Genomic DNA, 144,179 nt, shown 5'->3' with positions numbered 1-144,179 from the left:
CCTTACAGTTAAGCAGTAGTCATGGTATTACTACTTGACAAGTGAAGAATGAGAAGAATCTGGGCAGAGCCAAGGGGGTCAGGTGACCAGGAAAAGCTATTTGGGTCAGTGGACCTGAGAGAAAGATCCCAAAGGACTGGTTGACTGAACCCCGTAAAGCAGGAAAAGGGCTTGCAGGAAGTCTAGCCCGGGCCCAAGCCTCTGGGTCCGCAGGGTGAGAGAAGAGGGCATATCTGGAGGGAATTCTTGTCCATCTAGGGGTCTCACCAACTCAGCCAGGCTGGGATTAGAGAAATGGTCTTTTCAGTCCCATGGTGCCCTGCGGGAGGGTGGGCTGGAGCCAGGACCTTGAGGCAGGGAGGGACTCTGCCTGGACTCTGAGGTGTCCTGTGGGGTTGAGGAGGCTGAGCCCTTGTGCTCAGCCTTCCTGTGCCCCAGGGCCCCTGGCCATTATTTGTCTCAGTTGACTCCTCCTGTTTCGGGGAGTGTAGGTGTCTGCCTTGGACTTTACCACAAATGACTGTGACGCTGGGTGGCGGCAGTTGACTAGAGGACAGTTTACAAGGACAGAGCAGGGATTGCTGGGCCAGGCTGGCAGGGGGTGTGAGGAGGGCTCCTGTCACCTTGGGTGGATACGATTGGTCTCCGTACCTGTCTGTGTTCACATGCTGCTCAGACATTCCTGCCTGGGTGTCTCCCTGGACATGCCCAGAGAAACCAGGCTGCCAGGTGCCTGCACAGGTGGGACTTAAAACAAGGAAAGACCCATGTGTGCTGTGGGTGCTGGGGCAAGTGTGTTTCTAACCCAGCCCACTTGAGACACTGCAGGTTACAGGTTCAGAGAAGTCAGGATGAGTAGGGAGACTCTTCCACCCTGGAAGCTCTGTAGCCACACCCTCCCCGCCTGGGCAAGCATGGGCAGCGGAGCCATGGTCAGTCATCGGAATATGAGCGCCACGACTCTTCCTTAAGTCTGCCTGCTTCTATTCTGAGCTGGTCCCTGCACAGTCCACTGGCCTCCCCTCTCTCATATTGGGGAGAGTGGGTATTGATCTTTCTGCCTCTTGGAGACAACAGAGGAGCTGGCAGATCTGGGTCCCTCGCTCCCTGTGGCTGGCCCTGGGCAGCAGAGCTCAGCTGGAGCAGCCTTCTGCCTGACCCGGGTGAGGGTGCTCCAGCCTTCCCGGCAAGGACACAGAGGCAGAGCCAGCTGTCTGGGTCAGGATGCGGTGGGTCAGGCCGTGTGCTGTTCCCGGGAAGGGCGTGCTTACCCGTGGGCCTCCTCTGTCTGCTCCAGGGCTGCGGCAGCACAACTTGCACTCACAGGCCCTTGCAGAGAGAGGCCTTGTAGCCTAAGGGAAGTGCCTGGACCTCCTCACTGCAGTGCTGCGGGACCCTCTGGGGGAGCAGGCATCCTTGTCTTGTCGAGCTCTCAGGAGAGGCCTTCCTATTAACCCTGAAGCTGATGTCAGCTGTGAGTGTTTCCTTGGAGGGATGTTGGTCAACTTATGCCCTTATTAAGACACTGGACTTTGAACTTTTTCTTCATACACTGAAATCATCATTTCCTCTTCTTCATTTGGCTGATGGGAGGAATACACTGATGTTTCAAATCTGTATCAGCCCTGTGCTTCTGGGGTGATCCCAAATTGGCTCAGAAGTATTTTACTTGTTAGATGATCTTGGGTTTCATTGCTACTATATATTTTTTTCCTCATTTTAAAATTAAACTTTTGATTCTGTTATTAAAAATCAATTATACACTCTTATTGTGGTAATCACTTCATGTTTTATATGTCAAACTTTTTTGTGATATACCTTCAACTTACATAAATGTATGTAAGTATGCTCATGAAATGTATGCTCATGAAAACTGGGAATAAATAGCATTTCCACATATGTATTTATATCACACATTTTAACTGCACAGTACACTACATCCATCACACACATCAAAGCACAATGTACAACACACACAAGCACACATGCCTCTGTTTAGAATAGAGACCCAGCTCTTACCTCCCACACAGTAATTGGTCGGTTCCACACTTGTAAGCTCAACTCAGGACTAGCTGCGAGCTGGAACAGAGAGTGGATCGGGTCAGGTAAAGTGAAGAGTGGGCATGGTAAGAGCCTCCTCATCCACCCCCCACACCACCCCTCTCTCACTGAGTTAACGATGTTCTTGAGATCATAGAATCCACTGTCCACACCAACCACGTGCTCCTCGCTGTCTGCAATTGCCAGGAGCTACAAGTGGAGAAGAAGGTTTGGACTGTCAACAGGGGTGAGGGCCAGCAGGACCCCATCCCAGAACTAGGGTTCAGGCCTCATGCCATGTGATACTCAGTGCCCCACCATGCCAGCAGCCCAACTTTCTGGAATGGAAAGTTCTAACTGTTCCCCAGGTGTCGGGCTCATACAACACAGTTACTCATTTCTGCAGTGGTCACATGTTGTCCAGATATTTGGGGTGGGTTAGAGAACCATCCTCTAGGTGGCCCTGCCAAAGCTTTCCACAATGAGACTTCTCAGTTGGCTCCTGTTCTGAATTACCTGATTTTTCACGTAGTTGTTGACACCCACAACGTAAACAGTCCCTCCCAGTTGTCGAGTCCTCTGAGCCTAAGACAAAGACCGTGTTAAGTGCAAATCACTAAACATGTGGAGCAAAGGCTGGTCAAGGTGGGCTGGACTCACTTCATTCTTGGTAGCCTGAAAGGACTCTGGCCAAAGTGCTCCATCAATTAGGGAGACAACCATGGAGTGCACTTTCTTTTCTGTGGGAGAAGCAGGAGGTCCTGGTCAGTAAAGGCGCCCAGAGTGACCTGCCACAGGTGTGAAGGCCATGCACTGCCCCCGCTTTCTCTCCCGGGAGAAGCTGCCAGACCCCAACACCCCTGTTTCTGAGCGCCTAGAGGGCTTGGAGCAGTCGCTGGAGGGAGAAGACTCCTTAGCCAACCCACTTTACAGAGGAGGAGACTGAGCCTGGCTGAGGACTTTCCTTCCTGGATTCTCACTGCTACAGATGGCAGATCCTGTTTCCTGAGGGCGAGTGCAGCTAATTCAATGGACAAGTTCATGCCTTTCCCGAAAGCAATGAGGAAGCAGCCTCACCAACAAAAACTTGTCCTTCAGGCTCAGAGCAGGCAGAGACACTACTGCTGGCCCCTGGGGCCCAGTCAGTCAGAAACCAGGGCAGAGATGCTTGGGGAGTGGACCTTGAGTCCAGCTGTCAGCCTTTCCCCACAATCTCCCACTTTCACCTGTTGTGCCTGAAGCATCCACCCTACAGACTCAATCCCAATGGAGAGGGTGCTGGGCTGACACAGCTTCTAGCCCTGGGGACACACGGGCCAGGAGGAGCGTCAGCAGAGGGAAGACGATGAAGGGGAAGGAGGTAGCTCCAGCCATGGGAACCCGGCAGAGTGTGGTCAGCAAGGGGAAAATCAAGCTCTTTTCTTCCAAAAGTGGAGCCTTGTCTGCCCGAGGTGCCCTGGCTTTTGACCCTTTTCCACAAAACACCTGTGGGTCAGATCCTTTACAGTTAATAAACACCAGGAATGTACACCCAGGAGCCCTTAAGTCTCAGATACACCAGGGAACTGTCCTTCCCCCTCTGTGCACATACGAGGAGCCTGGAGTACAGATTGGGCAGGAAACTTGCTCAAGAGTCAGCTCCATGTGGGGGCCACCAGATTGCTGAGCCCCTGGCCTGACTGTCCAGGATCCCACAGTCTCGAAGTCAGCAGAGCTTACCTCCAGAGTTTGCTGTGGAGATCTGCTCATTGACCTGCAAAAACAGGAAGGCATGTTGAGAGGACTCAATGATATTCTGAGCACTTGCTAAAGCAGGATAAATTCTTAGAGCTCTGGCTGTGCCGCTTTAAATCCTTCCTGCATGTTTGTGTCTCCAGTAGGCACTGTGTTGCGTAGTTTGTTGAGACCATCTTTGATTTCTTTTCTAAAAAAAATAAAATGGGAGTGTTGAGGTAGGAAGAAGGCTGGAGTGTTCTCAAACAGCCAGATCTCTGCTGGCACATTCTGCACTGGACAGACTGACCTGGACGAGGGAGGTGACTGTCAAGAAACCGAGCCATGGGCCTTTAGCCAGGGGTCTTTAAAATTGATCTTGTCTGTACTCATCGCTATATCAGGTTCATAGACCCAGTGGGCCTCATGAAGGGCCTGTCTGACCATCCACAGGCAGAGCAGAGAGAAGTTTTGACTGTGCTAGTGTGAACCTGGACTAAATCGGCCTGCCAGGACTGCCAGCACCTCAGGGGTCCCCAGTGGGACTCATCACCCTCTACCAGGCAAGGCTGAGTTTGCTAAGGGTCACACCCCTGGCAACACCCCTGCCCTGTACCTTCCTCTCTGCATTGGACAGCTGAGGGTGACTTGGAACCCTCAGCATCCTTCCCTTCAGGATTTGTTCTGAAGAAATTTGCAAAGCTGCTTTGAGTGCTGAGTCCCTACTTCAGAGCTCCTGACAGGGAAGACCTAAGGCCAGGGAGGGGCCATAAGTGCCGCCCATGCAGGCAGGGGAGCAGTGAGCTGCAGATGGCCACACTTTAGTCCTTTACTAGCTCTGCTAAGCTACATAAGAGGTGGGAGTGGGACACAGGTGTTGGGGGAGCTGGATCAGGCTGAGCCAAGTGAAGATCCTAGCCCGCACAGCAAGGCTGGAGCGGCAGAGATTGTTTAGAAACACAGGGGCTGCCAGTGTCAGTGCCAGAGTTATCAGAGGGGCTGGGAGTAGATGCTGGGGGCACAGGGTGGTCTCTGAGCAGAGGCCAGCCTCGTCCAGGCAGCAAGCCTGTGGGCTCCTGACTGAAACTCAGGACTCCTCTGCAGAGTTTTCCCTGTGGCCTCCGTCTCCCCCCACCCACCACCAGTAGGTCTACCTTGAGGGAGAGAAGCTGAACTTACTTGTCCGAGGTGAGCTTTAGGACGGTGTGGCCCCTTGTGGAGAAGGTGACGATAGAGACCCTCATGTTCGGGCTGGGGAGGAAGCATGTGTACGTGAGAGTCATAAACAGAGGTTCAAATGACCCCATGAGCATCCAGGGAGGGGACACCTGTCTGTCTTCACTTCCCTCTAGCCTGTGACCCCTTCCTGAGTTCCAACAGTTACCACAAATTTAGTAAAGGATTCTGAGGGCAGTAAATATGTTACTCTCCAGGGAGACCATGAGAGTGGTGTCCTGTTCCATCCCCAGATCCCAATCTCTACCTCTCTCTCTCTCTTTCTCTTTGTCTTTCACACACACACATGCCCGTGCATGGTTCATGCCTCACACAGTAGGTGAAGGTCCCTATGCCTGCTCCATGAGTAGCCTCTATTCTCTGTAATGTTTTTGGAAAACTCAATGCCCTTCCCTCCAGGTCTATGTTTCCTTTCTTCCTCCATCTAAGAGAAATTATTGTCCCTTCTGCCACTCATTCACATGCCTCCATCCCTTTTCTCTCCCTGCCCACTGTCTTCTGCGTCACAGGTCCCCTTTGTCTGTTAGAGGATTGCTGTCCTAGTCCCCGATGAACTCCATGCAGCTGTGGTCTTGTTTCCACTCATTTTACCCACAATTACCGGTTTTCCTGGAGCACAGTCCTCATCACCCACACTCAGCCTAAGAGTCATTTATAACTTCCTGTTGCTCACGGCAATTGAGGCCCCTGGCTTGGCTGTATGAGCCCTTTGGCTCTTGATCCCAAGCTGCCCTGTCCCAGACTCAGTTGCTCCCCTTCTAGGGTTAAGCCCTCTGTCCCCCTAAACAGATCACTCTCTCCACAGGAAGTTTCCTTGATGCTCTTGTTACCCTTTCCTTCTTCCTAACAGTCCTAGTTCTAGTGTCCATATCCTGGGGATAACTGTCATACATTTTCTCTAGGAATTCTTGCTTTTTCTTTAAAGTTGCCACTTTCTTTGGAACTGTTTAAATAGTGTTTTTTACTGTGTTACGGATTAGCCTGATGTTAATCTGTGACAACCTCCAGTCAGTCAGTATTTCCTACTCTGTGACTTGACACCAACACTGAAGACACCTAAAGACTCTAAGACCTTTGGAGGCGATAGAACCAGAGTGTACTGCACTTCTGACTGGTTCAGAACTTCACCCGGGGCTTCATGCTGCTGATCAAAGTGACACCCATGCCCACTGGGTCTAAACAGACAAGCACTCTGCCTGGCACTGCAAAAGCCCCACCACACGGAGAAGTCATACTTTTCACATATTTTGAGGAAATCCTCTACGAAGCTGTACGTAAATATCCAGTTGGTGTCCACACTGCCTGACCTGAAATTAAAAATCAGTGGAATAGGGTGAATTCTTTGAGTTGGCAGAGTTTATCTGAAACCATCCAACCAACTACTCCCACCCCAGTATGCTGCCACACACTGTCAGCAACCCCAGTGGGCCTTCCTGATGTGACTTTGGTCAGTGTAATGGGAGTGACGGCACCAATGGGTTTGTGTGCTTGCAACTGAGGGATTCAAGAATGAGACCCTGTGGAGGCAAACAGGGATGATTGGTTGTGCCACACTAGCTCTAGATAAGACATGAAGTAGAATGCATTTCTGAAAAAAAAAAAAACTCCTACATCCTGTAACTCTGACTCACTCTCCTGGTCCTTCATGTCCTTGGAGAATAACCATGGCCAGCTCTCTGCTTCTTTCTTACCAAGCAGCAAGAAAGGTGTCAACACAGCCTGTTAAGAGACACAAAGTCATAACCCGACAAGATCTCCAAGATGTGCAAGAGCTCTCTCTGGGCTGTGGGATCAGAAGTGGAGACGGTGGGAAAGAAGCCTGGAGTTTTTTGCAGGAACTTTGTAACAGTATTTGATTTTCAATTTGTGTTCATGCATTTACTTGATAATTATTTTAAAAAATTACAAGCAAATACTAGTAGCATGGCGGGATGTTAATAAAAAGGCAGATTTCCAAGCTCCAAGTCCTGGTTTTGACAGAGAAACATTCAACAAACAAGCAGAGGCTAGAAAGGGAAGCAGAATGTACATGAAGAAAGCCCAATCTGCAAAGGTAGGCAGAAAGAAGGAAAACAAAAGCTGTAATGTAAATATACCACATTTAGGAAATAATTAGTTGTCAGTAGGAAATTCCTACATATCAATAATCACTCCAAATTTAAATATATTGAATTCATCTAGCAAAGAAGCAGTGTGATTAGGTACACAGAAAAGGCCAGTTATGTATGTATTACCTATAGATATATATTTTACTTTAAAGACAAGCAGATTGAATGTGAACGGATTATAGAAGATATTTTATGTAGGGGAAATAAAATGATATTGGATAATCATAGTGATAAAGAGGTCATCACATACCAAAGATACAAAATGTGCCCCCAACATCTGCGCACACACACACACACACACACACACATATAATAGGTGAAGGGAGGAAAAAAAACATATTTGTAGATAACTTCAATACCTGACTTTTCAACAGTGGATAAGTCATCCTAGAACTTCTGGGCTACTGCCTTCAGCTCTGGGATGCTCATCCTTCCCAGAAGGTGTCATATACCCCTCCGCCCTGCCCCAGGCCTGTCTGAGGATGGCACAGTAGGGAAAGGGCTTTGGAAACAATCCAGTGCTTCCATGAGGTACCGACATCATACCACGACTACTACTGAAGAGGGGAAGCTAATTCTCAGCCCAACAGGGGAGCTGGAAACGACTAAGGCCTTGTCTCCAAGCCAATGCCCCGGACCCCTTTCCTTCTTCAAGGTCCTAAAGGCTTATATAGAACCCAGCTTTCTCGGGACCACACCCAGAGAGCAAAGTGTTCAGAAAACACATAGAAGAATGTAGCAAAAACACTTAGCCAGTAAAGCAAAGGACTTTCTTGGCAGTGACACTATGAGAAGGCCCTGAACAACTCATCAGTGTTTCTGGAGGCCTGTAAAAATGGAGTGATTTGGGTGAGAAACAAAACCAAGCATAAAATGATAACCAAAACCCCAGCACATTATTAACAAGTTTTGATAAAGGAGCTCCCTGTGTTGCCCCCCAAGTCTCTGGCCTGGTAGGAGGTCCACTCACTTGTCCAAGATTAAATAGAGGTCAAGATTGCTCTGGCAGGATTTCTTGTGATCTGCCAGCCTCTCCCTGGACCTGGTGTCCTGGCTTTGGCCCTGGCGGGTGCTCTCCCTATCCTGGTTGGTGTTGCTGGGGAGGCTTCCCCTGGCCTGACTGAGGTGGTGGAAATCTAGCCAGGTTGGGGCTCTGTGCTGGTATGCCCCACTGCTTGGCAGCAGAGGGGGCAAAGCTTTCCTTAACTCTCACTTTCCTGAGAGACAAAGAGCCCAAAATCACGGTTCGACCAGGTGGAACTGGAAACAGTCTTGGGCTCTGAGTTCATGCCAGGGGCACTGGTAACTTTCCCAGAGGGTATATTCACCTTCTATTGACAGAGAGGGCAAAGCACCAGGTCCAGGTCCTGGGATCCAGCACAGGCACACATTACATGTGTGACCATGACAGTATGAAGTTTCCCTTCTTGCTCTATTTTCTCTACTGTAAAACGGGAGCAATATAACAGCTGCACTAACTAAGCTCTATGACATATGGAAGACTGTTATCCTGCGACACTTGCACATGGGGTGTACCTCCATGATGGATGAACGACCTGAGGGAGTACACTGCTAGGACAGACTGGTGTCCTGCCCTCATGGTGAGGTAGGTGCGATCATCCCTACTGAGTGTCGGGTCAGTTGCATTTCTGAAACCTTCACTCTCTCAGCCTCTTGAAATAGTCATTTCCTCTGATGTGATATTAATGAATGCCTATTGCAGGACCATGTGATAAACCCAGAACAACTCCTCTCACCCAGTGCACTCCTAGCCCATCTCTCCTTGCTGACACGGGTGCAAAGAATAAAGCAGGGAGTGCCACTGCCACACACAACCTCACCATGTGTAGCTGGCCTTGGGGAATTAGATTTCCTTTGTTCTATACTTCTCAAGAGTGATGCAGGGACTGAGAACTCTGTCATAGAGAAGAAATGCATTCTGAGTGGGCGTATGTTCTCAGGGCCTTACATGCAATATCCTGATTCTCAAAAGAGGCCTATTAGCACTTCTTTGATTGGATTTGCACTTGTAGCAGAGTCATCCAAACATTTTGCCCAACATCATGATCCTACAGGGGTGTGCATACCAGCCTGCATCTGTCTACAAGTTCAAGATATGGTTTCAGCTAGGGTCATGAGATGTCCAATTAAACAGAAGGCCAGGGAAAGGATTGTCCTATGGATCACTGTGGTGAAAAGCATGTGGCCCTTGATTCCAAATCCCAGAGGGGAAGTATGGGACCCTGCAGAGATGACCTGGGTACACGGAGGGGTAAATCAGACTCTAAAGGGAGCTGATACTTCAAAACTTGGCCACAATTCAGAGGTGGAAAGACTTGGAACTCAGAGGTAAGCAGGATCCACAACTACAAGTCAGGGAGCTCTTTTGAGTCTTCTGATTGTCATGCTCACTTAAAATATCAGTAAACAAAACCAAAGAAGAAAATCACTAACCCCTCCTCAGAAATCCCCTATATCAATAAATAGCACCACCATCACCTGGTCAAGCTGGTCAAAACCTGCATGTCATCCTTGATCCCTCTTTGCTTTTATCCCCATAATCAGTCCAGGGTAGGTCCTATTTCTTCGATGTCTAAAGCATGTGCTGAGATGGCTCACGCCTCAACAGACTCAATGTCCCTCGAAAAAAACCCAAACTCTTCCAGGACCAAGAGTCCTGCCCTGGGATCTTGCCCTGACTCTCCCCTCATCACATTCACCTCCAGGATAGCCCCCTCAGAGAGAACTTCTCTCTAATATATGTTCAATAATACAGAAAAATAGAAATATTGAGAATGAACTTGAAACAGCATCTCTTAATTTCAGTAATTATGAAATAAGACAATGACTATTTTGAAGTAAATACCAGTGTGATGAAATTTATGTATAAATACTTCAGTTTCCCTAAATCTCACCTTGTCCCAGTGCCTGCTTCATCCATTCTGTGTCCAAACCTGTTCATTAATGTCACAATTTTAATTCTCTAGCATTTATTTAGTTTGTGTTTTATTACCTGCTTTCTCGCCAACCCCACAAACATAAGCCCTGGAGAGACTGGTCCCATTCAACGCAGGTCATAGCCCTTGCTGGTGTGGAGAGCTGCTGAGAGGGCAGAGGGGAAATGCTGCATCTGCCCCGCAGAGCTGCACCAGCCAAGGACAGGCAGACAGGAGCAGGGATGGATGGCTGCAGCCATCCAGGTGCTGCAGCCAGGTGCTCCAGGCCCTGCTGAGGGCAGGATATGGAAGATGAAGGACCCAGTGGGGCTCCTCTATTCCCAGCAGCCTTCAGAGCGGAGCCAGCACAATGCAAATACACAAGAGTCAGGATGGTGACACCACTCAGCCTCCCTAGTCACTGAGCTCCTGACCACAAAGCATCTGACCCCATGCAGAGTCCCTCACTGGTCATCATCTTCACCGAGGTGTTCCTCATGGGACTTGGGATGAGCTCTCCTCCCCAGGACTCCAGTAGCCCCAAAATTCTGATGTTCAAAGCCATCACAGTAGGGAGAGCTGTGGGCTATGCTTTGAGCAGAAACCAAGAACTGTGCTTATTTGCACACCTGGTCACCATCTGTCCTTTCTATGCTGTAGCGAGATCTCTGTTGAAGTGAGCCTGAACAACAGTGCCAGCTTCATAAGCATCGGGCTCAATATCAGCAGCAAGGACTATGGGGGTCACAGGGTAGGTGCATGGTCACCCTCTGGGCTGCCCAGAAGCCTGCTCTGTGGAGGAGGTCATGCTAGGGAGGCAAGAGAGAGGACCAGTGCCCAGGACAGGCCCAACAAGTAGCAGGTGTCGACAGGACTGGGCCACTCCTCCCTGCCAGGACTCAGCTCAGCACGGGCACCTGGGAAGGAAGGTGACAGGCCCCTTCCCAGGTTCCATATCATCCGGGCGGCAGGACATGGGCAACGGAGAACATCAGGCTGGAGAAGTGGTGTTGGGGAGTAGGAACACCGGGCTCCACTGCCAGAGCCCTGAGTCTTGTACAGGCATGTGAGGGCCCACACCGCAGTTCAGCAGTCCTGACCTTGCCATACTCTCTGCCACCCTGGTGCCCAGGGCTGCTGAACTGCGGTGCCGTGCCCAGCCTGGAGGCTCTCCTGAGAGCTTTTCTAATGTGCCCCATGACAGATGAGCTGTGCCTTGGTGGGACTCTGAAGGGCCGATGTGAGTTCCGGCTGATCTTAGCAGTTGTGCAGACACAATGCAGATGGACACTGGACAGGTGAGCACCGTGTGGGTCCTCACATGCCTGTACAAGACTCAGGGCCCTGGCAGTGGAGCACGGTGTTCCTACTCCCCAACACCACTTCTCCAGCCTAATGTTCTCCATTGCCCATGTCCTGTCTCCCTTCCTCTCGCCAGCTGCTCTGAGCAGAGACTGTGTGGGGACCCACCTGAGAACCACCCCTTGGTTCGGAATGACAGCCAGAGACAGCCCCTACCTTCACCCCCACACGGACCTGGCCTGTGCCAGGACTTTGATGACCCTCCACACCTCACGACCCTCTCACCTCCTGCTCACATGTGGACACAGGCACAGATATTGAGGAGCTCTGCCTCCAGCTCAGGGCCTACAAGAACGGAAGGCCATATTGTGCAATGGACCTGGGTTTGCTCCTCTGCTCTTGCACCCTCACCTCAAAGGTGCTCCTGTACCCCCACCCTCCCTCGGAAACCCATCTGTGTATCTGTTCAATTCTGTGTCCCTGCACTGTCAGCCAGGGCTTGGGGTGGGGCTGGGTGGGGTGAAAGTCTTCGAGTTTCCTTGACATGGCCCTGGGATGAGCCTCTGAGCAGGGCCAGTGGGTGGGTATGCCCCACTTCCAAGGTGTCTCTGAGCATAGTTGGACCCAGGACTTGTGTTTCGTCCAGGTGGCAACCTGCACAGAATGGGAGTGGGCTGACGGGAGTCTAGGGTGCTTGCTCAGTAGTGAGGGTCTAGGAGGCTCCAGGCCCTCACTCCTGGTCTGTGTGCTCTCTGCAGAATGTGCATCAGTGGACTATCCAGATGTGGCAGATGTGGTAGCAGTTCCCAAGAAAAGAAACATAAAATTTCCTGATATCAACCCTTTTCAATTGGCAATAGTCCTAGGCGTAATTTTAACACCAGCGGTGATCTGGTTACTGTGGAGAATTTTTTTTCCCAGAAAGGTGAGTGCCCCAACCTGTACACCTCCCTCAGCCCAGACAACTCCCCTAGGGATTAATCACATTTGCCCTGGGTTTCTGCTGCTCCCCTCAGCGCAGAGTCTTCACAGGAGCAGAAGAATACCCTCCATTCCCAGGCAGAGAGACAACAAGGTAGGGGCCTCCTGGCTTGTGCTTGCAAGGCCTGTGGACTATGGGCTGCCAGGTCCCTGGGCAGAAGGACCCAGAATCCTAGGCAGGGCTGCCTCATGGCCTCCAGTCCTGATGCTCAGGTGGACAACATGCTGGGGGGAGGACTCTGCTGTTGAGGGAAGAAGCAGGGGCCCCGTAGGGACACAGAATGAGCAGGACTCCCAAACTCCTGGCAGTTGAGCTTTAGAAACCAGTGCGGTGTCTTACACACCCCCAGTGCTGCTTCCACCTCCCTCCATCTTCTTCCTGAGTAATGGGGTGCTGCCCAGGGCACACAGGGACAGAAAGGAAGCAGTTGCCAGCCTGTCTACAGCAATGAAGTCTGGGGTCTGGGCTGATGTTGGTAGCTGGGCGGGCATGAGGTGGACCACACAATGCCACCTTCTGGGGACCACGTGCCCTGATAAAGCAGAGCAATAGCAGAGGACAGCCCAGCCGGCCAGGAGGGAGGCAGCAAAGCATGGTGGTGGGCAGCAGGGTGGCGGCAAGGACACTGCTGGATGGAGAGGGAGGGAGGAGCATAGGGGAAGGCACAGCAGCAGCCAGGAGAGAGCAGGGCCTGGAAGGTAGCGCGCCCCCCGGATAACTGAGGAGTAGGATGCTCACGGACATGCAGCCTGCTGGCCATTGACGCACCAGGCTGGACACCAGCAGTGACACCCAAAGCCAAGTTCTCACTCATTCCCGCTGAGCAGAGTCCCCTCCTGCCTGCGTGGACCAGCCAGAGCCCTGCTAAACCCTTTCATCCTGTGCTTGTCTCTTTCACTTTCTAGAACAAGTAGCCAGTGGTGAGTTGCGTCTTTATTCCTGATGCCCACACAGACCTTCACAAAACGGCTTCCTGAGCTGTAGGATATTTCTACTCTTCACGCTACCATCTCCACCTACCTGCACAGAGAGAGCTAGAAGAACAAGGGTGACAGAGGGGCAGGGAGGGGCCCTGGGAGACCTAAGACTCAAATGATCATCAGACAACAGCCTCTCCATGCTGCCCACAGTCATACCAGAACCCTGTCACATTATCTAATGCGGTGGACTCTTTCAGCAAGTGCCGTGACCCACTGTGACATGACCAGGGCTTTAATTTCGTTATTGTCAGTTCCCAAAGATTGGTCATTGGCTGGTCCTTCCCTGGGTTAAGTGGGCAGTTGGGAAAGGAACCTCGGGGTCACAGTACTGGTCACCCTCCTGCAGCCTGATCCTGTTGGGTTGCATTTCTTTGGTTTCCTCCATGTCTCCTGGCAGGTTGGGGACTGACTGGGTTTGTCCTTTGAGCACTTCAGGGCTGAGGAGGGTGGAGGGAGTCAGTCATCCCATGATCTATGAGGGAGGCCTAGGCCAGGTACACCAGGGACCAAGGGTCAGCAGAGCTGCCTTGGCTCTCCTGGGTAAAGGGGCCCAAACAGGACCCACAGAATGTGCACAGCAGGGTCACTGTGACGTATAATGGGGAGACCTAGGAAGCAGGCCCCACTCAGAGGCTGGCTTCGGTGCTGCTACAGTGTGGTCAGGGAGGCTGCATCTGCCAACACCAGGCCCATCAGCCTCTGCTGATGCTCCTCCCCGATGTCCACCTTTACATTGCACAGCCCCAAGACCAGGCTTCTGCAAGGGCAGCCCAGTGGAACTCAGGAGGCAGGAGAGAATTTTCTGCTCTTTTGGGGAAGGATCATCTTTGCAACCTACGTAGAGGCTGCTTGTGCTTCGCATGCAGGGCCTCCCAGGCAGTATACGGTGCTGCTAACTCAGTTGTCCATGAATCCTCCCAAAAATCGTTAGCTGAGGGGTAGAAGTGGACAGGTGCTGGGGCAACACCTCATGTGTATGCAGCCCAGAGCAGCCAGACAAGAGCTCTCTCTTCCTAGGAATCCTGTACACCAAACTGCCCAGCAGTGGTGGTCCCTTGTAGTGGGTGTGGAGAGCGCAACATGAACCAACTAGAGGTGAGAAGGGTCCTTGGGGAGAGAGCTGTGGCCCAAGTTGGGGCTGCTGAAGGGGAGGGACAGACAGGGTGGGCCCAGAAGGCATGGCATGGATGGACATGAGTGTTCAGGGCACTGAATTTGCTCCTTGGCTCCAGTACCAGGCTCTCCCTCAGTGGAATCAGTGACTACACAGAGGATCTTATCAGCCCCAACAATGACTTGGATTCCCTAGGAAGTAGGTTTGAGTTAAAACAAAATCACAAGGTTCATGAATTCAGAAAATATAAGAAGAAGGAAAATCTGAGTCAAGTTCTTTCCCCCATGAAGTGGACATGCTGGTGCACCTGCCTCCCACAGAAGCCGGCTCAGCAGAGTGAGAAAGGAGCCGCTGCCTTGTCCTCCTGCCCTCAGCCCTGGTGACAAGGCTCCCATGGAGGAGGGGCCTGAGGGAATGTCCTTCCCCAGGAAGAGCTGGGCCTGCCGTGCTCAGACACATCCCACACTGGGGCCCCAGCACAGAATAGAGTCCAGATGGCTGGGGTGGAGGAAGAAAGAGCCCACAATTTCTGCCTGGCTTTGCCCCTCCTCCTGTTCTTGCTCTGTCCTGGTTGGAGCCATGGCTTCCTCCAGGAGCTTCCATGGCACCAAGAGAGCCAGCCCTGCCTTTCTCTCAGTGTGCAAAACAGCGGTGCCCAACGCACCTTCCAGAGAGGTGGAAGCCCTGACAAAGGGCTCGTTCCTGTTCAGAGGACATGGCTCCCCCTCTGAAAACACCGGATGGAGCTGGAGCGCAGGGTCCAGAGCTCTCCTAGGATACCCCACCTGGGATCCAGGTCACTCTCAGTCTGTCTTGGGCTGCCTCTTCTCTCCACCCTCCGTCAGCAGGACCCTGCACACTGACAAGGCTTGGAGCCTCTTCCCTGCCTTCCCTGGTGGGCTCACAAGTGCAGGCTTCCTCCTCCCTCCCTTCTAACTCCTACTCAGGTACCCCACGGGCACCTCTTGTTCCCCTCCCAGACACCACATATCACCTCCAGCCTTGTACTTTAACTCTGCTAGCACCTCCTGGCTTGTCCTCAGAAAATACTAATTTGTTCCAAATGCCTGAACAATCCCTGACCCTCAACCTCACCCCCCAAAACACAAGAAGCTTCCAGACCCCTTGCTGCAAATTAAAGCCACAATCCTGTCCCAAGGAGTGTGTGGGGAGTCCCAAGGGCTCAGGTGACTTTGGGAACTGGAGGGGACACTGTCCCGCTGGAGGCAGCAGCCAGTTCAGAGCTTCCTTACAGATGCCTCTGCTTTTCAGAAAACAATGGATAATATGTGCAACTTTTTTTAAAACTGCAACCAGCATCCCATGATGTCGTGTCAACCCACATGCAAAGTAAGGAGGGCAAGTGCATGCTCCGCAAGGACAAGGCCCTTTGCTTTTTGCCCTTGACAGCTGCCCTCTGGGACTGTGGGGTGCGGGCCTCTGTCATGAAGAATGTCTAAGACGTGGTGTTCAGGAGCCTCCCAGCTGATTCTTGATAGCAGACCGTATTTTCCTTGATTTTCATCTTAAGGATGGCAGGAGACAAATACGGAACATTACCCAGCACTTCTAATTTTAAATAAAAAGGCTGGAGAAATAGTCACTTGGGGTGGTAGGTGCCCCTACCCCCTCCAGCACCAGGACTGTGGGTCAGCTGCTGCCTTCCATGCTGAGGCCTTCCTGGCTGGGATGGATTCACACCCCTCAGCACACACCTGGTAGCCTGGGGAACTCTGAGGCTTTCGTTTAGTCAGAACATGTCCTTATTCACCAGGCTCCCCAGCAGGGCATGCAAATACAGTCAACATATGAGCAAAAGGAGTTCAGTGTCAGAGCCGTGGGTGGCTGGGAAGGCTGGGCACACCCCAATACCTGAACAGTCTCTCCAGGGCGAGCCCAGGCAGGAGGACATCCAGGGAGAGGAACGGGGTCCTCAAAGGTCCAGCCTGTGGCTCTAGCCCCCTGGAGCCAAGGAAACCACAAGTTCCTCTTCCCAATTCCAGTGGCTTCTCACTGACCTCTCTCTTCTCTTCCCACAGTGGTAGTGCCCGAACTCCAGCCCACTCGGTCCTGATGTGAGAAGATGCCCGGCTACCCACTTTCCTGCCCACAACCCGACCTCCTCAACACCGGGCATCCTTGTGACTCCGGGATTAAAGACAGTGCTATCAAGCTATCACCAGGCACTGCAGAATGAGTTTGATCCCAGCTGGCCAGGGACAACCCACATGAAGTTTCCTCGACTGCTGCTCCCCTCAGCAGTTTCATTTATACCTGGAGCTGCTTCTCCTTGTGGGCACTTCCCTCACCCCTCTGACAGGTGACAGGTGTCCTCACCCTTGGCCAGCAGAGGAGAGGAAGGGAGAGGATCTGCCCCTCGTGGCCTGTCCCCTTCCTGCCAGCACATCTGTCTCCCCAGCTATTTAAAGCGCCAGGCACCGGGCCCCAGTCACAGGCCTGCTCAGGACTCAGTGCCACCATAGTCCTGCCCAACCCCACAAAAGCCTCCTCCTGTGGGAGGCTGAGCCATTCCCACTTTCCTTCATAGTCTGCAGTGCCCCTACTTCTCCCAAGCTCCCACTGCCCCAATTTCAGGAACCTCCATAAAAAAGACCTAAGTAAGTTGCAGGAGGGAAACTATAGCACAGACAGGATCTTCCAAAGACAAGCAGTGATGGGAGCACAGACATGAAGGTGTGGTGTCCTGAACCCCAAGAAACCATTGCTGCACTCTCATGGGTGATTGTCCTCAGCACCCACATGCTCCTGGCTGCCCTTCTTGTGCAGACCCCTTCCCAGGATTTCTCCCTGGCTCTCCCCTCTTCCTTTCTTCCAGCACCTCCATCCAGGATAGAAACGCCCTCCTTGCAGCCCACAGTGAGCCTGGTGGCTAGGGAAGGAGCACAGTGTCAGCTGTCTCTGAGGTCTTTGCCCAAAATCCTCAACTTTGGCTCTGTTGTTCTGTCTTTCAGGGAGGTGCTGACCTGTTCTTCCCTGTCTCATCCTCCTCTGGGGGTGCCTCTCCAGCCTGAGGGCTGACTGGCAGGACAGGTCTCCTCCTGCCCAAGGCAGCTCATGGGCACATGGGGCCTCAGCTTCTTCACTGACATGACGGGCACATACAACTGGGGCAGAGAGGACGAAGGCTCCCCTTCTTAGCACATATCTACCTTATGGACAACCTAGTTTCCTCCTATTTCATGAAATCTCTTTTTCCCAAATGTCAGAACATAGAGGCCCTCAGAGTCCAGGGGGACACAGAAGATGCCAAGGGCAATGTTGGGGAACTCGGACAGGTCATGGGCCTGAAATGCCTCCAGCTTCATCCTGGCTGGTAAGAAGATGCCTCTAAGCAGGCAGTTCAAGGCAAGAGATCCCAGTGCTGGCCACTTCCAAGTCAGGTGCTGGCCGAGGCAGCCAGAGCTGGGCTTCGCTCCCAGTGGGGCAGGGGTGAAGAACCAGATGTTATGGGAAGCCAGCCACCTCATCACAGGAGCGGGCAGTGGTGTCTCTCACCCTGCTGCTCCACCACAAGTCAGTTATGGCAGTTGCTCCTCAGAGCCAGGCGACTGCCCTTTAGGCAGCAGCCTCTCCCTTTTATGCAACCCTGCACTTCCTGGGTCATGGAATGGGCCAATCAGGTGTGAGCTATGAGCTGATTGGTGCTAAATGGTGCCTCGCCACAGGATCCCAAAGAAGGGGGTTGAGACAGAGCTAGCAAACTATACAGCAGGGGCGGGGGAGGGAGAGAGCGCAAAACAGGGGAGGGAAGAGCACAAGAGATTACAGTGACCCTTCAAGAGTGACTTGGTGTGGGAATTTTATGAGGATTACACCTGAGGGGAGAAATCAAATATTGCACACTGCCTCGTATCCTGACCCTAGAGCGGGGTGACCAGGGCCCCAGGGTGAGGGGCCTCAGAGAAATGTGCTTCCCAGGAGTGCTAGGGTCTGTGCTGCTCAGACATACCCAGCCCAGGGGGAGCCCTGAAGACAGGGCTGTATCAGCCGCGAGGAAGGAAGAAACACACAATTATAGAATATGTGTTTTTATTTTATCAACATTCTCCTTTGCTTTTTTTTTTTTTCTTTATTGCGTGACATTGGTTTACCACACTGTATATGATGGAGTGTAGGTTCAGCCTCTTCAGATGTGTGTGATCATACCACGGCCACCACCAAAGCACCCACGACCCCACCACTGTTCATTCTGTCCACCTCCTCCTTTGCTCCCCAATTCTCACCATCCCCTTTCGTAGCCTCAATTCTACAGTCTGGATTCATGTGTTTATTTTGCTTTACTTTGGTCCGTTGTTTAGTTTCTTAATATTCCGCCTATACGAACAATCATCTAGTATTTGTTACTTTCCTTCTGACTTACTGTGCTTAGCATAACCCTCGCTAGTTCCGTTCATGTAACCACAAATGGAAAGACTTCATTTTTTTCTTGAAGCAAAGGATTACCCAGTGTGTGTGTGTATGTGTGTGTGTATGCATCACATCTTTCTAATCCACTTGTCTGCACACAGGCACTTGGGTTGCTTACCTGACTGGGGTAGTGCTGCAGTGAATACAAGACAGCAGGTGTCTCAGTTAGAGATTTTGCATTCTTCATATGGATACCCAGGAGTAAAAATTTGCTGCAGCATGTGGTAGAGTATTTTTTAAATTTTGAGAAACCTCAATATTGTTGTCCACAAGACTCGTCCCAGTTCCATTCCCACCAATGGTGCTGAGGGTTCCTTTTGCTCCTGGCCAACACTTGTGCCTGCACTTTTTAACATGCACCATTCTCACAGGGGTGAGGCCAGGCGATAACTCCCTGTGGCTTTGACTTGCGTTTCCCTGATGATACGTGATGTTGAGCTTTTCTTCATGTGCCTTTGGTCATCTGCATGTCTCCTTTGAAGAGGTGTCTATTTAATCCTTCTACCTATTTTTTTTGGGGGGGGTTGTTTTTTTCTCATCAATGTACATGAATTCTTTGTAGATATTGGACATAGTCTCTTGTTGGATGAATGATTAATATATATGATCTCCTTTCAGAACAGTCTTCTTCACATTAATAAAAGTTTTGTTCAATGTGAAAAAACTCATAAAATGGAGTATAATATAAATATACAAATATAATGGAGTATGATATAAATGGAATATAATGGAGTCCATTTGTTTAGTTGTGTGTTCTATGCTCTTATTGTGTATTTGAGTACAAAAGCTGAGCAAACTACAAGGTCACGTATTGACAAAACAAAATTATTGGAAAAAATGAATGATCACCAAAGAAAGAAATCTTCTGAGAACACTTAAATAATCAGAAAGAAAAAAATTGGTTCTGAATGAAACAACGTAGAGAGTAAAAGAATACAAGTAATAAGATGAGATGATATTTGCATAGGTAAAGCAAAAATATAAATATCAAATACAAATTCATAACAGTATTGATGAACAAATGTCCAAATTCCTGTCTAAAATGATTTATAAAAGAAACAGAAGCACTAAACAGTCATGTGTGTTCATCTACTTGGGTTCTAGTAATACAGAACCACGGGCTGGGTGGTTGAAACAACATACATTTATTTTCTCACAGAGTTGGAGGCTGGAAGTCCAAGGTCAAAGATCCAGCTGGCTGGTCTCAGAGGTGGCTACTCATCCTGGAAGACGCCTTCCCATATGTCCTCACGGGGCTTCCCTCTGGGCCTGGATTTCTTGTCCTCCCTTTATGGGGACCCCAGGTCTATAGGATTAGGGCCCCATCCTAATGATCTCATTTAACCTGACTGTCAGCCTCTTAAAGGCCCCATCTCCGAATACAGGCACATTAGGGATTAGGCCTTCAGAATATGAATGTGGATGGAGGTACAAATCAGTCCATGATTCAGTGAGTATTTAACGATTTATCACCAAGAAAACTCCAGTCACAATGAATGGGTTCTCCTCTCAGGTGTAGTCCCCATAAAATTCCCACAACCAGGGCCTCCCTGGGGGCGCAAAGGGTTTAGCACCACACTGTGAAACAATCCACAGCCTCTGCAGCATGAGTCTGATCCCAGGCCAGCCAGGGAGCAACCCACATGGTGCAGCAGAACTCTCCTGTCTCGCCCGCTGCTCCCCTCAGCAGTGTATTTCAGTCAGTCTGCCTGTTCTATTCCCCTCTCTGTCTCTGGTGAATCATCTCACCCCCCATGTCTCTGGCCTGTACCTCAGCTCTTGTATGCATAAATGAATAAATCTTTAAAAAAAATGGGACCTGCTGGCAGCCTCCCCACAACACCCCCATAGTGTGTCTCTGGTTTATAGTTGCTTGTTGATTTTGATTTTTTCTTTATTATAATTAGTCTTTTTCCTGGACCCTTATTTAGATTTTCTAAATTCCTGCTATGAGTGAGACCATCCAGTATTTTTCTTTTTCTCTCTGGCTTATTTCGCTGAGCATGATCCCTTCTAGCTCCATCCATGTTGCTGCAAACTGCATGTGTTTATCTTTTTTGATTGCTGAGTAATATTTCATTGTGTATATGTACCACATCTTCTTGATCCATTTATTTTTGGGCATTTGGGTTGTTCCATAGCTTTGCTATTGTAAATAGTGCTGCTATAAACATAGGAGTGCAGGTGCCCTTTGGAATTAATTTTTCTGTGTCCTTTGGGTAAATTTTTACCTAGGAGTAAAATTGCTGGATCATATGGACGCTCTGTCTTTAGTAGGTTGAGGAATCTCCACACAGCTCTCCATAGTGGTTGGACCAGTTTGCACTCCCACCAGCAGTGCAGGAGAGTTCCTTTATCTCCACACTCTTGCCAGCATTTGTTGTTACTAGCTTTTTTAATATGTGCCATTCTCACTGGTGTAAGATGGTATCTCATGGTAGTTTTGATTTGCATTTCCCTGATTACAAGTGATACTGAACACTTTTTCATATGCCTGGTGACATTTGCATTTCCTCTTTGGAGAGATTTTTTTTAGTTCTGCCCATATTTTGACTGGATTATATATACTTTGTTTTTGTTGAGTCTCATCAGCTCTTTGTAGATTTTTGTGATCAGTCCTTTATCATTAGTGTTGTGTGCAAAAATGTTCTCCCAGTCAGTGGGGTTTCTATTTGTTTTGGTTGCTGTCTCTTTTGCTGTGCAGAAGCTCTTTAATTTGATGTAGTCCCAGCTGTTTATCTTTGCTTTCACTATCACTGCTTTGGGTGATGTGTCTGTAAAGATGTTCGTGAGGTGCATGTCATGTAGTGTTTCACCTCTATTTCCTTCTGTATATTTTATCGTTTCAGGTCTTATGTCTTGTTCTTTAATCCATTTTGAGTGGGTTAAAAACTGTATTTTTATACATCATTAGCAATGGCAGCAAAATAATAAGGCATTCAGAGAAAGCACTTGACAAAAGAGGTCAAGATCTCTTAGGGAAATGTCATGAACACCTAATTAGAGGAGACACTGACTTGGTCATTTATAGGGGGAGTCTGGATTGTGTTCCCATTCCCTCCATGGGAACACATATCCATATGATTGTAATCAAATGTTACGAAGATTTGGGGATAATGGAGACGGGGTGCTGATTATAAAATTGAAAGTTCAGGGGGTTCCAATGGTTTCCATGGAGCAACCGAGGCAGTAGAGTTCTCTCTCAATTTCTAGTCCATGCAAACTATGAGCATGATAAAGTGGTTCTTCTTTGACTTAGTAAGTTTGAAGTGGGTGATTCACATCAGTGGATAAGTGGAATCCCTTCTAAACAAACAAAATTGCATCACTCCTTTCAATTTTAGATCCTCCAACTCCCTAGAAGACATCAGTTTTCACTCAAATGATGATAACAACACTCTGGTCTCCTAGCCATGACCCCCTCAGCCACAGTAATGTCCTTGTCTGAGTCAGCCCAAATGCTCTGGCAGTTTGCAAAGACTCAGCTTCTGGAGAACTTTAATGGCCATCAGTGAGGTTTCAGGATAAGGGACAAATGGAGGTTCCTCTCACAGCCCCTTCAGAGATGCCCTGACTCCCCCCTGGGAATGTCAGTAGGCAAGGCAGTGAGCAGAGCTGCAGTGGGCCACCACAGGGTCACCATGCCAACCTCCCTACCATCACAACAGGGCATTATGTCTCTATGGGTCAGGGAGATATCCTGGCAGGCAGTGGGGCATCCACCCAGTATAGTCCTACTCTGCCCTTAGTGCAGGTCTACTAGTAGAGGCTATTGTGACTTGATTAAAGGAAAGACTTGATTAAAGGGGTATAGGCCCCTGTACATAGCTAGAAAGAGTGTAGGTCCCAGCTTGCCTGACTTCAAGAGGTTAGCGTCCCTTGCAGGCTCCCGGGCTGCCAAGGAAATGGGAAGCAGCTGCCTCAGGGTGCCTGGACTTGCATTCCTCCTCTTGCTGGTTTTGCCCCCTCTGCTGCCAAGCAGTGGGGCATACCAGCAGAGAGCCCCGACCTGGCTAGATTTCCACCACCTCACTCGGGCCAGGAGAAGCCTCCCCAGCAACACCAACCTGGATGGGAAGAGCACCCGCCAGAGCCACAGCCAGGACACCAGGTCCAGGGAGAGGCTGGCAGATCACAAGAAATCCTGCCAGAGCAATCTTGACCTCTATTTAATCTTGGACAAGTGAGTGGACTTCCTACCGGGCCAGAGACTTGGGGGGCATTACTGGGAGCTCCATTCTCAGCACTTGTTAATAATGTCCTGAGTTTTTGGTTATCATTTTATGCTTTGTTTTGTTTCTAACCCAAATGACTTCATTTTTACTGGACTCCAGAAAGACTGCTGAGTTGTCTCTGGGCCTTCTATAGCCTCAGTGCAGAGAAAGATCTTTGCTTTGCTATCTATGTGTTTTTGCTACTTTCTTCTACGATCTATGTGTTTTCTGAACACTTTGCTCTCTGGGTGTGGTCCCGAGAAAGCTGGGCTCTATATAAGCCTTTATGACCTTGAAGAAGGAAAGGGGTCCGGGGCACTGGCTTGGAGACATGGCCTTGGTCGTTTCCAGCTCCTCTGTTGGGCTGAGAATTAATTTCACCTCTTCAGTAGTAGCCGTGGTATGAAGTCGGTGACCTCATGGAAGCACGTGACTGTTTCCAAAGCCCTTTCCCTGCTGCGCCATCCTCAGACAGGCCTGGGGGAGCGCAGGGAAGGTATATCCCATTTCCCAGGAAGGAAGAGCATCACAGAATTGAAGGCAGCAACCTAGAGGCTCTCAGGATGACTTATCCTTGTTGAAAAGTCAGGTATTGAAGTTGTCTACAAATATGTTATTTTTTTCCCCTTCAGACCTGTTATACTTATGTGCACAGGTGTTGGGGGCACATTTAGTATCTTTGGGATGTGATGACCTCATTATCACTATGACTTTCACTCATGTGAACATTGTGGCTTGATGTCTATCTTGTCTATTATGACTATCCGATATTGTTTTATTTCCCCTATATGAACTATCTTCTTTCATCCCTTCACATCCATCTCTGTTTGTCTTTAAAGTGAAATACATATCTATAGGCAATCCATCCACAACTGGCCTTACCTGTCCACCTAATAACACTGCTATCTGTGCTTGATGAATTCAATATATTTAAAATTGGAGTGATTACTGATACGTAAGAACTTGCTACTGACAACTTGTTATTTCCTAAATGTGACAAATTTACATTACAGCTTTTGTTTTCCTTCTGTTTCTGCCTACCTTTGCAGACTGGGCTTTCATCGTGTACATTCTGCTTCCCTTTCTAGCTTCTGCTTGTTGGTTGAATGTTCTCTGGGGAATGTTTCTCTGTTTTGAGAAACTAGGACTTGGAGTTTGAAATCTGCCTTTTTGTTAACATCCCGCCACAAAACTAGTATTTGTTTGTAATTTTAACAATTATCAAGTAAATACATGAACACAAATTTAAAATCAAACACTGTTGTAAAGGTACTGCAAAAATCTCCAGGCTTCTTCCCATCCTCTCCACTTCTGATCCCACAGCTCAGAGAGAGCTCTTGCACATCTTGGAGATCTTGTCAGGTTATGGCTTTGTGTCTCATAACGGGCTTGTAGTGACACCTTTCTTGCTGCTTGGTAAGAAAGAGGCAGAGAGTTGGCCATGGTTATTCTCCAAGGACATGAAGGACCAGGAGAGTCAGAGATACAGAACGCAGGAGTTTTTTTCAGAAATGCATCCCTACTTCATGTCTTATCTAGAACTAGTGTGTGCACAACCAACCATCCTTGTTTGCTTCCAGAGGGTCTCACTCTTGAATACCCCTGTTGCAAGCACACAAATTCCATTGGTGCTGTCCATCCTGACAGTGTGCTGGCGTGGTGGGGTGGGAGTAGCTTCTTGGATGGTTTCAGGTAAACTCTGCTAACACAAAGAATTCACCCTATTCCATTGACTTTTCATTTTCAGATCAGGAAGTGTGGACAACAACTGGATAGTTATATATGGCTTCGTAGAGGATTTCCTCAAAATGTTTCAAAAGTATGACTTCTCCGTGTGGCGGGGCTTTCGCAATGCCAGGCAGAGTGCCTGTTTGCTTAGACCCAGTGGGCATGGGTATCTTGGATTAGCAGCATGAAGCCCTGGGTGGAGTTCTGAACCAGTCAAAAATGCAGTTTACTCAGTTTCCATGGGCTCCAAAGGTCCTGTAGACTTCAGGTGTTTCTAGTCTGGGTGTCAAGCCACGGTGTAGGAAATACTAACTGACTGGAGGATGTCACAGATTAGAAACCAGCTACCCAGTAACACTGTAAAAAAAACTTCTTTAAATAGTTCCAAAGAAAATGGCAAAGGACCCTCAGGGCAACTGTAAAGAAAAAGCAAGAGAAAATTCAAGGATGGTTTTCCCCAGGATATGGACATTTGAACTAGGACTGTTAAGAATGAGGAAAAACAGGGTAACAAGAAGCATCAAGGAGACTTCCTGTGGAGGGAGTGATCTGTTTAGGGGAGAGAGGTGTTAACTCACAAAAGGGGTTCAATTGAGACTGGGACAGGACAGCTTGGGGTCAAGGCCAAAGGGCTCATACAGCCAAGCCAAGGGGTCGGGATTGCAGAGAGCAATAGGAATTAACAAATGACACTTGGACTGAGTGTGGGTGATGAGGATTGTGCTCCATGACATCTGATAATTCTGGGTTAAATGAGTGGGAAACAGAGCTACCGTTACATGGAGCTCATCATGGACGAGGACAGCAATCCTCTAGCAGACAAAGGGGGCCTGTGATCAGGAAGACAGTGGGCAGGGAGAGGACAGGGATACAGGTATGTGAATGAGTGGAAGAAGGAACAATAATGTCTCTTAGATGGGGGAGGAAGGAAACATAGACCAGGAGAGAAGGGCCATGAGGTTCCAAAAAAGTTTCAGTAGAAGGAAGCTACTCATGGGCAAGCATAGGGACCTTCACCCAGTGTGTGTGTGGCATGAATCATGCACTTATGTGTCTGTGTGTGAGTGTGTGTGAGTCCTGTGAGTGTGTGTGTGAGAGAGAGAGAGAGAAAGAGAGAAATGTAGAGGATGGTATCTAGGGATAGAGGAGGACACCACCCTGACAGTCTCCCTGGAGTCCACACATTTGCTGGCCTCAGAATCCTTTACTAAATTTATGGTAACTTCTGGAACTCAGGAAGGGGTCACAGGCTAGAGGGAAGTGAAGACAGGCAGGTGTCCCCTCCCTGGCTGCTCGTGGGGTCATTTGAACCTCTGTTTATGACTCTCACGTACACGTGCTTCCTCCCCAGCCCGAACATGCGGGTCTCGATCGTCACCTTCTCCACAAGGGGCCACACCGTCCTAAAGCTCACCTCGGACAAGTAAGTTCAGCTTCTCTCCCTCAAGGCAGACCTACTGGTGGTGGGTGGGGGGAGACAGAGGCCATAGGGAAAACTCTGCAGAGGAGTCCTGAGTTTCAGTCAGGAGCCCACAGGCTTGCTGCCTGGGCGGGGCTGGCTTCTGCTCAGAGACCACCCTGCACCCCCTGCATGTACTTCCAGCCCCTCTGATAACTCCGGCACTGACACTGGCAGCCCCTGTGTTTCTAGACAATCTCTGCCGCTCCAGGTTTGCTGTGCCGGCTCAGATCTTCACTTAGCTTAGCCTGATGCAGCTCTCCCAACACCTGTGTCCCACTCCCACCTGCTATCTACCTTAGCAGAGCTAGTAAAGGACAAAAGTGTGGCCATCTGCAGCTCACTGCTCCCCTGCCTGCATGGGCGGCATTTATGGCCCCTTCCCTGGCCTTAGGTCTTCCCTGTCAGGAGCTCTGAAGTAGGGAGTCAGCACTCAAAGCAGCTTTTCTGCTTCCTTCAGATCCAATCCTGAAGGGAGGGAGGCTGTGGGTTCCAAGGCATACTCAGTGATCCAGGGCAGGGAGGAAGGGATAGGGCACGGGTATTGCCAGAGGGACCCTTACCAAACTCAGCCTTTCCTGGTAGAGGGTGATGAGTCCCACTGGGGACCCCTGAGGTGCTGGCAGTCCTGGCAGTCCTAATGTGAGTTCTGGGTTCACACTAGCGCAGTCACAACTGCTCCCCACTTTGCCTGTTGTTGGTCAGACAGGCCCTTCATGAAGCCTGCTGGTCAATGAACCTGATATAACAATGAGTACAGACAAAATCAATTCCAAAGAGCCTGGGCGAAAGGCCCATGGCTCGGTTTCTTGACAGTCGCCTCCCTCGTCCTGGTCAGTCTGCCCAGTGCAGCATGTGCCAGCACAGATGGGGCTGTTTGAGAACACGCCACCCTTCTTCCTACCTCAATATTCCATTTTATTTTTTTTAGAAAAGATATCGAAGACGGTCTCAACAAACTACGCAACACAGTGCCTACCGGAAACACAAACATGCAGGAAGGATTTAAAGCGGTACAGCCAGAGCTCTAAGAATTTACCCTGTTTTAGCAGGTGCTCAGAATATCATTGAGTCCTCTCAACATGCCTTCCTGTTTTTGCAGGTCAATGAGCAGATCGCCACAGCAAACTCTGGAGGTAAGCTCTGCTGACTTCGAGACTGTGGGATCCTGGACAGTCAGGCCGAAGCACAGCAGTCTGGTGGCCCCCACTTGGAGCTGACTCTTGTGCAAGTTTCCTGACAATATGTCCTCCAGAGTCCTCATCCATGCACAGAGGGGAAACTGAGCTTCCCGGATGATTCTGAGATGTGTGGGCTCCTGGGTGTACATTCCTGGTGTTTATTAAGTATAAAGCACCTGACCTACATTGAGCTTGTGGAAAAGGGAGACAGGCCAGGGGGCACCTCGGGCAGACAAGACTCTGCTTATGGAAGAAAAGAGCTTGATTTTCCCCTTGCTGACCACACTCTGCCGTGTTCCCATGGCTGGAGCTGCCTCCTTCCCCTTCATCCTCTTACCGCTGCTGATGCTCCTGCTGGCCTGTGTGTCCCCAGGGCGAGAAGCTGTGTCAGCTTCTCCGGGAGAGAAAGCGGGGGCAGTGCATGGCCTTCACACCTGTGGCAGGTCACTCTGGGCGCCTTTACTGACCAGGACCTCCTGCTTCTCCCACAGAAAAGAAAGTGCACTCCATGGTTGTCTCCCTAATTGATGGAGCACTTTGGCCAGAGTCCTTTCAGGCTACCAAGAATGAAGTGAGTCCAGCCCACCTTGACCAGCCTTTGCTCCACATGTTTAGTGATTTGCACTTAACACGGTCTTTGTCTTAGGCTCAGAGGACTCGACAACTGGGAGGGACTGTTTACGTTGTGGGTGTCAACAGCTATGTGAAAAATCAGGTAATTCAGAACAGGAGCCAACTGAGAAGTTTCATTGTGGAAAGCTTTGGCAGGGCCCCCCAGAGGATGGTTCTCTAACCCACTCACCCCAAATATCTGGACAACATGTGACCACTGCTGAAATGAGTAACTGTGTTGTATGAGCCCACCTGGAGAACAGGTGGTAGAACTTTCCATTCCAGAAAGTTGGGCTGCTGGCGAGGTCAGGGTGAGCCACTGAGTCTCACATAGCATGAAGCCTGAACCCAAACACTGGGATGGTGTCCTGCTGGTCCTCACCCCTGCTGTGGGTCCAAGTTTTCTGCTTCTCCTTGTAGCTCCTGGCAATTGCAGACAGCGAGGAGCACGTGGTTGGTGTGGACAGTGGATTCTATGATCTCAGGAACATCGTTGACTCGGTGAGAGAGGGGTGGTTTGGGGGTGGGATGAGGAGGTTCTTACCATGCCCACTCTTCACCTTTCTGACCCGAACAACTCTCTGTTTCAGCTCACAGCTAAGTCCTGCATTGAGCTGACAAGTGTGGGACCGACCGATTACTGTGTGGGAGGTAAGAGCTGGGTCTCTATTCTAAACAGAGGCATGTGTGCTTGTGTGAGTTGTACATTGTGCTCGGATGTGTGTGATGGATGCAGTGTACTGTGAAGTTTAAATGTGTGATATAAATACACACGTGGAAATGCTCTTATTCCCAGTATGCATGAGCGAGAGTTGACATACAGTTCTATGTAAGTTGAAGGCATATCATATAACGGTTTGACATATAAAAGTTGAAGTGATTAGCACAATAAGATTGTATAATTCTTTTTTTAATCACAAAATCAAAAGTTTAATTTAAAAATGAGGAAAAAATAATACAGTAGCAATGAAACCGAAGAACACCTGACAGTAAAATATTTCAGAGCCATTTTGGGATCACCCCAGAAGCACAGGGCTGATATAGACTTGAAACATCAGTATATTCTTCCCATCAGCAAAATGAAGAAGAAGAAATGATGATTTCAGTGTATGAAGAAAATTTCAATGTCCAGTGTCCTAATAAGGGCAATGTCCCTCCACGCAATCACTCCCAGCTACATGAGCTTCATGGTTAATAGGAAGGCCTCTCCTGAGAATTGGACCAAGACAAGGATGCCTGCTCCCCCAGAGGGTCCCGCAGCACTATAGTGAGGACGTCCAGGTACCGCCTGAGGCGACAAGGCCTCTCTCTGGAAGGGTTTTGAGTGCAGGTTGTACTGCCACAGCCCTGGAGTACAAGCTGAGCCCCCACGGATAAGCACTCCCTTCCCGGGAACAGCACACGGCCTGACCCACCGCGTCCTGACCCAGACAGCTGGCTCTGCCTCTGTGTCCTTGCCGGGAAGGCTGGAGCACCCTCACCCAGGTCAGACAGAAGGCTGCTCAGGTGAGCTCTGCTCCCCGTGGCCAGCACAGGAAGCAGGGACCCAGATCTGCCAGCTCCTCAGCTGTCCACAAGAGACAGAAAGAAAGAAAGATCAATATCCACTCTTCCCAATGTGAGAGAGGGGAGGCGAGTGGACTGAGCAGGGACCAGCTCAGAATAGAAGCAGGCAGACTTAAGGAAGAGTCGTGGCGCTCATATTCTCATGACTGACCATGGCTCCGCTGCCCATGCTTGCCCAGGCGGGGAGGGCGTGGCTACAGAGCTTCCAGGATGGAAGAGTTTCTAGGACTCATCCTGACTTCTCTGAAGCTATAAACTGCAGTGCCTCAAGTGGGCTGGGTTAGAAACATATTTGCCCCACCCCCTACAGCACACATGGGTCTTTCCTTGTTTTAAGTCCCCACCCGTGCAGGCAACTGGCAGCCTGGTTTCTCTGGGCATGTCCAGGGAGACACCCAGGCAGGAGTGTCTGAGCAGCACGTGAACACAGACAGGTGGGGAGACCAATCGTACCCACCCAAGGTGACAGGAGCCCTCCCCACACTCCCTGCCAGTCTGGCCCAGCAATCCCTGCTCTGTCCTTGTAAACTGTCCTCTAGTCAACCGCTGCCACCCGCTCTGCCCAGATGCCTGTCATTCCTCACTGTCAAGTAGCAATACCATGACTACTGCTTAACTGTAAGGCTTGCTTTACTCATTTAAACTGATTGTCTTTGAATCTTTTAGTCTGCACATTTTTCAAACCTACAACAAATGGAAGCAATTCTACAGGAGATCCTCTAACTGGATTTCTCAATTAACAGCTAACCGATTATCACTTATCTATCTAGCTCCCTCTCTCTCTTTCTGACTCCAACAGTCCGTCTTATTATTGAAGGTTTCCAAAGTAAATTAGAGTCATCAGGCTCTTCTACCCCCAACTTTGTCATTTTGATTATGATAAACAAGGGACCCATTTTCCCGCGTTGTCTTTTTGAAATGCACGCATCCTTGCATCGCAGGTATATTATGTGTGAGTCTCACAGATGCACACACACACCTGCATAACACAGACCCTGTGAAGACACACACCATCACAGCTGCCCCTCAGTCCCCTGCATCCTGGCGGCAGCTGCTCTCCACTCTCTCCCATTGGAACTCTACCAAATATAACGACCATGAATAGGTGATCCTATATGCTTACCTCCCATCTACATACACTTCCAAAGGGCATCTTTAATAAACGAGGGCACATGGAACATTAGATTGTCCACCCTTTCAAAGTAGGCAAAGCCAAACCTCTTTCCTTGGTGTCCTTGATTGATATTCAGATACTTCCTGATAAGTTGGGACACAGTCCCTGCCCCGGGCACATCCTGGTTAGGACCTCTTTGTGGGCATTTGAGAACTTCCCTGGGGTGAAGCAGAATGAGAATAGCCACAATAGGAGAGAACAGATTCAAAGGGGGCCAAGAGGTGGATTTTCTCCCAAAGAGGCTGTGCCAGGCTGCATGTGGGGATGAGGACGCGGGCAGAGATATCCCAACTGCTCCTTCCAGGCTCACTGGGCAGCCTTGTCACGGTGGGCAGGCCCTGCTGAAGAGTGAGCAGTGAGGGTGAGCCTGGCAGAAGTGGGTAGAGAAGCTGCACTGAGCCACTCTGTGTGGGAAAGGGCCTGAGGCGTCGGGACATCAGCTGACCTGAGTGTACCACGTGCTTGATTTCTTAGCACAGGACACTCAGCCGACGTTCCTGCTCTCTCTGTTTCAAAGACTCTGCATCCCCCTGCTCCTTGTGGTTCAGGCCCTTGTTAGGACAGGGACACTGCCAGCAGGTATGCTCAGGGGCCACACAGGGACATCAGCAAGACGAGTGAGCCATGTCAGTCCAAGGATGACTGGCTGTGGTGTGAGGAGGGCAGGCAGGGCATGGGTCCCTGAGAGAGTCTACCTCTGAAGACAGTCACTCCATCCCCAGACGTACTGACATGCAAAACCACAAATGCAACAATGACGGGTGTTCTATTTTCCAGAAAAGAATTTTATCTGATATTTCAGGGAAAATGTACTGATAGTCAAACATGGAATCCCACTGTTTTTGAAGACACTTGAAGGCCTACAAAACTAATCCGCAGGCGCACTGCTACCCACAGCCCTAGAGTCTACTTTCTTCAAAGCATAGAATTTACATCCATCACACTCATGATGGCTGGAGTAGGGCTTGATCCAAGGGAAATCCAAACTGCCAAGTTCAAGGTGGTGCTGGCAATTCTAGGACTAGTTCCTCCATTAATTGACTGTATCAACTGGGCAAATCAAGCTCAGGGCACTGGAATTAGCTAGACATGACTCTGAGGCACCAGTGGAGAATAATGACCTTGACATACAGCAAGAAGGCCTTCCCTGCATCTTGTGCAAATCCCTGCAGCCAAACCCACAGCTGCCGTCACTGTGTCCCCTGGTATTTGTTCCAGGGGAGGGGATCCCAGTGTCCAATCAAGGGGTAGGACAGATGTCCCTTAGGAAGTCACTCCCCACACAGCAGAAGGAAGAGCTTACCATGAATCCCTGGGCAGGGAAGTGAGGAGGCCCCAGAGGATCAATAAGTGGAGGAAGAACAATCACGTTCAACAATCCCGTTCCCTCGCAGCTAAGGGAAGGGGTATTCTTTGGTACAGGATCAACTGCTCCTTGCTTTTCTCCCCGGGGTCCGACCTTATTCCTCAGCTCCTCAGTCTGCCATAGGCACACAAAAAGATAGGGAAGAGAAACAGCCCCCCAAACGTAAAATCATTTCACAAGCATCCAGCGCAGTCTGCTCACTTCAGGCAAGAGGCAGAGTGGTGCAGCCTGCACTGTCTTGCTCCACTCTCCTTTATGGTGACAGTCTGGTAGAGGCTGGAAAGCATTGCCTGCACCCCTTAGGGAGCCTCAGGACTTAGAGATTGGAAAGCCATGATGGGTTTGTTCATGGTTGGGACCAGGTGGAGCCTTGAATGGGCTGTGCTGGTTAGCAGCTGTGGGGACAGTACCCGAGAGCTCCACCAGCCTCCTCACAGTGGCCCCTCAGAAACACCAGGTGAGCCTCAGGAGACACCCAGATGTTGGTTCAGAACAGCTGTCTCCTGCAGGAGTCCCTTGGGGGCTCCATTTGGGGGTACACTGCCATAGTGATGAGATCAGCAGACAACAGAACTCAGTCCCTCCTTACACACATCTTTGGATGTTGCCCTTGCAGAAAACTATGATGTAGGCATCTTTGGAAGAGGTTTTCATAACACCAACAACAAAAAAGAAGTTCTTTGCAGAATTCAAATAAGTGACACCGTATTTTTCGGTAAGTACCTCTCTGATTTGTACAAGTAACTGATTTCCCACAGACGTTGTCTCCCTCAGGCACCATGCCACCAATCACTTGATGCCCATTCCCTGTGGGTGCTGTGAGGATAGAGGCAGCACCGAGTGGAAGGAGGGACGTGGGTGAGAACATCCATCCCCAGAGCCACAACAGGTTCTGGGGTCAGGGCTGCTCCCTGTGAGGAGGGTCTTCCCTCAGAGTTGCGTCCCCTGCGGTTTCCTCATCTCTCACTTTCCCTGAGAGACAACGACCCCAAACTCAGGAGTCAGCCAGGTAGAACTTATAGCAGTCCTGGGCTCTGAGTACATGCCATGTGCACTGGTAGCTTTCCCAGGAGGGTGTATTCACCTTCAATTGAGAGAGGCGGCCAAGTACCAGGTGCAGGTCCTGAGATGTGGCACAGAACACATTCCTGTGTGCCCTTGACCATGTGAAAGTTCCCTTCTTGCTCTGTTTTCTCTACTGTGAAACGGGAGCCATATAACAGCTGCGCTAAGTAAGCTCTGCGACATATGGAAGCCTGTTATCTGGCGACACTCGCACATCGGGTGTTCCTCCATGATGGAGGAGTGGCTCCCTGTGGAGCTGACCAGGGTGTGTGGAGGGGTAAGTCAGACTGCAATGGCAGCTGGGCCTTCACCACTTCCGCACAGTTCAGGGGTGGAAAGTATTGGAACGCAGATAAGCAGGATCCACAACTATAACTCAGGGTGCTCTTTTGAGTCTTGTGACTGCCATGCTCAAATAAAATAACAATAAACAAATGCAAAGGAGGAAAATCACAGTCCCACCCTCAGAAATTCCCTTTGTCAGTAAATAGTATCCCCATCACCCAGTCAATCTGGTGAAAACCTGCATGTCATCCTTGAACTCTCTTTGCTTTTATACCCATATGCAGTCCAGGGTAGGTCTTATTTCTTCGATGTCTAAAGCATGTGCTGAGATGGCTCACCCCTCAACAGACTCATTGTCCTTAGATTAAAACCCAAACTCTTCTAGGACCAAGAGTTCTGTTCCACGTTCAATCTTACGTATGCAACAAGGTCAGGTAGTACAACCTCAGGGCCTTGACACTTGCTGTCCCCACAGGGCAAACCACTCTGCCCTGGAACCCTTACCCTGGCTTTCACTCATCACACTCATCTCCATTTAATGTAAATGTTCAAAAAATGTAAAAAAAATAGAATTATTGAAAAAAGAACTTGAAACAGCATCTCTTAATATCAGTAATTACCAAAATATAATACTCAGTTTTTTGAAACAAATACCAGCATGAATTCATTGAATGCATAAATATTTCAATTTTCATCGAGACTGCACAGATCACCTTGTTCCTCGCACCTGCCTGATCCCTCCATTCCGTGTCCCAAACTTGTACGTTTATGTCGCAATTTCAATTCTAGGCAGTTTATTTAATTTGTTCATGTTTTATTGCCTGCTTTCCCGCCAGCCCCACAAACATAAGCCCTGGAGAGCCGGATCCCACTGAACGCAGGTCATTGCCCTTGCTGGCGCGGGCAGCTGCTGAGAGGGCAGAGAGGAGACGCTGCATCTGCCCAGCAGAGCCGCACCAGCCAAGGGCAGGCAGATGGGAGCGGGGTTGGATGGGCACGTCCACTGGCTTTCTTCCTATCTCATTTGCTTTAGATAAAAAAGCCACCCAGGTGGAAGACACCAGCATAAAGTGTCCGGGAGTGATGATAGAGGTACCAGCCAAGTAAGTGCCATTCTGGGACAGGCAGGCATTTTGGCCCCAAGAGATGCAGAATGTGGGGCCACCTCTGCTGGGCAGCATGCGACGTGCTCTGGGAGGCTTCAGGGCAATCATCCTGACTAACCTGTCTTGGTGCTCCCCCGATGAGCTCAGGGATCTGCTGTGCTGCAGCCCATGCTGAGGACAGGACGTGGAAGATGAGGGACCCAGGTGGGCTCGACTACTCCCAGCAGCCTTCAGAGTGGAGCAGCACAATACAAATACACAAGAGTCAGGATGGTGACCCCACACAGCCTCCCTGGTCACTGAGCTCGTGACCACAAAGCATCTCACCCCATGCAGAGTCCCTCACTGGTCATCCTCATCACTGAGGTGGACCTCGTGGGACTTGGGGTGGGGTCTCCTCCCCAGGCCGTTTGCCCTCCAGTAGCCCCGAATGCCTGATGTTCAAAGCCATCACATTAGGGAGAACTGTGGGCTATGGTTTGAGCAGAAACCAAGAGCTGTGCCGACCTGCACCTGTGGTCCCCATCTGTCCTTTCTGTGTTTAGCGAGATCTCCGTTGAAGTGAGCCTGAACAACGGTGCCAGCTTCATCAGCAACGGGCTCAAGATCAGCAGCAAGAACTGCGGAGGTCACACGGTAAGTACATGGTCTCCCGCTGGGCGGCCCAGAAGTCTGCCCTGGGGAGGGCGTCATTTTGGGAGGCAAGACAGAGGATGAGTCTCAGGACAGGCCGAGCAAGTAGCAGGTGCCAGTAGTACTGGGCGGCATCTCCTGCCAATGATGCCCTTAGCCCTTCATCAGAGTTGGGACATGTCTGAGTGACTTCTAGGAGCCCTGGGGTGCAGCCAGCTTAGCCTGACAGACGCCCTCTGCTCTCTGAACACTGTCATTGAAGGTAGGTGCAAGGGAGAAATGAGAGACCCAAGCAGCTTCCAGAAATGGTGTTGAGGCTCTTCCCATGCTAAATACCGCCTGGCCAGCAACCCTAACCTGGTCTGTGGTGGGGAAGTTGAGGCACCATCTTAATTCCAGCGTGGGGGATGCTAGGAGGTGCTGTGCAAGGAACCAGACTGCAGTATCTGGGCACTGGGCCTTCCCAGCAGGCTCCAGGCACAGGGGATGTGGAGGGGACAGCTGGGCCCTGCACAGTCAGGGTGCGTTTCCTCTGTATTGGTGCCCAGTGTGTGACCACCTCAGCCCCTGTGACCCTGAGGACACTGGCTGTCATTTTTCAGATGCATTTGGCCCCCTCCCCTCCTTTCTCCTTTCCCACACTCCTCAGCTGTCCCTGGCTGCAGCTCTCCCTACATCTCTCTGCTCAGCTGGTGGAGAAGCTATCAGGGCCCTGGGAGGGATCAGGAGTCATCTCAGCAAGGGACGCTGGGGAAGGAAGGACAAGCTCTTTCCATGTCCCCCATCACCCGGGCACCGTAGCCCAGGGCAGTGAGGCATGGCAGTGGCAGCATTAGGCTGGAGAAGAGTGTGCTGGGGAGCAGGGCTTTGGTGCCTGATTGCAGAGCCCCGTGTCTTGTACCTGCTTGAGAGGGTCCCACCAGCTGACATCTCTGTGTTGTCTGCATTGTGTCTGCACATCTGCTCAGACCGGCCAGAGGATGACCATCAGCCCCTCAGGACTCCCACCGACACACAGCTCGTCTGTCATCAGGCCCATGAGGAAAGTCCTCAGGAGAAACGCAGGGCCGGCCCAGGTACCACAGGTGAGCAGTTCTGACCTTGCCGTTCTCTCTGCCACCCTGTCCCTGGGCACCACACCTCTCTCCCGCCCCCTCGCCTGCTGCTCTGAGCAGAGACTGCGTGGGGTCCCACCTGAGTCCCACTCACCCCAGATTGAGAACGACAGCTAGAGACAGCCCCTTCTCTCAGTCCCACATGGACCTGGCCTGTGCCAGGACTCTGATGACCCTCCACACCTCACGATTCTCTCACCTCCAGCTCACATGTGGACACGGAGGTGCAGAGAGATTGAGGCTGTCAGCCCACAGCTCAGAATATATAAGACAAGGGGGCCCTCATGTGCAATGATCCTGGGTCTCCTGCTCTGCCCTTGAACCCGCAAATCTCAGGGGGCCCCACACTCCCTCAGAAACCCATCTGTGTATGTGTACAATTGTGTGTCCCTGCATTGTCAGCCAGGGCTTGGGGTTGGGGCTGGGCTGGTCACTCCTCAAGGATTCTGGTTTCCTGACTGGGCTCTGGCTTAGCCTCTGAGCACGGCCAGTGGGGCAGGTGTGTCCCACCTCCACGGTGGGTGCTGAGCATAGTTGGCTCTAGTACTGTGTTCCGCCCAGGTGGCAACCTGCTGAGAATGGGAGTGGGCTGACGGGAGTCTAGAATGTGTGCTCAGCAGTGGGAGTCGAGAGGCCCCAGGCCCACACTCCTGGTGTTTTCTCTCTGCAATGTGCAGCCACCTGACTTTTCCAATGCGGCAGCAGCAGGTCCCGGAAATCAAGGCATACAGTTCCCCAACATCAACCCTTACCACTTGGCTGAGTGCATGCTGGTACTACTACTGATGATAGGGTGCTTGTGGCTACACTGCAGAAAGGTGAGTGCCCCAAGCTGCACAATTCCCTGAGCCCAGACAACTCTCCTAGAGACCTGACACATGCACTCCTGGGTCTGTGCTGCTCCCTCAGTGCAGTCTTCAAGGAGCAAAGGGAGACACAGACTCTGCCCTCCAGTCCCAGGCAGAGAGACAACCTGGCAGGCCTCCTGCCTCGTGCTAGCACAGCCTGTGGCCATGGGCGGCCTAGTCCATGGGGATAAGGGCCCGCAATCTCTGGCAAGCTGCCTCATGGCCCCCGGGTTCTGAGCGCTCAGGTGGACAGGAGGCCGGGAGGAGGACTGTGCTGTTGAGGGAAGAAGCAGGGGCCCTGTAGGGACACAGAATGAACAGGACTCCCAAGCTCTGGGCAGCTGAGCTTTAGAAACCAACACGGTGTCTGCACATTCCCTGTGTGGCTACCACCTCCCTCATCTTCCTCTTGAGTGCCAGGGGATGCTGCCCATACTGGGCACACAGGGACAGAAAGGAAGCAGCTGCCAGCCTGTCCACAGCAGCTTCAGTCTGGGGTCTGGGCTGGTGTTGGTACCTGGGCGGGTATGAGGTGGACCACGCAATGCCACCTTCTGGAGACCACGTGCCCTGATAAAGCAGAGCAATAGCAGAGGACACCCTGACCGAGAAGAGAGGGACAGCAGGGCACGGTGGCAGTGGCAAGGTCACTGCTGGATGGAGAGAGAAGGAGGAGCATAGGGGAAGGTACAGCAGCAGCCAGGAGCTAGCAGGACCTAGAAGGTACCGAGTCCCTCAGACAACTGAGGAGTCAGGTGCTCAGGGACATGCAGCCTGCTGGCCACCAACCGCTGGGGTGGGCATCCACAGTGACACCCAAAGCCACGTTCTCACTCACTCCCGCTGAGCAGAGTCCCCTCCTGCCTGTGTAATCACCCAAAGCCCTGCAAAAACCTTTCATCCTTGTTTCTCTTTTCACGCTCTAGAACAAGATGCTGGTGAGTTGTGTTTTGTTTCTGATGCCCACACAGATCTGCACAAGGAAACCGCCTGAGCTGTAGGATATCTGTATTTCCCACCCACCATCTCCACCTACCTGGACAGAGAGAGCTGGCAGAAAGCAGGGTGACAGAGGGGCGGGGAGGGACAGGTGGGAGGACCTAGACTCACAAAATGGCATCCGAGAACACCCTCTCCATGCGCCCAACGGTCTGATCCAGAGCCTCGGTCACACTATAAATTGCAGTAGCTGTTGCAGCAAGTGCCATGATCCACAGTGACATGACCAGGGCTTTCCTTTTGGTTTTGTGTGTCAGTTCCCAAAGATTGTTCATTGGCTGGTCCTTCCCTGGGTTAAGTGAGCAGTTGGAAATCAGGGTTCCAGTACTGGTCACCCCCCTGCAGTCTCTCATCCTGTTGGGTTGCATTTCTTTGGTTTCCTCCCTGTCTCCTGGCTGGCTGGGGGATTGACTGGGTTTGTCCTTTGGGCACTTAAGAGCTGAGGAAGGTGGAGGGAGTCAGTCCTCCCATAAGCTGTGAGGGAGGCCCAGGCCAAGTACACCAGGGACCAAGGGTCAGCTAAGCTGCCTATGGCTCTCCCTGTTAAGGAAGCCCAAATGGACCCATAGAAATTGCACAGCAGGGCCACTGTGACCTATAACTGGGAGACCTAGGAAGCAGGCCCCAATCAGAGGCTGCCTTCGGTGCTGCTGCACTGTGGTCAAGGAGGCTGCATCTGCCAGTACCAGGCCAATCAGCCTCTGCTGATGCTCCTCCCCAATGTCCACCTTTCAATTGTACAACCCCAAGACCAGGCCTCTCCAAAGGGCAGCTCAGAAACCCAGGTGGCCTGGGAAAATTTGCTGTCCATTTGGGGAAGGATGTTCCCTGCCAAATATGTAGGGGTTGCTTGTGCTTCCCACGGAAGGCCTCCCCTGCAGCACAGAGTGCTGCTAATCAGTTGTCCTTGAATCCTCCCAACAAACTTTAGCTGAGGGGCCAGAAGTTGACAGGTGCCAGGGGAACAATTCATGTCTCTGAACCCCAGAACTGCCAGACAAAAGCATTCTCTTCCTAGGAACCTTGTTTACAAACGTGCCCCACGGTGGTGGTCCCTTGTGGAGATGACAACCTAAGACAACTAAAGGTGAGACGGACCAGTAGGAGGGAGCTGTGGCAGGTCGGGCTCTGAAGGAGAGTTGGGCCCAGAAGGTGTGGCTTGGATGAGAGGAGTGTTCAGGGCACTGAGCTTTACTCACTTGGCTCTAATACCAGGCTCTCCCCTCAAGGGGCTCCCGTTTATGGAATCACTGCTTTCACAGCGGTTCTCATCAGCACCATTAATGACTTGGGTCTCCTGGGGAGTAGCAGTGGGTTAAAACAAAATCACAAGGTTCATGAAGGTCAGAAAATAAAAGCAGGAAATCTGAGTCAAGATCTTTCCGCCATTGGGTGGACATGCTGGTGCACCTGGCACCCACAGAAGCCAGCTCAGCAGAGTGAGGGAGGGAGCTGCTGCCTTGTCCTCCTGCCCTCAGCAGGTATGACAAGGGTCACATGGAGGAGGGGCCTGAAGGGAATGTCCTTCCCCAGGAAGAGCGGGGCCCCGCCCTGCTGAGACCCATCCCACACTGGGGCCCCAGCACAAAATAGAGTCCACATGGCTGGGGTGGAGGATGAAAGAGCCCACAACTTCTGCCTGGTTTTGCCAGTCCTCCTTGTCCTGCCTCGGTCCTTTTTGGGGGCCATGGCTTCCTCCAGGAGCTTTCTATGGCACCAGGAGAGCCAGCAATGCCTTCCTCTCAGTGTGCAATACAGCGGTGCCCAACACATCTTCCAGAGAGGTGGAAGCCCTGACCAAGGGCTCGTTCCTGTTCCAGGACATGCTCCCCCGCTGACAACATCAGGGCAGAGCTAGAGTGCAGGGTCCAGAGCTCCCCTAGGATCCCCCGCCAGGGATCCAGGTCACTCTCGGTCTGTCCTGAGCCACCTCTTCTCTCCACCCTCCGTCAGCCGGACCCTGCACACTCTCAGGGCATGGAGCCTTCCCTGCCTTCCCTGGTGGGCCTCATGTGTGCAGGCCTCCTCCTCCCTTCCTTCTAGCTCCTTCCCAGGTACCCTGCAGGCACCTCATGTGACCCTGGGAGACACCACAGATCACCTCCAGTCTTGTACTTTAGCTCTGCTAGTAGCTCCTGGCTTGTTCTGCAAATATACTAATTTGCACATCCCTAAAAATTCCTGACTCACACACTGACCTACAAAGCAGGCCCATTGTCACAAGGAAGGCCACTATCCTCCCCCAGGGAGTTTGTGGGGACAGAGCTCAGGTGCTTTTGGGAACTCAGGGGACACTGTCCTGCTGGAGGCAGCAGCCACCTCAGAGCTTCCTCACAGGCTCTTCTGCTTTCCAGGACAAACTGGACACTCTGCACATGCAGATCGTGCGCAACATATTACAAAACCGCAACCGGAGCCCAGTGATATGTCATAGCCCAGGTGCAAGGTAAACAGGGTACAGGGATGCTCCCTATGGCCAGCGTCCTTTGCTTTATTTCCTGACAGCGGCCCTCTGGGAGTGTGGGCACAGGCATCTGTCAAGAAAATGTCTAAGAATGAGACGTGGTGCTCAGGAAACTCCCACCTGAGTCTCGACAGGCACCCCGTGTGTTTTCTTTAATTTTCATCTCAAGGATGGCAGGGGAGACAAATCTAGAACATTACCCAGCACTTCCAAATTTAACTGAAAAGGCTGGAGGAACAGTCAGATGGGGAGTGTTGGGTGCCTCCATCCCCACCCTGCACCAGGGCTGTGGGTCAGCTGCTGCCTCCCATGCTGAGGCCCTCCTGGCTGGGATGGAGACACACCCACAGCACATCTGGGAAATCTGGGGGAACTGGGGCCTTCATTGAGTCAGAACATGTCCTCAGTCCCCAGGCTCCCCGGCAGGGGATGCAGAGATAGTCAACATCTGAGCAGAAGGAGTTCAGTGTCCGAGTCCTTGGGCTGGGAATGCTGGGCACACCCCAACACCTGAACAGAGTCTCAGATAGGAGCCCGGGCAGGAGGAGTCCCCAGGGAGAGGAAGGGCATCCTCAGAGGTCCTGCCTTGGGCCAGCCCCCATAAGCCAAGGAAACCAGAAGTTTCTGTTCCCAATTCCAGTGCTTCTCACTGACCTCTCTCTTCTCTTCCCACAGCCATGTCCCTTACTCAGGTCAAGAGGTGGGAGGATGCGCAGGTACCCACGCTGCTGCCTGCAACCCAGCCTGGCGAGCTGTCCCTTCGACTACTGATGGATGTGTTGCCCATATGCCCCATGCCGACCTCCCCCACTCATATGCTCCCGGCCTCCCCGGCCCATATGCTCCCAGCCCCCACAATCGGTCTGCTCCAGGCAGCCCTCCAGGATGTTGCCAATGATCCCTGGCCCAGTTGGAAAACGTGGTGGAATCCCTTTGGCACTCCTACCCCCATAGACCACTCAATAAATCCTGCAAATCCAAGATTAACTTCTTTATGTGCTTAAGTGGACACGTGTGTTGAGTCTTGGTTTACAGTCAAAGGAGTTGGATGTGGTCCATCAGCAGAAGTGGTTCCCTGGCCAGCCCTGCCCGCTGTGCAGGATGTGGCCATGCTGCTCCCGCCTGGACAGAGCACCCCGGTGTCCTCTGGCTGTGCACATGGATGAGTCCCCTCCCCACAGCCTGGTCTTCATCAGCCACCAAGGGCTGGGCCACATCCGGTTTTAGCTAAATTCTGCTCTTTTCAAAAGGCCAGAATGTCTTTGAAAAAACATACAATCCTTTCTCCTTCCCAATTTTTATGGAGAGAGAAGTACTTAGCTGTCTCACCTCCCTCACTCCCTTTTTCTTTCATTTTCTGATGACCCCTTGCTGGATATGTCATAAAAAGACACAAGAACTTCTAAAGTTCAGCGAGTGAAAATGCACCTTCTTTTTCCAAATACCCCAAACTGCCCCTAAGCCCAGGGAGATTTTAGAAGATTCTCTCACTTCCCTAAGAGAAGGTGAATCTCCCCTATTTGCCACCATGTATCCTCACAGTGTCCTGTGCTCTGCCCCACATGCCAGCCACACCACCCAAGGAACCCCATGAGGAACCCATGAGCCCTGGAGGGAGGGTCCCCAACTGAACCAGGCCAGCAGTCCCTGTGGCCCGCTGAGAGTGAACAGAACTACTGTCTGCTCTCACCCCAATATCCTTGAATGTTGTGTTATGTTTCAGTTGGATTTCTCTCAGACAGCTATGGGTAGAAATATGTCAGGTTTGGGTTTTTCATCTGTGTAGACTGAGTGGATGGATAGGGATGACTAACTTTCCCCATGTTTGAAAAGAATTTCTGCCATGATTTGTGTAAGTGCATGTAGATGGATTTGCAGGGATATAATAAGTCACATGACTTTTAGCCTTGAAAGCCTTTATACCTGCAGTTGCTTCTCCTTGTCCACCACACTCCAACCCCTCTGACAGGTTCCAGGGGCCTCCCCCATGGCCAGCACAGAAGGGAGAGGGAGAGAATCTGCCCCTCATGGGCTGTTACTTTCCTGCCAGCACTTCTGTCTACCAGGCTGTATATAGTGCCAGGCACTTCAGAGAAATAAGAGAACTTACAATGGAGGCCACATAGAAGGTGCTGGAATTATGTGGGGAAGGGAGAGCTCAGCACTTTCAACTTGACCCATTCAGAGACTCCTTCCATGAGCAAAGGCAGGTTCAATAGCGAGAACCAGCAGGGACTCCACACTTCCCTCCTGAGACCCTTCATGCAATGTGAGGACTTGACCAAATTTTGGTTCGGTTTATGTCACAGGAGAGACGATTGTTCCAGAAGATGGTGCTGAGAAAATTTTGTTTACTGGCCCAATTTAAAATTCCATCTTATAACACCAGTGATAACAGTCATGGAACACATGTGACTGAGATTTCTTTTTCACTCTTTACTTGACAGCAGGCCCATCACGTACCGCCTTCGGTCATCACGCTGTCACTCATGGAAGCTATGTTTCCCTTTCTGAACCCTGGAGATGATGCTTTCAAACCTGGAAACATGAGAGAGTACTCAGAGCATTGGGGCTGTCGGGGTGGGGGAACCCAGCAGACGTTTGCCCAGGTCACAGCCTCCCACCCAAGCTCATGCTATGAGCAGCAGACCCACAGATGGGGGCACCCAGCTCTGTGCTAGAAGACTGGCTCCACCCCTCCCTCTGCCAGTTCCCATCCTGCCCTGTATATGGTCTGCAGGCCTCAGGGAGCCATGGAGGACGCCTACCACTCCCCTGGCCTTCTCCCCAAATCACCCATCCCCTCCTCCCTATCTGCCATCTTGGGCACCTGGCTGACACTACTCCCTACTGCAGGGACTACTATTATCCCAGGAACCTCAAATCCACTGAGAACCCACCCAACAGCAAGGGCTGCTGATCTGTGGCCTTGTCGCAGTTTATGAGAAAGGAGCCAACAACTTACAATGCAGACAGGCAGGAAGAGGGCAGGGGAGCGCAAATCTCGCCCACTTTCTCAACCTCACCTGCATGCTCTCAAGGCAGCCTTTTCAGCTCCCTGCAACCCTCACTTGCCCATTATCCTAGTAGCTCTGGGTAGGTTGTTGTTTCCTGCCCAAGGTGCTGGAGGAAGTTGGGTATGGCCCGGGCTACAGCCTGCCCTCACCTGACCCGGCCAGGATAGACCCCACCTGATCCAGAGTCCACACCCCAGGGCAGGGGGAGGGACAGGAGGCTTTTAGTGGCTTCTTCCTGCAAGCTGTGTTTCTCACTGGTGCTACTCTATTAACTGAGGGCCTCTCTGTAGAGGAGACGCGGTGGTCCAGAAGAGCTAAATGGAAACCAGCAAGTCCTTACAACCAGGCCAGCAGTCTCTTGGGTATCATGACTGTATTCACTTGTCAAGTAGATTCCTGACACCTCCCAGTGACTGTCCCTAGTCACAGCCCTGCTGAGGACTCAGTGCCACCATAGTCCAACCCCACAAAGACTCCTCCTGTGGGGGGGTGTGCATTCCCATTTCAACCCAAGAAGATAGAAGGAGGGAAAACTACAGCACAGACAGGATCCTGCAAAGATATTCAGTGAATGGGAGCCCTGAAGTGTTGTGCTCTAAACCCCGATAAACTGTTGCTAGACTCTGATGGGTCATTGTCTTCAGCACTAAAGCCCCCCAAGCTCCTGCTGGTCCTTTCTTGTGCACACCCCTTCCCAGGACATCCCCCTGGTTCTTCCCTCCTCCTTGTTCCAGCACCAGAGGCTGCCGTCCAGGCTCAATACGCACAGCTTGCCGCCCTTAGTAAGCCTGGTGGCTCGGGAACAAGCACAGTGTCAGCTGCCTCTGAGGTCTTTGCCCAAATTCCTGACTACCCAGCTTTGGCTCTGGGGTTCCATCTCTCAGGGAGGTGCTCACCCACTCAGCCCTGTCTCAGGTTCCTCAGGTGACAGGACAGGCCTCCTCCTGGCCAAGGTGGCTTATGGGCACACGGAGCCTCAGAGACTCTGACATGAGGGTCACATGGCAACTTGGAGCAGAGAGGACAAGGGCACCCCTTTTAGCACATATTTGCCAGCAATGTCATAGCCAGAAGCTGTGGCTCTGGACCCGAAAGGACTTCTTGACCCTCCCATCATCAAAGGTAAGGGGATCAAAGTAGGCAGGGCCAGGAGGCACTGGAGGCTCAGCCACTATCCTGCAGGGCACACATGCTGTCCATCCTGCCCAGGTAGACACCAAGGTAAGCTGGGAGCCCGCAATGCTTTCCCTGTCACACTCTCAGCAGGCTGGTTTGTCTTGCAGATTGAACATAAGGTGTGTCAGTGAAGAGCAGCCCCACTTCAAGCCAGATCTGGAAGCAAAGTCTCTCTAGAAAGCCATGAAGAGGCATGGGTGAATGGCAGCCATGGCTTGCCCTGGCAACACTGTGGCTCTGAAGCTTCAGGCCCTCCTGCTCACAGACCTGAAGAGGGTGAAGTCAGGGACAGCCAAGGAGTCAGGGCCTCCACATAATTTTATGAGAACCACTCCCTCCCTGCCCCCCACACACACATGCAGAGAATCACACACATCCCACCTTCTCCAGCACTGGTCCACACTTATCCTCCAAAACTGGGGGTGGAGGGGAGGGGCCCAAGTAATAGAGGAGTGGCCGGGGCATCTCCTGGGTATGCTGTACACCCAAGGCAGGCATCTTCACTCCACTAAGGATGGTATTTTTTTCCTCATAGTATGCTCCACAAAACTGGAGCATCTGCTTGCCACTGTGAATTTAGGATGGGATGATGTTGCTCTTGCACCTGGTACAGAGGAGATGGAACACTTGAGGGACTGAACTGTGCTCACGGGGCACCAGCTGAAGAGGTTTTGTGAGACTTCCCTTCTCCACATCAGCCGGCCCATTCTTCAGTCTCCAGTACCCAAATTCCATGTGCTGTGAGCAGGAAAGGGCTGATCTGAGTCTTTGGGGTTTGCGTGGCTGACCAGAGAGCCCTCCTACTGTTAACCCTGGAGGGTTTACTCCCTACCTGGCTCGGAATGACCAATAGGTACAAGAAGAAGCACCATTAGAAGAAACTAGAAAGCATGTTTTTTCCTCTCCTTGCTTCCCAACCCAGATTTACTATTATCTCCACTTTTCAGATGAGAAAGCAGAGACAGGGAGGTCAGGCTGCTGGCAGACACTCAAACCCAGTTTTCTGATCCCTCAGTCCTGACCAGATGACCAATGGGTCCACACATTCCAGCACTGGAGTCTTGGCCTGTGCTCTGCCTCAACAGTGGTGGGTGGAAGGGCGCATGAAAGGATGGATTTCCTGTCTCGCTGTCTTGTCTACATCGTGAAAGCCATCTGGTTTTGGGGGTGTGCAGGTGTAGGTCCCCATAACTGAACTAACAAGCAGCTGCCCTCCCTCCTCTCTGGGCTTCCCCAGCACCCCTCTCCCATCAGGGGCAGTGGAGCTGCTCACACTGTGCACCCCTGCAAGGACCAAAAAGCAGGCCATCACCGATGTGCTCACGCGGAGAAGCAATAAGTAGAGGCAGCTGATTGCCAAGTCCTATAAGGCTCAATTGAGCAAGGTCAGGGGCACCGGCGCACTGGAGCTTAGAGGGGCGGGTATGCTGGGCCTGGGACATCAGCGGCTGCCAGAGATAACCTAGGAAACAATTACATTCTGGGGGAGGGCCTTTTCTAGGGGCCAGCCCACTGGAAACATGTCCTTATGGGATATATTTACACTAAAAAATACATTCATGGCTTATCTCAAATTCAAAATTCACTAGCTCTCTTGTGTTTTAGTGGAAATCTTACTTATGGCTGCCCACACCCTCTGGGTGCCAGGGAAATTGTCTAACCAGAAAGAGGGTAGCTACCAAAAGCCTTCAATAAACATCAATCTTTAGGTTATGTTACAAGTGTTCTTTCAAATGAAGAATACCACCACAAAGACCTAGTGGCATTTCGCTGGAGAATGAGCCAGCGCTTTTGGTCTATGGTTTTTCATGGAAACACAATTTTACAGAAAATGTTTTAGACCAAGAGATTTTAGCAAACTGGTTAAATATATTTATTTGTGCTATCAATCAACAGTTTAAAAACCGTATTTTTTTAAACATCATTAACAATGGCAGTAAAATGATAAGGCATTCAGATAAGGCACTTGACAGAAGATGTCAAGATCTCTTACAGAAATTTCATAAAAGACGTTGAACACCTGCTTATGGAGACACTGGTAGGGGGAGTCTGGATTCAGATTCACATCCCTCCAATGTATCCCCATATCCCTATTATTGCAATCAAATATTACAAAGGTTTGGGGAGAATAGAGATGGGGTGCTGCTTCTAAAATTAAAAGTTCAGGGGGTTCCAATGATTTCCATGGAGCAAACAAGGCTGGACAGTGCTCTCTCAATTTCTGATCCATGCAACTATGAGCATGATAAAGTGGTTCTTCTTTGACTTAGTATGTATGGGTGGTTGATTCACATCAGTGGATAAGTGGAATCCCTTCTAAACAAACAACATTGCATCACTCCTTTCAATTTTAGATCCTCCAACTCCCTAGAAGACATCAGTTTTCACTCAAATGATGATAACAACACTCTGGTCTCCTAGCCATGACCCCCTCAGCCACAGTAATGTCCTTGTCTGAGTCAGCCCAAATGCTCTGGCAGTTTGCAAAGACTCAGCTTCTGGAGAATTTTAATGGCCATCAGTGAGGTTTCAGGATAAGGGACAAATGGAGGTTCCTCTCACAGCCCCTTCAGAGATGCCCTGACTCCCCCCTGGGAATGTCAGTAGGCAAGACAGTGAGCAGAGCTGCATGAGCCACCACAGGGTCACCATGCCAACCTCCCTGTCCATCACAACACAGGGCATTATGTCTCTGTGGGTCAGGGAGACACCCTGGCAGGCAGCGGGGCCTCCACCCAGTATAGTCCTACTCTGCCCTTAGTGCAGGTCTACTAGTAGAGGCTATTGTGACTTGATTAAAGGAAAGACTTGATTCAAGGGGTATAGGCCCCTGTATATTGCTTGAAAGAGTGTAGGTCCCAGCTTGCCTGACTTCAAGAGGTTAGCGTCCCTTGCAGGCTCCCGGGCTGCCAAGGAAATGGGAAGCAGCTGCCTCAGGGTGCCTGGACTTGCTTTCTTGCTCCTGCTGGTTTTGCCCCCTCTGCTGCCAAGCAGTGGGGCATACCAGCAGAGAGCCCCGACCTGGCTAGATTTCTACCACCTCACTCGGGCCAGGAGAAGCCTCCCCAGCAACACCAACCTGGATGGGGAGAGCACCCGCCAGGGCCACAGCCAGGACACCGGGTACAGGGAGAGGCTGGCAGATCACAAGAAATCCTGCCAGAGCAATCTTGACCTCTATTTAATCTTGGACAAGTGAGTGGACTTCCTACCGGGCCAGAGACTTGGGGGGCATTACTGGGAGCTCCATTCTCAGCACTTGTTAATAATGTCCTGAGTTTTTGGTTATCATTTTATGCTTTGTTTTGTTTCTAACCCAAATGACTCCATTTTTACTGGACTCCAGAAAGACTGCTGAGTTGTCTCTGGGCCTTCTATAGCCTCAGTGCAGAGAAAGATCTTTGCTTTGCTATCTATGTGTTTTTGCTACTTTCTTCTACGATCTATGTGTTTTCTGAACACTTTGCTCTCTGGGTGTGGTCCCAAGAAAGCTGGGCTTTATATAAGCCTTTATGACCTTGAAGAAGGAAAGGGGTCCGGGGCACTGGCTTGGAGACATGGCCTTGGTCGTTTCCAGCTCCTCTGTTGGGCTGAGAATTAATTTCACCTCTTCAGTAGTAGCCGTGGTATGAAGTCGGTGACCTCATGGAAGCACGTGACTGTTTCCACAGCCCTTTCCCTGCTGCGCCATCCTCAAAGAGCCCTGGGGGAGAGCAGGGAAGGTATATGCCATTTCCCAGGAAGGAAGAGCGTCACAGAATTGAAGGCAGCAACCTAGAGGCTCTCAGGATGACTTACCCTTGTTGAAAAGTCAGGTGTTGAAGTTGTCTACAAATATGTTATTTTTTTCCCCTTCAGACCTGTTATACTTATGGGCACAGGTGTTGGGGGCACATTTAGTATCTTTGGGATGTGATGACCTCATTATCACTATGACTTTCACTCATGTGAACATTGTGGCTTGACGTCTATCTTGTCTATTATGACTATCCAATATTGTTTTATTTCCCCTATATGAACTATCTTCTTTCATCCCTTCACATCCATCTCTGTTTGTCTTTAAAGTGAAATACATATCTATAGGCAATCCATCCATAACTGGCCTTACCTGTCCACCTAATCTCACTGCTATCTGTGCTTGATGAATTCAATATATTTAAAATTGGAGTGATTACTGATACATAAGAACTTGCTACTGACAACTTGTTATTTCCTAAATGTAACAAATTGACATTACAGCTTTTGTTTTCCTTCTGTTTCTGCCTACCTTTGCAGACTGGGCTTTCATCGTGTACATTCTGCTTCCGTTTCTAGCTTCTGCTTGTTTGTTGAATGTTTCTCTGGGGAATGCTTCTCTGTTTTGAGAAACTAGGACTTGGAGTTTGAAATCTGCCTTTTTGTTAACATCCTGCCACAAAACTAGTATTTGTAATTTTATTTTAACAATTATCAAGTAAATACATGAACACAAATGTAAAACCAAACACTGTTGTAAAGGTACTGCAAAAATCTCCAGGCTTCTTCCCACCCTCTCCACTTCTGATCCCACAGCTCAGAGAGAGCTCTTGCACATCTTGGAGATCATGTCAGGTTATGGCTTTGTGTCTCATAACAGGCTTGTAGTGACACCTTTCTTGCTGCTTGGTAAGAAAGAGGCAGAGAGTTGGCCATGGTTATTCTCCAAGGACACGAAGGACCAGGAGAGTCAGAGATACAGAACGCAGGAGGTTTTTTCAGAAATGCATCCTACTTCATGTCTTATCTAGAACTAGTGTGTGCACAACCAACCATCCTTGTTTGCTTCCAGGGGTCTCACTCTTGAATCCCCCAGTTGCAAGCACACAAATTCCATTGGTGCCGTCCATCCTGACAGTGTGCTGGCGTAGTGGGGTGGGAGTAGCTTCTTGGATGGTTTCAGGTAAACTCTGCTAACACAAAGAATTCACCCTATTCCATTGATTTTTCATTTTCAGGTCAGGAAGTGTGGACACCAACTGGATAGTTATATACGGCTTCGTAGAGGATTTCCTCAAAATGTTTCAAAAGTATGACTTCTCCGTGTGGCGGGGCTTTCGCAATGCCAGGCAGAGTGCCTGTTTGCTTAGACCCAGTGGGCATGGGTATCTTGGATTAGCAGCATGAAGCCCCGGGTGGAGTTCTGAACCAGTCAAAAATGCAGTTTATTCAGTTTCCTTGGGCTCCAAAGGTCCTGTAGACTTCAGGTGTTTCTAGTCTGGGTGTCAAGCCACGGTGTAGGAAATACTAACTGACTGGAGGATGTCACAGATTAGAAACCAGCTAACCAGTAACACTGTAAAAAAAACTTCTTTAAATAGTTCCAAAGAAAATGGCAAAGGACCCTCAGGGCAACTGTAAAGAAAAAGCAAGAGAAAATTCAAGGATGGTTTTCCCCAGGATATGGACATTTGAACTAGGACTGTTAAGAATGAGGAAAAACAGGGTAACAAGAAGCATCAAGGAGATTTCCTGTGGAGGGAGTGATCTGTTTAGGGGAGAGAGGGGTTAACTCACAAAAGGGGTACCATTGAGACTGGGACAGGACAGCTTGGGGTCAAGACCAAAGGGCTCATACAGCCAAGCCAAGGGGTCGGATTACAGAGAGCAATAGGAATTAACAAATGACACTTGGACGGTGTGGGGGTGATGAGGATTTTGCTCCTAGACATCTGATAATTCTGGGTAAAATGAGTGGGAAACAGAGCTACCGTTACATGGAGCTCATCAGGGATGAGGACAGCAATCCTCTAGCAGACAAAGGGGGCCTGTGATCCAGAAGACAGTGGGCAGGGAGAGGAAAGGGATACAGGTATGTGAATGAGTGGCAGAAGGAACAATAATGTCTCTTAGATGGGGGAGGAAGGAAACATAGACCAGGAGAGAAGGGCCATGAGGTTCCAAAAAAGTTTCAGTAGAAGGAGGCTACTCATGGGCAAGCATAGGGACCTTCACCCAGTGTGTGTATGGCATGAATCATGCACTTACGTGTCTGTGTCTGTGTGTGAGTGTGTGTGTGTCCTGTGTGTGTGTGTGAGAGAGAGAGAGAGAGAAAGAGAGAAATGTAGAGGATGGGATCTAGGGATAGAGGAGGACACCACCCTGACAGTCTCCCTGGAGTCCACACATTTGCTGGCCTCAGAATCCTTTACTAAATTTATGGTAACTTCTGGAACTCAGGAAGGGGTGACAGGCTAGAAGGAAGTGAAGACAGGCAGGTGTCCCCTCCCTGGCTGCTCATGGCGTCATTTGAACCTCTGTTTATGACTCTCACGTACACGTGCTTCCTCCCCAGCCCGAACATGCGGGTCTCGATTGTCACCTTCTCCACAAGGGGCCACACCGTCCTAAAGCTCACCTCGGACAAGTAAGTTCAGCTTCTCTCCCTCAAGGCAGACCTACTGTTGGTGGGTGAGGGGAGACGGAGGCCAGAGGAGTCCTGAGTTTCAGTCAGGAGCCCACAGGCTTGCTGCCTGGGCGGGGCTGGCTTCTGCTCAGAGACCACCCTGCACCTCCTGCATCTACTTCCAGGCCCTCTGATAACTGCGGCACTGACACTGGCAGCCCCTGTGTTTCTAGACAATCTCTGCCGCTCCAGGTTTGCTGTGCCGGCTCAGATCTTCACTTGGCTCAGCCTGATGCAGCTCTCCCAACACCTGTGTCCCACTCCCACCTGCTATCTACCTTAGCAGAGCTAGGAAAGGACAAAGTGTGGCCATTGCAGCTCACTGCTCCCCTGCCTGCATGGGCGGCACTTATGGCCCCTTCCCTGGCCTTAGGTCTTCCCTGTCAGGAGCTCTGAAGTAGGGAGTCAGCACTCAAAGCAGCTTTGCTGCTTCCTTCAGATCCAATCCTGAAGGGAGGGAGGCTGTGGGTTCCAAGGCATACTCAGTGATCCAGGGCAGGGAGGAAGGGAGAGGGCACGGGTATTGCCAGAGGGACCCTTACCAAACTCAGCCTTTCCTGGTAGAGGGTGATGAGTCCCACGGGGGACCCCTGAGGTGCTGGCAGTCCTGGCAGTGCTAGGGTGAGTCCGGGTTCACACTAGCGCAGTCACAACTGCTCCCCACTTTGCCTGTTGTTGGTCAGACAGGCCCTTCATGAAGCCTGCTGGTCAATGAAACTGATATAACGATGAGTACAGACAAGATCAATTCCAAAGAGCCTGGGCGAAAGGCCCATGGCTCGGTTTCTTGACAGTCGCCTCCCTCGTCCAGGTCGGTCTGCCCAGTGCAGAATGTGCCAGCACAGATGGGGCTGTTTGAGAACATCCCACCCTTCTTCCTACCTCAATACTCCATTTTATTGTTTTTAGAAAAGAAATCGAAGACGGTCTCAACAAACTACGCAACACAGTGCCTACCGGAGCCACAAACATGCAGGAAGGATTTAAAGCGGTACAGCCAGAGCTCTAAGAATTTATCCTGCTTTAGCAAGTGCTCAGAATATCATTGAGTCCTCTCAACATGCCTTCCTGTTTTTGCAGGTCAATGAGCAGATCTCCACAGCAAACTCTGGAGGTAAGCTCTGCTGACTTCGAGACTGTGGGATCCTGGACAGTCAGGCCGAAGCACAGCAGTCTGGTGGCCCCCACTTGGAGCTGACTCTTGTGCAAGTTTCCTGACAATATGTCCTCCAGAGTCCTCATCCATGCACAGAGGGGAAACTGAGCTTCCCGGATGATTCTGAGATGTGTGGGCTCCTGGGTGTACATTCCTGGTGTTTATTAAGTATGAGGCACCTGACCTTCATTGAGCTTGTGGAAAAGGGAGAAAGGCCAGGGGGCACCTCGGGCAGACAAGACTCTGCTTATGGAAGAAAAGAGCTTGATTTTCCCCTTGCTGACCACACTCTGCTGTGTTCCCATGGCTGGAGCTGCCTCCTTCCCTCTCATCGTCTTCCCTCTGCTGATGCTCCTGTTGGCCTGTGTGTCCCCAGGGCGAGAAGCTGTGTCAGCTTCTCCCGGGAGAGGAAGCGGGGGCAGTGCATGGCCTTCACAGCTGTGGCAGGTTTTCTGGGCACCTTTACTGACCAGGACCTCCTGCTTCTCCCACAGAAAAGAAAGTGCACTCCATGGTTGTCTCCCTAATTGATGGAGCACTTTGGCCAGAGTCCTTTCAGGCTACCAAGAATGAAGTGAGTCCAGCCCACCTTGACCAGCCTTTGTTCCACATGTTTAGTGATTTGCACTTAACACGGTCTTTGTCTTAGGCTCAGAGGACTCGACAGCTGGGAGGGACTGTTTACGCTGTGGGTGTCAACAACTACGTGAAAAATCAGGTAATTCAGAACGGAAGCCAACTGAGAAGTCTCATTGTGGAAAGCTTTGGCAGGGCCCCCCAGAGGATGGTTCTCTAACCCACTCACCCCAAATATCTGGACAACATGTGACTACTGCAGAAATGAGTAACTGTGTTGTATGAGCCCACCTGGGGAACAGGTGGTAGAACTTTCCATTCCAGAAAGTTGGGCTGCTGGCGAGGTCAGGGTGGGCCACTGAGTCTCACATAGCATGAAGCCTGAACCCAAACACTGGGATGGTGTCCTGCTGGTCCTCACCCCTGCTGTGGGTCCAAGTTTTCTGCTTCTCCTTGTAGCTCTTGGCAATTGCAGACAGCGAGGAGCACGTGGTTGGTGTGGACAGTGGATTCTATGATCTCAGGAACATCGTTGACTCGGTGAGAGAGGGGTGGTTTGGGGGTGGGATGAGGAGGTTCTTACCATGCCCACTCTTCACCTTACCTGACCCGAACAACTCTCTGTTTCAGCTCGCAGCTAAGTCTTGCATTGAGCTTACAGGTGTGGGACCGACCGATTACTGTGTGGGAGGTAAGAGCTGGGTCTCTATTCTAAACAGAGGCATGTGTTCTTGTGTGTGTTGTACATTGTGCTTGGATGTGTGTGATGGATGTAGTGTACTGTGCAGTTTAAATGTGTGATATAAATACACCCGTGGAAATGCTCTTATTCCCAGCATGCATGAGCGAGTGTTGACATACAGTTCTATGTAAGGTGAAGGTATATCACATAATGGTTTGACATATAAAACTTGAAATGATCACCAAAATAAGAGTGTATAATTCATTTTTAATAACAAAATCAAAAGTTTAATTTTAAAGTGAGGAAAAAATAATACAGTAGCAATGAAACCAAAGGACATCTGACAAGTAAAATATTTCAGAGCCAGTTTGGGATCACCCCAGAAGCACAAGGCTGATATAGAGTTGAAACATCAGTGTATTCCTCCCATCAGCAAAATGAAGTAGAAGAAATGATGATTTCAGTGTATGAAGAAAATTTCAATGTCCAGTGTCCTAATAAGGGCAATGTCCCTCCACGCAATCACTCCCAGCTACATGAGCTTCATGGTTAATAGGAAGGCCTCTCCTGAGAATTGGACCAAGACAAGGATGCCTGCTCCCCCAGAGGGTCCCGCAGCACTATAGTGAGGACGTCCAGGTACCGCCTTAGGCGACAAGGCCTCTCTCTGGAAGGGTTTTGAATGCAGGTTGTACTGCCATAGCCCTGGAGTGCACAGCTGAGCCCCACGGATAAGCACTCCCTTCCCGGGAACAGCACACGGCCTGACTCACCGCATCCTCACCCAGACAGCTGGCTCTGCCTCTGTGTCCTTGCCGGGAAGGCTGGAGCACCCTCACCCGGGTCAGACAGAAGGCTGCTCCAGCTGAGCTCTGCTCCCCGTGGCCAGCACAGGAAGCAGGGACCCAGATCTGACAGCTCCGCAGCTGTCCACAAGAGGCAGAAAGACAGAAATATCAATATCCACTCTTCCCAATGTGAGAGAGGGGAGGCCAGTGGACTGTGCAGGGACCAGCTCAGAATAGAAGCAGGCAGACTTAAAGAAAAATAGTGGTGCTCATATTCCCATGACTGACCATGGCTCCACTGCCCATGCTTGCCCAGGCGGGGAGGTCGTGGCTACAGAGCTTCCAGGATGGAAGAGTTTCTAGGACTCATCCTGACTTCTCTGAACCTGTAACCTGCAGTGCCTCAAGTGGGCTGGGTTAGAAACACACTTGCCCCACCACGCACAGCACACATGGGTCTTTCCTTGTTTTAAGTCCCCACCCGTGCAGGCACCTGGCAGTCTGGTTTCTCTGGGCATGTCCAGGGAGACACCCAGGCAGGAGTGTCTGAGCAGCACGTGAACACAGACAGGTGCGGAGACCAATCGTACCCACCCAAGGTGACAGGAGCCCTCCCCACACCCCCTGCCAGTCTGGCCCAGCAATCCCTGCTCTGTCCTTGTAAACTGTCCTCTAGTCAACCGCAGCCACCCGCTCTGCCCAGATGCCTCTCATTCTTCACTCTCAAGTAGTAATACCATGACTACTGTTTAACTGTAAGGCTTGCTTTTCTCATTTAAACTAATTGTCTTTGAATCTTTTAGTCTGCACATTTTTCAAACCTACAGCAAATGGAAGCAATCCACAGGAGATCCTCTAACTGGATTTCTCAATTAACACATAACCGATTATCACTTATCTATCTATCTCCCTCTCTCTCTTTCTGACTCCAACAGTCCGTCTTATTATTGAAGGTTTCCAAAGTAAATTAGAGTCATCAGGCTCTTCTACCCCCAACTTTGTCATTTTGATTATGATAAACAAGGGACCAATTTTCCCGCGTTGTCTTTTTGAAATGCATGCATCCTTGCATCGCAGGTATATTATGTGTGAGTCTCACAGATGCACACACACACCTGCACAACACAGACCCTGTGAAGACACACACCATCACAGCTGCCCCTCAGTCCCCTGCATCCTGGCGGCAGCTGCTCTCCTCTCTCTCCCATTGGAACTCTACCAAATATAACGACCATGAATAGGTGATCCTATATGCTTACCTCCCATCTACATACACTTCCAAAGGGCATCTTTAATAAACGAGGGCACATGGAACATTAGATTGTCCACCCTTTCAAAGTAGGCAAAGCCAAACCTCTTTCCTTGGTGTCCTTGATTGATATTCAGATACTTCCTGATAAGTTGGGACACAGTCCCTGCCCCGGGCACATCCTGGTTAGGACCTCTTTGTGGGCATTTGAGAACTTCCCTGGGGTGAAGCAGAATGAGAATAGCCACAATAGGAGAGAACAGATTCAAAGGGGGCCAAGAGGTGGATTTTCTCCCAAAGAGGCTGTGCCAGGCTGCATGTGGGGATGAGGACGCGGGCAGAGATATCCCAACTGCTCCTTCCAGGCTCACTGGGCAGCCTTGTCACGGTGGGCAGGCCCTGCTGAAGAGTGAGCAGTGAGGGTGAGCCTGGCAGAAGTGGGTAGAGAAGCTGCACTGAGCCACTCTGTGTGGGAAAGGGCCTGAGGCGTCGGGACATCAGCTGACCTGAGTGTACCACGTGCTTGATTTCTTAGCACAGGACACTCAGCTGACGTTCCTGCTCTCTCTGTTTCAAAGACTCTGCATCCCCCTGCTCCTTGTGGTTCAGGCCCTTGTTAGGACAGGGACACTGCCAGCAGGTATGCTCAGGGGCCACACAGGGACATCAGCAAGACGAGTGAGCCATGTCAGTCCAAGGATGACTGGCTGTGGTGTGAGGAGGGCAGGCAGGGCATGGGTCCCTGAGAGAGCCTGCCTCTGAGGACAGTCGCTCCATCCCCAGACGTACTGACATGCAAAACCACAAATGCAACAATGACGGGTGTTCTATTTTCCAGAAAGGAATTTTATCTGATATTTCAGGGAAAATGTACTGATAGTCAAACATGGAATCCCACTGTTTTTGAAGACACTTGAAGGCCTACAAAACTAATCCGCAGGCGCACTGCTGCCCACAGCCCTAGAGTCTACTTTCTTCAAAGCATAGAATTTACATCCATCACACTGATGATGGCTGGAGGAGGGCTTGATCCAAGGGAAATCCAAACTGCCAAGTTCAAGGTGGTGCTGGCAATTCTAAGACAAGTTCCTCCATTAATTGACTGTATCAACTGGGGAAATCAAGCTCAGGGCACTGGAATTAGCTAGACATGAGACTGAGGCACCAGTGGAGAATAATGACCTTGACATACAGCAAGAAGGCCTTCCCTGCATCTTGTGTAAATCCCTGCAGCCAATCCCACAGCTGCCGTCACTGTGTCCCCTGGTATTTGTTCCAGAGGAGGGGATCCCCAGTGTCCAATCCAGGGTTTGGACTGATGTCCCTTAGGAAGTCACTCCCCACACAGCAGAAGGAAGAGCTTTCTATGAATCCCTGGGCAGGGAAGTGAGGAGGCCCCAGAGGATCAATAAGTGGAGGAAGAACAATCACGTTCAACAATCCTGTTCCCTCGCAGCTAAGGGAAGGGGTATTCTTTGGTACAGGATCAGCTGCTCCTTGCTTGTCTCCCCGGGGTCCGACCTTATTCCTCAGCTCCTCAGTCTGCCATAGGCACACAAAAAGATAGGGAAGAGAAACAGGCCCCCAAACGTAAAATCATTTCACAAGCATCCAGCGCAGTCTGCTCACTTCAGGCAAGAGGCAGAGTGGTGCAGCCTGCACTGTCTTGCTCCATTCTCCTTTATGGTGACAGTCTGGTAGATGCTGGAAAGCACGGCCTGCACCCCTTAGGGAGCCTCAGGACTTAGAGATTGGAAAGCCATGATGGGTATGTTCATGGTTGGGGCCAGGTGGAGCTTGAATGGGCTGTGCTGGTTAGCAGCTGTGGGGACAGTGCGCGAGAGCTCCACCAGCCTCCTCACAGTGGCCCCTCAGAAACACCAGGTGAGCCTCAGGAGACACCCAGATGTTGGTTCAGAACAGCTGTCTCCTGCAGGAGTCCCTTGGGGGCTCCATTTGGGGGTACACTGCCATAGTGATGAGATCAGCAGACAACAGTACTCAGTCCCTCCTTACACACATCTTTGGATATTGCCCTTGCAGAAAACTATGATGTAGGCGTCTTTGGAAGAGGTTTTCATAACACCAACAACAAAAAAGAAGTTCTTTGCAGAATTCAAATAAGTGACACCGTATTTTTCGGTAAGTACCTCTCTGATTTGTACAAGTAACTGATTTCCCACAGGCGTTGTCTCCCTCAGGCACCATGCCACCAATCACTTGATGCCCATTCCCTGTGGGTGCTGTGAGGATAGAGGCAGCACCGAGAGTGGAAGGAGGGACGTGGGTGAGACCATCCATCCCCAGAGCCACAACAGGTTCTGGGGTCAGGGCTGCTCCCTGTGAGGAGGGTCTTCCCTCAGAGTTGCGTCCCCTGAGGTTTCCTCATCTCTCACTTTCCCTGAGAGACAACGACCCCAATCTCAGGAGTCAGCCAGGTAGAACTTATAGCAGTCCTGGGCTCTGAGTACATGCCATGTGCACTGGTAGCTTTCCCAGGAGGGTGTATTCACCTTCAATTGAGAGAGGCGGCCAAGTACCAGGTCCATGTCCTGAGATGTGGCACAGAACACATTCCTGTGTGCCCTTGACCATGTGAAAGTTCCCTTCTTGCTCTATTTTCTCTACTGTGAAACGGGAGCCATATAACAGCTGCGCTAAGTAAGCTCTGCGACATATGGAAGCCTGTTATCTGGCGACACTCGCACATCGGGTGTTCCTCCATGATGGAGGAGTGGCTCCCTGTGGAGCTGACCAGGGTGTGTGGAGGGGTAAGTCAGACTGCAATGGCAGCTGGGCCTTCACCACTTCCGCACAGTTCAGGGGTGGAAAGTATTGGAACTCAGATAAGCAGGATCCACAACTATAACTCAGGGTGCTCTTTTGAGTCTTGTGACTGCCATGCTCAAATAAAATAACAGTAAACAAATGCAAAGGAGGAAAATCACAGTCCCATCCTCAGAAATTCCCTTTGTCAGTAAATAGTATCCCCATCACCCAGTCAATCTGGTCAAAACCTGCATGTCATCCTTGAACTCTCTTTGCTTTTATACCCATATGCAGTCCAGGGTAGGTCTTATTTCTTCGATGTCTAAAGCATGTGCTGAGATGGCTCACCCCTCAACAGACTCATTGTCCTTAGATTAAAACCCAAACTCTTCTAGGACCAAGAGTTCTGTTCCACGTTCAATCTTACGTATGCAACAAGGTCAGGTAGTACAACCTCAGGGCCTTGACACTTGCTGTCCCCACAGGGCAAACCACTCTGCCCTGGAACCCTTACCCTGGCTTTCATTCATCACACTCATCTCCATTTAATGTAAATGTTCAAAAAATGTAAAAAAAATAGAATTATTGAAAAAAGAACTTGAAACAGCATCTCTTAATATCAGTAATTACCAAAATATAATACTCAGTTTTTTGAAGCAAATACCAGCATGAATTCATTGAATGCATAAATATTTCAATTTTCATCGAGACTGCACAGATCACCTTGTTCCTCGCACCTGCCTGATCCCTCCATTCCGTGTCCCAACCTTGTACGTTTATGTCACAATTTCAATTCTAGGCAGTTTATTTAATTTGTTCGTGTTTTATTGCCTGCTTTCCCGCCAGCCCCACAAACATAAGCCCTGGAGAGCCGGATCCCACTGAACGCAGTTCATTGCCCTTGCTGGCGCGGGCAGCTGCTGAGAGGGCAGAGAGGAGACGCTGCATCTGCCCCGCAGAGCCGCACCAGCCAAGGGCAGGCAGATGGGAGCGGGGTTGGATGGGCACGTCCACTGGCTTTCTTCCTATCTCATTTGCTTTAGATAAAAAAGCCACCCAGGTGGAAGACACCAGCATAAAGTGTCCGGGAGTGATGATAGAGGTACCAGCCAAGTAAGTGCCATTCTGGGACAGGCAGGCATTTTGGCCCCAAGAGATGCAGAATGTGGGGCCACCTCTGCTGGGCAGCATATGACGTGCTCTGGGAGGCTTCAGGGCAATCATCCTGACTAACCTGTCTTGGTGCTCCCCCGATGAGCTCAGGGATCTGCTGTGCTGCTGCCCATGCTGAGGACAGGACGTGGACGATGACGGACCCAGGTGGGCTCGACTACTCTCAGCAGCCTTCAGAGCGGAGCAGCACAATACAAATACACAAGAGTCAGGATGGTGACCCCACACAGCCTCCCTGGTCACTGAGCTCGTGACCACAAAGCATCTCACCCCATGCAGAGTCCCTCACTGGTCATCCTCATCACTGAGGTGGACCTCGTGGGACTTGGGGTGGGGTCTCCTCCCCAGGCCGTCTGCCCTCCAGTAGCCCCGAATGCCTGATGTTCAAAGCCATCACATTAGGGAGAACTGTGGGCTATGGTTTGAGCAGAAACCAAGAGCTGTGCCGACCTGCACCTGTGGTCCCCATCTGTCCTTTCTGTGTTTAGCGAGATCTCCGTTGAAGTGAGCCTGAACAACGGTGCCAGCTTCATCAGCAACGGGCTCAAGATCAGCAGCAAGAACTGCGGAGGTCACACGGTAAGTACATGGTCTCCCTCTGGGCGGCCCAGAAGTCTGCCCTGGGGAGGGCGTCATTTTGGGAGGCAAGACAGAGGATGAGTCTCAGGACAGGCAGAGCAAGTAGCAGGTGCCAGTAGTACTGGGCGGCATCTCCTGCCAATGTTGCCCTTAGCCCTTCATCAGAGTTGGGACATGTCTGAGTGACTTCTAGGAGCCCTGGGGTGCAGCCAGCTTAGCCTGACAGACGCCCTCTGCTCTCTGAACACTGTCATTGAAGGTAGGTGCAAGGGAGAAATGAGAGACACAAGCAGCTTCCAGAAATGGTGTTGAGGCTCTTCCCATGCTAAATACCGCCTGGCCAGCAACCCTAACCTGGTCTGTGGTGGGGAAGTTGAGGCACCATCTTAATTCCAGCGGGCGTTAGTGGGGGACGCTAGGAGGTTCTGTGCAAGGTACCAGACTGCAGGATCTGGGCACTGGGCCTTCCCAGCAGGCTCCAGGCACATGGATGTGGAGGGGACAGCTGGGCCCTGCACAGTCAGGGTGCGTTTCCTCTGCATTGGTGCCCAGTGTGTGACCACCTCAGCCCCTGCGACCCTGAGGACACTGGCTGTCATTTTTCAGATGCCTTTGGCCCCCTCCCCTCCTTTCTCCTTTCCCACACTCCTCAGCTGTCCCTGGCTGCAGCTCTCCCTACATCTCTCTGCTCAGCTGGTGGAGAAGCTATCAGGGCCCTGGGAGGGATCAGGAGTCATCTCAGCAAGGGATGCTGGGGAAGGAAGGACAAGCTCTTTCCATGTCCCCCATCACCCGGGCACCGTAGCCCAGGGCAGTGAGGCATGGCAGTGGCAGCATTAGGCTGGAGAAGAGTGTGCTGGGGAGCAGGGCTTTGGTGCCTGATTGCCAGAGCCCCGTGTCTTGTACCTGCTTGTGAGGGTCCCACCAGCTGACATCTCTGTGTTGTCTGCATTGTGTCTGCACATCCGCTCAGACCGGCCAGAGGACGCGCATCAGCCCCTCAGGAGTCCCGCCGACGCACAGCTCGTCTGTCATCAGGCCCATGAGGAAAGTCCTCAGGAGAAACTCAGGGCCGGCCCAGGTACCACAGGTGAGCAGTTCTGACCTTGCCGTTCTCTCTGCCATCCTGTCCCTGGGCACCACACCTCTCTCCCGCCCCCTCGCCTGCTGCTCTGAGCAGAGATTGCGTGGGGTCCCACCTGAGTCCCACTCACCCCAGATTCAGAACGACAGCCAGAGACAGCCCCTTCTCTCAGTCCCACATGGACCTGGCCTGTGCCAGGACTCTGATGACCATCCACACCTCACGATTCTCTCACCTCCAGCTCACATGTAGACACGGAGGTGCAGAGAGATTGAGGCTGTCAGCCCACAGCTCAGAATCTATAAGACAGGGGGGCCCTCATGTGCAATGATCCTGGGTCTCCTGCTCCGCCCTTGATCCCGCAAATCTCAGGGGGCCCCACACTCCCTCAGAAACCCATCTGTGTATGTGTACAATTGTGTGTGTCTCTGTACTGTCAGCCAGTGCTTGGGGTTGGGGCTGGGCTGGTCACTCCTCAAGGATTCTGGTTTCCTGACTGGGCTCTGGCTTAGCCTCTGAGCACGGCCAGTGGGGCAGGTGTGTCCCACCTCCACGGTGGGTGCTGAGCATAGTTGGCTCTAGTACTGTGTTCCGCCCAGGTGGCAACCTGCTGAGAATGGGAGTGGGCTGACGGGAGTCTAGAATGTGTGCTCAGCAGTGGGAGTCGAGAGGCCCCAGGCCCACACTCCTGGTGTTTTCTCTCTGCAATGTGCAGCCACCTGACCTTTCCAATGCGGCAGCAGCAGGTCCCGGAAATCAAGGCATACAGTTCCCCAACATCAACCCTTACCTCTTGGCTGCGTGCATACTCGTACTACTACTGATGATAGGGTGCTTGTGGCTACACTGCAGAAAGGTGAGTGCCCCAAGCTGCACAATTCCCTGAGCCCAGACAACTCTCCTAGAGACCTGACACATGCACTCCTGGGTCTGTGCTGCTCCCTCAGTGCAGTCTTCAAGGAGCAAAGGAATCACAGACTCTGCCCTCCAGTCCCAGGCAGAGAGACAACCTGGCAGGCCTCCTGCCTCGTGCTAGCACAGCCTGTGGCCATGGGTGGCCTAGTCCATGGGGATAAGGGCCCGCAATCTCTGGCAAGCTGCCTCATGGCCCCCGGGTTCTGAGCGCTCAGGTGGACAGGAGGCCGGGAGGAGGACTGTGCTGTTGAGGGAAGAAGCAGGGGCCCTGTAGGGACACAGAATGAACAGGACTCCCAAGCTCTGGGCAGCTGAGCTTTAGAAACCAACACGGTGTCTGCACATTCCCTGTGAGGCTACCACCTCCCTCATCTTCTTCTTGAGTGCCAGGGGATGCTGCCCATACTGGGCACACAGGGACAGAAAGGAAGCAGCTGCCAGCCTGTCCAGAGCAGCTTCAGTTTGGGGTCTGGGCTGGCGTTGGTGCCTGGGCGGGCATGAGGTGGACCACGCAATGCCACCTTGTGGAGACCACGTGCCCTGATAAAGCAGAGCAATAGCAGAGGACACCCTGACCGAGAAGAGAGGGACAGCAGGGCACGGTGGCAGTGGCAAGGTCACTGCCGGATGGAGAGAGAAGGAGGAGCATAGGGGAAGGCACAGCAGCAGCCAGGAGCTAGCAGGACCTAGAAGGTACGGAGTCCCTCAGACAACTGAGGAGTCGGGTGCTCAGGGACATGCAGCCTGCTGGCCACCAACCGCTGGGGTGGGCATCCACAGTGACACCCAAAGCCACGTTCTCACTCACTCCCGCTGAGCAGAGTCCCCTCCTGCCTGTGTAATCACCCAAAGCCCTGCAAAAACCTTTCATCCTTGTTTCTCTTTTCACGCTCTAGAACAAGATGCTGGTGAGTTGTGTTTTGTTTCTGATGCCCACACAGACCTGCACAAGGAAACCGCCTGAGCTGTAGGATATCTGTATTTCCCACCCACCATCTCCACCTACCTGGACAGAGAGAGCTGGCAGAAAGCAGGGTGACAGAGGGGCGGGGAGGGACAGGTGGGAGGACCTAGACTCACAAAATGGCATCCGAGAACACCCTCTCCATGCGCCCAACGGTCTGATCCAGAGCCTCGGTCACACTATAAATTGCAGTAGCTGTTGCAGCAAGTGCCATGATCCACAGTGACATGACCAGGGCTTTCCTTTTGGTTTAGTGTGTCAGTTCCCAAAGATTGTTCATTGGCTGGTCCTTCCCTGGGTTAAGTGAGCAGTTGGAAAGGGAACCTCAGGGTTCCAGTACTGGTCTCCCCCGTGCCGTCTCTCATCCTGTTGGGTTGCATTTCTTTGGTTTCCTCCCTGTCTCCAGGCTGGCTGGGGGATTGACTGGGTTTGTCCTTTGGGCACTTAAGAGCTGAGGAAGGTGGAGGGTGTCAGACCTCCCATAAGCTGTGAGGGAGGCCCAGGCCAAGTACACCAGGGACCAAGGGTCAGCTAAGCTGCCTGTGGCTCTCCCTGTTAAGGAAGCCCAAATGGACCCATAGAATTTGCACAGCAGGGCCACTGTGACCTATAACTGGGAGACCTAGGAAGCAGGCCCCACTCAGAGGCTGCCTTCGGTGCTGCTGCACTGTGGTGAAGGAGGCTGCATCTGCCAGTACCAGGCCAATAATCCGCTGCTGATGCTCCTCCCCAATGTCCACATTTCAATTGTACAACTCCAAGACCAGGCCTCTCCAAAGGGCAGCTCAGAAACCCAGGTGGCCTGGGAAAATTTGCTGTCCATTTGGGGAAGGATGTTCCCTGCCTAATAGGTAGAGGTTGCTTGTGCTTCCCACGGAAGGCCTCCCCTGCAGCACAGAGTGCTGCTAATCAGTTGTCCTTGAATCATCCCAACAAACTTTAGCTGAGGGGCCAGAAGTTGACAGGTGCCAGGGGAACAATTCTTGTCTCTGAACCCCAGAACTGCCAGACAAAAGCATTCTCTTCCTAGGAACCTTGTTTACAAACGTGCCCCACGGTGGTGGTCCCTTGTGGAGATGACAAACTAAGACGACTAAAGGTGAGACGGACCAGTAGGAGGGACCTGTGGCAGGTCGGGCTCTGAAGGAGAGTTGGGCCCAGAAGGTGTGGCTTGGATGGAGAGGAGTGTTCAGGGCACTGAGCTTTACTCACTTGGCTCTAATACCAGGCTCTCCCCTCAAGGGGCTCCCGTTTATGGAATCACTGCTTTCACAGCGGTTCTCATCAGCACCATTAATGACTTGGGTCTCCTGGGGAGTAGCAGTGGGTTAAAACAAAATCACAAGGTTCATGAAGGTCAGAAAATAAAAGCAGGAAATCTGAGTCAAGGTCTTTCCGCCATTGGGTGGACATGCTGGTGCACCTGGCACCCACAGAAGCCAGCTCAGCAGAGTGAGGGAGGGAGCTGCTGCCTTGTCCTCCTGCCCTCAGCAGGTATGACAAGGGTCACATGGAGGAGGGGCCTGAAGGGAATGTCCTTCCCCAGGAAGAGCGGGACCCGCCCTGCTGAGACCCATCCCACACTGGGGTCCCAGCACAAAATAGAGTCCACATGGCTGGGGTGGAGGACGAAAGAGCCCACAATTTCTGCCTGGTTTTGCCAGTCCTCCTTGTCCTGCCTCGGTCCTTTTTGGGGGCCATGGCTTCCTCCAGGAGCTATCTATGGCACCAGGAGAGCCAGCAATGCCTTCCTCTCAGTGTGCAATACAGCGGTGCCCAACACATCTTCCAGAGAGGTGGAAGCCCTGACCAAGGGCTCGTTCCTGTTCCAGGACATGCTCCCCCGCTGACAACATCAGGGCAGAGCTAGAGTGCAGGGTCCAGAGCTCCCCTAGGATCCCCCGCCAGGGATCCAGGTCACTCTCGGTCTGTCCTGAGCCACCTCTTCTCTCCACCCTCCGTCAGCCGGACCCTGCACACTCTCAGGGCATGGAGCCTTCCCTGCCTTCCCTGGTGGGCCTCATGAGTGCAGGCCTCCTCCTCCCTTCCTTCTAGCTCCTTCCCAGGTACCTGCAGGCACCTCATGTTCACCTCGGAGACACCGCAGATCACCTCCAGCCTTGTACTTGAGCTCTGCTAGTAGCTCCTGGCTTGTTCTGCAAATATACTAATTTGCACATCCCTAAAAATTCCTGACTCACACACTGACCTACAAAGCAGGCCCATTGTCACAAGGAAGGCCACTATCTTCCCCCAGGGAGTTTGTGGGGACAGAGCTCAGGTGCTTTTGGGAACTCAGGGGACACTGTCCTGCTGGAGGCAGCAGCCACCTCAGAGCTTCCTCACAGGCTCTTCTGCTTTCCAGGACAAACTGGACACTCTGCACATGCAGATCGTGCGCAACATATTACAAAACCGCAACGGGAGCCCAGTGATATGTCATAGCCCGGGCGCAAGGTAAACAGGGTAAAGGGATGCTCCCTATGGCCAGCATCCTTTGCTTTATTTCCTGACAGCGGCCCTCTGGGAGTGTGGGCACAGGCATCTGTCAAGAAAATGTCTAAGAATGAGACATGGTGCTCAGGAAACTCCCACCTGAGTCTCGACAGGGACCCCGTGTGTTTTCTTTAATTTTCATCTCAAGGATGGCAGGGGAGACAAATCTAGAACATTACCCAGCACTTCCAAATTTAAATGAAAAGGCTGGAGGAACAGTCAGATGGGGAGTGTTGGGTGCCTCCATCCCCACCCTGCACCAGGGCTGTGGGTCAGCTGCTGCCTCCCATGCTGAGGCCCTCCTGGCTGGGATGGAGACACACCCACAGCACATCTGGGAAATCTGGGGGAACTGGGGCCTTCATTGAGTCAGAACATGTCCTCAGTCCCCAGGCTCCCCGGCAGGGGATGCAGAGATAGTCAACATCTGAGCAGAAGGAGTTCAGTGTCCGAGTCCTTGGGCTGGGAATGCTGGGCACACCCCAACACCTGAACAGAGTCTCAGATAGGAGCCCAGGCAGGAGGAGTCCCCAGGGAGAGGAAGGGCATCCTCAGAGGTCCTGCCTTGGGCCAGCCCCCATAAGCCAAGGAAACCAGAAGTTTCTGTTCCCAATTCCAGTGCTTCTCACTGACCTCTCTCTTCTCTTCCCACAGCCATGTCCCTTACTCAGGTCAAGAGGTGGGAGGATGCGCAGGTACCCACGCTGCTGCCTGCAACCCAGCCTGGCGAGCTGTCCCTTCGACTACTGATGGATGTGTTGCCCATATGCCCCATGCCGACCTCCCCCACTCATATGCTCCCGGCCTCCCCGGCCCATATGCTCCCAGCCCCCACAATCGGTCCGCTCCAGGCAGCCCTCCAGGATGTTGCCAATGATCCCTGGCCCAGTTGGAAAACGTGGTGGAATCCCTTTGGCACTCCTACCCCCATAGACCACTCAATAAATCCTGCAAATCCAAGATTAACTTCTTTATGTGCTTAAGTGCACACGTGTGTTGAGTCTTGGTTTACAGTCAAAGGAGTTGGATGTGGTCCATCAGCAGAAGTGGTTCCCTGGCCAGCCCTGCTCCGCTGTGCAGGATGTGGCCACGCTGCTCCCGCCTGGACAGAGCACCCCGGTGTCCTCTGGCTGTGCACATGGATGAGTCCCCTCCCCACAGCCTGGTCTTCATCAGCCACCAAGGGCTGGGCCACATCCGGTTTTAGCTAAATTCTGCTCTTTTCAAAAGGCCAGAATGTCTTTGAAAAAACATACAATCCTTTCTCCTTCCCAATTTTTATGGAGAGAGAAGTACTTAGCTGTCTCACCTCCCTCACTCCCTTTTTCTTTCATTTTCTGATGACCCCTTGCTGGATATGTCATAAAAAGACACAAGAACTTCTAAAGTTCAGCGAGTGAAAATGCACCTTCTTTTTCCAAATACCCCAAACTGCCCCTAAGCCCAGGGAGATTTTAGAAGATTCTCTCCACTTCCCTAAGAGAAGGTGAATCTCCCCTATTTGCCACCATGTATCCTCACAGTGTCCTGTGCTCTGCCCCACATGCCAGCCACACCACCCAAGGAACCCCATGAGGAACCCATGAGCCCTGGAGGGAGGGTCCCCAACTGAACCAGGCCAGCAGTCCCTGTGGCCCGCTGAGAGTGAACAGAACTACTGTCTGCTCTCACCCCAATATCCTTGAATGTTGTGTTATGTTTCAGTTGGATTTCTCTCAGACAGCTATGGGTAGAAATATGTCAGGTTTGGGTTTTTCATCTGTGTAGACTGAATGGATGGATAGGGATGACTAACTTTCCCCATGTTTGAAAAGAATTTCTGCCATGATTTGTGTAAGTGCATGTGGATGGATTTGCAGGGATATAATAAGTCACATGACTTTTAGCCTTGAAAGCCTTTATACCTGCAGTTGCTTCTCCTTGTCCACCACACTCCAACCCCTCTGACAGGTTCCAGGGGCCTCCCCCATGGCCAGCACAGAAGGGAGAGGGAGAGAATCTGCCCCTCATGGGCTGTTCCTTTCCTGCCAGCACTTCTGTCTACCAGGCTGTATATAGTGACAGGCACTTCAGAGAAATAAGAGAACTTACAATGGAGGCCACATAGAAGGTGCTGGAATTATGTGGGGAAGGGAGAGCTCAGCACTTTCAACTTGACCCATTCAGAGTCTCCCTCCATGAGCAAAGGCAGGTTCAATAGCGAGAACCAGCAGGGACTCCACACTTGCCTCCTGAGACCCTTCATGTAATGTGAGACCTTGACCACATTTTGGTTCGGTTTATGTCACAGGAGAGACGATTGTTCCAGAAGATGGTGCTGAGAAAATTTTGTTTACTGGCCCAATTTAAAATTCCATCTTATAACACCAGTGATAACAGTCATGGAACACATGTGACTGAGATTTCTGTTTCACTCTTTACTTGACAGCACGCCCATCACGTACCGCCTTCGGTCATCACGCTGTCACTCATGGAAGCTAAGTTTCCCTTTCTGAACCCTGGAGATGATGCTTTCAAACCTGGAAACATGAGAGAGTACTCAGAGCATTGGGGCTGTCGGGGTGGGGGAACCCAGCAGACGTTTGCCCAGGTCACAGCCTCCCACCCAAGCTCATGCTATGAGCAGCAGACCCACAGATGGGGGCACCCAGCTCTCTGCTAGAAGACTGGCTCCACCCCTCCCTCTGCCAGTTCCCATCCTGCCCTGTATATGGTCTGCAGGCCTCAGGGAGCCATGGAGGACGCCTACCACTCCCCTGGCCTTCTCCCCAAATCACCCATCCCCTCCTCCCTATCTGCCATCTTGGGCACCTGGCTGACACTACTCCCTACTGCAGGGACTACTATTATCCCAGGAACCTCAAATCCACTGAGACCCCACCCAACAGCAAGGGCTGCTGATCCGTGGCCTTGTCGCAGTTTATGAGAAAGGAGCCAACAACTTACAATGCAGACAGGCAGGAAGAGGGCAGTGGAGCGCAAATCTCGCCCACTTTCTCAACCTCACCTGCATGCTCTCAAGGCAGCCTTTTCAGCTCCCTGCAACCCTCACTTGCCCATTATCCTAGTTGCTCTGGGTAGGTTGTTGTTTCCTGCCCAATGTGCTGGAGGAAGTTGGGTATGGCCTGGGCTACAGCCTGCCCTCACCTGACCCGGCCAGGATAGACCCCACCTGATCCAGAGTCCACACCCCAGGGCAGGGGGAGAGACAGGAGGCTTTTAGTGGCTTCTTCCTGCAAGCTGTGTTTCTCACTGGTGCTACTCTATTAACTGAGGGCCTCTCTGTAGAGGAGACGCGGTGGTCCAGAAGAGCTAAATGGAAACCAGCAAGTCCTTACAACCAGGCCAGCAGTCTCTTGGGTATCATGACTGTATTCACTTGTCAAGTAGATTCCTGACACCTCCCAGTGACTGTCCCTAGTCACAGCCCTGCTGAGGACTCAGTGCCACCATAGTCCAACCCCACAAAGACTCCTCCTGTGGGGGGGTGTGCATTCCCATTTCAACCCAAGAAGATAGAAGGAGGGAAAACTACAGCACAGACAGGATCCTGCAAAGATATTCAGTGAATGGGAGCCCTGAAGTGTTGTGCTCTAAACCCCGATAAACTGTTGCTAGACTCTGATGGGTCATTGTCTTCAGCACTAAAGCCCCCCAAGCTCCTGCTGGTCCTTTCTTGTGCACACCCCTTCCCAGGACATCCCCCTGGTTCTTCCCTCCTCCTTGTTCCAGCACCAGAGGCTGCCGTCCAGGCTCAATACGCACAGCTTGCCGCCCTTAGTAAGCCTGGTGGCTCGGGAACAAGCACAGTGTCAGCTGCCTCTGAGGTCTTTGCCCAAATTCCTGACTACCCAGCTTTGGCTCTGGGGTTCCATCTCTCAGGGAGGTGCTCACCCACTCAGCCCTGTCTCAGGTTCCTCAGGTGACAGGACAGGCCTCCTCCTGGCCAAGGTGGCTTATGGGCACACGGAGCCTCAGAGACTCTGACATGAGGGTCACATGGCAACTTGGAGCAGAGAGGACAAGGGCACCCCTTTTAGCACATATTTGCCAGCAATGTCATAGCCAGAAGCTGTGGCTCTGGACCCGAAAGGACTTCTTGACCCTCCCATCATCAAAGGTAAGGGGATCAAAGTAGGCAGGGCCAGGAGGCACTGGAGGCTCAGCCACTATCCTGCAGGGCACACATGCTGTCCATCCTGCCCAGGTAGACACCAAGGTAAGCTGGGAGCCCGCAATGCTTTCCCTGTCACACTCTCAGCAGGCTGGTTTGTCTTGCAGATTGAACATAAGGTGTGTCAGTGAAGAGCAGCCCCACTTCAAGCCAGATCTGGAAGCAAAGTCTCTCTAGAAAGCCATGAAGAGGCATGGGTGAATGGCAGCCATGGCTTGCCCTGGCAACACTGTGGCTCTGAAGCTTCAGGCCCTCCTGCTCACAGACCTGAAGAGGGTGAAGTCAGGGACAGCCAAGGAGTCAGGGCCTCCACATAATTTTATGAGAACCACTCCCTCCCTGCCCCCCACACACACATGCAGAGAATCACACACATCCCACCTTCTCCAGCACTGGTCCACACTTATCCTCCAAAACTGGGGGTGGAGGGGAGGGGCCCAAGTAATAGAGGAGTGGCCGGGGCATCTCCTGGGTATGCTGTACACCCAAGGCAGGCATCTTCACTCCACTAAGGATGGTATTTTTTTCCTCATAGTATGCTCCACAAAACTGGAGCATCTGCTTGCCACTGTGAATTTAGGATGGGATGATGTTGCTCTTGCACCTGGTACAGAGGAGATGGAACACTTGAGGGACTGAACTGTGCTCACGGGGCACCAGCTGAAGAGGTTTTGTGAGACTTCCCTTCTCCACATCAGCCGGCCCATTCTTCAGTCTCCAGTACCCAAATTCCATGTGCTGTGAGCAGGAAAGGGCTGATCTGAGTCTTTGGGGTTTGCGTGGCTGACCAGAGAGCCCTCCTACTGTTAACCCTGGAGGGTTTACTCCCTACCTGGCTCGGAATGACCAATAGGTACAAGAAGAAGCACCATTAGAAGAAACTAGAAAGCATGTTTTTTCCTCTCCTTGCTTCCCAACCCAGATTTACTATTATCTCCACTTTTCAGATGAGAAAGCAGAGACAGGGAGGTCAGGCTGCTGGCAGACACTCAAACCCAGTTTTCTGATCCCTCAGTCCTGACCAGATGACCAATGGGTCCACACATTCCAGCACTGGAGTCTTGGCCTGTGCTCTGCCTCAACAGTGGTGGGTGGAAGGGCGCATGAAAGGATGGATTTCCTGTCTCGCTGTCTTGTCTACATCGTGAAAGCCATCTGGTTTTGGGGGTGTGCAGGTGTAGGTCCCCATAACTGAACTAACAAGCAGCTGCCCTCCCTCCTCTCTGGGCTTCCCCAGCACCCCTCTCCCATCAGGGGCAGTGGAGCTGCTCACACTGTGCACCCCTGCAAGGACCAAAAAGCAGGCCATCACCGATGTGCTCACGCGGAGAAGCAATAAGTAGAGGCAGCTGATTGCCAAGTCCTATAAGGCTCAATTGAGCAAGGTCAGGGGCACCGGCGCACTGGAGCTTAGAGGGGCGGGTATGCTGGGCCTGGGACATCAGCGGCTGCCAGAGATAACCTAGGAAACAATTACATTCTGGGGGAGGGCCTTTTCTAGGGGCCAGCCCACTGGAAACATGTCCTTATGGGATATATTTACACTAAAAAATACATTCATGGCTTATCTCAAATTCAAAATTCACTAGCTCTCTTGTGTTTTAGTGGAAATCTTACTTATGGCTGCCCACACCCTCTGGGTGCCAGGGAAATTGTCTAACCAGAAAGAGGGTAGCTACCAAAAGCCTTCAATAAACATCAATCTTTAGGTTATGTTACAAGTGTTCTTTCAAATGAAGAATACCACCACAAAGACCTAGTGGCATTTCGCTGGAGAATGAGCCAGCGCTTTTGGTCTATGGTTTTTCATGGAAACACAATTTTACAGAAAATGTTTTAGACCAAGAGATTTTAGCAAACTGGTTAAATATATTTATTTGTGCTATCAATCAACAGTTTAAAAACCGTATTTTTTTAAACATCATTAACAATGGCAGTAAAATGATAAGGCATTCAGATAAGGCACTTGACAGAAGATGTCAAGATCTCTTACAGAAATTTCATAAAAGACGTTGAACACCTGCTTATGGAGACACTGGTAGGGGGAGTCTGGATTCAGATTCACATCCCTCCAATGTATCCCCATATCCCTATTATTGCAATCAAATATTACAAAGGTTTGGGGAGAATAGAGATGGGGTGCTGCTTCTAAAATTAAAAGTTCAGGGGGTTCCAATGATTTCCATGGAGCAAACAAGGCTGGACAGTGCTCTCTCAATTTCTGATCCATGCAACTATGAGCATGATAAAGTGGTTCTTCTTTGACTTAGTATGTATGGGTGGTTGATTCACATCAGTGGATAAGTGGAATCCCTTCTAAACAAACAACATTGCATCACTCCTTTCAATTTTAGATCCTCCAACTCCCTAGAAGACATCAGTTTTCACTCAAATGATGATAACAACACTCTGGTCTCCTAGCCATGACCCCCTCAGCCACAGTAATGTCCTTGTCTGAGTCAGCCCAAATGCTCTGGCAGTTTGCAAAGACTCAGCTTCTGGAGAATTTTAATGGCCATCAGTGAGGTTTCAGGATAAGGGACAAATGGAGGTTCCTCTCACAGCCCCTTCAGAGATGCCCTGACTCCCCCCTGGGAATGTCAGTAGGCAAGACAGTGAGCAGAGCTGCATGAGCCACCACAGGGTCACCATGCCAACCTCCCTGTCCATCACAACACAGGGCATTATGTCTCTGTGGGTCAGGGAGACACCCTGGCAGGCAGCGGGGCCTCCACCCAGTATAGTCCTACTCTGCCCTTAGTGCAGGTCTACTAGTAGAGGCTATTGTGACTTGATTAAAGGAAAGACTTGATTCAAGGGGTATAGGCCCCTGTATATTGCTTGAAAGAGTGTAGGTCCCAGCTTGCCTGACTTCAAGAGGTTAGCGTCCCTTGCAGGCTCCCGGGCTGCCAAGGAAATGGGAAGCAGCTGCCTCAGGGTGCCTGGACTTGCTTTCTTGCTCCTGCTGGTTTTGCCCCCTCTGCTGCCAAGCAGTGGGGCATACCAGCAGAGAGCCCCGACCTGGCTAGATTTCTACCACCTCACTCGGGCCAGGAGAAGCCTCCCCAGCAACACCAACCTGGATGGGGAGAGCACCCGCCAGGGCCACAGCCAGGACACCGGGTACAGGGAGAGGCTGGCAGATCACAAGAAATCCTGCCAGAGCAATCTTGACCTCTATTTAATCTTGGACAAGTGAGTGGACTTCCTACCGGGCCAGAGACTTGGGGGGCATTACTGGGAGCTCCATTCTCAGCACTTGTTAATAATGTCCTGAGTTTTTGGTTATCATTTTATGCTTTGTTTTGTTTCTAACCCAAATGACTCCGTTTTTACTGGACTCCAGAAAGACTGCTGAGTTGTCTCTGGGCCTTCTATAGCCTCAGTGCAGAGAAAGATCTTTGCTTTGCTATCTATGTGTTTTTGCTACTTTCTTCTACGATCTATGTGTTTTCTGAACACTTTGCTCTCTGGGTGTGGTCCCGAGAAAGCTGGGCTTTATATAAGCCTTTATGACCTTGAAGAAGGAAAGGGGTCCGGGGCACTGGCTTGGAGACATGGCCTTGGTCGTTTCCAGCTCCTCTGTTGGGCTGAGAATTAATTTCACCTCTTCAGTAGTAGCCGTGGTATGAAGTCGGTGACCTCATGGAAGCACGTGACTGTTTCCACAGCCCTTTCCCTGCTGCGCCATCCTCAAAGAGCCCTGGGGGAGAGCAGGGAAGGTATATGCCATTTCCCAGGAAGGAAGAGCGTCACAGAATTGAAGGCAGCAACCTAGAGGCTCTCAGGATGACTTACCCTTGTTGAAAAGTCAGGTGTTGAAGTTGTCTACAAATATGTTATTTTTTTCCCCTTCAGACCTGTTATACTTATGGGCACAGGTGTTGGGGGCACATTTAGTATCTTTGGGATGTGATGACCTCATTATCACTATGACTTTCACTCATGTGAACATTGTGGCTTGACGTCTATCTTGTCTATTATGACTATCCAATATTGTTTTATTTCCCCTATATGAACTATCTTCTTTCATCCCTTCACATCCATCTCTGTTTGTCTTTAAAGTGAAATACATATCTATAGGCAATCCATCCATAACTGGCCTTACCTGTCCACCTAATCTCACTGCTATCTGTGCTTGATGAATTCAATATATTTAAAATTGGAGTGATTACTGATACGTAAGAACTTGCTACTGACAACTTGTTATTTCCTAAATGTAACAAATTGACATTACAGCTTTTGTTTTCCTTCTGTTTCTGCCTACCTTTGCAGACTGGGCTTTCATCGTGTACATTCTGCTTCCGTTTCTAGCTTCTGCTTGTTTGTTGAATGTTTCTCTGGGGAATGCTTCTCTGTTTTGAGAAACTAGGACTTGGAGTTTGAAATCTGCCTTTTTGTTAACATCCTGCCACAAAACTAGTATTTGTAATTTTATTTTAACAATTATCAAGTAAATACATGAACACAAATGTAAAACCAAACACTGTTGTAAAGGTACTGCAAAAATCTCCAGGCTTCTTCCCATCCTCTCCACTTCTGATCCCACAGCTCAGAGAGAGCTCTTGCACATCTTGGAGATCATGTCAGGTTATGGCTTTGTGTCTCATAACAGGCTTGTAGTGACACCTTTCTTGCTGCTTGGTAAGAAAGAGGCAGAGAGTTGGCCATGGTTATTCTCCAAGGACACGAAGGACCAGGAGAGTCAGAGATACAGAACGCAGGAGGTTTTTTCAGAAATGCATCCTACTTCATGTCTTATCTAGAACTAGTGTGTGCACAACCAACCATCCTTGTTTGCTTCCAGGGGTCTCACTCTTGAATCCCCCAGTTGCAAGCACACAAATTCCATTGGTGCCGTCCATCCTGACAGTGTGCTGGCGTAGTGGGGTGGGAGTAGCTTCTTGGATGGTTTCAGGTAAACTCTGCTAACACAAAGAATTCACCCTATTCCATTGATTTTTCATTTTCAGGTCAGGAAGTGTGGACACCAACTGGATAGTTATATACGGCTTCGTAGAGGATTTCCTCAAAATGTTTCAAAAGTATGACTTCTCCGTGTGGCGGGGCTTTCGCAATGCCAGGCAGAGTGCCTGTTTGCTTAGACCCAGTGGGCATGGGTATCTTGGATTAGCAGCATGAAGCCCCGGGTGGAGTTCTGAACCAGTCAAAAATGCAGTTTATTCAGTTTCCTTGGGCTCCAAAGGTCCTGTAGACTTCAGGTGTTTCTAGTCTGGGTGTCAAGCCACGGTGTAGGAAATACTAACTGACTGGAGGATGTCACAGATTAGAAACCAGCTAACCAGTAACACTGTAAAAAAAAACTTCTTTAAATAGTTCCAAAGAAAATGGCAAAGGACCCTCAGGGCAACTGTAAAGAAAAAGCAAGAGAAAATTCAAGGATGGTTTTCCCCAGGATATGGACATTTGAACTAGGACTGTTAAGAATGAGGAAAAACAGGGTAACAAGAAGCATCAAGGAGATTTCCTGTGGAGGGAGTGATCTGTTTAGGGGAAAGTGGGGTTAACTCACAAAAGGGGTACCATTGAGACTGGGACAGGACAGCTTGGGGTCAAGGCCAAAGGGCTCATACAGCCAAGCCAAGGGGTCGGGATTACAGAGAGCAATAGGAATTAACAAATGACACTTGGTCGGAGTGGGGGTGATGAGGATTGTGCTCCAAGACATCTGATAATTCTGGGTAAAATGAGTGGGAAACAGAGCTACCGTTACATGGAGCTCATCAGGGACGAGGACAGCAATCCTCTAGCAGACAAAGGGGGCCTGTGATCCAGAAGACAGTGGGCAGGGAGAGGAAAGGGATACAGGTATGTGAATGAGTGGCAGAAGGAACAATAATGTCTCTTAGATGGGGGAGGAAGGAAACATAGACCAGGAGAGAAGGGCCATGAGGTTCCAAAAAAGTTTCAGTAGAAGGAGGCTACTCATGGGCAAGCATAGGGACCTTCACCCAGTGTGTGTATGGCATGAATCATGCACTTACATGTCTGTGTCTGTGTGTGAGTGTTTGTGTGTCCTGTGTGTGTGTGAGAGAGAGAGAGAGAGAAAGAGAGAAATGTAGAGGATGGGATCTAGGGATAGAGGAGGACACCACCCTGACAGTCTCCCTGGAGCGCCACACATTTGCTGGCCTCAGAATCCTTTACTAAATTTATGGTAACTTCTGGAACTCAGGAAGGGGTGACAGGCTAGAAGGAAGTGAAGACAGGCAGGTGTCCCCTCCCTGGCTGTTCATGGCGTCATTTGAACCTCTGTTTATGACTCTCACGTACACGTGCTTCCTCCCCAGCCCGAACATGCGGGTCTCGATCGTCACCTTCTCCACAAGGGGCCACACCGTCCTAAAGCTCACCTCGGACAAGTAAGTTCAGCTTCTCTCCCTCAAGGCAGACCTACTGTTGGTGGGTGAGGGGAGACGGAGGCCAGAGGAGTCCTGAGTTTCAGTCAGGAGCCCACAGGCTTGCTGCCTGGGCGGGGCTGGCTTCTGCTCAGAGACCACCCTGCACCCCCTGCATCTACTTCCAGGCCCTCTGATAACTCTGGCACTGACACTGGCAGCCCCTGTGTTTCTAGACAATCTCTGCCGCTCCAGGTTTGCTGTGCCGGCTCAGATCTTCACTTGGCTCAGCCTGATGCAGCTCTCCCAACACCTGTGTCCCACTCCCACCTGCTATCTACCTTAGCAGAGCTAGGAAAGGACAAAGTGTGGCCATCTGCAGCTCACTGCTCCCCTGCCTGCATGGGCGGCATTTATGGCCCCTTCCCTGGCCTTAGGTCTTCCCTGTCAGGAGCTCTGAAGTAGGGAGTCAGCACTCAAAGCAGCTTTGCTGCTTCCTTCAGATCCAATCCTGAAGGGAGGGAGGCTGTGGGTTCCAAGGCATACTCAGTGATCCAGGGCAGGGAGGAAGGGATAGGGCACGGGTATTGCCAGAGGGACCCTTACCAAACTCAGCCTTTCCTGGTAGAGGGTGATGAGTCCCACGGGGGTCCCCTGAGGTGCTGGCAGTCCTGGCAGTGCTAGGGTGAGTTCCGGGTTCACACTAGCGCAGTCACAACTGCTCCCCACTTTGCCTGTTGTTGGTCAGACAGGCCCTTCATGAAGCCTGCTGGTCAATGAACCTGATATAACAATGAGTACAGACAAAATCAATTCCAAAGAGCCTGGGCGAAAGGCCCATGACTCGGTTTCTTGACAGTCGCCTCCCTCGTCCAGGTTGGTCTGCCCAGTGCAGAATGTGCCAGCACAGATGGGGCTGTTTGAGAACACGCCACCCTTCTTCCTACCTCAATACTCCATTTTATTGTTTTTAGAAAAGAAATCGAAGACGGTCTCAACAAACTACGCAACACAGTGCCTACCGGAGCCACAAACATGCAGGAAGGATTTAAAGCGGTACAGCCAGAGCTCTAAGAATTTATCCTGCTTTAGCAAGTGCTCAGAATATCATTGAGTCCTCTCAACATGCCTTCCTGTTTTTGCAGGTCAAGGAGCAGATCTCCACAGCAAACTCTGGAGGTAAGCTCTGCTGACTTCGAGACTGTCGGATCCTGGATAGTCAGGCCGATTCACAGCAGTCTGGTGGCCCCCACTTGGAGCTGACTCTTGTGCAAGTTTCCTGACAATATGTCCTCCAGAGTCCTCATCCATGCACAGAGGGGAAACTGAGCTTCCCGGATGATTCTGAGATTTGTGGGCTCCTGGGTGTACATTCCTGGTGTTTATTAAGTATGAGGCACCTGACCTACATTGAGCTTGTGGAAAAGGGAGAAAGGCCAGGGGGCACCTCGGGCAGACAAGACTCTGCTTATGGAAGAAAAGAGCTTGATTTTCCCCTTGCTGACCACACTCTGCTGTGTTCCCATGGCTGGAGCTGCCTCCTTCCCTCTCATCGTCTTCCCTCTGCTGATGCTCCTGTTGGCCTGTGTATCCCCAGGGCGAGAAGCTGTGTCAGCTTCTCCGGGAGAGAAAGCAGGGCCAGTGCATGGCCTTCACACCTGTGGCAGGTCACTCTGGGCACCTTTACTGACCAGGACCTCCTGCTTCTCCCACAGAAAAGAAAGTGCACTCCATGGTTGTCTCCCTAATTGATGGAGCACTTTGGCCAGAGTCCTTTCAGGCTACCAAGAATGAAGTGAGTCCAGCCCACCTTGACCAGCCTTTGCTCCACATGTTTAGTGATTTGCACTTAACACGGTCTTTGTCTTAGGCTCAGAGGACTCGACAACTGGGAGGGACTGTTTACGCTGTGGGTGTCAACAACTACGTGAAAAATCAGGTAATTCAGAACGGAAACCAACTGAGAAGTCTCATTGTGGAAAGCTTTGGCAGGGCCCCCCAGAGGATGGTTCTCTAACCCACTCACCCCAAATATCTGGACAACATGTGACTACTGCAGAAATGAGTAACTGTGTTGTATGAGCCCACCTGGGGAACAGGTGGTAGAACTTTCCATTCCAGAAAGTTGGGCTGTTGGCGAGGTCAGGGTTGGCCACTGAGTCTCACATAGCATGAAGCCTGAACCCAAACACTGGGATGGTGTCCTGCTGGTCCTCACCCCTGCTGTGGGTCCAAGTTTTCTGCTTCTCCTTGTAGCTCTTGGCAATTGCAGACAGCGAGGAGCACGTGGTTGGTGTGGACAGTGGATTCTATGATCTCAGGAACATCGTTGACTCGGTGAGAGAGGGGTGGTTTGGGGGTGGGATGAGGAGGTTCTTACCATGCCCACTCTTCACCTTCCTGACCCGAACAACTCTCTGTTTCAGCTCACAGCTAAGTCCTGCATTGAGCTGACAAGTGTGGGACCGACCGATTACTGTGTGGGAGGTAAGAGCTGGGTCTCTATTCTAAACAGAGGCATGTGTGCTTGTGTGAGTTGTACATTGTGCTCGGATGTGTGTGATGGATGCAGTGTACTGTGAAGTTTAAATGTGTGATATAAATACACACGTGGAAATGCTCTTATTCCCAGTACGCATGAGCGAAATACAGTTGACATACAGTTCTATGTAAGTTGAAGGCATATCATATAACGGTTTGACATATAAAAGTTGAAGTGATTAGCACAATAAGATTGTATAATTCTTTTTTTAATCACAAAATCAAAAGTTTAATTTAAAAATGAGGAAAAAATAATACAGTAGCAATGAAACCGAAGAACACCTGACAAGTAAAATATTTCAGAGCCATTTTGGGATCACCCCAGAAACACAGGGCTGATATAGACTTGAAACATCAGTATATTCTTCCCATCAGCAAAATGAAGAAGAAGAAATGATGATTTCAGTGTATGAAGAAAATTTTCAATGTCCAGTGTCCTAATAAGGGCAATGTCCCTCCACGCAATCACTCCCAGCTACATGAGCTTCATGGTTAATAGGAAGGCCTCTCCTGAGAATTGGACCAAGACAAGGATGCCTGCTCCCCCATAGGGTCCCACAGCACTATAGTGAGGACGTCCAGGTACCGCCTGAGGCGACAAGGCCTCTCTCTGGAAGGGTTTTGAGTGCAGGTTGTACTGCCACAGCCCTGGAGTACAAGCTGAGCCCCACGGATAAGCACTCCCTTCCCGGGAACAGCACACGGCCTGACCCACCGCGTCCTGACCCAGACAGCTGGCTCTGCCTCTGTGTCCTTGCCGGGAAGGCTGGAGCACCCTCACCCAGGTCAGACAGAAGGCTGCTCCAGCTGAGCTCTGCTCCCCGTGGCCAGCACAGGAAGCAGGGACCCAGATCTGCCAGCTCCTCAGCTGTCCACAAGAGACAGAAAGAAAGAAAGATCAATATCCACTCTTCCCAATGTGAGAGAGGGGAGGCGAGTGGACTGAGCAGGGACCAGCTCAGAATAGAAGCAGGCAGACTTAAGGAAGAGTCGTGGCGCTCATATTCCCATGACTGACCATGGCTCCGCTGCCCATGCTTGCCCAGGCGGGGAGGGCGTGGCTACAGAGCTTCCAGGATGGAAGAGTTTCTAGGACTCATCCTGACTTCTCTGAAGCTATAAACTGCAGTGCCTCAAGTGGGCTGGGTTAGAAACATATTTGCCCCACCCCCTACAGCACACATGGGTCTTTCCTTGTTTTAAGTCCCCACCCGTGCAGGCAACTGGCAGCCTGGTTTCTCTGGGCATGTCCAGGGAGACACCCAGGCAGGAGTGTCTGAGCAGCACGTGAACACAGACAGGTGGGGAGACCAATCGTACCCACCCAAGGTGACAGGAGCCCTCCCCACACTCCCTGCCAGTCTGGCCCAGCAATCCCTGCTCTGTCCTTGTAAACTGTCCTCTAGTCAACCGCTGCCACCCGCTCTGCCCAGATGCCTGTCATTCCTCACTGTCAAGTAGCAATACCATGACTACTGCTTAACTGTAAGGCTTGCTTTACTCATTTAAACTAATTGTCTTTGAATCTTTTAGTCTGCACATTTTTCAAACCTACAACAAATGGAAGCAATCTACAGGAGATCCTCTAACTGGATTTCTCAATTAACAGCTAACCGATTATCACTTATCTATCTAGCTCCCTCTCTCTCTTTCTGACTCCAACAGTCCGTCTTATTATTGAAGGTTTCCAAAGTAAATTAGAGTCATCAGGCTCTTCTACCCCCAACTTTGTCATTTTGATTATGATAAACAAGGGACCCATTTTCCCGCGTTGTCTTTTTGAAATGCACGCATCCTTGCATCGCAGGTATATTATGTGTGAGTCTCACAGATGCACACACACACCTGCACAACACAGACCCTGTGAAGACACACACCATCACAGCTGCCCCTCAGTCCCCTGCATCCTGGCGGCAGCTGCTCTCCACTCTCTCCCATTGGAACTCTACCAAATATAACGACCATGAATAGGTGATCCTATATGCTTACCTCCCATCTACATACACTTCCAAAGGGCATCTTTAATAAACGAGGGCACATGGAACATTAGATTGTCCACCCTTTCAAAGTAGGCAAAGCCAAACCTCTTTCCTTGGTGTCCTTGATTGATATTCAGATACTTCCTGATAAGTTGTGACACAGTCCCTGCCCCGGGCACATCCTGGTTAGGACCTCTTTGTGGGCATTTGAGAACTTCCCTGGGGTGAAGCAGAATGAGAATAGCCACAATAGGAGAGAACAGATTCAAAGGGGGCCAAGAGGTGGATTTTCTCCCAAAGAGGCTGTGCCAGGCTGCATGTGGGGATGAGGACGCGGGCAGAGATATCCCAACTGCTCCTTCCAGGCTCACTGGGCAGCCTTGTCACGGTGGGCAGGCCCTGCTGAAGAGTGAGCAGTGAGGGTGAGCCTGGCAGAAGTGGGTAGAGAAGCTGCACTGAGCCACTCTGTGTGGGAAAGGGCCTGAGGCGTCGGGACATCAGCTGACCTGAGTGTACCACGTGCTTGATTTCTTAGCACAGGACACTCAGCCGACGTTCCTGCTCTCTCTGTTTCAAAGACTCTGCATCCCCCTGCTCCTTGTGGTTCAGGCCCTTGTTAGGACAGGGACACTGCCAGCAGGTATGCTCAGGGGCCACACAGGGACATCAGCAAGACGAGTGAGCCATGTCAGTCCAAGGATGACTGGCTGTGGTGTGAGGAGGGCAGGCAGGGCATGGGTCCCTGAGAGAGTCTACCTCTGAAGACAGTCACTCCATCCCCAGACGTACTGACATGCAAAACCACAAATGCAACAATGACGGGTGTTCTATTTTCCAGAAAGGAATTTTATCTGATATTTCAGGGAAAATGTACTGATAGTCAAACATGGAATCCCACTGTTTTTGAAGACACTTGAAGGCCTACAAAACTAATCCGCAGGCGCACTGCTGCCCACAGCCCTAGAGTCTACTTTCTTCAAAGCATAGAATTTACATCCATCACACTGATGATGGCTGGAGGAGGGCTTGATCCAAGGGAAATCCAAACTGCCAAGTTCAAGGTGGTGCTGGCAATTCTAGGACTAGTTCCTCCATTAATTGACTGTATCAACTGGGCAAATCAAGCTCAGGGCACTGGAATTAGCTAGACATGACTCTGAGGCACCAGTGGAGAATAATGACCTTGACATACAGCAAGAAGGCCTTCCCTGCATCTTGTGCAAATCCCTGCAGCCAAACCCACAGCTGCCGTCACTGTGTCCCCTGGTATTTGTTCCAGGGGAGGGGATCCCCAGTGTCCAATCAAGGGGTAGGACAGATGTCACTTAGGAAGTCACTCCCCACACAGCAGAAGGAAGAGCTTACCATGAATCCCTGGGCAGGGAAGTGAGGAGGCCCCCGAGGATCAATAAGTGGAGGAAGAACAATCACGTTCAACAATCCCGTTCCCTCACAGCTAAGGGAAGGGGTATTCTTTGGTACAGGATCAACTGCTCCTTGCTTTTCTCCCCGGGGTCCGACCTTATTCCTCAGCTCCTCAGTCTGCCATAGGCACACAAAAAGATAGGGAAGAGAAACAGCCCCCCAAACGTAAAATCATTTCACAAGCATCCAGCGCAGTCTGCTCACTTCAGGCAAGAGGCAGAGTGGTGCAGCCTGCACTGTCTTGCTCCACTCTCCTTTATGGTGACAGTCTGGTAGAGGCTGGAAAGCATTGCCTGCACCCCTTAGGGAGCCTCAGGAGTTAGAGATTGGAAAGCCATGATGGGTTTGTTCATGGTTGGGACCAGGTGGAGCCTTGAATGGGCTGTGCTGGTTAGCAGCTGTGGGGACAGTACCCGAGAGCTCCACCAGCCTCCTCACAGTGGCCCCTCAGAAACACCAGGTGAGCCTCAGGAGACACCCAGATGTTGGTTCAGAACAGCTGTCTCCTGCAGGAGTCCCTTGGGGGCTCCATTTGGGGGTACACTGCCATAGTGATGAGATCAGCAGACAACAGAACTCAGTCCCTCCTTACACACATCTTTGGATGTTGCCCTTGCAGAAAACTATGATGTAGGCATCTTTGGAAGAGGTTTTCATAACACCAACAACAAAAAAGAAGTTCTTTGCAGAATTCAAATAAGTGACACCGTATTTTTCGGTAAGTACCTCTCTGATTTGTACAAGTAACTGATTTCCCACAGACGTTGTCTCCCTCAGGCACCATGCCACCAATCACTTGATGCCCATTCCCTGTGGGTGCTGTGAGGATAGAGGCAGCACCGAGAGTGGAAGGAGGGACGTGGGTGAGAACATCCATCCCCAGAGCCACAACAGGTTCTGGGGTCAGGGCTGCTCCCTGTGAGGAGGGTCTTCCCTCAGAGTTGCGTCCCCTGCGGTTTCCTCATCTCTCACTTTCCCTGAGAGACAACGACCCCAAACTCAGGAGTCAGCCAGGTAGAACTTATAGCAGTCCTGGGCTCTGAGTACATGCCATGTGCACTGGTAGCTTTCCCAGGAGGGTGTATTCACCTTCAATTGAGAGAGGCGGCCAAGTACCAGGTGCAGGTCCTGAGATGTGGCACAGAACACATTCCTGTGTGCCCTTGACCATGTGAAAGTTCCCTTCTTGCTCTGTTTTCTCTACTGTGAAACGGGAGCCATATAACAGCTGCGCTAAGTAAGCTCTGCGACATATGGAAGCCTGTTATCTGGCGACACTCGCACATCGGGTGTTCCTCCATGATGGAGGAGTGGCTCCCTGTGGAGCTGACCAGGGTGTGTGGAGGGGTAAGTCAGACTGCAATGGCAGCTGGGCCTTCACCACTTCCGCACAGTTCAGGGGTGGAAAGTATTGGAACGCAGATAAGCAGGATCCACAACTATAACTCAGGGTGCTCTTTTGAGTCTTGTGACTGCCATGCTCAAATAAAATAACAGTAAACAAATGCAAAGGAGGAAAATCACAGTCCCACCCTCAGAAATTCCCTTTGTCAGTAAATAGTATCCCCATCACCCAGTCAATCTGGTCAAAACCTGCATGTCATCCTTGAACTCTCTTTGCTTTTATACCCACATGCAGTCCAGGGTAGGTCTTATTTCTTCGATGTCTAAAGCATGTGCTGAGATGGCTCACCCCTCAACAGACTCATTGTCCTTAGATTAAAACCCAAACTCTTCTAGGACCAAGAGTTCTGTTCCACGTTCAATCTTACGTATGCAACAAGGTCAGGTAGTACAACCTCAGGGCCTTGACACTTGCTGTCCCCACAGGGCAAACCACTCTGCCCTGGAACCCTTACCCTGGCTTTCACTCATCACACTCATCTCCATTTAATGTAAATGTTCAAAAAATGTAAAAAAAATAGAATTATTGAAAAAAGAACTTGAAACAGCATCTCTTAATATCAGTAATTACCAAAATATAATACTCAGTTTTTTGAAACAAATACCAGCATGAATTCATTGAATGCATAAATATTTCAATTTTCATCGAGACTGCACAGATCACCTTGTTCCTCGCACCTGCCTGATCCCTCCATTCCGTGTCCCAAACTTGTACGTTTATGTCGCAATTTCAATTCTAGGCAGTTTATTTAATTTGTTCATGTTTTATTGCCTGCTTTCCCGCCAGCCCCACAAACATAAGCCCTGGAGAGCCGGATCCCACTGAACGCAGGTCATTGCCCTTGCTGGCGCGGGCAGCTGCTGAGAGGGCAGAGAGGAGACGCTGCATCTGCCCAGCAGAGCCGCACCAGCCAAGGGCAGGCAGATGGGAGCGGGGTTGGATGGGCACGTCCACTGGCTTTCTTCCTATCTCATTTGCTTTAGATAAAAAAGCCACCCAGGTGGAAGACACCAGCATAAAGTGTCCGGGAGTGATGATAGAGGTACCAGCCAAGTAAGTGCCATTCTGGGACAGGCAGGCATTTTGGCCCCAAGAGATGCAGAATGTGGGGCCACCTCTGCTGGGCAGCATGCGACGTGCTCTGGGAGGCTTCAGGGCAATCATCCTGACTAACCTGTCTTGGTGCTCCCCCGATGAGCTCAGGGATCTGCTGTGCTGCAGCCCATGCTGAGGACAGGACGTGGAAGATGAGGGACCCAGGTGGGCTCGACTACTCCCAGCAGCCTTCAGAGTGGAGCAGCACAATACAAATACACAAGAGTCAGGATGGTGACCCCACACAGCCTCCCTGGTCACTGAGCTCGTGACCACAAAGCATCTCACCCCATGCAGAGTCCCTCACTGGTCATCCTCATCACTGAGGTGGACCTCGTGGGACTTGGGGTGGGGTCTCCTCCCCAGGCCGTTTGCCCTCCAGTAGCCCCGAATGCCTGATGTTCAAAGCCATCACATTAGGGAGAACTGTGGGCTATGGTTTGAGCAGAAACCAAGAGCTGTGCCGACCTGCACCTGTGGTCCCCATCTGTCCTTTCTGTGTTTAGCGAGATCTCCGTTGAAGTGAGCCTGAACAACGGTGCCAGCTTCATCAGCAACGGGCTCAAGATCAGCAGCAAGAACTGCGGAGGTCACACGGTAAGTACATGGTCTCCCGCTGGGCGGCCCAGAAGTCTGCCCTGGGGAGGGCGTCATTTTGGGAGGCAAGACAGAGGATGAGTCTCAGGACAGGCCGAGCAAGTAGCAGGTGCCAGTAGTACTGGGCGGCATCTCCTGCCAATGATGCCCTTAGCCCTTCATCAGAGTTGGGACATGTCTGAGTGACTTCTAGGAGCCCTGGGGTGCAGCCAGCTTAGCCTGACAGACGCCCTCTGCTCTCTGAACACTGTCATTGAAGGTAGGTGCAAGGGAGAAATGAGAGACCCAAGCAGCTTCCAGAAATGGTGTTGAGGCTCTTCCCATGCTAAATACCGCCTGGCCAGCAACCCTAACCTGGTCTGTGGTGGGGAAGTTGAGGCACCATCTTAATTCCAGCGTGGGGGATGCTAGGAGGTGCTGTGCAAGGAACCAGACTGCAGTATCTGGGCACTGGGCCTTCCCAGCAGGCTCCAGGCACAGGGGATGTGGAGGGGACAGCTGGGCCCTGCACAGTCAGGGTGCGTTTCCTCTGTATTGGTGCCCAGTGTGTGACCACCTCAGCCCCTGTGACCCTGAGGACACTGGCTGTCATTTTTCAGATGCATTTGGCCCCCTCCCCTCCTTTCTCCTTTCCCACACTCCTCAGCTGTCCCTGGCTGCAGCTCTCCCTACATCTCTCTGCTCAGCTGGTGGAGAAGCTATCAGGGCCCTGGGAGGGATCAGGAGTCATCTCAGCAAGGGACGCTGGGGAAGGAAGGACAAGCTCTTTCCATGTCCCCCATCACCCGGGCACCGTAGCCCAGGGCAGTGAGGCATGGCAGTGGCAGCATTAGGCTGGAGAAGAGTGTGCTGGGGAGCAGGGCTTTGGTGCCTGATTGCAGAGCCCCGTGTCTTGTACCTGCTTGAGAGGGTCCCACCAGCTGACATCTCTGTGTTGTCTGCATTGTGTCTGCACATCTGCTCAGACCGGCCAGAGGATGACCATCAGCCCCTCAGGACTCCCACCGACACACAGCTCGTCTGTCATCAGGCCCATGAGGAAAGTCCTCAGGAGAAACGCAGGGCCGGCCCAGGTACCACAGGTGAGCAGTTCTGACCTTGCCGTTCTCTCTGCCACCCTGTCCCTGGGCACCACACCTCTCTCCCGCCCCCTCGCCTGCTGCTCTGAGCAGAGACTGCGTGGGGTCCCACCTGAGTCCCACTCACCCCAGATTGAGAACGACAGCTAGAGACAGCCCCTTCTCTCAGTCCCACATGGACCTGGCCTGTGCCAGGACTCTGATGACCCTCCACACCTCACGATTCTCTCACCTCCAGCTCACATGTGGACACGGAGGTGCAGAGAGATTGAGGCTGTCAGCCCACAGCTCAGAATATATAAGACAAGGGGGCCCTCATGTGCAATGATCCTGGGTCTCCTGCTCTGCCCTTGAACCCGCAAATCTCAGGGGGCCCCACACTCCCTCAGAAACCCATCTGTGTATGTGTACAATTGTGTGTCCCTGCATTGTCAGCCAGGGCTTGGGGTTGGGGCTGGGCTGGTCACTCCTCAAGGATTCTGGTTTCCTGACTGGGCTCTGGCTTAGCCTCTGAGCACGGCCAGTGGGGCAGGTGTGTCCCACCTCCACGGTGGGTGCTGAGCATAGTTGGCTCTAGTACTGTGTTCCGCCCAGGTGGCAACCTGCTGAGAATGGGAGTGGGCTGACGGGAGTCTAGAATGTGTGCTCAGCAGTGGGAGTCGAGAGGCCCCAGGCCCACACTCCTGGTGTTTTCTCTCTGCAATGTGCAGCCACCTGACTTTTCCAATGCGGCAGCAGCAGGTCCCGGAAATCAAGGCATACAGTTCCCCAACATCAACCCTTACCACTTGGCTGAGTGCATGCTGGTACTACTACTGATGATAGGGTGCTTGTGGCTACACTGCAGAAAGGTGAGTGCCCCAAGCTGCACAATTCCCTGAGCCCAGACAACTCTCCTAGAGACCTGACACATGCACTCCTGGGTCTGTGCTGCTCCCTCAGTGCAGTCTTCAAGGAGCAAAGGGAGACACAGACTCTGCCCTCCAGTCCCAGGCAGAGAGACAACCTGGCAGGCCTCCTGCCTCGTGCTAGCACAGCCTGTGGCCATGGGCGGCCTAGTCCATGGGGATAAGGGCCCGCAATCTCTGGCAAGCTGCCTCATGGCCCCCGGGTTCTGAGCGCTCAGGTGGACAGGAGGCCGGGAGGAGGACTGTGCTGTTGAGGGAAGAAGCAGGGGCCCTGTAGGGACACAGAATGAACAGGACTCCCAAGCTCTGGGCAGCTGAGCTTTAGAAACCAACACGGTGTCTGCACATTCCCTGTGTGGCTACCACCTCCCTCATCTTCCTCTTGAGTGCCAGGGGATGCTGCCCATACTGGGCACACAGGGACAGAAAGGAAGCAGCTGCCAGCCTGTCCACAGCAGCTTCAGTCTGGGGTCTGGGCTGGTGTTGGTACCTGGGCGGGTATGAGGTGGACCACGCAATGCCACCTTCTGGAGACCACGTGCCCTGATAAAGCAGAGCAATAGCAGAGGACACCCTGACCGAGAAGAGAGGGACAGCAGGGCACGGTGGCAGTGGCAAGGTCACTGCTGGATGGAGAGAGAAGGAGGAGCATAGGGGAAGGTACAGCAGCAGCCAGGAGCTAGCAGGACCTAGAAGGTACCGAGTCCCTCAGACAACTGAGGAGTCAGGTGCTCAGGGACATGCAGCCTGCTGGCCACCAACCGCTGGGGTGGGCATCCACAGTGACACCCAAAGCCACGTTCTCACTCACTCCCGCTGAGCAGAGTCCCCTCCTGCCTGTGTAATCACCCAAAGCCCTGCAAAAACCTTTCATCCTTGTTTCTCTTTTCACGCTCTAGAACAAGATGCTGGTGAGTTGTGTTTTGTTTCTGATGCCCACACAGATCTGCACAAGGAAACCGCCTGAGCTGTAGGATATCTGTATTTCCCACCCACCATCTCCACCTACCTGGACAGAGAGAGCTGGCAGAAAGCAGGGTGACAGAGGGGCGGGGAGGGACAGGTGGGAGGACCTAGACTCACAAAATGGCATCCGAGAACACCCTCTCCATGCGCCCAACGGTCTGATCCAGAGCCTCGGTCACACTATAAATTGCAGTAGCTGTTGCAGCAAGTGCCATGATCCACAGTGACATGACCAGGGCTTTCCTTTTGGTTTTGTGTGTCAGTTCCCAAAGATTGTTCATTGGCTGGTCCTTCCCTGGGTTAAGTGAGCAGTTGGAAATCAGGGTTCCAGTACTGGTCACCCCCCTGCAGTCTCTCATCCTGTTGGGTTGCATTTCTTTGGTTTCCTCCCTGTCTCCTGGCTGGCTGGGGGATTGACTGGGTTTGTCCTTTGGGCACTTAAGAGCTGAGGAAGGTGGAGGGAGTCAGTCCTCCCATAAGCTGTGAGGGAGGCCCAGGCCAAGTACACCAGGGACCAAGGGTCAGCTAAGCTGCCTATGGCTCTCCCTGTTAAGGAAGCCCAAATGGACCCATAGAAATTGCACAGCAGGGCCACTGTGACCTATAACTGGGAGACCTAGGAAGCAGGCCCCAATCAGAGGCTGCCTTCGGTGCTGCTGCACTGTGGTCAAGGAGGCTGCATCTGCCAGTACCAGGCCAATCAGCCTCTGCTGATGCTCCTCCCCAATGTCCACCTTTCAATTGTACAACCCCAAGACCAGGCCTCTCCAAAGGGCAGCTCAGAAACCCAGGTGGCCTGGGAAAATTTGCTGTCCATTTGGGGAAGGATGTTCCCTGCCAAATATGTAGGGGTTGCTTGTGCTTCCCACGGAAGGCCTCCCCTGCAGCACAGAGTGCTGCTAATCAGTTGTCCTTGAATCCTCCCAACAAACTTTAGCTGAGGGGCCAGAAGTTGACAGGTGCCAGGGGAACAATTCATGTCTCTGAACCCCAGAACTGCCAGACAAAAGCATTCTCTTCCTAGGAACCTTGTTTACAAACGTGCCCCACGGTGGTGGTCCCTTGTGGAGATGACAACCTAAGACAACTAAAGGTGAGACGGACCAGTAGGAGGGAGCTGTGGCAGGTCGGGCTCTGAAGGAGAGTTGGGCCCAGAAGGTGTGGCTTGGATGAGAGGAGTGTTCAGGGCACTGAGCTTTACTCACTTGGCTCTAATACCAGGCTCTCCCCTCAAGGGGCTCCCGTTTATGGAATCACTGCTTTCACAGCAGTTCTCATCAACACCATTAATGACTTGGGTCTCCTGGGGAGTAGCAGTGGGTTAAAACAAAATCACAAGGTTCATGAAGGTCAGAAAATAAAAGCAGGAAATCTGAGTCAAGGTCTTTCCGCCATTGGGTGGACATGCTGGTGCACCTGGCACCCACAGAAGCCAGCTCAGCAGAGTGAGGGAGGGAGCTGCTGCCTTGTCCTCCTGCCCTCAGCAGGTATGACAAGGGTCACATGGAGGAGGGGCCTGAAGGGAATGTCCTTCCCCAGGAAGAGCGGGGACCCGCCCTGCTGAGACCCATCCCACACTGGGGCCCCAGCACAAAATAGAGTCCACATGGCTGGGGTGGAGGACGAAAGAGCCCACAACTTCTGCCTGGTTTTGCCAGTCCTCCTTGTCCTGCCTCGGTCCTTTTTGGGGGCCATGGCTTCCTCCAGGAGCTTTCTATGGCACCAGGAGAGCCAGCAATGCCTTCCTCTCAGTGTGCAATACAGCGGTGCCCAACACATCTTCCAGAGAGGTGGAAGCCCTGACCAAGGGCTCGTTCCTGTTCCAGGACATGCTCCCCCGCTGACAACATCAGGGCAGAGCTAGAGTGCAGGGTCCAGAGCTCCCCTAGGATCCCCCGCCAGGGATCCAGGTCACTCTCGGTCTGTCCTGAGCCACCTCTTCTCTCCACCCTCCGTCAGCCGGACCCTGCACACTCTCAGGGCATGGAGCCTTCCCTGCCTTCCCTGGTGGGCCTCATGAGTGCAGGCCTCCTCCTCCCTTCCTTCTAGCTCCTTCCCAGGTACCCTGCAGGCACCTCATGTTCCCCTGGGAGACACCACAGATCACCTCCATTCTTGTACTTTAGCTCTGCTAGTAGCTCCTGGCTTGTTCTGCAAATATACTAATTTGCACATCCCTAAAAATTCCTGACTCACACACTGACCTACAAAGCAGGCCCATTGTCACAAGGAAAGCCACTATCCTCCCCCAGGGATTTTGTGGGGACAGAGCTCAGGTGCTTTTGGGAACTCAGGGGACACTGTCCTGCTGGAGGCAGCAGCCAGCTCAGAGCTTCCTCACAGGCTCTTCTGCTTTCCAGGACAAACTGGACACTCTGCACATGCAGATCGTGCGCAACATATTACAAAACCGCAACCGGAGCCCAGTGATATGTCATAGCCCAGGTGCAAGGTAAACAGGGTACAGGGATGCTCCCTATGGCCAGCGTCCTTTGCTTTATTTCCTGACAGCGGCCCTCTGGGAGTGTGGGCACAGGCATCTGTCAAGAAAATGTCTAAGAATGAGACGTGGTGCTCAGGAAACTCCCACCTGAGTCTCGACAGGCACGCCGTGTGTTTTCTTTAATTTTCATCTCAAGGATGGCAGGGGAGACAAATCTAGAACATTACCCAGCACTTCCAAATTTAACTGAAAAGGCTGGAGGAACAGTCAGATGGGGAGTGTTGGGTGCCTCCATCCCCACCCTGCACCAGGGCTGTGGGTCAGCTGCTGCCTCCCATGCTGAGGCCCTCCTGGCTGGGATGGAGACACACCCACAGCACATCTGGGAAATCTGGGGGAACTGGGGCCTTCATTGAGTCAGAACATGTCCTCAGTCCCCAGGCTCCCCGGCAGGGGATGCAGAGATAGTCAACATCTGAGCAGAAGGAGTTCAGTGTCCGAGTCCTTGGGCTGGGAATGCTGGGCACACCCCAACACCTGAACAGAGTCTCAGATAGGAGCCCAGGCAGGAGTCCCCAGGGAGAGGAAGGGCATCCTCAGAGGTCCTGCCTTGGGACAGCCCCCATAAGCCAAGGAAACCAGAAGTTTCTGTTCCCAATTCCAGTGCTTCTCACTGACCTCTCTCTTCTCTTCCCACAGCCATGTCCCTTACTTAGGTCAAGAGGTGGGAGGATGCGCAGGTACCCACGCTGCTGCCTGCAACCCAGCCTGGCGAGCTGTCCCTTCGACTACTGATGGATGTGTTGCCCATATGCCCCATGCCGACCTCCCCCACTCATATGCTCCCGGCCTCCCCGGCCCATATGCTCCCAGCCCCCACAATCGGTCCGCTCCAGGCAGCCCTCCAGGATGTTGCCAATGATCCCTGGCCCAGTTGGAAAACGTGGTGGAATCCCTTTGGCACTCCTACCCCCATAGACCACTCAATAAATCCTGCAAATCCAAGATTAAGTTCTTTATGTGCTTAAGTGGACACGTGTGTTGAGTCTTGGTTTACAGTCAAAGGAGTTGGATGTGGTCCATCAGCAGAAGTGGTTCCCTGGCCAGCCCTGCCCGCTGTGCAGGATGTGGCCATGCTGCTCCCGCCTGGACAGAGCACCCCGGTGTCCTCTGGCTGTGCACATGGATGAGTCCCCTCCCCACAGCCTGGTCTTCATCAGCCACCAAGGGCTGGGCCACATCCGGTTTTAGCTAAAGTCTGCTCTTTTCAAAAGGCCAGAATGTCTTTGAAAAAACATACAATCCTTTCTCCTTCCCAATTTTTATGGAGAGAGAAGTACTTAGCTGTCTCACCTCCCTCACTCCCTTTTTCTTTCATTTTCTGATGACCCCTTGCTGGATATGTCATAAAAAGACACAAGAACTTCTAAAGTTCAGCGAGTGAAAATGCACCTTCTTTTTCCAAATACCCCAAACTGCCCCTAAGCCCAGGGAGATTTTAGAAGATTCTCTCCACTTCCCTAAGAGAAGGTGAATCTCCCCTATTTGCCACCATGTATCCTCACAGTGTCCTGTGCTCTGCCCCACATGCCAGCCACACCACCCAAGGAACCCCATGAGGAACCCATGAGCCCTGGAGGGAGGGTCCCCAACTGAACCAGGCCAGCAGTCCCTGTGGCCCGCTGAGAGTGATCAGAACTACTGTCTGCTCTCACCCCAATATCCTTGAATGTTGTGTTATGTTTCAGTTGGATTTCTCTCAGACAGCTATGGGTAGAAATATGTCAGGTTTGGGTTTTTCATCTGTGTAGACTGAGTGGATGGATAGGGATGACTAACTTTCCCCATGTTTGAAAAGAATTTCTGCCATGATTTGTGTAAGTGCATGTGGATGGATTTGCAGGGATATAATAAGTCACATGACTTTTAGCCTTGAAAGCCTTTATACCTGCAGTTGCTTCTCCTTGTCCACCACACCCCAACCCCTCTGACAGGTTCCAGGGGCCTCCCCCATGGCCAGCACAGAAGGGAGAGGGAGAGAATCTGCCCCTCATGGGCTGTTCCTTTCCTGCCAGCACTTCTGTCTACCAGGCTGTATATAGTGACAGGCACTTCAGAGAAATAAGAGAACTTACAATGGAGGCCACATAGAAGGTGCTGGAATTATGTGGGGAAGGGAGAGCTCAGCACTTTCAACTTGACCCATTCAGAGACTCCTTCCATGAGCAAAGGCAGGTTCAATAGCGAGAACCAGCAGGGACTCCACACTTCCCTCCTGAGACCCTTCATGCAATGTGAGGACTTGACCAAATTTTGGTTCGGTTTATGTCACAGGAGAGACGATTGTTCCAGAAGATGGTGCTGAGAAAATGTTGTTTACTGGCCCAATTTAAAATTCCATCTTATAACACCAGTGATAACAGTCATGGAACACATGTGACTGAGATTTCTTTTTCACTCTTTACTTGACAGCAGGCCCATCACGTACCGCCTTCGGTCATCACGCTGTCACTCATGGAAGCTATGTTTCCCTTTCTGAACCCTGGAGATGATGCTTTCAAACCTGGAAACATGAGAGAGTACTCAGAGCATTGGGGCTGTCGGGGTGGGGGAACCCAGCAGACGTTTGCCCAGGTCACAGCCTCCCACCCAAGCTCATGCTATGAGCAGCAGACCCACAGATGGGGGCACCCAGCTCTGTGCTAGAAGACTGGCTCCACCCCTCCCTCTGCCAGTTCCCATCCTGCCCTGTATATGGTCTGCAGGCCTCAGGGAGCCATGGAGGACGCCTACCACTCCCCTGGCCTTCTCCCCAAATCACCCATCCCCTCCTCCCTATCTGCCATCTTGGGCACCTGGCTGACACTACTCCCTACTGCAGGGACTACTATTATCCCAGGAACCTCAAATCCACTGAGAACCCACCCAACAGCAAGGGCTGCTGATCTGTGGCCTTGTCGCAGTTTATGAGAAAGGAGCCAACAACTTACAATGCAGACAGGCAGGAAGAGGGCAGGGGAGCGCAAATCTCGCCCACTTTCTCAACCTCACCTGCATGCTCTCAAGGCAGCCTTTTCAGCTCCCTGCAACCCTCACTTGCCCATTATCCTAGTAGCTCTGGGTAGGTTGTTGTTTCCTGCCCAAGGTGCTGGAGGAAGTTGGGTATGGCCCGGGCTACAGCCTGCCCTCACCTGACCCGGCCAGGATAGACCCCACCTGATCCAGAGTCCACACCCCAGGGCAGGGGGAGGGACAGGAGGCTTTTAGTGGCTTCTTCCTGCAAGCTGTGTTTCTCACTGGTGCTACTCTATTAACTGAGGGCCTCTCTGTAGAGGAGACGCGGTGGTCCAGAAGAGCTAGATGGAAACCAGCAAGTCCTTACAACCAGGCCAGCAGTCTCTTGGGTATCATGACTGTATTCACTTGTCAAGTAGATTCCTGACACCTCCCAGTGACTGTCCCTAGTCACAGCCCTGCTGAGGACTCAGTGCCACCATAGTCCAACCCCACAAAGACTCCTCCTGTGGGGGGGTGTGCATTCCCATTTCAACCCAAGAAGATAGAAGGAGGGAAAACTACAGCACAGACAGGATCCTGCAAAGATATTCAGTGAATGGGAGCCCTGAAGTGTTGTGCTCTAAACCCCGATAAACTGTTGCTAGACTCTGATGGGTCATTGTCTTCAGCACTAAAGCCCCCCAAGCTCCTGCTGGTCCTTTCTTGTGCACACCCCTTCCCAGGACATCCCCCTGGTTCTTCCCTCCTCCTTGTTCCAGCACCAGAGGCTGCCGTCCAGGCTCAATACGCACAGCTTGCCGCCCTTAGTAAGCCTGGTGGCTCGGGAACAAGCACAGTGTCAGCTGCCTCTGAGGTCTTTGCCCAAATTCCTGACTACCCAGCTTTGGCTCTGGGGTTCCATCTCTCAGGGAGGTGCTCACCCACTCAGCCCTGTCTCAGGTTCCTCAGGTGACAGGACAGGCCTCCTCCTGGCCAAGGTGGCTTATGGGCACACGGAGCCTCAGAGACTCTGACATGAGGGTCACATGGCAACTTGGAGCAGAGAGGACAAGGGCACCCCTTTTAGCACATATTTGCCAGCAATGTCATAGCCAGAAGCTGTGGCTCTGGACCCGAAAGGACTTCTTGACCCTCCCATCATCAAAGGTAAGGGGATCAAAGTAGGCAGGGCCAGGAGGCACTGGAGGCTCAGCCACTATCCTGCAGGGCACACATGCTGTCCATCCTGCCCAGGTAGACACCAAGGTAAGCTGGGAGCCCGCAATGCTTTCCCTGTCACACTCTCAGCAGGCTGGTTTGTCTTGCAGATTGAACATAAGGTGTGTCAGTGAAGAGCAGCCCCACTTCAAGCCAGATCTGGAAGCAAAGTCTCTCTAGAAAGCCATGAAGAGGCATGGGTGAATGGCAGCCATGGCTTGCCCTGGCAACACTGTGGCTCTGAAGCTTCAGGCCCTCCTGCTCACAGACCTGAAGAGGGTGAAGTCAGGGACAGCCAAGGAGTCAGGGCCTCCACATAATTTTATGAGAACCACTCCTCCCTGCCCCCCACACACACATGCAGAGAATCACACACATCCCACCTTCTCCAGCACTGGTCCACACTTATCCTCCAAAACTGGGGGTGGAGGGGAGGGGCCCAAGTAATAGAGGAGTGGCCGGGGCATCTCGTGGGTATGCTGTACACCCAAGGCAGGCATCTTCACTCCACTAAGGATGGTATTTTTTTCCTCATAGTATGCTCCACAAAACTGGAGCATCTGCTTGCCACTGTGAATTTAGGATGGGATGATGTTGCTCTTGCACCTGGTACAGAGGAGATGGAACACTTGAGGGACTGAACTGTGCTCACGGGGCACCAGCTGAAGAGGTTTTGTGAGACTTCCCTTCTCCACATCAGCCGGCCCATTCTTCAGTCTCCAGTACCCAAATTCCATGTGCTGTGAGCAGGAAAGGGCTGATCTGAGTCTTTGGGGTTTGCGTGGCTGACCAGAGAGCCCTCCTACTGTTAACCCTGGAGGGTTTACTCCCTACCTGGCTCGGAATGACCAATAGGTACAAGAAGAAGCACCATTAGAAGAAACTAGAAAGCATGTTTTTTCCTCTCCTTGCTTCCCAACCCAGATTTACTATTATCTCCACTTTTCAGATGAGAAAGCAGAGACAGGGAGGTCAGGCTGCTGGCAGACACTCAAACCCAGTTTTCTGATCCCTCAGTCCTGACCAGATGACCAATGGGTCCACACATTCCAGCACTGGAGTCTTGGCCTGTGCTCTGCCTCAACAGTGGTGGGTGGAAGGGCGCATGAAAGGATGGATTTCCTGTCTCGCTGTCTTGTCTACATCGTGAAAGCCATCTGGTTTTGGGGGTGTGCAGGTGTAGGTCCCCATAACTGAACTAACAAGCAGCTGCCCTCCCTCCTCTCTGGGCTTCCCCAGCACCCCTCTCCCATCAGGGGCAGTGGAGCTGCTCACACTGTGCACCCCTGCAAGGACCAAAAAGCAGGCCATCACCGATGTGCTCACGCGGAGAAGCAATAAGTAGAGGCAGCTGATTGCCAAGTCCTATAAGGCTCAATTGAGCAAGGTCAGGGGCACCGGCGCACTGGAGCTTAGAGGGGCGGGTATGCTGGGCCTGGGACATCAGCGGCTGACAGAGATAACCTAGGAAACAATTACATTCTGGGGGAGGGCCTTTTCTAGGGGCCAGCCCACTGGAAACATGACCTTATGGGATATATTTACACTAAAAAATACATTCATGGCTTATCTCAAATTCAAAATTCACTAGCTCTCTTGTGTTTTAGTGGAAATCTTACTTATGGCTGCCCACACCCTCTGGGTGCCAGGGAAATTGTCTAACCAGAAAGAGGGTAGCTACCAAAAGCCTTCAATAAACATCAATCTTTAGGTTATGTTACAAGTGTTCTTTCAAATGAAGAATACCACCACAAAGACCTAGTGGCATTTCACTGGAGAATGAGCCAGCGCTTTTGGTCTATGGTTTTTCATGGAAACACAATTTTACAGAAAATGTTTTAGACCAAGAGATTTTAGCAAACTGGTTAAATATATTTATTTGTGCTATCAATCAACAGTTTAAAAACCGTATTTTTTTAAACATCATTAACAATGGCAGTAAAATGATAAGGCATTCAGATAAGGCACTTGACAGAAGATGTCAAGATCTCTTACAGAAATTTCATAAAAGACGTTGAACACCTGCTTATGGAGACACTGGTAGGGGGAGTCTGGATTCAGAGTCACATCCCTCCAATGTATCCCCATATCCCTATTATTGCAATCAAATATTACAAAGGTTTGGGGAGAATAGAGATGGGGTGCTGCTTCTAAAATTAAAAGTTCAGGGGGTTCCAATGATTTCCATGGAGCAAACAAGGCTGGACAGTGCTCTCTCAATTTCTGATCCATGCAACTATGAGCATGATAAAGTGGTTCTTCTTTGACTTAGTATGTATGGGTGGTTGATTCACATCAGTGGATAAGTGGAATCCCTTCTAAACAAACAACATTGCATCACTCCTTTCAATTTTAGATCCTCCAACTCCCTAGAAGACATCAGTTTTCACTCAAATGATGATAACAACACTCTGGTCTCCTAGCCATGACCCCCTCAGCCACAGTAATGTCCTTGTCTGAGTCAGCCCAAATGCTCTGGCAGTTTGCAAAGACTCAGCTTCTGGAGAATTTTAATGGCCATCAGTGAGGTTTCAGGATAAGGGACAAATGGAGGTTCCTCTCACAGCCCCTTCAGAGATGCCCTGACTCCCCCCTGGGAATGTCAGTAGGCAAGACAGTGAGCAGAGCTGCATGAGCCACCACAGGGTCACCATGCCAACCTCCCTGTCCATCACAACACAGGGCATTATGTCTCTGTGGGTCAGGGAGACACCCTGGCAGGCAGCGGGGCCTCCACCCAGTATAGTCCTACTCTGCCCTTAGTGCAGGTCTACTAGTAGAGGCTATTGTGACTTGATTAAAGGAAAGACTTGATTCAAGGGGTATAGGCCCCTGTATATTGCTTGAAAGAGTGTAGGTCCCAGCTTGCCTGACTTCAAGAGGTTAGCGTCCCTTGCAGGCTCCCGGGCTGCCAAGGAAATGGGAAGCAGCTGCCTCAGGGTGCCTGGACTTGCTTTCTTGCTCCTGCTGGTTTTGCCCCCTCTGCTGCCAAGCAGTGGGGCATACCAGCAGAGAGCCCCGACCTGGCTAGATTTCCACCACCTCACTCGGGCCAGGAGAAGCCTCCCCAGCAACACCAACCTGGATGGGGAGAGCACCCGCCAGGGCCACAGCCAGGACACCGGGTACAGGGAGAGGCTGGCAGATCACAAGAAATCCTGCCAGAGCAATCTTGACCTCTATTTAATCTTGGACAAGTGAGTGGACTTCCTACCGGGCCAGAGACTTGGGGGGCATTACTGGGAGCTCCATTCTCAGCACTTGTTAATAATGTCCTGAGTTTTTGGTTATCATTTTATGCTTTGTTTTGTTTCTAACCCAAATGACTCCATTTTTACTGGACTCCAGAAAGACTGCTGAGTTGTCTCTGGGCCTTCTATAGCCTCAGTGCAGAGAAAGATCTTTGCTTTGCTATCTATGTGTTTTTGCTACTTTCTTCTACGATCTATGTGTTTTCTGAACACTTTGCTCTCTGGGTGTGGTCCCGAGAAAGCTGGGCTTTATATAAGCCTTTATGACCTTGAAGAAGGAAAGGGGTCCGGGGCACTGGCTTGGAGACATGGCCTTGGTCGTTTCCAGCTCCTCTGTTGGGCTGAGAATTAATTTCACCTCTTCAGTAGTAGCCATGGTATGAAGTCGGTGACCTCATGGAAGCACGTGACTGTTTCCAAAGCCCCTTCCCTGCTGCGCCATCCTCAAAGAGCCCTGGGGGAGAGCAGGGAAGGTATATGCCATTTCCCAGGAAGGAAGAGCGTCACAGAATTGAAGGCAGCAACCTAGAGGCTCTCAGGATGACTTACCCTTGTTGAAAAGTCAGGTGTTGAAGTTGTCTACAAATATGTTATTTTTTTCCCCTTCAGACCTGTTATACTTATGGGCACAGGTGTTGGGGGCACATTTAGTATCTTTGGGATGTGATGACCTCATTATCACTATGACTTTCACTCATGTGAACATTGTGGCTTGACGTCTATCTTGTCTATTATGACTATCCAATATTGTTTTATTTCCCCTATATGAACTATCTTCTTTCATCCCTTCACATCCATCTCTGTTTGTCTTTAAAGTGAAATACATATCTATAGGCAATCCATCCATAACTGGCCTTACCTGTCCACCTAATCTCACTGCTATCTGTGCTTGATGAATTCAATATATTTAAAATTGGAGTGATTACTGATACATAAGAACTTGCTACTGACAACTTGTTATTTCCTAAATGTAACAAATTGACATTACAGCTTTTGTTTTCCTTCTGTTTCTGCCTACCTTTGCAGACTGGGCTTTCATCGTGTACATTCTGCTTCCGTTTCTAGCTTCTGCTTGTTTGTTGAATGTTTCTCTGGGGAATGCTTCTCTGTTTTGAGAAACTAGGACTTGGAGTTTGAAATCTGCCTTTTTGTTAACATCCTGCCACAAAACTAGTATTTGTAATTTTATTTTAACAATTATCAAGTAAATACATGAACACAAATGTAAAACCAAACACTGTTGTAAAGGTACTGCAAAAATCTCCAGGCTTCTTCCCACCCTCTCCACTTCTGATCCCACAGCTCAGAGAGAGCTCTTGCACATCTTGGAGATCATGTCAGGTTATGGCTTTGTGTCTCATAACAGGCTTGTAGTGACACCTTTCTTGCTGCTTGGTAAGAAAGAGGCAGAGAGTTGGCCATGGTTATTCTCCAAGGACACGAAGGACCAGGAGAGTCAGCGATACAGAACGCAGGAGGTTTTTTCAGAAATGCATCCTACTTCATGTCTTATCTAGAACTAGTGTGTGCACAACCAACCATCCTTGTTTGCTTCCAGGGGTCTCACTCTTGAATCCCCCAGTTGCAAGCACACAAATTCCATTGGTGCCGTCCATCCTGACAGTGTGCTGGCGTAGTGGGGTGGGAGTAGCTTCTTGGATGGTTTCAGGTAAACTCTGCTAACACAAAGAATTCACCCTATTCCATTGATTTTTCATTTTCAGGTCAGGAAGTGTGGACACCAACTGGATAGTTATATACGGCTTCGTAGAGGATTTCCTCAAAATGTTTCAAAAGTATGACTTCTCCGTGTGGCGGGGCTTTCGCAATGCCAGGCAGAGTGCCTGTTTGCTTAGACCCAGTGGGCATGGGTATCTTGGATTAGCAGCATGAAGCCCCGGGTGGAGTTCTGAACCAGTCAAAAATGCAGTTTATTCAGTTTCCTTAGGCTCCAAAGGTCCTGTAGACTTCAGGTGTTTCTAGTCTGGGTGTCAAGCCACGGTGTAGGAAATACTAACTGACTGGAGGATGTCACAGATTAGAAACCAGCTAACCAGTAACACTGTAAAAAAAACTTCTTTAAATAGTTCCAAAGAAAATGGCAAAGGACCCTCAGGGCAACTGTAAAGAAAAAGCAAGAGAAAATTCAAGGATGGTTTTCCCCAGGATATGGACATTTGAACTAGGACTGTTAAGAATGAGGAAAAACAGGGTAACAAGAAGCATCAAGGAGATTTCCTGTGGAGGGAGTGATCTGTTTAGGGGAAAGTGGGGTTAACTCACAAAAGGGGTACCATTGAGACTGGGACAGGACAGCTTGGGGTCAAGGCCAAAGGGCTCATACAGCCAAGCCAAGGGGTCGGGATTACAGAGAGCAATAGGAATTAACAAATGACACTTGGTCGGAGTGGGGGTGATGAGGATTGTGCTCCAAGACATCTGATAATTCTGGGTAAAATGAGTGGGAAACAGAGCTACCGTTACATGGAGCTCATCAGGGACGAGGACAGCAATCCTCTAGCAGACAAAGGGGGCCTGTGATCCAGAAGACAGTGGGCAGGGAGAGGAAAGGGATACAGGTATGTGAATGAGTGGCAGAAGGAACAATAATGTCTCTTAGATGGGGGAGGAAGGAAACATAGACCAGGAGAGAAGGGCCATGAGGTTCCAAAAAAGTTTCAGTAGAAGGAGGCTACTCATGGGCAAGCATAGGGACCTTCACCCAGTGTGTGTATGGCATGAATCATGCACTTACATGTCTGTGTCTGTGTGTGAGTGTTTGTGTGTCCTGTGTGTGTGTGAGAGAGAGAGAGAGAGAAAGAGAGAAATGTAGAGGATGGGATCTAGGGATAGAGGAGGACACCACCCTGACAGTCTCCCTGGAGCGCCACACATTTGCTGGCCTCAGAATTCTTTTCTAAATTTATGGTAACTTCTGGAACTCAGGAAGGGGTCACAGGCTAGAAGGAAGTGAAGACAGGCAGGTGTCCCCTCCCTGGCTGCTCATGGCGTCATTTGAACCTCTGTTTATGACTCTCACGTACACGTGCTTCCTCCCCAGCCCGAACATGCGGGTCTCGATTGTCACCTTCTCCACAAGGGGCCACACCGTCCTAAAGCTCACCTCGGACAAGTAAGTTCAGCTTCTCTCCCTCAAGGCAGACCTACTGTTGGTGGGTGAGGGGAGACGGAGGCCAGAGGAGTCCTGAGTTTCAGTCAGGAGCCCACAGGCTTTCTGCCTGGGCGGGGCTGGCTTCTGCTCAGAGACCACCCTGCACCCCCTGAATCTACTTCCAGGCCCTCTGATAACTCTGGCACTGACACTGGCAGCCCCTGTGTTTCTAGACAATCTCTGCCGCTCCAGGTTTGCTGTGCCGGCTCAGATCTTCACTTGGCTCAGCCTGATGCAGCTCTCCCAACACCTGTGTCCTACTCCCACCTGCTATCTACCTTAGCAGAGCTAGGAAAGGACAAAGTGTGGCCATCTGCAGCTCACTGCTCCCCTGCCTGCATGGGCGGCATTTATGGCCCCTTCCCTGGCCTTAGGTCTTCCCTGTCAGGAGCTCTGAAGTAGGGAGTCAGCACTCAAAGCAGCTTTGCTGCTTCCTTCAGATCCAATCCTGAAGGGAGGGAGGCTGTGGGTTCCAAGGCATACTCAGTGATCCAGGGCAGGGAGGAAGGGATAGGGCACGGGTATTGCCAGAGGGACCCTTACCAAACTCAGCCTTTCCTGGTAGAGGGTGATGAGCCCCACGGGGGTCCCCTGAGGTGCTGGCAGTCCTGGCAGTGCTAGGGTGAGTTCCGGGTTCACACTAGCGCAGTCACAACTGCTCCCCACTTTGCCTGTTGTTGGTCAGACAGGCCCTTCATGAAGCCTGCTGGTCAATGAACCTGATATAACAATGAGTACAGACAAAATCAATTCCAAAGAGCCTGGGCGAAAGGCCCATGGCTCGGTTTCTTGACAGTCGCCTCCCTCGTCCAGGTTGGTCTGCCCAGTGCAGAATGTGCCAGCACAGATGGGGCTGTTTGAGAACACGCCACCCTTCTTCCTACCTCAATACTCCATTTTATTGTTTTTAGAAAAGAAATCGAAGACGGTCTCAACAAACTACGCAACACAGTGCCTACCGGAGCCACAAACATGCAGGAAGGATTTAAAGCGGTACAGCCAGAGCTCTAAGAATTTATCCTGCTTTAGCAAGTGCTCAGAATATCATTGAGGCCTCTTAACATGCCTTCCTGTTTTTTTGCAGGTCAATGAGCAGATCTCCACAGCAAACTCTGGAGGTAAGCTCTGCTGACCTCGAGACTGTCGGATCCTGGACAGTCAGGCCGATTCACAGCAGTCTGGTGGCCCCCACTTGGAGCTGACTCTTGTGCAAGTTTCCTGACAATATGTCCTCCAGAGTCCTCATCCATGCACAGAGGGGAAACTGAGCTTCCCGGATGATTCTGAGATTTGTGGGCTCCTGGGTGTACATTCCTGGTGTTTATTAAGTATGAGGCACCTGACCTACATTGAGCTTGTGGAAAAGGGAGAAAGGCCAGGGGGCACCTCGGGCAGACAAGACTCTGCTTATGGAAGAAAAGAGCTTGATTTTCCCCTTGCTGACCACACTCTGCTGTGTTCCCATGGCTGGAGCTGCCTCCTTCCCTCTCATCGTCTTCCCTCTGCTGATGCTCCTGTTGGCCTGTGTATCCCCAGGGCGAGAAGCTGTGTCAGCTTCTCCGGGAGAGAAAGCAGGGCCAGTGCATGGCCTTCACACCTGTGGCAGGTCACTCTGGGCGCCTTTACTGACCAGGACCTCCTGCTTCTCCCACAGAAAAGAAAGTGCACTCCATGGTTGTCTCCCTAATTGATGGAGCACTTTGGCCAGAGTCCTTTCAGGCTACCAAGAATGAAGTGAGTCCAGCCCACCTTGACCAGCCTTTGCTCCACATGTTTAGTGATTTGCACTTAACACGGTCTTTGTCTTAGGCTCAGAGGACTCGACAACTGGGAGGGACTGTTTACGCTGTGGGTGTCAACAACTACGTGAAAAATCAGGTAATTCAGAACGGAAGCCAACTGAGAAGTCTCATTGTGGAAAGCTTTGGCAGGGCCCCCCAGAGGATGGTTCTCTAACCCACTCACCCCAAATATCTGGACAACATGTGACTACTGCAGAAATGAGTAACTGTGTTGTATGAGCCCACCTGGGGAACAGGTGGTAGAACTTTCCATTCCAGAAAGTTGGGCTGCTGGCGAGGTCAGGGTGGGCCACTGAGTCACACATAGCATGAAGCCTGAACCCAAACACTGGGATGGTGTCCTGCTGGTCCTCACCCCTGCTGTGGGTCCAAGTTTTCTGCTTCTCCTTGTAGCTCTTGGCAATTGCAGACAGCGAGGAGCACGTGGTTGGTGTGGACAGTGGATTCTATGATCTCAGGAACATCGTTGACTCGGTGAGAGAGGGGTGGTTTGGGGGTGGGATGAGGAGGTTCTTACCATGCCCACTCTTCACCTTACCTGACCCGAACAACTCTCTGTTTCAGCTCACAGCTAAGTCTTGCATTGAGCTTACAAGTGTGGGACCGACCGATTACTGTGTGGGAGGTAAGAGCTGGGTCTCTATTCTAAACAGAGGCATGTGTGCTTGTGTGAGTTGTACATTGTGCTCGGATGTGTGTGATGTATGTAGTGTACTGTGCAGTTTCAATGTGTGATGTAAATACACACGTGGAAATGCTCTTATTCCCAGCATGCATGAGTGAGAGTTGACATACAGTTCTATGTAAGTTGAAGGCATATCACATAACGGTTTGACATATAAAAGTTGAAGTGATTAGCACAATAAGATTGTATAATTCTTTTTTTAATCACAAAATCAAAAGTTTAATTTAAAAATGAGGAAAAAATAATACAGTAGCAATGAAACCGAAGAACACCTGACAAGTAAAATATTTCAGAGCCATTTTGGGATCATCCCAGAAGCACAGGGCTGATATAGAGTTGAAACATCAGTATATTCTTCCCATCAGCAAAATGAAGAAGAAGAAATGATGATTTCAGTGTATGAAGAAAATTTTCAATGTCCAGTGTCCTAATAAGGGCAATGTCCCTCCACGCAATCACTCCCAGCTACATGAGCTTCATGGTTAATAGGAAGGCCTCTCCTGAGAATTGGACCAAGACAAGGATGCCTGCTCCCCCAGAGGGTCCCACAGCACTATAGTGAGGACGTCCAGGTACCACCTGAGGCGACAAGGCCTCTCTCTGGAAGGGTTTTGAGTGCAGGTTGTACTGCCACAGCCCTGGAGTACAAGCTGAGCCCCACGGGTAAGCACTCCCTTCCCGGGAACAGCACACGGCCTGACCCACCGCGTCCTGACCCAGACAGCTGGCTCTGCCTCTGTGTCCTTGCCGGGAAGGCTGGAGCACCCTCACCCAGGTCAGACAGAAGGCTGCTCAGGTGAGCTCTGCTCCCCGTGGCCAGCACAGGAAGCAGGGACCCAGATCTGCCAGCTCCTCAGCTGTCCACAAGAGACAGAAAGAAAGAAAGATCAATATCCACTCTTCCCAATGTGAGAGAGGGGAGGCGAGTGGACTGAGCAGGGACCAGCTCAGAATAGAAGCAGGCAGACTTAAGGAAGAGTCGTGGCGCTCATATTCCCATGACTGACCATCGCTCCGCTGCCCATGCTTGCCCAGGCGGGGAGGGCGTGGCTACAGAGCTTCCAGGATGGAAGAGTCTCCTGGACTCATCCTGACTTCTCCGAACCTGTAACCTGCAGTGCCTCAAGTGGGCTGGGTTAGAAACACATTTGCCCCACCACCCACAGCACACATGGGTCTTTCCTTGTTTTAAGTCCCCACCCGTACAGGCAACTGGCAGCCTGGTTTCTCTGGGCATGTCCAGGGAGACACCCAGGCAGGAGTGTCTGAGCAGCACGTGAACACAGACAGGTGGGGAGACCAATCGTACCCACCCAAGGTGACAGGAGCCCTCCCCACACCCCCTGCCAGTCTGGCCCAGCAATCCCTGCTCTGTCCTTGTAAACTGTCCTCTAGTCAACCGCCGCCACCCGCTCTGCCCAGATGTCTGTCATTCTTCACTGTCAAGTAGCAATACCATGACTACTGCTTAACTGTAAGGCTTGCTTTTCTCATTTAAACTAATTGTCTTTGAATCCTTTAGTCTGCACATTTTTCAAACCTACAGCAAATGGAAGCAATTCTACAAGGAGATCCTCTAACTGGATTTCTCAATTAACAGCTAACCGATTATCACTTATCTATCTAGCTCCCTCTCTCTCTTTCTGACTCCAACAGTCCGTCTTATTATTGAAGGTTTCCAAAGTAAATTAGAGTCATCAGGCTCTTCTACCCCCAACTTTGTCATTTTGATTATGATAAACAAGGGACCCATTTTCCCGCGTTGTCTTTTTGAAATGCACGCATCCTTGCATCGCAGGTATATTATGTGTGAGTCTCACAGATGCACACACACACCTGCACAACACAGACCCTGTGAAGACACACACCATCACAGCTGCCCCTCAGTCCCCTGCATCCTGGCGGCAGCTGCTCTCCTCTCTCTCCCATTGGAACTCTACCAAATATAACGACCATGAATAGGTGATCCTATATGCTTACCTCCCATCTACATAAACTTCCAAAGGGCATCTTTAATAAACGAGGGCACATGGAACATTAGATTGTCCACCCTTTCAAAGTAGGCAAAGCCAAACCTCTTTCCTTGGTGTCCTTGATTGATATTCAGATACTTCCTGATAAGTTGGGACACAGTCCCTGCCCCGGGCACATCCTGGTTAGGACCTCTTTGTGGGCATTTGAGAACTTCCCTGGGGTGAAGCAGAATGAGAATAGCCACAATAGGAGAGAACAGATTCAAAGGGGGCCAAGAGGTGGATTTTCTCCCAAAGAGGCTGTGCCAGGCTGCATGTGGGGATGAGGACGCGGGCAGAGATATCCCAACTGCTCCTTCCAGGCTCACTGGGCAGCCTTGTCACGGTGGGCAGGCCCTGCTGAAGAGTGAGCAGTGAGGGTGAGCCTGGCAGAAGTGGGTAGAGAAGCTGCACTGAGCCACTCTGTGTGGGAAAGGGCCTGAGGCGTCGGGACATCAGCTGACCTGAGTGTACCACGTGCTTGATTTCTTAGCACAGGACACTCAGCCGACGTTCCTGCTCTCTCTGTTTCAAAGACTCTGCATCCCCCTGCTCCTTGTGGTTCAGGCCCTTGTTAGGACAGGGACACTGCCAGCAGGTATGCTCAGGGGCCACACAGGGACATCAGCAAGACGAGTGAGCCATGTCAGTCCAAGGATGACTGGCTGTGGTGTGAGGAGGGCAGGCAGGGCATGGGTCCCTGAGAGAGCCTGCCTCTGAGGACAGTCGCTCCATCCCCAGACGTACTGACATGCAAAACCACAAATGCAACAATGACGGGTGTTCTATTTTCCAGAAAGGAATTTTATCTGATATTTCAGGGAAAATGTACTGATAGTCAAACATGGAATCCCACTGTTTTTGAAGACACTTGAAGGCCTACAAAACTAATCCGCAGGCGCACTTCTGCCCACAGCCCTAAAGTCTGGTTTCTTCAAAGCATAGAATTTACAACCATCACACTGATGATGGCTGGAGGAGGGCTTGATCCAAGGGAAATCCAAACTGCCAAGTTCAAGGTGGTGCTGGCAATTCTAAGACTAGTTCCTCCATTAATTGACTGTATCAACTGGGCAAATCAAGCTCAGGGCACTGGAATTAGCTAGACATGAGACTGAGGCACCAGTGGAGAATAATGACCTTGACATACAGCAAGAAGGCCTTCCCTGCATCTTGTGCAAATCCCTGCAGCCAATCCCACAGCTGCCGTCACTGTGTCCCCTGGTATTTGTTCCAGAGGAGGGGATCCCCAGTGTCCAATCCAGGGTTTGGACAGATGTCCCTTAGGAAGTCACTCCCCACACAGCAGAAGGAAGAGCTTTCTATGAATCCCTGGGCAGGGAAGTGAGGAGGCCCCAGAGGATCAATAAGTGGAGGAAGAACAATCACGTTCAACAATCCTGTTCCCTCGCAGCTAAGGGAAGGGGTATTCTTTGGTACAGGATCAGCTGCTCCTTGCTTGTCTCCCCGGGGTCCGACCTTATTCCTCAGCTCCTCAGTCTGCCATAGGCACACAAAAAGATAGGGAAGAGAAACAGGCCCCCAAACGTAAAATCATTTCACAAGCATCCAGCGCAGTCTGCTCACTTCAGGCAAGAGGCAGAGTGGTGCAGCCTGCACTGTCTTGCTCCACTCTCCTTTATGGTGACAGTCTGGTAGAGGCTGGAAAGCACGGCCTGCACCCCTTAGGGAGCCTCAGGACTTAGAGATTGGAAAGCCATGATGGGTTTGTTCATGGTTGGGGCCAGGTGGAGCTTGAATGGGCTGTGCTGGTTAGCAGCTGTGGGGACAGTGCGCGAGAGCTCCACCAGCCTCCTCACAGTGGCCCCTCAGAAACACCAGGTGAGCCTCAGGAGACACCCAGATGTTGGTTCAGAACAGCTGTCTCCTGCAGGAGTCCCTTGGGGGCTCCATTTGGGGGTACACTGCCATAGTGATGAGATCAGCAGACAACAGTACTCAGTCCCTCCTTACACACATCTTTGGATATTGCCCTTGCAGAAAACTATGATGTAGGCGTCTTTGGAAGAGGTTTTCATAACACCAACAACAAAAAAGAAGTTCTTTGCAGAATTCAAATAAGTGACACCGTATTTTTCGGTAAGTACCTCTCTGATTTGTACAAGTAACTGATTTCCCACAGACGTTGTCTCCCTCAGGCACCATGCCACCAATCACTTGATGCCCATTCCCTGTGGGTGCTGTGAGGATAGAGGCAGCACCGAGAGTGGAAGGAGGGACGTGGGTGAGAACATCCATCCCCAGAGCCACAACAGGTTCTGGGGTCAGGGCTGCTCCCTGTGAGGAGGGTCTTCCCTCAGAGTTGCGTCCCCTAAGGTTTCCTCATCTCTCACTTTCCCTGAGAGACAACGACCCCAATCTCAGGAGTCAGCCAGGTAGAACTTATAGCAGTCCTGGGCTCTGAGTACATGCCATGTGCACTGGTAGCTTTCCCAGGAGGGTGTATTCACCTTCAATTGAGAGAGGCGGCCAAGTACCAGGTCCATGTCCTGAGATGTGGCACAGAACACATTCCTGTGTGCCCTTGACCATGTGAAAGTTCCCTTCTTGCTCTATTTTCTCTACTGTGAAACGGGAGCCATATAACAGCTGCACTAAGTAAGCTCTGCGACATATGGAAGCCTGTTATCTGGCGACACTCGCACATCGGGTGTTCCTCCATGATGGAGGAGTGGCTCCCTGTGGAGCTGACCAGGGTGTGTGGAGGGGTAAGTCAGACTGCAATGGCAGCTGGGCCTTCACCACTTCCGCACAGTTCAGGGGTGGAAAGTATTGGAACTCAGATAAGCAGGATCCACAACTATAACTCAGGGTGCTCTTTTGAGTCTTGTGACTGCCATGCTCAAATAAAATAACAGTAAACAAATGCAAAGGAGGAAAATCACAGTCCCATCCTCAGAAATTCCCTTTGTCAGTAAATAGTATCCCCATCACCCAGTCAATCTGGTCAAAACCTGCATGTCATCCTTGAACTCTCTTTGCTTTTATACCCACATGCAGTCCAGGGTAGGTCTTATTTCTTCGATGTCTAAAGCATGTGCTGAGATGGCTCACCCCTCAACAGACTCATTGTCCTTAGATTAAAACCCAAACTCTTCTAGGACCAAGAGTTCTGTTCCACGTTCAGTCTTACGTATGCAACAAGGTCAGGTAGTACAACCTCAGGGCCTTGACACTTGCTGTCCCCACAGGGCAAACCACTCTGCCCTGGAACCCTTACCCTGGCTTTCACTCATCACACTCATCTCCATTTAATGTAAATGTTCAAAAAATGTAAAAAAAATAGAATTATTGAAAAAAGAACTTGAAACAGCATCTCTTAATATCAGTAATTACCAAAATATAATACTCAGTTTTTTGAAGCAAATACCAGCATGAATTCATTGAATGCATAAATATTTCAATTTTCATCGAGACTGCACAGATCACCTTGTTCCTCGCACCTGCCTGTACCCTCCATTCCGTGTCCCAACCTTGTACGTTTATGTCACAATTTCAATTCTAGGCAGTTTATTTAATTTGTTTGTGTTTTATTGCCTGCTTTCCCGCCAGCCTCACAAACATAAGCCCTGGAGAGCCGGATCCCACTGAACGCAGGTCATTGCCCTTGCTGGCGCGGGCAGCTGCTGAGAGGGCAGAGAGGAGACGCTGCATCTGCCCCGCAGAGCCGCACCAGCCAAGGGCAGGCAGATGGGAGCGGGGTTGGATGGGCACGTCCACTGGCTTTCTTCCTATCTCATTTGCTTTAGATAAAAAAGCCACCCAGGTGGAAGACACCAGCATAAAGTGTCCGGGAGTGATGATAGAGGTACCAGCCAAGTAAGTGCCATTCTGGGACAGGCAGGCATTTTGGCCCCAAGAGATGCAGAATGTGGGGCCACCTCTGCTGGGCAGCATGTGACGTGCTCTGGGAGGCTACAGGGCAATCATCCTGACTAACCTGTCTTGGTGCTCCCCCGATGAGCTCAGGGATCTGCTGTGCTGCAGCCCATGCTGAGGACAGGACGTGGACGATGAGGGACCCAGGTGGGCTCGACTACTCTCAGCAGCCTTCAGAGCGGAGCCAGCACAATACAAATACACAAGAGTCAGGATGGTGACCCCACACAGCCTCCCTGGTCACTGAGCTCGTGACCACAAAGCATCTCACCCCATGCAGAGTCCCTCACTGGTCATCCTCATCACTGAGGTGGACCTCGTGGGACTTGGGGTGGGGTCTCCTCCCCAGGCCGTCTGCCCTCCAGTAGCCCCGAATGCCTGATGTTCAAAGCCATCACATTAGGGAGAACTGTGGGCTATGGTTTGAGCAGAAACCAAGAGCTGTGCCGACCTGCACCTGTGGTCCCCATCTGTCCTTTCTGTGTTTAGCGAGATCTCCGTTGAAGTGAGCCTGAACAACGGTGCCAGCTTCATCAGCAACGGGCTCAAGATCAGCAGCAAGAACTGTGGAGGTCACACGGTAAGTACATGGTCTCCCTCTGGGCGGCCCAGAAGTCTGCCCTGGGGAGGGCGTCATTTTGGGAGGCAAGACAGAGGATGAGTCTCAGGACAGGCCGAGCAAGTAGCAGGTGCCAGTAGTACTGGGCGGCATCTCCTGCCAATGTTGCCCTTAGCCCTTCATCAGAGTTGGGACATGTCTGAGTGACTTCTAGGAGCCCTGGTGTGCAGCCAGCTTAGCCTGACAGACGCCCTCTGCTCTCTGAACACTGTCATTGAAGGTAGGTGCAAGGGAGAAATGAGAGACCCAAGCAGCTTCCAGAAATGGTGTTGAGGCTCTTCCCATGCTAAATACCGCCTGGCCAGCAACCCTAACCTGGTCTGTGGTGGGGAAGTTGAGGCACCATCTTAATTCCAGCGGGGGTTAGTGGGGGACGCTAGGAGGTTCTGTGCAAGGTACCAGACTGCAGGATCTGGGCACTGGGCCTTCCCAGCAGGCTCCAGGCACAGGGGATGTGGAGGGGACAGCTGGGCCCTGCACAGTCAGGGTGCGTTTCCTCTGCATTGGTGCCCAGTGTGTGACCACCTCAGCCCCTGCGACCCTGAGGACACTGGCTGTCATTTTTCAGATGCCTTTGGCCCCCTCCCCTCCTTTCTCCTTTCCCACACTGCGCAGCTGTCCCTGGCTGCAGCTCTCCCTACATCTCTCTGCTCAGCTGGTGGAGAAGCTATCAGGGCCCTGGGAGGGATCAGGAGTCATCTCAGCAAGGGATGCTGGGGAAGGAAGGACAAGCTCTTTCCATGTCCCCCATCACCCGGGCACCGTAGCCCAGGGCAGTGAGGCATGGCAGTGGCAGCATTAGGCTGGAGAAGAGTGTGCTGGGGAGCAGGGCTTTGGTGCCTGATTGCCAGAGCCCCGTGTCTTGTACCTGCTTGTGAGGGTCCCCACCAGCTGACATCTCTGTGTTGTCTGCATTGTGTCTGCACATCCGCTCAGACCGGCCAGAGGACGCGCATCAGCCCCTCAGGAGTCCCGCCGACGCACAGCTCGTCTGTCATCAGGCCCATGAGGAAAGTCCTCAGGAGAAACTCGGGGCCGGCCCAGGTACCACAGGTGAGCAGTTCTGACCTTGCCGTTCTCTCTGCCATCCTGTCCCTGGGCACCACACCTCTCTCCCGCCCCCTCGCCTGCTGCTCTGAGCAGAGATTGCGTGGGGCCCCACCTGAGTCCCACTCACCCCAGATTCAGAACGACAGCCAGAGACAGCCCCTTCTCTCAGTCCCACATGGACCTGGCCTGTGCCAGGACTCTGATGACCCTTCACACCTCACGATTCTCTCACCTCCAGCTCACATGTAGACACGGAGGTGCAGAGAGATTGAGGCTGTCAGCCCACAGCTCAGAATCTATAAGACAGGGGGGCCCTCATGTGCAATGATCCTGGGTCTCCTGCTCTGCCCTTGATCCCGCAAATCTCAGGGGGCCCCACACTCCCTCAGAAACCCATCTGTGTATGTGTACAATTGTGTGTGTCTCTGTACTGTCAGCCAGTGCTTGGGGTTGGGGCTGGGCTGGTCACTCCTCAAGGATTCTGGTTTCCTGACTGGGCTCTAGCTTAGCCTCTGAGCACGGCCAGTGGGGCAGGTGTGTCCCACCTCCACGGTGGGTGCTGAGCATAGTTGGCTCTAGTACTGTGTTCCGCCCAGGTGGCAACCTGCTGAGAATGGGAGTGGGCTGACGGGAGTCTAGAATGTGTGCTCAGCAGTGGGAGTCGAGAGGCCCCAGGCCCACACTCCTGGTGTTTTCACTCGGCAATGTGCAGCCACCTGACCTTTCCAATGCGGCAGCAGCAGGTCCCGGAAATCAAGGCATACAGTTCCCCAACATCAACCCTTACCACTTGGCTGAGTGCATGCTGGTACTACTACTGATGATAGGGTGCTTGTGGCTACACTGCAGAAAGGTGAGTGCCCCAAGCTGCACAATTCCCTGAGCCCAGACAACTCTCCTAGAGACCTGACACATGCACTCCTGGGTCTGTGCTGCTCCCTCAGTGCAGTCTTCAAGGAGCAAAGGGAGACACAGACTCTGCCCTCCAGTCCCAGGCAGAGAGACAACCTGGCAGGCCTCCTGCCTCGTGCTAGCACAGCCTGTGGCCATGGGCGGCCTAGTCCATGGGGATAAGGGCCCGCAATCTCTGGCAAGCTGCCTCATGGCCCCCGGGTTCTGAGCGCTCAGGTGGACAGGAGGCCGGGAGGAGGACTGTGCTGTTGAGGGAAGAAGCAGGGGCCCTGTAGGGACACAGAATGAACAGGACTCCCAAGCTCTGGGCAGCTGAGCTTTAGAAACCAACACGGTGTCTGCACATTCCCTGTGAGGCTACCACCTCCCTCATCTTCTTCTTGAGTGCCAGGGGATGCTGCCCATACTGGGCACACAGGGACAGAAAGGAAGCAGCTGCCAGCCTGTCCACAGCAGCTTCAGTTTGGGGTCTGGGCTGGGGTTGGTACCTGGGCGGGCATGAGGTGGACCACGCAATGCCACCTTGTGGAGACCACGTGCCCTGATAAAGCAGAGCAATAGCAGAGGACACCCTGACCGAGAAGAGAGGGACAGCAGGGCACGGTGGCAGTGGCAAGGTCACTGCCGGATGGAGAGAGAAGGAGGAGCATAGGGGAAGGCACAGCAGCAGCCAGGAGCTAGCAGGACCTAGAAGGTACCGAGTCCCTCAGACAACTGAGGAGTCGGGTGCTCAGGGACATGCAGCCTGCTGGCCACCAACCGCTGGGGTGGGCATCCACAGTGACACCCAAAGCCACATTCTCACTCACTCCCGCTGAGCAGAGTCCCCTCCTGCCTGTGTAATCACCCAAAGCCCTGCAAAAACCTTTCATCCTTGTTTCTCTTTTCACGCTCTAGAACAAGATGCTGGTGAGTTGTGTTTTGTTTCTGATGCCCACACAGACCTGCACAAGGAAACCGCCTGAGCTGTAGGATATCTGTATTTCCCACCCACCATCTCCACCTACCTGGACAGAGAGAGCTGGCAAAAGCAGGGTGACAGAGGGGCGGGGAGGGACAGGTGGGAGGACCTAGACTCACAAAATGGCATCCGAGAACACCCTCTCCATGCGCCCAACGGTCTGATCCAGAGCCTCGGTCACACTATAAATTGCAGTAGCTGTTGCAGCAAGTGCCATGATCCACAGTGACATGACCAGGGCTTTCCTTTTGGTTTAGTGTGTCAGTTCCCAAAGATTGTTCATTGGCTGGTCCTTCCCTGGGTTAAGTGAGCAGTTGGAAAGGGAACCTCAGGGTTCCAGTACTGGTCTCCCCCGTGCCGTCTCTCATCCTGTTGGGTTGCATTTCTTTGGTTTCCTCCCTGTCTCCAGGCTGGCTGGGGGATTGACTGGGTTTGTCCTTTGGGCACTTAAGAGCTGAGGAAGGTGGAGGGTGTCAGACCTCCCATAAGCTGTGAGGGAGGCCCAGGCCAAGTACACCAGGGACCAAGGGTCAGCTAAGCTGCCTGTTGCTCTCCCGGTTAAGGAAGCCCAAATGGACCCATAGAATTTGCACAGCAGGGCCACTGTGACCTATAACTGGGAGACCTAGGAAGCAGGCCCCACTCAGAGGCTGCCTTCGGTGCTGCTGCACTGTGGTGAAGGAGGCTGCATCTGCCAGTACCAGGCCAATAAGCCGCTGCTGATGCTCCTCCCCAATGTCCACCTTTCAATTGTACAACCCCAAGACCAGGCCTCTCCAAAGGGCAGCTCAGAAACCCAGGTGACCTGGGAAAATTTGCTGTCCATTTGGGGAAGGATGTTCCCTGCCTAATAGGTAGAGGTTGCTTGTGCTTCCCACGGAAGGCCTCCCCTGCAGCACAGAGTGCTGCTAATCAGTTGTCCTTGAATCATCCCAACAAACTTTAGCTGAGGGGCCAGAAGTTGACAGGTGCCAGGGGAACAATTCTTGTCTCTGAACCCCAGAACTGCCAGACAAAAGCATTCTCTTCCTAGGAACCTTGTTTACAAACGTGCCCCACGGTGGTGGTCCCTTGTGGAGATGACAACCTAAGACGACTAAAGGTGAGACGGACCAGTAGGAGGGAGCTGTGGCAGGTCGGGCTCTGAAGGAGAGTTGGGCCCAGAAGGTGTGGCTTGGATGAGAGGAGTGTTCAGGGCACTGAGCTTTACTCACTTGGCTCTAATACCAGGCTCTCCCCTCAAGGGGCTCCCGTTTATGGAATCACTGCTTTCACAGCGGTTCTCATCAGCACCATTAATGACTTGGGTCTCCTGGGGAGTAGCAGTGGGTTAAAACAAAATCACAAGGTTCATGAAGGTCAGAAAATAAAAGCAGGAAATCTGAGTCAAGATCTTTCCCCCATTGGGTGGACATGCTGGTGCACCTGGCACCCACAGAAGCCAGCTCAGCAGAGTGAGGGAGGGAGCTGCTGCCTTGTCCTCCTGCCCTCAGCAGGTATGACAAAGGGTCACATGGAGGAGGGGCCTGAAGGGAATGTCCTTCCCCAGGAAGAGCGGGACCCGCCCTGCTGAGACCCATCCCACACTGGGGCCCCAGCACAAAATAGAGTCCACATGGCTGGGGTGGAGGACGAAAGAGCCCACAATTTCTGCCTGGTTTTGCCAGTCCTCCTTGTCCTGCCTCGGTCCTTTTTGGGGGCCATGGCTTCCTCCAGGAGCTATCTATGGCACCAGGAGAGCCAGCAATGCCTTCCTCTCAGTGTGCAATACAGCGGTGCCCAACACATCTTCCAGAGAGGTGGAAGCCCTGACCAAGGGCTCGTTCCTTTTCCAGGACATGCTCCCCCGCTGACAACATCAGGGCAGAGCTAGAGTGCAGGGTCCAGAGCTCCCCTAGGATCCCCCGCCAGGGATCCAGGTCACTCTCGGTCTGTCCTGAGCCACCTCTTCTCTCCACCCTCCGTCAGCCGGACCCTGCACACTCTCAGGGCATGGAGCCTTCCCTGCCTTCCCTGGTGGGCCTCATGAGTGCAGGCCTCCTCCTCCCTTCCTTCTAGCTCCTTCCCAGGTACCTGCAGGCACCTCATGTTCACCTTGGAGACACCGCAGATCACCTCCAGCCTTGTACTTGAGCTCTGCTAGTAGCTCCTGGCTTGTTCTGCAAATATACTAATTTGCACATCCCTAAAAATTCCTGACTCACACACTGACCTACAAAGCAGGCCCATTGTCACAAGGAAGGCCACTATCCTCCCCCAGGGAGTTTGTGGGGACAGAGCTCAGGTGCTTTTGGGAACTCAGGGGACACTGTCCTGCTGGAGGCAGCAGCCAGCTCAGAGCTTCCTCAGAGGCTCTTCTGCTTTCCAGGACAAACTGGACACTCTGCACATGCAGATCGTGCGCAACATATTACAAAACCGCAACCGGAGCCCAGTGATATGTCATAGCCCAGGTGCAAGGTAAACAGGGTACAGGGATGCTCCCTATGGCCAGCGTCCTTTGCTTTATTTCCTGACAGCGGCCCTCTGGGAGTGTGGGCACAGGCATCTGTCAAGAAAATGTCTAAGAATGAGACGTGGTGCTCAGGAAACTCCCACCTGAGTCTCGACAGGGACCCCGTGTGTTTTCTTTAATTTTCATCTCAAGGATGGCAGGGGAGACAAATCTAGAACATTACCCAGCACTTCCAAATTTAACTGAAAAGGCTGGAGGAACAGTCAGATGGGGAGTGTTGGGTGCCTCCATCCCCACCCTGCACCAGGGCTGTGGGTCAGCTGCTGCCTCCCATGCTGAGGCCCTCCTGGCTGGGATGGAGACACACCCACAGCACATCTGGGAAATCTGGGGGAACTGGGGCCTTCATTGAGTCAGAACATGTCCTCAGTCCCCAGGCTCCCCGGCAGGGGATGCAGAGATAGTCAACATCTGAGCAGAAGGAGTTCAGTGTCCGAGTCCTTGGGCTGGGAATGCTGGGCACACCCCAACACCTGAACAGAGTCTCAGATAGGAGCCCAGGCAGGAGGAGTCCCCAGGGAGAGGAAGGGCATCCTCAGAGGTCCTGCCTTGGGCCAGCCCCCATAAGCCAAGGAAACCAGAAGTTTCTGTTCCCAATTCCAGTGCTTCTCACTGACCTCTCTCTTCTCTTCCCACAGCCATGTCCCTTACTCAGGTCAAGAGGTGGGAGGATGCGCAGGTACCCACGCTGCTGCCTGCAACCCAGCCTGGCGAGCTGTCCCTTCGACTACTGATGGATGTGTTGCCCATATGCCCCATGCCGACCTCCCCCACTCATATGCTCCCGGCCTCCCCGGCCCATATGCTCCCAGCCCCCACAATCGGTCCGCTCCAGGCAGCCCTCCAGGATGTTGCCAATGATCCCTGGCCCAGTTGGAAAACGTGGTGGAATCCCTTTGGCACTCCTACCCCCATAGACCACTCAATAAATCCTGCAAATCCAAGATTAACTTCTTTATGTGCTTAAGTGCACACGTGTGTTGAGTCTTGGTTTACAGTCAAAGGAGTTGGATGTGGTCCATCAGCAGAAGTGGTTCCCTGGCCAGCCCTGCTCCGCTGTGCAGGATGTGGCCACGCTGCTCCCGCCTGGACAGAGCACCCCGGTGTCCTCTGGCTGTGCACATGGATGAGTCCCCTCCCCACAGCCTGGTCTTCATCAGCCACCAAGGGCTGGGCCACATCCGGTTTTAGCTAAATTCTGCTCTTTTCAAAAGGCCAGAATGTCTTTGAAAAAACATACAATCCTTTCTCCTTCCCAATTTTTATGGAGAGAGAAGTACTTAGCTGTCTCACCTCCCTCACTCCCTTTTTCTTTCATTTTCTGATGACCCCTTGCTGGATATGTCATAAAAAGACACAAGAACTTCTAAAGTTCAGCGAGTGAAAATGCACCTTCTTTTTCCAAATACCCCAAACTGCCCCTAAGCCCAGGAGGATTTTAGAAGATTCTCTCCACTTCCCTAAGAGAAGGTGAATCTCCCCTATTTGCCACCATGTATCCTCACAGTGTCCTGTCTCTGCCCCACATGCCAGCCACACCCCCAAAGGAACCCCGTGAGGAACCCATGAGCCCTGGAGGGAGGGTCCCCAACTGAACCAGGCCAGCAGTCCCTGTGGCCCGCTGATAGTGATCAGAACTACTGTCTGCTCTCACCCCAGTATCCTTGAATGTTGTGTTATGTTTCAGTTGGATTTCTCTCAGACAGCTATGGGTAGAAATATGTCAGGTTTGGGTTTTTCATCTGTGTAGACTGAGTGGATGGATAGGGATGACTAACTTTCCCCATGTTTGAAAAGAATTTCTGCCATGATTTGTGTAAGTGCATGTGGATGGATTTGCAGGGATATAATAAGTCACATGACTTTTAGCCTTGAAAGCCTTTATACCTGCAGTTGCTTCTCCTTGTCCACCACACCCCAACCCCTCTGACAGGTTCCAGGGGCCTCCCCCATGGCCAGCACAGAAGAGAGAGGGAGAGAATCTGCCCCTCATGGGCTGTTCCTTTCTTGCCAGCACTTCTGTCTACCAGGCTCTATATAGTGCCAGGCACTTCAGAGAAATAAGAGAACTTACAATGGAGGCCACATAGAAGGTGCTGGAATTATGTGGGGAAGGGAGAGCTCAGCACTTTCAATTTGACCCATTCAGAGTCTCCCTCCATGAGCAAAGGCAGGTTCAATAGCGAGAACCAGCAGGGACTCCACACTTGCCTCCTGAGACCCTTCATGTAATGTGAGACCTTGACCACATTTTGGTTCGGTTTATGTCACAGGAGAGACGATTGTTCCAGAAGATGGTGCTGAGAAAATTTTGTTTACTGGCCCAATTTAAAATTCCATCTTATAACACCAGTGATAACAGTCATGGAACACATGTGACTGAGATTTCTGTTTCACTCTTTACTTGACAGCACGCCCATCACGTACCGCCTTCGGTCATCACGCTGTCACTCATGGAAGCTAAGTTTCCCTTTCTGAACCCTGGAGATGATGCTTTCAAACCTGGAAACATGAGAGAGTACTCAGAGCATTGGGGCTGTCGGGGTGGGGGAACCCAGCAGACGTTTGCCCAGGTCACAGCCTCCCACCCAAGCTCATGCTATGAGCAGCAGACCCACAGATGGGGGCACCCAGCTCTCTGCTAGAAGACTGGCTCCACCCCTCCCTCTGCCAGTTCCCATCCTGCCCTGTATATGGTCTGCAGGCCTCAGGGAGCCATGGAGGACGCCTACCACTCCCCTGGCCTTCTCCCCAAATCACCCATCCCCTCCTCCCTATCTGCCATCTTGGGCACCTGGCTGACACTACTCCCTACTGCAGGGACTACTATTATCCCAGGAACCTCAAATCCACTGAGACCCCACCCAACAGCAAGGGCTGCTGATCCGTGGCCTTGTCGCAGTTTATGAGAAAGGAGCCAACAACTTACAATGCAGACAGGCAGGAAGAGGGCAGTGGAGCGCAAATCTCGCCCACTTTCTCAACCTCACCTGCATGCTCTCAAGGCAGCCTTTTCAGCTCCCTGCAACCCTCACTTGCCCATTATCCTAGTTGCTCTGGGTAGGTTGTTGTTTCCTGCCCAATGTGCTGGAGGAAGTTGGGTATGGCCTGGGCTACAGCCTGCCCTCACCTGACCCGGCCAGGATAGACCCCACCTGATCCAGAGTCCACACCCCAGGGCAGGGGGAGAGACAGGAGGCTTTTAGTGGCTTCTTCCTGCAAGCTGTGTTTCTCACTGGTGCTACTCTATTAACTGAGGGCCTCTCTGTAGAGGAGACGCGGTGGTCCAGAAGAGCTAAATGGAAACCAGCAAGTCCTTACAACCAGGCCAGCAGTCTCTTGGGTATCATGACTGTATTCACTTGTCAAGTAGATTCCTGACACCTCCCAGTGACTGTCCCTAGTCACAGCCCTGCTGAGGACTCAGTGCCACCATAGTCCAACCCCACAAAGACTCCTCCTGTGGGGGGGTGTGCATTCCCATTTCAACCCAAGAAGATAGAAGGAGGGAAAACTACAGCACAGACAGGATCCTGCAAAGATATTCAGTGAATGGGAGCCCTGAAGTGTTGTGCTCTAAACCCCGATAAACTGTTGCTAGACTCTGATGGGTCATTGTCTTCAGCACTAAAGCCCCCCAAGCTCCTGCTGGTCCTTTCTTGTGCACACCCCTTCCCAGGACATCCCCCTGGTTCTTCCCTCCTCCTTGTTCCAGCACCAGAGGCTGCCGTCCAGGCTCAATACGCACAGCTTGCCGCCCTTAGTAAGCCTGGTGGCTCGGGAACAAGCACAGTGTCAGCTGCCTCTGAGGTCTTTGCCCAAATTCCTGACTACCCAGCTTTGGCTCTGGGGTTCCATCTCTCAGGGAGGTGCTCACCCACTCAGCCCTGTCTCAGGTTCCTCAGGTGACAGGACAGGCCTCCTCCTGGCCAAGGTGGCTTATGGGCACACGGAGCCTCAGAGACTCTGACATGAGGGTCACATGGCAACTTGGAGCAGAGAGGACAAGGGCACCCCTTTTAGCACATATTTGCCAGCAATGTCATAGCCAGAAGCTGTGGCTCTGGACCCGAAAGGACTTCTTGACCCTCCCATCATCAAAGGTAAGGGGATCAAAGTAGGCAGGGCCAGGAGGCACTGGAGGCTCAGCCACTATCCTGCAGGGCACACATGCTGTCCATCCTGCCCAGGTAGACACCAAGGTAAGCTGGGAGCCCGCAATGCTTTCCCTGTCACACTCTCAGCAGGCTGGTTTGTCTTGCAGATTGAACATAAGGTGTGTCAGTGAAGAGCAGCCCCACTTCAAGCCAGATCTGGAAGCAAAGTCTCTCTAGAAAGCCATGAAGAGGCATGGGTGAATGGCAGCCATGGCTTGCCCTGGCAACACTGTGGCTCTGAAGCTTCAGGCCCTCCTGCTCACAGACCTGAAGAGGGTGAAGTCAGGGACAGCCAAGGAGTCAGGGCCTCCACATAATTTTATGAGAACAACCCCCTCCCTGCCCCCCCACACATGCAGAGAATCACAGACATCCCACCTTCTCCAGCACTGGTCCACACTTATCCTCCAAAACTGGGGGTGGAGGGGAGGGGCCCAAGTAATAGAGGAGTGGCCGGGGCATCTCCTGGGTATGCTGTACACCCAGGGCAGGCATCTTCACTCCACTAAGGATGGGTTTTTTTCCTCATAGTATGCCCCACAAAACTGGAGCATCTGCTTGCCACTGTGAATTTAGGATGGGATGATGTTGCTCTTGCACCTGGTACAGAGGAGATGGAACACTTGAGGGACTGAACTGTGCTCACGGGGCACCAGCTGAAGAGGTTTTGTGAGACTTCCCTTCTCCACATCAGCCGGCCCATTCTTCAGTCTCCAGTACCCAAATTCCATGTGCTGTGAGCAGGAAAGGGCTGATCTGAGTCTTTGGGGTTTGCGTGGCTGACCAGAGAGCCCTCCTACTGTTAACCCTGGAGGGTTTACTCCCTACCTGGCTCGGAATGACCAATAGGTACAAGAAGAAGCACCATTAGAAGAAACTAGAAAGCATGTTTTTTCCTCTCCTTGCTTCCCAACCCAGATTTACTATTATCTCCACTTTTCAGATGAGAAAGCAGAGACAGGGAGGTCAGGCTGCTGGCAGACACTCAAACCCAGTTTTCTGATCCCTCAGTCCTGACCAGATGACCAATGGGTCCACACATTCCAGCACTGGAGTCTTGGCCTGTGCTCTGCCTCAACAGTGGTGGGTGGAAGGGCGCATGAAAGGATGGATTTCCTGTCTCGCTGTCTTGTCTACATCGTGAAAGCCATCTGGTTTTGGGGGTGTGCAGGTGTAGGTCCCCATAACTGAACTAACAAGCAGCTGCCCTCCCTCCTCTCTGGGCTTCCCCAGCACCCCTCTCCCATCAGGGGCAGTGGAGCTGCTCACACTGTGCACCCCTGCAAGGACCAAAAAGCAGGCCATCACCGATGTGCTCACGCGGAGAAGCAATAAGTAGAGGCAGCTGATTGCCAAGTCCTATAAGGCTCAATTGAGCAAGGTCAGGGGCACCGGCGCACTGGAGCTTAGAGGGGCGGGTATGCTGGGCCTGGGACATCAGCGGCTGCCAGAGATAACCTAGGAAACAATTACATTCTGGGGGAGGGCCTTTTCTAGGGGCCAGCCCACTGGAAACATGTCCTTATGGGATATATTTACACTAAAAAATACATTCATGGCTTATCTCAAATTCAAAATTCACTAGCTCTCTTGTGTTTTAGTGGAAATCTTACTTATGGCTGCCCACACCCTCTGGGTGCCAGGGAAATTGTCTAACCAGAAAGAGGGTAGCTACCAAAAGCCTTCAATAAACATCAATCTTTAGGTTATGTTACAAGTGTTCTTTCAAATGAAGAATACCACCACAAAGACCTAGTGGCATTTCGCTGGAGAATGAGCCAGCGCTTTTGGTCTATGGTTTTTCATGGAAACACAATTTTACAGAAAATGTTTTAGACCAAGAGATTTTAGCAAACTGGTTAAATATATTTATTTGTGCTATCAATCAACAGTTTAAAAACCGTATTTTTTTAAACATCATTAACAATGGCAGTAAAATGATAAGGCATTCAGATAAGGCACTTGACAGAAGATGTCAAGATCTCTTACAGAAATTTCATAAAAGACGTTGAACACCTGCTTATGGAGACACTGGTAGGGGGAGTCTGGATTCAGATTCACATCCCTCCAATGTATCCCCATATCCCTATTATTGCAATCAAATATTACAAAGGTTTGGGGAGAATAGAGATGGGGTGCTGCTTCTAAAATTAAAAGTTCAGGGGGTTCCAATGATTTCCATGGAGCAAACAAGGCTGGACAGTGCTCTCTCAATTTCTGATCCATGCAACTATGAGCATGATAAAGTGGTTCTTCTTTGACTTAGTATGTATGGGTGGTTGATTCACATCAGTGGATAAGTGGAATCCCTTCTAAACAAACAACATTGCATCACTCCTTTCAATTTTAGATCCTCCAACTCCCTAGAAGACATCAGTTTTCACTCAAATGATGATAACAACACTCTGGTCTCCTAGCCATGACCCCCTCAGCCACAGTAATGTCCTTGTCTGAGTCAGCCCAAATGCTCTGGCAGTTTGCAAAGACTCAGCTTCTGGAGAATTTTAATGGCCATCAGTGAGGTTTCAGGATAAGGGACAAATGGAGGTTCCTCTCACAGCCCCTTCAGAGATGCCCTGACTCCCCCCTGGGAATGTCAGTAGGCAAGACAGTGAGCAGAGCTGCATGAGCCACCACAGGGTCACCATGCCAACCTCCCTGTCCATCACAACACAGGGCATTATGTCTCTGTGGGTCAGGGAGACACCCTGGCAGGCAGCGGGGCCTCCACCCAGTATAGTCCTACTCTGCCCTTAGTGCAGGTCTACTAGTAGAGGCTATTGTGACTTGATTAAAGGAAAGACTTGATTCAAGGGGTATAGGCCCCTGTATATTGCTTGAAAGAGTGTAGGTCCCAGCTTGCCTGACTTCAAGAGGTTAGCGTCCCTTGCAGGCTCCCGGGCTGCCAAGGAAATGGGAAGCAGCTGCCTCAGGGTGCCTGGACTTGCTTTCTTGCTCCTGCTGGTTTTGCCCCCTCTGCTGCCAAGCAGTGGGGCATACCAGCAGAGAGCCCCGACCTGGCTAGATTTCCACCACCTCACTCGGGCCAGGAGAAGCCTCCCCAGCAACACCAACCTGGATGGGGAGAGCACCCGCCAGAGCCACAGCCAGGACACGGGGTCCAGGGAGAGGCTGGCAGATCACAAGAAATCCTGCCAGAGCAATCTTGACCTCTATTTAATCTTGGACAAGTGAGTGGACTTCCTACCGGGCCAGAGACTTGGGGGCATTACTGGGAGCTCCATTCTCAGCACTTGTTAATAATGTCCTGAGTTTTTGGTTATCATTTTATGCTTTGTTTTGTTTCTAACCCAAATGACTCCGTTTTTACTGGACTCCAGAAAGACTGCTGAGTTGTCTCTGGGCCTTCTATAGCCTCAGTGCAGAGAAAGATCTTTGCTTTGCTATCTATGTGTTTTTGCTACTTTCTTCTACGATCTATGTGTTTTCTGAACACTTTGCTCTCTGGGTGTGGTCCCGAGAAATCTGGGCTCTATATGAGCCTTTATGACCTTGAAGAAGGAAAGGGGTCCGGGGCACTGGCTTGGAGACATGGCCTTGGTCGTTTCCAGCTCCTCTGTTGGGCTGAGAATTAATTTCACCATTTCAGTAGTAGCCGTGGTATGAAGTCGGTGACCTCATGGAAGCACGTGACTGTTTCCACAGCCCTTTCCCTGCTGCGCCATCCTCAAAGAGCCCTGGGGGAGAGCAGGGAAGGTATATGCCATTTCCCAGGAAGGAAGAGCGTCACAGAATTGAAGGCAGCAACCTAGAGGCTCTCAGGATGACTTACCCTTGTTGAAAAGTCAGGTGTTGAAGTTGTCTACAAATACGTTATTTTTTTCCCCTTCAGACCTGTTATACTTATGTGCACAGGTGTTGGGGGCACATTTAGTATCTTTGGGATGTGATGACCTCATTATCACTATGACTTTCACTCATGTGAACATTGTGGCTTGACGTCTATCTTGTCTATTATGACTATCCAATATTGTTTTATTTCCCCTATATGAACTATCTTCTTTCATCCCTCCACATCCATCTCTGTTTGTCTTTAAAGTGAAATACATATCTATAGGCAATCCATCCATAACTGGCCTTACCTGTCCACCTAATCTCACTGCTATCTGTGCTTGATGAATTCAATATATTTAAAATTGGAGTGATTACTGATACGTAAGAACTTGCTACTGACAACTTGTTATTTCCTAAATGTAACAAATTGACATTACAGCTTTTGTTTTCCTTCTGTTTCTGCCTACCTTTGCAGACTGGGCTTTCATCGTGTACATTCTGCTTCCGTTTCTAGCTTCTGCTTGTTTGTTGAATGTTTCTCTGGGGAATGCTTCTCTGTTTTGAGAAACTAGGACTTGGAGTTTGAAATCTGCCTTTTTGTTAACATCCTGCCACAAAACTACTATTTGTAATTTTATTTTAACAATTATCAAGTAAATACATGAACACAAATTTAAAATCAAACACTAAAAAAAAAAAAAAAAAAAAAAAAAAAAAAAAAAAAAAAATCAAACACTGTTGTAAAGGTACTGCAAAAATCTCCAGGCTTCTTCCCACCCTCTCCACTTCTGATCCCACAGCTCAGAGAGAGCTCTTGCACATCTTGGAGATCATGTCAGGTTATGGCTTTGTGTCTCATAACAGGCTTGTAGTGACACCTTTCTTGCTGCTTGGTAAGAAAGAGGCAGAGAGTTGGCCATGGTTATTCTCCAAGGACACGAAGGACCAGGAGAGTCAGAGATACAGAACGCAGGAGGTTTTTTCAGAAATGCATCCTACTTCATGTCTTATCTAGAACTAGTGTGTGCACAACCAACCATCCTTGTTTGCTTCCAGGGGTCTCACTCTTGAATCCCCCAGTTGCAAGCACACAAATTCCATTGGTGCCGTCCATCCTGACAGTGTGCTGGCGTAGTGGGGTGGGAGTAGATTCTTGGATGGTTTCAGGTAAACTCTGCTAACACAAAGAATTCACCCTATTCCATTGATTTTTCATTTTCAGGTCAGGAAGTGTGGACACCAACTGGATAGTTATATACGGCTTCGTAGAGGATTTCCTCAAAATGTTTCAAAAGTATGACTTCTCCGTGTGGCGGGGCTTTCGCAATGCCAGGCAGAGTGCCTGTTTGCTTAGACCCAGTGGGCATGGGTATCTTGGATTAGCAGCATGAAGCCCCGGGTGGAGTTCTGAACCAGTCAAAAATGCAGTTTATTCAGTTTCCTTGGGCTCCAAAGGTCCTGTAGACTTCAGGTGTTTCTAGTCTGGGTGTCAAGCCACGGTGTAGGAAATACTAACTGACTGGAGGATGTCACAGATTAGAAACCAGCTAACCAGTAACACTGTAAAAAAAACTTCTTTAAATAGTTCCAAAGAAAATGGCAAAGGACCCTCAGGGCAACTGTAAAGAAAAAGCAAGAGAAAATTCAAGGATGGTTTTCCCCAGGATATGGACATTTGAACTAGGACTGTTAAGAATGAGGAAAAACAGGGTAACAAGAAGCATCAAGGAGATTTCCTGTGGAGGGAGTGATCTGTTTAGGGGAGAGAGGGGTTAACTCACAAAAGGGGTACCATTGAGACTGGGACAGGACAGCTTGGGGTCAAGACCAAAGGGCTCATACAGCCAAGCCAAGGGGTCGGATTACAGAGAGCAATAGGAATTAACAAATGACACTTGGACGGTGTGGGGGTGATGAGGATTGTGCTCCTAGACATCTGATAATTCTGGGTAAAATGAGTGGGAAACAGAGCTACCGTTACATGGAGCTCATCAGGGATGAGGACAGCAATCCTCTAGCAGACAAAGGGGGCCTGTGATCCAGAAGACAGTGGGCAGGGAGAGGAAAGGGATACAGGTATGTGAATGAGTGGCAGAAGGAACAATAATGTCTCTTAGATGGGGGAGGAAGGAAACATAGACCAGGAGAGAAGGGCCATGAGGTTCCAAAAAAGTTTCAGTAGAAGGAGGCTACTCATGGGCAAGCATAGAGACCTTCACCCAGTGTGTGTATGGCATGAATCATGCACTTACGTGTCTGTGTCTGTGTGTGACTGTGTGTGTGTCCTGTGTGTGTGTGTGAGAGAGAGAGAGAGAGAAAGAGAGAAATGTAGAGGATGGGATCTAGGGATAGAGGAGGACACCACCCTGACAGTCTCCCTGGAGTCCACACATTTGCTGGCCTCAGAATCCTTAACTAAATTTATGGTAACTTCTGGAACTCAGGAAGGGGTGACAGGCTAGAAGGAAGTGAAGACAGGCAGGTGTCCCCTCCCTGGCTGCTCATGGCGTCATTTGAACCTCTGTTTATGACACTCACGTACACGTGCTTCCTCCCCAGCCCGAACATGCGGGTCTCGATCGTCACCTTCTCCACAAGGGGCCACACCGTCCTAAAGCTCACCTCGGACAAGTAAGTTCAGCTTCTCTCCCTCAAGGCAGACCTACTGTTGGTGGGTGAGGGGAGACGGAGGCCAGAGGAGTCCTGAGTTTCAGTCAGGAGCCCACAGGCTTGCTGCCTGGGCGGGGCTGGCTTCTGCTCAGAGACCACCCTGCACCTCCTGCATCTACTTCCAGGCCCTCTGATAACTCTGGCACTGACACTGGCAGCCCCTGTGTTTCTAGACAATCTCTGCCGCTCCAGGTTTGCTGTGCCGGCTCAGATCTTCACTTGGCTCAGCCTGATCCAGCTCTCCCAACACCTGTGTCCCACTCCCACCTGCTATCTACCTTAGCAGAGCTAGGAAAGGACAAAGTGTGGCCATCTGCAGCTCACTGCTCCCCTGCCTGCATGGGCGGCACTTATGGCCCCTTCCCTGGCCTTAGGTCTTCCCTGTCAGGAGCTCTGAAGTAGGGAGTCAGCACTCAAAGCAGCTTTGCTGCTTCCTTCAGATCCAATCCTGAAGGGAGGGAGGCTGTGGGTTCCAAGGCATACTCAGTGATCCAGGGCAGGGAGGAAGGGAGAGGGCACGGGTATTGCCAGAGGGACCCTTACCAAACTCAGCCTTTCCTGGTAGAAGGTGATGAGTCCCACGGGGGTCCCCTGAGGTGCTGGCAGTCCTGGCAGTGCTAGGGTGAGTCCGGGTTCACACTAGCGCAGTCACAACTGCTCCCCACTTTGCCTGTTGTTGGTCAGACAGGCCCTTCATGAAGCCTGCTGGTCAATGAACCTGATATAACAATGAGTACAGACAAGATCAATTCCAAAGAGCCTGGGCGAAAGGCCCATGGCTCGGTTTCTTGACAGTCGCCTCCCTCGTCCAGGTCGGTCTGCCCAGTGCAGAATGTGCCAGCACAGATGGGGCTGTTTGAGAACATCCCACCCTTCTTCCTACCTCAATACTCCATTTTATTGTTTTTAGAAAAGAAATCGAAGACGGTCTCAACAAACTACGCAACACAGTGCCTACCGGAGCCACAAACATGCAGGAAGGATTTAAAGCGGTACAGCCAGAGCTCTAAGAATTTATCCTGCTTTAGCAAGTGCTCAGAATATCATTGAGTCCTCTCAACATGCCTTCCTGTTTTTGCAGGTCAATGAGCAGATCTCCACAGCAAACTCTGGAGGTAAGCTCTGCTGACTTCGAGACTGTGGGATCCTGGACAGTCAGGCCGAAGCACAGCAGTCTGGTGGCCCCCACTTGGAGCTGACTCTTGTGCAAGTTTCCTGACAATATGTCCTCCAGAGTCCTCATCCATGCACAGAGGGGAAACTGAGCTTCCCGGATGATTCTGAGATGTGTGGGCTCCTGGGTGTACATTCCTGGTGTTTATTAAGTATGAGGCACCTGACCTTCATTGAGCTTGTGGAAAAGGGAGAAAGGCCAGGGGGCACCTCGGGCAGACAAGACTCTGCTTATGGAAGAAAAGAGCTTGATTTTCCCCTTGCTGACCACACTCTGCTGTGTTCCCATGGCTGGAGCTGCCTCCTTCCCTCTCATCGTCTTCCCTCTGCTGATGCTCCTGTTGGCCTGTGTGTCCCCAGGGCGAGAAGCTGTGTCAGCTTCTCCCGGGAGAGGAAGCGGGGGCAGTGCATGGCCTTCACAGCTGTGGCAGGTTTTCTGGGCACCTTTACTGACCAGGACCTCCTGCTTCTCCCACAGAAAAGAAAGTGCACTCCATGGTTGTCTCCCTAATTGATGGAGCACTTTGGCCAGAGTCCTTTCAGGCTACCAAGAATGAAGTGAGTCCAGCCCACCTTGACCAGCCTTTGTTCCACATGTTTAGTGATTTGCACTTAACACGGTCTTTGTCTTAGGCTCAGAGGACTCGACAGCTGGGAGGGACTGTTTACGTTGTGGGTGTCAACAACTACGTGAAAAATCAGGTAATTCAGAACGGAAGCCAACTGAGAAGTCTCATTGTGGAAAGCTTTGGCAGGGCCCCCCAGAGGATGGTTCTCTAACCCACTCACCCCAAATATCTGGACAACATGTGACTACTGCAGAAATGAGTAACTGTGTTGTATGAGCCCACCTGGGGAACAGGTGGTAGAACTTTCCATTCCAGAAAGTTGGGCTGCTGGCGAGGTCAGGGTTGGCCACTGAGTCTCACATAGCATGAAGCCTGAACCCAAACACTGGGATGGTGTCCTGCTGGTCCTCACCCCTGCTGTGGGTCCAAGTTTTCTGCTTCTCCTTGTAGCTCTTGGCAATTGCAGACAGCGAGGAGCACGTGGTTGGTGTGGACAGTGGATTCTATGATCTCAGGAACATCGTTGACTCGGTGAGAGAGGGGTGGTTTGGGGGTGGGATGAGGAGGTTCTTACCATGCCCACTCTTCACCTTACCTGACCCGAACAACTCTCTGTTTCAGCTCACAGCTAAGTCCTGCATTGAGCTGACAAGTGTGGGACCGACCGATTACTGTGTGGGAGGTAAGAGCTGGGTCTCTATTCTAAACAGAGGCATGTGTTCTTGTGTGTGTTGTACATTGTGCTTGGATGTGTGTGATGGATGTAGTGTACTGTGCAGTTTAAATGTGTGATATAAATACACCCGTGGAAATGCTCCTATTCCCAGCATGCATGAGCGAGTGTTGACATACAGTTCTATGTAAGGTGAAGGTATATCACATAATGGTTTGACATATAAAACTTGAAATGATCACCAAAATAAGAGTGTATAATTCATTTTTAATAACAAAATCAAAAGTTTAATTTTAAAGTGAGGAAAAAATAATACAGTAGCAATGAAACCAAAGGACATCTGACAAGTAAAATATTTCAGAGCCAGTTTGGGATCACCCCAGAAGCACAAGGCTGATATAGAGTTGAAACATCAGTGTATTCCTCCCATCAGCAAAATGAAGTAGAAGAAATGATGATTTCAGTGTATGAAGAAAATTTCAATGTCCAGTGTCCTAATAAGGGCAATGTCCCTCCACGCAATCACTCCCAGCTACATGAGCTTCATGGTTAATAGGAAGGCCTCTCCTGAGAATTGGACCAAGACAAGGATGCCTGCTCCCCCAGAGGGTCCCGCAGCACTATAGTGAGGACGTCCAGGTACCGCCTTAGGCGACAAGGCCTCTCTCTGGAAGGGTTTTGAATGCAGGTTGTACTGCCATAGCCCTGGAGTGCACAGCTGAGCCCCACGGATAAGCACTCCCTTCCCGGGAACAGCACACGGCCTGACTCACCGCATCCTCACCCAGACAGCTGGCTCTGCCTCTGTGTCCTTGCCGGGAAGGCTGGAGCACCCTCACCCGGGTCAGACAGAAGGCTGCTCCAGCTGAGCTCTGCTCCCCGTGGCCAGCACAGGAAGCAGGGACCCAGATCTGACAGCTCCGCAGCTGTCCACAAGAGGCAGAAAGACAGAAATATCAATATCCACTCTTCCCAATGTGAGAGAGGGGAGGCCAGTGGACTGTGCAGGGACCAGCTCAGAATAGAAGCAGGCAGACTTAAAGAAAAATAGTGGTGCTCATATTCCCATGACTGACCATGGCTCCACTGCCCATGCTTGCCCAGGCGGGGAGGTCGTGGCTACAGAGCTTCCAGGATGGAAGAGTTTCTAGGACTCATCCTGACTTCTCTGAACCTGTAACCTGCAGTGCCTCAAGTGGGCTGGGTTAGAAACACACTTGCCCCACCACGCACAGCACACATGGGTCTTTCCTTGTTTTAAGTCCCCACCCGTGCAGGCACCTGGCAGTCTGGTTTCTCTGGGCATGTCCAGGGAGACACCCAGGCAGGAGTGTCTGAGCAGCACGTGAACACAGACAGGTGCGGAGACCAATCGTACCCACCCAAGGTGACAGGAGCCCTCCCCACACCCCCTGCCAGTCTGGCCCAGCAATCCCTGCTCTGTCCTTGTAAACTGTCCTCTAGTCAACCGCAGCCACCCGCTCTGCCCAGATGCCTCTCATTCTTCACTCTCAAGTAGTAATACCATGACTACTGTTTAACTGTAAGGCTTGCTTTTCTCATTTAAACTAATTGTCTTTGAATCTTTTAGTCTGCACATTTTTCAAACCTACAGCAAATGGAAGCAATCCACAGGAGATCCTCTAACTGGATTTCTCAATTAACACATAACCGATTATCACTTATCTATCTATCTCCCTCTCTCTCTTTCTGACTCCAACAGTCCGTCTTATTATTGAAGGTTTCCAAAGTAAATTAGAGTCATCAGGCTCTTCTACCCCCAACTTTGTCATTTTGATTATGATAAACAAGGGACCAATTTTCCCGAGTTGTCTTTTTAAAATGCACACATCTTCGCATCGCAGGTATATTATGTGTGAGTCTCACAGATGCACACACACACCTGCATAACACAGACCCTGTGAAGACACACACCATCACAGCTGCCCCTCAGTCCCCTGCATCCTGGCGGCAGCTGCTCTCCTCTCTCTCCCATTGGAACTCTACCAAATATAACGACCATGAATAGGTGATCCTATATGCTTACCTCCCATCTACATACACTTCCAAAGGGCATCTTTAATAAACGAGGGCACATGGAACATTAGATTGTCCACCCTTTCAAAGTAGGCAAAGCCAAACCTCTTTCCTTGGTGTCCTTGATTGATATTCAGATACTTCCTGATAAGTTGGGACACAGTCCCTGCCCCGGGCACATCCTGGTTAGGACCTCTTTGTGGGCATTTGAGAACTTCCCTGGGGTGAAGCAGAATGAGAATAGCCACAATAGGAGAGAACAGATTCAAAGGGGGCCAAGAGGTGGATTTTCTCCCAAAGAGGCTGTGCCAGGCTGCATGTGGGGATGAGGACGCGGGCAGAGATATCCCAACTGCTCCTTCCAGGCTCACTGGGCAGCCTTGTCACGGTGGGCAGGCCCTGCTGAAGAGTGAGCAGTGAGGGTGAGCCTGGCAGAAGTGGGTAGAGAAGCTGCACTGAGCCACTCTGTGTGGGAAAGGGCCTGAGGCTTCGGGACATCAGCCCACCTGAGTGTACCACGTGCTTGATTTCTTAGCACAGGACACTAAGCCGACGTTCCTGCTCTCTCTGTTTCAAAGACTCTGCATCCCCCTGCTCCTTGTGGTTCAGGCCCTTGTTAGGACAGGGACACTGCAGCAGGTATGCTCAGGGGCCACACAGGGACATCAGCAAGACGAGTGAGCCATGTTAGTCCAAGGATGACTGGCTGTGGTGTGAGGAGGGCAGGCAGGGCATGGGTCCCTGAGAGAGCCTGCCTCTGAGGACAGTCGCTCCATCCCCAGACGTACTGACATGCAAAACCACAAATGCAACAATGACGGGTGTTCTATTTTCCAGAAAGGAATTTTATCTGATATTTCAGGGAAAATGTACTGATAGTCAAACATGGAATCCCACTGTTTTTGAAGACACTTGAAGGCCTACAAAACTAATCCGCAGGCGCACTGCTACCCACAGCCCTAGAGTCTACTTTCTTCAAAGCATGGAATTTACATCCATCACACTCATGATGGCTGGAGTAGGGCTTGATCCAAGGGAAATCCAAACTGCCAAGTTCAAGGTGGTGCTGGCAATTCTAGGACTAGTTCCTCCATTAATTGACTGTATCAACTGGGCAAATCAAGCTCAGGGCACTGGAATTAGCTAGACATGACTCTGAGGCACCAGTGGAGAATAATGACCTTGACATACAGCAAGAAGGCCTTCCCTGCATCTTGTGCAAATCCCTGCAGCCAAACCCACAGCTGCCGTCACTGTGTCCCCTGGTATTTGTTCCAGGGGAGGGGATCCCCAGTGTCCAATCAAGGGGTAGGACAGATGTCCCTTAGGAAGTCACTCCCCACACAGCAGAAGGAAGAGCTTACCATGAATCCCTGGGCAGGGAAGTGAGGAGGCCCCAGAGGATCAATAAGTGGAGGAAGAACAATCACGTTCAACAATCCCGTTCCCTCGCAGCTAAGGGAAGGGGTATTCTTTGGTACAGGATCAACTGCTCCTTGCTTTTCTCCCCGGGGTCCGACCTTATTCCTCAGCTCCTCAGTCTGCCATAGGCACACAAAAAGATAGGGAAGAGAAACAGCCCCCCAAACGTAAAATCATTTCACAAGCATCCAGCGCAGTCTGCTCACTTCAGGCAAGAGGCAGAGTGGTGCAGCCTGCACTGTCTTGCTCCACTCTCCTTTATGGTGACAGTCTGGTAGAGGCTGGAAAGCATTGCCTGCACCCCTTAGGGAGCCTCAGGACTTAGAGATTGGAAAGCCATGATGGGTTTGTTCATGGTTGGGACCAGGTGGAGCCTTGAATGGGCTGTGCTGGTTAGCAGCTGTGGGGACAGTACCCGAGAGCTCCACCAGCCTCCTCACAGTGGCCCCTCAGAAACACCAGGTGAGCCTCAGGAGACACCCAGATGTTGGTTCAGAACAGCTGTCTCCTGCAGGAGTCCCTTGGGGGCTCCATTTGGGGGTACACTGCCATAGTGATGAGATCAGCAGACAACAGAACTCAGTCCCTCCTTACACACATCTTTGGATGTTGCCCTTGCAGAAAACTATGATGTAGGCATCTTTGGAAGAGGTTTTCATAACACCAACAACAAAAAAGAAGTTCTTTGCAGAATTCAAATAAGTGACACCGTATTTTTCGGTAAGTACCTCTCTGATTTGTACAAGTAACTGATTTCCCACAGACGTTGTCTCCCTCAGGCACCATGCCACCAATCACTTGATGCCCATTCCCTGTGGGTGCTGTGAGGATAGAGGCAGCACCGAGAGTGGAAGGAGGGACGTGGGTGAGAACATCCATCCCCAGAGCCACAACAGGTTCTGGGGTCAGGGCTGCTCCCTGTGAGGAGGGTCTTCCCTCAGAGTTGCGTCCCCTGCGGTTTCCTCATCTCTCACTTTCCCTGAGAGACAACGACCCCAAACTCAGGAGTCAGCCAGGTAGAACTTATAGCAGTCCTGGGCTCTGAGTACATGCCATGTGCACTGGTAGCTTTCCCAGGAGGGTGTATTCACCTTCAATTGAGAGAGGCGGCCAAGTACCAGGTGCAGGTCCTGAGATGTGGCACAGAACACATTCCTGTGTGCCCTTGACCATGTGAAAGTTCCCTTCTTGCTCTGTTTTCTCTACTGTGAAACGGGAGCCATATAACAGCTGCGCTAAGTAAGCTCTGCGACATATGGAAGCCTGTTATCTGGCGACACTCGCACATCGGGTGTTCCTCCATGATGGAGGAGTGGCTCCCTGTGGAGCTGACCAGGGTGTGTGGAGGGGTAAGTCAGACTGCAATGGCAGCTGGGCCTTCACCACTTCCGCACAGTTCAGGGGTGGAAAGTATTGGAACGCAGATAAGCAGGATCCACAACTATAACTCAGGGTGCTCTTTTGAGTCTTGTGACTGCCATGCTCAAATAAAATAACAGTAAACAAATGCAAAGGAGGAAAATCACAGTCCCACCCTCAGAAATTCCCTTTGTCAGTAAATAGTATCCCCATCACCCAGTCAATCTGGTGAAAACCTGCATGTCATCCTTGAACTCTCTTTGCTTTTATACCCATATGCAGTCCAGGGTAGGTCTTATTTCTTCGATGTCTAAAGCATGTGCTGAGATGGCTCACCCCTCAACAGACTCATTGTCCTTAGATTAAAACCCAAACTCTTCTAGGACCAAGAGTTCTGTTCCACGTTCAATCTTACGTATGCAACAAGGTCAGGTAGTACAACCTCAGGGCCTTGACACTTGCTGTCCCCACAGGGCAAACCACTCTGCCCTGGAACCCTTACCCTGGCTTTCACTCATCACACTCATCTCCATTTAATGTAAATGTTCAAAAAATGTAAAAAAAATAGAATTATTGAAAAAAGAACTTGAAACAGCATCTCTTAATATCAGTAATTACCAAAATATAATACTCAGTTTTTTGAAACAAATACCAGCATGAATTCATTGAATGCATAAATATTTCAATTTTCATCGAGACTGCACAGATCACCTTGTTCCTCGCACCTGCCTGATCCCTCCATTCCGTGTCCCAAACTTGTACGTTTATGTCGCAATTTCAATTCTAGGCAGTTTATTTAATTTGTTCATGTTTTATTGCCTGCTTTCCCGCCAGCCCCACAAACATAAGCCCTGGAGAGCCGGATCCCACTGAACGCAGGTCATTGCCCTTGCTGGCGCGGGCAGCTGCTGAGAGGGCAGAGAGGAGACGCTGCATCTGCCCAGCAGAGCCGCACCAGCCAAGGGCAGGCAGATGGGAGCGGGGGTTGGATGGGCACGTCCACTGGCTTTCTTCCTATCTCATTTGCTTTAGATAAAAAAGCCACCCAGGTGGAAGACACCAGCATAAAGTGTCCGGGAGTGATGATAGAGGTACCAGCCAAGTAAGTGCCATTCTGGGACAGGCAGGCATTTTGGCCCCAAGAGATGCAGAATGTGGGGCCACCTCTGCTGGGCAGCATGCGACGTGCTCTGGGAGGCTTCAGGGCAATCATCCTGACTAACCTGTCTTGGTGCTCCCCCGATGAGCTCAGGGATCTGCTGTGCTGCAGCCCATGCTGAGGACAGGACGTGGAAGATGAGGGACCCAGGTGGGCTCGACTACTCCCAGCAGCCTTCAGAGTGGAGCAGCACAATACAAATACACAAGAGTCAGGATGGTGACCCCACACAGCCTCCCTGGTCACTGAGCTCGTGACCACAAAGCATCTCACCCCATGCAGAGTCCCTCACTGGTCATCCTCATCACTGAGGTGGACCTCGTGGGACTTGGGGTGGGGTCTCCTCCCCAGGCCGTTTGCCCTCCAGTAGCCCCGAATGCCTGATGTTCAAAGCCATCACATTAGGGAGAACTGTGGGCTATGGTTTGAGCAGAAACCAAGAGCTGTGCCGACCTGCACCTGTGGTCCCCATCTGTCCTTTCTGTGTTTAGCGAGATCTCCGTTGAAGTGAGCCTGAACAACGGTGCCAGCTTCATCAGCAACGGGCTCAAGATCAGCAGCAAGAACTGCGGAGGTCACACGGTAAGTACATGGTCTCCCGCTGGGCGGCCCAGAAGTCTGCCCTGGGGAGGGCGTCATTTTGGGAGGCAAGACAGAGGATGAGTCTCAGGACAGGCCGAGCAAGTAGCAGGTGCCAGTAGTACTGGGCGGCATCTCCTGCCAATGATGCCCTTAGCCCTTCATCAGAGTTGGGACATGTCTGAGTGACTTCTAGGAGCCCTGGGGTGCAGCCAGCTTAGCCTGACAGACGCCCTCTGCTCTCTGAACACTGTCATTGAAGGTAGGTGCAAGGGAGAAATGAGAGACCCAAGCAGCTTCCAGAAATGGTGTTGAGGCTCTTCCCATGCTAAATACCGCCTGGCCAGCAACCCTAACCTGGTCTGTGGTGGGGAAGTTGAGGCACCATCTTAATTCCAGCGTGGGGGATGCTAGGAGGTGCTGTGCAAGGAACCAGACTGCAGTATCTGGGCACTGGGCCTTCCCAGCAGGCTCCAGGCACAGGGGATGTGGAGGGGACAGCTGGGCCCTGCACAGTCAGGGTGCGTTTCCTCTGTATTGGTGCCCAGTGTGTGACCACCTCAGCCCCTGTGACCCTGAGGACACTGGCTGTCATTTTTCAGATGCATTTGGCCCCCTCCCCTCCTTTCTCCTTTCCCACACTCCTCAGCTGTCCCTGGCTGCAGCTCTCCCTACATCTCTCTGCTCAGCTGGTGGAGAAGCTATCAGGGCCCTGGGAGGGATCAGGAGTCATCTCAGCAAGGGACGCTGGGGAAGGAAGGACAAGCTCTTTCCATGTCCCCCATCACCCGGGCACCGTAGCCCAGGGCAGTGAGGCATGGCAGTGGCAGCATTAGGCTGGAGAAGAGTGTGCTGGGGAGCAGGGCTTTGGTGCCTGATTGCAGAGCCCCGTGTCTTGTACCTGCTTGAGAGGGTCCCACCAGCTGACATCTCTGTGTTGTCTGCATTGTGTCTGCACATCTGCTCAGACCGGCCAGAGGATGACCATCAGCCCCTCAGGACTCCCACCGACGCACAGCTCGTCTGTCATCAGGCCCATGAGGAAAGTCCTCAGGAGAAACGCAGGGCCGGCCCAGGTACCACAGGTGAGCAGTTCTGACCTTGCCGTTCTCTCTGCCACCCTGTCCCTGGGCACCACACCTCTCTCCCGCCCCCTCGCCTGCTGCTCTGAGCAGAGACTGCGTGGGGTCCCACCTGAGTCCCACTCACCCCAGATTGAGAACGACAGCTAGAGACAGCCCCTTCTCTCAGTCCCACATGGACCTGGCCTGTGCCAGGACTCTGATGACCCTCCACACCTCACGATTCTCTCACCTCCAGCTCACATGTGGACACGGAGGTGCAGAGAGATTGAGGCTGTCAGCCCACAGCTCAGAATATATAAGACAAGGGGGCCCTCATGTGCAATGATCCTGGGTCTCCTGCTCTGCCCTTGAACCCGCAAATCTCAGGGGGCCCCACACTCCCTCAGAAACCCATCTGTGTATGTGTACAATTGTGTGTCCCTGCATTGTCAGCCAGGGCTTGGGGTTGGGGCTGGGCTGGTCACTCCTCAAGGATTCTGGTTTCCTGACTGGGCTCTGGCTTAGCCTCTGAGCACGGCCAGTGGGGCAGGTGTGTCCCACCTCCACGGTGGGTGCTGAGCATAGTTGGCTCTAGTACTGTGTTCCGCCCAGGTGGCAACCTGCTGAGAATGGGAGTGGGCTGACGGGAGTCTAGAATGTGTGCTCAGCAGTGGGAGTCGAGAGGCCCCAGGCCCACACTCCTGGTGTTTTCTCTCTGCAATGTGCAGCCACCTGACTTTTCCAATGCGGCAGCAGCAGGTCCCGGAAATCAAGGCATACAGTTCCCCAACATCAACCCTTACCACTTGGCTGAGTGCATGCTGGTACTACTACTGATGATAGGGTGCTTGTGGCTACACTGCAGAAAGGTGAGTGCCCCAAGCTGCACAATTCCCTGAGCCCAGACAACTCTCCTAGAGACCTGACACATGCACTCCTGGGTCTGTGCTGCTCCCTCAGTGCAGTCTTCAAGGAGCAAAGGGAGACACAGACTCTGCCCTCCAGTCCCAGGCAGAGAGACAACCTGGCAGGCCTCCTGCCTCGTGCTAGCACAGCCTGTGGCCATGGGCGGCCTAGTCCATGGGGATAAGGGCCCACAATCTCTGGCAAGCTGCCTCATGGCCCCCGGGTTCTGAGCGCTCAGGTGGACAGGAGGCCGGGAGGAGGACTGTGCTGTTGAGGGAATAAGCAGGGGCCCTGTAGGGACACAGAATGAACAGGACTCCCAAGCTCTGGGCAGCTGAGCTTTAGAAACCAACACGGTGTCTGCACATTCCCTGTGCGGCTACCACCTCCCTCATCTTCCTCTTGAGTGCCAGGGGATGCTGCCCATACTGGGCACACAGGGACAGAAAGGAAGCAACTGCCAGCCTGTCCACAGCAGCTTCAGTCTGGGGTCTGGGCTGGCATTGGTACCTGGGCGGGCATGAGGTGGACCACGCAATGCCACCTTCTGGAGACCACGTGCCCTGATAAAGCAGAGCAATAGCAGAGGACACCCTGACCGAGAAGAGAGGGACAGCAGGGCACGGTGGCAGTGGCAAGGTCACTGCTGGATGGAGAGAGAAGGAGGAGCATAGGGGAAGGCACAGCAGCAGCCAGGAGCTAGCAGGACCTAGAAGGTACCGAGTCCCTCAGACAACTGAGGAGTCGGGTGCTCAGGGACATGCAGCCTGCTGGCCACCAACCGCTGGGGTGGGCATCCACAGTGACACCCAAAGCCACGTTCTCACTCACTCCCGCTGAGCAGAGTCCCCTCCTGCCTGTGTAATCACCCAAAGCCCTGCAAAAACCTTTCATCCTTGTTTCTCTTTTCACGCTCTAGAACAAGATGCTGGTGAGTTGTGTTTTGTTTCTGATGCCCACACAGATCTGCACAAGGAAACCGCCTGAGCTGTAGGATATCTGTATTTCCCACCCACCATCTCCACCTACCTGGACAGAGAGAGCTGGCAGAAAGCAGGGTGACAGAGGGGCGGGGAGGGACAGGTGGGAGGACCTAGACTCACAAAATGGCATCCGAGAACACCCTCTCCATGCGCCCAACGGTCTGATCCAGAGCCTCGGTCACACTATAAATTGCAGTAGCTGTTGCAGCAAGTGCCATGATCCACAGTGACATGACCAGGGCTTTCCTTTTGGTTTTGTGTGTCAGTTCCCAAAGATTGTTCATTGGCTGGTCCTTCCCTGGGTTAAGTGAGCAGTTGGAAATCAGGGTTCCAGTACTGGTCACCCCCCTGCAGTCTCTCATCCTGTTGGGTTGCATTTCTTTGGTTTCCTCCCTGTCTCCTGGCTGGCTGGGGGATTGACTGGGTTTGTCCTTTGGGCACTTAAGAGCTGAGGAAGGTGGAGGGAGTCAGTCCTCCCATAAGCTGTGAGGGAGGCCCAGGCCAAGTACACCAGGGACCAAGGGTCAGCTAAGCTGCCTGTGGCTCTCCCTGTTAAGGAAGCCCAAATGGACCCATAGAAATTGCACAGCAGGGCCACTGTGACCTATAACTGGGAGACCTAGGAAGCAGGCCCCAATCAGAGGCTGCCTTCGGTGCTGCTGCACTGTGGTCAAGGAGGCTGCATCTGCCAGTACCAGGCCAATCAGCCTCTGCTGATGCTCCTCCCCAATGTCCACCTTTCAATTGTACAACCCCAAGACCAGGCCTCTCCAAAGGGCAGCTCAGAAACCCAGGTGGCCTGGGAAAATTTGCTGTCCATTTGGGGAAGGATGTTCCCTGCCAAATATGTAGGGGTTGCTTGTGCTTCCCACGGAAGGCCTCCCCTGCAGCACAGAGTGCTGCTAATCAGTTGTCCTTGAATCCTCCCAACAAACTTTAGCTGAGGGGCCAGAAGTTGACAGGTGCCAGGGGAACAATTCATGTCTCTGAACCCCAGAACTGCCAGACAAAAGCATTCTCTTCCTAGGAACCTTGTTTACAAACGTGCCCCACGGTGGTGGTCCCTTGTGGAGATGACAACCTAAGACAACTAAAGGTGAGACGGACCAGTAGGAGGGAGCTGTGGCAGGTCGGGCTCTGAAGGAGAGTTGGGCCCAGAAGGTGTGGCTTGGATGGAGAGGAGTGTTCAGGGCACTGAGCTTTACTCACTTGGCTCTAATACCAGGCTCTCCCCTCAAGGGGCTCCCGTTTATGGAATCACTGCTTTCACAGCGGTTCTCATCAGCACCATTAATGACTTGGGTCTCCTGGGGAGTAGCAGTGGGTTAAAACAAAATCACAAGGTTCATGAAGGTCAGAAAATAAAAGCAGGAAATCTGAGTCAAGATCTTTCCCCCATTGGGTGGACATGCTGGTGCACCTGGCACCCACAGAAGCCAGCTCAGCAGAGTGAGGGAGGGAGCTGCTGCCTTGTCCTCCTGCCCTCAGCAGGTATGACAAGGGTCACATGGAGGAGGGGCCTGAAGGGAATGTCCTTCCCCAGGAAGAGCGGGGCCCCGCCCTGCTGAGACCCATCCCACACTGGGGCCCCAGCACAAAATAGAGTCCACATGGCTGGGGTGGAGGATGAAAGAGCCCACAACTTCTGCCTGGTTTTGCCAGTCCTCCTTGTCCTGCCTCGGTCCTTTTTGGGGGCCATGGCTTCCTCCAGGAGCTTTCTATGGCACCAGGAGAGCCAGCAATGCCTTCCTCTCAGTGTGCAATACAGCGGTGCCCAACACATCTTCCAGAGAGGTGGAAGCCCTGACCAAGGGCTCGTTCCTGTTCCAGGACATACTCCCCCGCTGACAACATCAGGGCAGAGCTAGAGTGCAGGGTCCAGAGCTCCCCTAGGATCCCCCGCCAGGGATCCAGGTCACTCTCGGTCTGTCCTGAGCCACCTCTTCTCTCCACCCTCCGTCAGCCGGACCCTGCACACTCTCAGGGCATGGAGCCTTCCCTGCCTTCCCTGGTGGGCCTCATGAGTGCAGGCCTCCTCCTCCCTTCCTTCTAGCTCCTTCCCAGGTACCTGCAGGCACCTCATGTTCCCCTGGGAGACACCACAGATCACCTCCAGTCTTGTACTTTAGCTCTGCTAGTAGCTCCTGGCTTGTTCTGCAAATATACTAATTTGCACATCCCTAAAAATTCCTGACTCACACACTGACCTACAAAGCAGGCCCATTGTCACAAGGAAGGCCACTATCCTCCCCCAGGGAGTTTGTGGGGACAGAGCTCAGGTGCTTTTGGGAACTCAGGGGACACTGTCCTGCTGGAGGCAGCAGCCAGCTCAGAGCTTCCTCAGAGGCTCTTCTGCTTTCCAGGACAAACTGGACACTCTGCACATGCAGATCGTGCGCAACATATTACAAAACCGCAACCGGAGCCCAGTGATATGTCATAGCCCAGGTGCAAGGTAAACAGGGTACAGGGATGCTCCCTATGGCCAGCGTCCTTTGCTTTATTTCCTGACAGCGGCCCTCTGGGAGTGTGGGCACAGGCATCTGTCAAGAAAATGTCTAAGAATGAGACGTGGTGCTCAGGAAACTCCCACCTGAGTCTCGACAGGGACCCCGTGTGTTTTCTTTAATTTTCATCTCAAGGATGGCAGGGGAGACAAATCTAGAACATTACCCAGCACTTCCAAATTTAACTGAAAAGGCTGGAGGAACAGTCGGATGGGGAGTGTTGGGTGCCTCCATCCCCACCCTGCACCAGGGCTGTGGGTCAGCTGCTGCCTCCCATGCTGAGGCCCTCCTGGCTGGGATGGAGACACACCCACAGCACATCTGGGAAATCTGGGGGAACTGGGGCCTTCATTGAGTCAGAACATGTCCTCAGTCCCCAGGCTCCCCGGCAGGGGATGCAGAGATAGTCAACATCTGAGCAGAAGGAGTTCAGTGTCCCAGTCCTTGGGCTGGGAATGCTGGGCACACCCCAACACCTGAACAGAGTCTCAGATAGGAGCCCAGGCAGGAGTCCCCAGGGAGAGGAAGGGCATCCTCAGAGGTCCTGCCTTGGGCCAGCCCCCATAAGCCAAGGAAACCAGAAGTTTCTGTTCCCAATTCCAGTGCTTCTCACTGACCTCTCTCTTCTCTTCCCACAGCCATGTCCCTTACTCAGGTCAAGAGGTGGGAGGATGCGCAGGTACCCACGCTGCTGCCTGCAACCCAGCCTGGCGAGCTGTCCCTTCGACTACTGATGGATGTGTTGCCCATATGCCCCATGCCGACCTCCCCCACTCATATGCTCCCGGCCTCCCCGGCCCATATGCTCCCAGCCCCCACAATCGGTCTGCTCCAGGCAGCCCTCCAGGATGTTGCCAATGATCCCTGGCCCAGTTGGAAAACGTGGTGGAATCCCTTTGGCACTCCTACCCCCATAGACCACTCAATAAATCCTGCAAATCCAAGATTAACTTCTTTATGTGCTTAAGTGGACACGTGTGTTGAGTCTTGGTTTACAGTCAAAGGAGTTGGATGTGGTCCATCAGCAGAAGTGGTTCCCTGGCCAGCCCTGCCCGCTGTGCAGGATGTGGCCATGCTGCTCCCGCCTGGACAGAGCACCCCGGTGTCCTCTGGCTGTGCACATGGATGAGTCCCCTCCCCACAGCCTGGTCTTCATCAGCCACCAAGGGCTGGGCCACATCCGGTTTTAGCTAAATTCTGCTCTTTTCAAAAGGCCAGAATGTCTTTGAAAAAACATACAATCCTTTCTCCTTCCCAATTTTTATGGAGAGAGAAGTACTTAGCTGTCTCACCTCCCTCACTCCCTTTTTCTTTCATTTTCTGATGACCCCTTGCTGGATATGTCATAAAAAGACACAAGAACTTCTAAAGTTCAGCGAGTGAAAATGCACCTTCTTTTTCCAAATACCCCAAACTGCCCCTAAGCCCAGGGAGATTTTAGAAGATTCTCTCCACTTCCCTAAGAGAAGGTGAATCTCCCCTATTTGCCACCATGTATCCTCACAGTGTCCTGTGCTCTGCCCCACATGCCAGCCACACCACCCAAGGAACCCCATGAGGAACCCATGAGCCCTGGAGGGAGGGTCCCCAACTGAACCAGGCCAGCAGTCCCTGTGGCCCGCTGAGAGTGAACAGAACTACTGTCTGCTCTCACCCCAGTATCCTTGAATGTTGTGTTATGTTTCAGTTGGATTTCTCTCAGACAGCTATGGGTAGAAATATGTCAGGTTTGGGTTTTTCATCTGTGTAGACTGAGTGGATGGATAGGGATGACTAACTTTCCCCATGTTTGAAAAGAATTTCTGCCATGATTTGTGTAAGTGCATGTGGATGGATTTGCAGGGATATAATAAGTCACATGACTTTTAGCCTTGAAAGCCTTTATACCTGCAGTTGCTTCTCCTTGTCCACCACACTCCAACCCCTCTGACAGGTTCCAGGGGCCTCCCCCATGGCCAGCACAGAAGGGAGAGGGAGAGAATCTGCCCCTCATGGGCTGTTCCTTTCCTGCCAGCACTTCTGTCTACCAGGCTGTATATAGTGCCAGGCACTTCAGAGAAATAAGAGAACTTACAATGGAGGCCACATAGAAGGTGCTGGAATTATGTGGGGAAGGGAGAGCTCAGCACTTTCAACTTGACCCATTCAGAGACTCCTTCCATGAGCAAAGGCAGGTTCAATAGCGAGAACCAGCAGGGACTCCACACTTGCCTCCTGAGACCCTTCATGAAATGTGAGGACTTGACCAAATTTTGGTTCGGTTTATGTCACAGGAGAGACGATTGTTCCAGAAGATGGTGCTGAGAAAATTTTGTTTACTGGCCCAATTTAAAATTCCATCTTATAACACCAGTGATAACAGTCATGGAACACATGTGACTGAGATTTCTGTTTCACTCTTTACTTGACAGCAGGCCCATCACGTACCGCCTTCGGTCATCACGCTGTCACTCATGGAAGCTAAGTTTCCCTTTCTGAACCCTGGAGATGATGCTTTCAAACCTGGAAACATGAGAGAGTACTCAGAGCATTGGGGCTGTCGGGGTGGGGGAACCCAGCAGACGTTTGCCCAGGTCACAGCCTCCCACCCAAGCTCATGCTATGAGCAGCAGACCCACAGATGGGGGCACCCAGCTCTCTGCTAGAAGACTGGCTCCATCCCTCCCTCTGCCAGTTCCCATCCTGCCCTGTATATGGTCTGCAGGCCTCAGGGAGCCATGGAGGACGCCTACCACTCCCCTGGCCTTCTCCCCAAATCACCCATCCCCTCCTCCCTATCTGCCATCTTGGGCACCTGGCTGACACTACTCCCTACTGCAGGGACTACTATTATCCCAGGAACCTCAAATCCACTGAGAACCCACCCAACAGCAAGGGCTGCTGATCTGTGGCCTTGTCGCAGTTTATGAGAAAGGAGCCAACAACTTACAATGCAGACAGGCAGGAAGAGGGCAGGGGAGCGCAAATCTCGCCCACTTTCTCAACCTCACCTGCATGCTCTCAAGGCAGCCTTTTCAGCTCCCTGCAACCCTCACTTGCCCATTATCCTAGTAGCTCTGGGTAGGTTGTTGTTTCCTGCCCAAGGTGCTGGAGGAAGTTGGGTATGGCCCGGGCTACAGCCTGCCCTCACCTGACCCGGCCAGGATAGACCCCACCTGATCCAGAGTCCACACCCCAGGGCAGGGGGAGGGACAGGAGGCTTTTAGTGGCTTCTTCCTGCAAGCTGTGTTTCTCACTGGTGCTACTCTATTAACTGAGGGCCTCTCTGTAGAGGAGACGCGGTGGTCCAGAAGAGCTAAATGGAAACCAGCAAGTCCTTACAACCAGGCCAGCAGTCTCTTGGGTATCATGACTGTATTCAC

This window comes from Talpa europaea (assembly GCF_964194135.1).
Source record: "Talpa europaea genome assembly, chromosome: 10".
Taxonomy (NCBI): Eukaryota; Metazoa; Chordata; class Mammalia; order Eulipotyphla; family Talpidae; genus Talpa; species Talpa europaea.
This window is presented reverse-complemented; position numbering follows the sequence as displayed.